Consider the following 117,598-nt stretch of genomic DNA (forward strand, 5'->3'; position numbering starts at 1 on the left):
ATTACAGCGAGCAGACAATAATACAATGAATCTACTGTAAAAAATTCATGGTCAAAGCTATTACCAATTTGCCACAAAAATTCCTATAAATACTAATATAAATAATACTAAACACTCGCAAATAATTTAATAAGCCTTAGCATTAGCTCAGACCTGCATCATCTAATCATACCATCATATAGACAACATTTTTAGAAACCCAACAAAATTTATTTCATAATTTTTGAACACCTATGTGAATTGATATTAATTTTCAAAGTTCAGCTCAGAATGTAAAATATAAAAGTATTTCTAATTCCTTAGGAAAAAGAAAAATAAATTCTCACTCCGCGGCCCACTACCACGCGGCCCACGTGGACGCGGCCCACCACGAGATGGCCCACGACAGGCGACCCACACGCGCGCTGCCAACTTTGCAAAAACGCCCCCGCGCTACAGACAAATAAACCCAACGTCTACAGCACTATTCCCCGAGAGAGAGGCTATGCAAAAAGGACCTCGTAACTATCCTCTTTTACCATGGCCAGGTCCTTGGCCACCCCTGCGCGCGCCAGCGCGGCGGGCACGGCAATGGACGGCCACGCCAGCCAACTAAGGCACGTAGTGGCCCTGCTAGCGGGCTGACCTGCAAGTACGGTCCTAGCGCCTACACTAGATGAAGTTACAGGAGCAGCGGAGCTTGCGAGAGCGGTGGCCATGGCGAGCGGCCGCGTGCAATGGTGGCGCGGCCGTACCGGCCACCCTAGACCACCGCGTAGCTATTGGCTAGCGCATGAGCAACCCCAGCTTACCCCGGTCACGGCTGTGGTGATGGTTGAGAGAACGGTCAGTGGATAAGGGCTGGCCACGCGCGACCGAAGGGGGTGCGGCGGCGCTCCAAGACGGCACAACCGCATCAGGAGCTACGGCGAGGCGGTAGAGGTGCAAGCGAGGCACGCAGGGTGAAGTGGATGTGGAGGCAAAGCTCGTGAGGTAGGTGGATTGGTGTGGAGTGGTGCGGTGGGTGACTGCCCTCGTCCACGGCCGAGCCCGACCTTAATGGCACGGCGGAGGGAAAACTCCAAAATTAGAGCTTGATAGGCTCAGTTAGGACTGTACATGGACTTGGCGTGTAGCTAGGTTCCTTAATTGATATCTGGCACAAGTAATTGTACAGAGATCGATCGGGCGCTGTAGGATCAGCTTCGATGCAACGTAGCCTCGTCTGCTTGCCTTCAATGGCGATGATGGCTCGACGCCGGCGGTTTCCATTTAATGGAAGATGACAAGGGCGAGATGGTAACCAGCTGCACGTGTGGCGCAGAGCGAGGCTAGCAACGTGTGGAAACTCTGTGTCGCCACGGGGAGTGGCTGGTCGCTAGCGAGGACACGCACGCGCGTGGGTGTCGCAGCGGCGCTACTGGACAATGCGGCACCAGGCTAGAACGTGTGCGTTGCTGCGGTTACAACCTTGACCATGTGCTACTGTAGCACCACGAGCGGGACGACGACAAGGCAGCGGGACCCGAGGAGGGCGGTGCACACAGCAGCGGCGACATCACAGCAGCGGCAGCAGCGTGGCACGGCACGACGGTAGGACGGCCAGGCGTAGGTGAGCGGCGGGCACGGTGGCTCACGGTTGGCGACTAGCGGCGTGCCCACCGTGACCAGGCTACGACAACAGCAACCTGCCAGCGTGGCCACATGCACTCATGTGCGCGCGCCCAACGCAGCGACGTCGTGATGTTGGGGCTAGACGGTCTGGTGACCGCACCCAACATGAGAAGACGGCCTGAGTTCATGTTATGCACGGATTTTAAAGCGTTTGAGAGGTCCAAACCATTGATCAAATCCCTAAACCACTTTTGCTATAACTTAGAGGGTATATTAGGCAACTAAAACAAGTCATAATACTACCCTACTCCTTAACCTAATTTCTCTACAAAAATTGCTAAACATCACCATGCCTAACCTTCCAAAAGTTCATGAAATTTTCTAAATGTTAAATGGATTTCTATTTTTAGTTACACTTTTAAGCTATTGAATATAGTACTTAACATATTTCATTGTCATCTACAAATCTCACATTTCAAACTTTATTAAGGTGTCACATATTATATGTTTTATAGCGTTTTAGTTCAATAAAAATTAGTTAACATCCCTACTTGCTAACTTTATAAATCATGAATTAACTTTTTGTTTTACGTCTTTACGACTCGTTTAAGTTACAATGCTTTACCTATTCATCACACCACATGGAATAGCACTTAAGTATGATGCTCATGACATGTTTTAGCAAGTGATTCACTGTGTAACACCGAGGATGTTATAGCTTTTCCCCCTTAAACAAAATCTCATCCCGAGATTTCATATGCCTAGTGTGGGAAAAGAGATAAGAAATAAATTCTGATTTAAACAATCACCTCGGTGAACTAGAAAGAAGGTGGGGATAATGCTTCAAGATATAGCTTTTTTGCTCCCATGTTGCTTCGTCCTCCGAGTGATTTTGCCACTGAACTTTATAAAACTTCACTATATTGTTTCTAGTCACTCTTTCTTTTTTATCTAAGATCTTGACAGATGCTCAATATAAGACAAGTCGGGCTGGAGGGGAAGTCCTTCAATTTCCACAGCTTCGTCGGAGACCCGTAAACATTTCTTTAACTGGGAAACATGGAAGACATTGTGTACTATTAACAAAATATCTAGGAGCTAGATACGGTAGGCAACAGAACCACACCGGGCTAAAATCTTGTAAGGTTCAACATAGCGAGGGGCTAGCTTTCCCCGAACACCAAAGCGATGCACCCCTCATCGGTGACACTTTGAGATACACATGATCACCAACTTCAAATTGCAAGGGCCTTCTTCTCTTGTCCGCATAAGTTTTCTGATGACTTTGAGCTGCCTATAAATGGCTCTGAATAATACTGACTTGATCTCAAGCTTCTTTGATAAAATCAGACCCAAAATATCCACGATCACCCACCTCAACCTAGTTAAGAGGTGTTCTACATTTTTTGCCATACAGGGCCTCAAATGGTGCCATTCGAATGCTTTCTTGATAACTATTGTTATAAGAAAACTCAGCTAGAATCAAGCATTCGTCTCACTTTTTAGGAAAAGAAATGGCACAAGCTCTCAACATATCCTCAAGTACCTGATTGACTCTTTTTGTCTGACGGACAGTTTATGGATGATAAGCTGAACCTCTAAGGAGACTAGTACCAAGACAATTCTGAAGTTGCTCCTAGAAAAGAGAGACAAAGACTGACCCTCTATCAGAGACGATAGTAAGAGGAACTCTATGTAGGGTCACAATCCGGTCAAAATACAACTTGGCATACTTCTTCGTTGAATACCTTGTATCCACCGGAAGGAAATAAGCGGACTTGGTAAGACGATCCATAATGACCCAAATAGAGTCATACCCCTTTGCCGTGTGGGGCAAACCCACAACAAAATCCATGGAAATATCCTCCTATTTTCAGACAGGGATAGGCAAGGACTGTAGAAATCTAGGCGTACGCATATGGTCCGCCTTAACCCTTCCACAAGTGTCGCATTTCGTGACATACTTAGTGATATCCTGCTTCATATTTGACCACCAATACGAGTGGCGCAAATCATGTCACATCTTGTTACTTCCTGGATGGATGGACAACTTGGAATAATGACCTTCATCCAAAATCTTTGTTCTAAGCTCCTCTCTTGATGGAACAACCAATCTATTCTTGAACCTCACTACACCTTGATCATCAATACTAAAACGTGGACCACGCCCTTCGACAATTAACCCCTTGATATGCGGGATTTCTGAAACATCTTGCCTTTGCTCTATAATAATTTGCTCAAGTAAATCCGAGACTAGAGCAATCTGAGCTAACACCTCATAATGGTTGAGAGACAAAGATTCTTCTTCAACTTGATGCGACTTCCGACTTAAGGCATCGGCTACCACATTAGCTTTTCCAAGATGGTAATGAACCTTCAAATTATAATCATTTATTAGCTCCAACCATCTTTGTTGCCTCGTATTCAGCTCGGATTGAGTGAATATATTTGAGGCTCTTGTGAACCATATAAATATCCACTTTATTTCCCAACAAATAATGCCTCTAAATTTTTAGAGCGTGCACCACAGCAGCCAACTCTAAATCATGGGTGGGATAATTCACCTTGTGTTTTTTCAGCTAGCGTGAAGCATCAGCCATCACACGTCCATCCTGCATAAGCACGCATCCAAATCTAATCCTTGAGGCATCACAATACACATCAAATGGCTTGTCAATGTCTAGCTGGGCGAGAATAGGAACAGAGGTAAGAAAATGCTTCAAAGCTTGGAAAGCTTCTTCACAAGTCGGACTCCATATAAACTTGACATCCTTCTGGAGTAGCTTGGTCATTGGTTGGGCTATTTTGGAGAAGTCAGGAATGAAGCGTCAATAATAACCAGCAAGACCAAGGAACTGACAGATCTGATGCACTGACTTTAGAGACTTCTAATTTAACACATCTTGCACCTTGTTTGGGTCTACAGAGATACCTTCAGGTGTCAGAACATGTCCCAAAAACTGTACTCGATCTAACCAAAACTCATACTTGCTGAATTTGGTATACAGCTTGTGTTCTCTTAATCGAGTCAGTACTATCCGAAGATGTTGTGCATGCTCTTCTTTGTTCTTGGAGTATATCAAAATATCATCAATGAACACCACTACAAACTTATCCAACTCCAGCATAAAGACTGAATTCATGAGATACATGAAGAATGCAGGAGCATTGGTGAGACCAAAAGACATGACTAGGTATTCATACAGCCCATACCTAGTAGAGAAAGCTATCTTTGGTATATCTTGTGGTCGGATCTTAATTTGATGATACCTAGAACGAAGATCAATCTTTGAAAACACCTTAGCACCAGCCAGCTGGTCAAACAAAGTATCAATACGAGGCAAGAGATACTTGTTCTTAATGGTTACCGCATTGAGAGGGCGATAATCCACACACATCAGCAGAGTACCGTCCTTCTTCTTCACAAAAATAGCTGGACAACCTCATGGTGAAGAACTAGGACGGATAAAGCCCTTCTCCAATAATTCCTCTAACTGCTTCTTCATTTTTGCTAGTTCTTTAGGAGCCATGCGGTAGGGACGCTGTGAAATAGGAGCAATGCTAGGTTCTAACTCAATGGAAAACTCTACGTCCCTATCTGGTGGTAACCTAGGTAGATCCTCAGGGAAGACATCCGAAAACTCACAAACCATAGGAATAGAGACAAGATTAGGAGAAGGTTCAACATGAACAACAACTGGTAAGGCTAGATCTGAGGGCATAAGGATAGACATCCTATCCTCGAAAGAAGGAAGCCGTAACTCAACAACTCTCTGCTTAAGGTCCAAGACTACCCCATAAACTTGCAACCAGTTCATGCCTAGAATTGCATCTATACCTTGCCTAGGTAGCACCATGAACTAGAGACAGTAAGTGTGAGTGGCTAGCACTAATCCGACTGTGTCCGTCTGAGTATTAACGCACAACTGCGCACTCGGAGTACTGATTCTATAGGCAATAGGAATAGCCATAAGAGATATATTGTGCCTCTGTGCAAACCCCATGCTCATAAATGAATGTGATGCCCTAGAATCAAACAACACATATGCTGGGTGGGAATCAATGGTAAACATACCAGCCATCACAGGTTCATTATGTAAAATCTCCTCAGCCTCAGTGAAGTTGACTTGTCTCGAGCGGCTTATGGGCATCTTCTTCTTGATAATCGTCCTCTTGACCAGACAGGAGTTGGCTAAAGGCTGGAAAGACTACGCAGGCTGGTTCTATGGGCACTCCCTAGCATAGTGGCCCTCCTTGCCACACTTGAAACAAGCACATGGCTTGTTCCCCTATCCCAGACAAGGCGAAACTTGCTGTCCCTGAGGCTGCTGTTGCACCTACAGAGTAGGTGCTCGGTACTGAGTGGGAGGTGCCTGGTAGGTCTGCTGGGGCTAACAGAATGACTGCCCACCCGAAGAGTGATAGGGCACCCGCTTGATAACCTACACCTTCTAAGCCTAGGGTGACTAGAAGATCCAGTGATCACCCGCTTGTGCTTCCACTCAACCTGAGAGTCATGCTGAAGTCCTTCCATGACAATAGCAGCATTCATCATAGCACTAAAAGTCTAGTAGTTCCCTATGTATAGCTCCTTCTATAGACCACAAGAGAGGCCACGATAGAAATGGTCTCTCTTCTTCTCATTGGTATCGACGTGGATCCTAGCATACTATGTCAGATGGTTGAACTTGTTCACATAATCCATCACAGACATGCTTCCTTGCTTTAGGTTCAGGAACTCTGTCAACTTCATGTTCAGCACACCAACAGGAATATAGTACTCTGAAAGTAGCGGTAAACTCATGTCAAGTCACATGGTGGTCCACCCGGCTGCATGGCATTGAACGTGTCCCACCATACACTGGAATAACCCAATAGCTATTGCGCTGCAAAGTGCACCTTCTATTCTTCAGTCATAGTGAGCAACTAAAACTTCTGCTCTAGGATACGAAGCCAATGCTCCGCATCCAGAGGCTCAACCATCGGTGTGAACATGGGTGGGTGCGTCTTCAAGAAATCCTGGTAAGAACAGGGCCCTCAAGACCACGGGCACCACCCTTGTTCTGGCCATTGCCTCTGTGGCCCCCACAGGTGAAGCCACCAATCACCTGAGCTAGCATCTCCAAGGCATGGGCTGACTCGCACCGAGCAGCCAGCATCTCCGCCATCATCTCCGCATGGGTCATCGGAGGTGGTGGTGGCGGAGGAGGAGCCAGTAGTGGGGTCTCGTGGCTGTCCCCATTGGTGTGGCCATTGTCATCACCATGACAATTATCACCATGGTCTACCCCCAACGCTGGTACTCCCCCGACTAGACCTCAGGTTCATCTATAAATAGATAGGAACCAACCATTAGGGACAACCCTCCAGATTAGGAACAAGAGACTTAGAGAAATGATAAGGCTTTTAGACGAAGCATTCTTTTTAGTGATTAGATTAATTCACTAACCAAAATTATACGTGTGGGGAGGTTAAATTAACAAGATTCTCTTTTCATGATGCATTCATCGGCCTACCCGTTCACTCAAGCCGGAATATAGCGGTATTCGCAAAAAATTTTCGGCACAGCGCACACTCATTTTCCACTTGCTAAACGATTCTTACGCAGCGTAAATTAGTGTACCTGAAGAAGATTGATTAGATAAAACTAGTGTCGCTATCCTAAATAGACCATATTATTAGGGCTTATACTTATTTACATAATTTTATCGCATCCTACTTTTTGCAAAACTTTTATTGGTCAAATTTTAGGTTTTGAAAAGAGTTATGAAACTTGTAGACTCATTATTGGCTCTGATACCACCTGTGGCAGAACCGCCCGAACTAACACTCCTTCGGAGGTGCTCGTCTTCCACCAGACACTAAGCACCCCAAAAGTTAGCTACATCGGACAGTTCCGTCGGGCAAACCCCAAGGGCGAACTCAAACAATCCATGTTTTTTATCCAAGATCCAATAATGAGAATGAGTTTACAACACTTAGTCCATTTCATACAACAAGAGTTCTCAGAAATACATTATTACAATACTAAGTTCATAGTGCAGAATTTAGATAGCGAAATTAAAATAAACATCTAACGATAAGATACAAGGATCCGTCTGTGCCCACCAGAAGAATCCTTCACACAACAGCCACTCCTCAAGCTACACCTACAACAGGGGTAAATAAATCCTGAGTACACAATGTACTCGCAAGACTTACCGACTAGTGGAAATAATTTTCTGACTCCAAAGGATATGATAAGCTTTATGGTTTGTTGGGTTTTCTTTTTGCAAATAAAGCATTACCAGTAGTGAATCATTATATATGTTTCTTATTAGCAGTCCTGCTTAGTTCATTAGCTAACCATTCTATGTAAGCACATGTTCTACTTTCAAGCAAGAGTTGAGCAATCAGATCCATTTCACCATCTTTCATCTTCTAGTTTTTACTATGGTGCTAGATCGTAGACAAGTCGTACCGTATTACATGGCGATTTGCGAACCAATGTATCCTAGCTGGGTACCCCGAAACACACGCTCCGCTTGTGCGCCAGGCACAAGCAAGACCAACCCACCACTCTCCTGTCAAGGGGTCTATGTCCCCATCCAAACTTGGACTCCAAGCCCCCACTCCTGAGTCTCGGACTCAGTATGGTGCTTAGACCTCCATCATCCCCGCCTCCAACCAGCCGGTCTAGAAATAGCCAGAACCCATGATAAGAGAGCAACGAGCCTTCCCACTCCCATAAGTAAGTATGTGCTCAGGATAATAAATCTATGACCTGACTAGAATCCAATGCAACGGCCGGTCCTTAACCGACACGGACAGAGAAAACAGTGTAACCAAGCTATGCCACGTTGGCCGCGGGACACAACCTATTACACCCACCAATACCCGTACCATATCTCTGCCCGGTCTCCATTTTCTTTCACCATTTTATCATGAGAGTAATAATAATAATCACCTATTGTGAGTAACGATAGGTTACTCACGCTACCGAAAAACCTAAGCATAGCAGCTACTCGCACCTATACTAGTAGGACTCATAGGATAAATATATTTATACAGGTGATTTTCATAAAATACATATAACGTAAATGCACATCACATATATATATATATATATATATATATATATATTCAGTGATTATTCAAACTAAGGGTTATGCACCGGGGCTTGCCTTGGGCAAGCGGGGTGTCAGCTCAGTTAGTCAATGGCAGCTCCGGGGCCTCCTCTTGCACGAGGATCTCCTCCTCGGACTCCTCGATCACCTCCTCGAACTCATGATCTCCGATGGCCATGATCTCCGTCAATTCGTTCTCTACATGCATGCGATGATACAACACGTTAATATTAAGGCAACAATAATTCTTAAAATAAGAATACATCTACTAAGCCACTAAGCTAGTTCTAATGGTTAAGATACTAACCACTTATCATTTTTGCAAAAATAGATATGGATTCATTTAACGATTATTAACTTAGCAACTAAAATGTAATCTTACTCTTATTAGCGATTTAACTTATATTACCACAAGGAGCACATAACTATGCTAGTACTTAGCCTATTCTAAGGCTACAAAAATTACAGCAAGTACATAATAATACAATGAATCTACTATATAAATTTCATGGTCAAAGCTATTACCAATTTACCACAAAAATTCTTACAAATACTAATATAAATAATACTAAACACTCGCAAATAATTTAATAAGCCTTAGCATCAGCTCAGACCCGCATCATCTAATCATACCATCATATAGACAACATTTTCAGGAACCCAACAAAATTTATTTCACAATTTTTGGACACCCATGTGAATTGATATTAATTTTCAAAGTTCAGCTCAAAATGTAAAATATAAAACTATTTCTAATTCCTTAAGAAAAAGAAAAAGAAATTCTCACTCTGCGGCCCACCACCACACGGCCCGCGCGGTCGCGGCCCACCACGAGGCGACCCACGACAGGCGACCCACGCGCGTGCTGCCAACTTTGCAAAAACGCCCCCTCGCTATAGACAAATCAACCCGGCATATGCAGGACTATTCCCCGAGAGAGAGGCTCTGCAAAAAGGACCTCGCAACTATCCTCTTGTACGACGGCCAGGTCCTTGGCCACCCCTACGCGTGTCGGCGCGGCGAGCACGGCAATGGACGGCCATGTTGACCAACTAAGGCACGCAGTGGCCCCGCAAGTGGGCCGACCTGCATCTATGGTCCTAGCGCCTACACTAGATGAAGTTATGGGAGCAGCGGAGCTTACAGGAGCGGTGGCCACGACGAGCGGCTGCGTGCGATGGTGGCGTGGCCATACCGGCCACCCTAGACCACCGCGTAGCTATTGGCTAGCGCGTGAGCAACCCCAGCTTACCCCGGTCATGGCTGTGGTGATGGTTGCGGGAACAGTCAACGGATAAGGGCTGGCCGCGCGCGACCAGAGGGTGTACGGCGGCGCTCCGAGACGGCGCAGCCGCGTCAGCAGCTACGGCGAGGCGGTAGAGGTGCAAGCGAGGCGCGCAGGGTGAAGTGGAGGTGGAGGCGAAGCTCGTGAGGCAGGTGGATTGGCGTGGAGTGGTGCGGTGGGTGATTGCCCTCGTCCACGGCTGAGCCCGGCCTTAATGGCACGGTGGAGGAAAAACTTCAAAATAGTAGCTTGATAGGGCTCGATTAGGACCATACGTGGCCTTGGCGCGTAGCTAGGTTCCTTAATTGACATCTGGCACAAATAATTGTACAGAGATCGACCGGGTGCTGTAGGATCAGCTTCGACGCGACGCAGCTTCGTCTGCTCGCCTTCAATGGCGATGACGGCTCGGCGCCGACGGTTTCCATTTAATGGAAGATGACAAGGGCGAGATGGTAACCGGCTGAACGTGTGGCGCAAAGCGAGGCCAGCAACGCGTGGAAACTCTGCGTCGCCACGGGGAGCGGCTAGTCGCTAGCGAGGACATGCACGGGTGTGGGTGTCACAGCGGCGCTACTGGATAACGCGACACCAGGGTAGAACGTGCGCGTTGCTGCGGTTACAGTCTCGACCATGTGTTGCTGCTACACCACGAGCGGGATGACGACGACGAGGCAGCAGGACCCGAGGAGGGCGGTGAGCACAGCAGCGGCGACGCGACGGCTGCGGCAGCAGTGCGGCACGGCGGCAGGATGGCTAGGCGTAGGTGAGCGGCGGGCGTAGCAGCTCGCGGTTGGCGGCTAGCGGCGTGCCCACCGTGGCTAGGATGCAGCAGCAGCAACTGACCAGCGTGGCCACGTCCACGCCCAGCGCACCGACGCCACGACGTCGGGGCTGGACGGCCTGGTGACCGCGCCCAACATGAGAAGACGGCATGAGTTCATGTTATGCACGGATTTTAAAGCGTTTGAGACATCTAAACCGTTGATCCAATCCTCAAACCACTTTTGCTATACCTTAGAGGGTATATTAGGCTACTAAAACAAGCTATAATACTACCCAACTCCTTAACCCAATTTCTCAACAAAAATTACTAAACATCACTATGTCTAACCTTTCAAAAGTTCATGAAATTTTCTAAATGTTAAATGGATTTCTATTTCTAGTTGCACTTTTAAGCTGTTGAATATAGTACTTAACAACATTATCTCTCAACACCAAGTATTTCATTATCATCTACAAATCTCACATTTCAAACTTTATTAAGGTGCCACATATATGTTTTATAGCGTTTTTGTTCAATAAAAATTAGTTAATATCCCAACTTGTTAACTTTATAAATCACGAATTAACTTTTCGTTTTATGTCTTTACGACTCGTTTAAGTTACAATGCTTTATCTATTTATCATACCATATGTAATATCACTTAAGTATGATGCTCATGACAGGTGTTACATGTGAGGTCCTGGAATCTTGGCCTCGTGGTGCCTATGGGGAGACCCAAATATGTGAAGGGAAGGCTCCCGATCTGACAGCCAAAAGTATTGGCTAAGATTTCCGTCTTCTCAGGTACTACATTGATTGGAATGATCTGGGACTTACGGTAATTTACTCTGAGACCGGTTGACTCCGAAAAGGAGTGAAGAATACCTTTTAGGAAGTATAACTGACGAGCATCCGCTTCCATAATCAGCAAGGTATCGTCTACGTACTGAACTATTGGGAAGTCTTCATCTGGTTGCGGGATCGGTCTTCTCAGGAGGCCCGAGGAGGACGCCCTGTTAATTTATGACCTGGAGCAGCTCGGCTGCCAGGACAAATAGCAACGGCGATAAAGGGTCGCCTTGGCGTACGCCCCTCCTGCAGTTGAATTTCTTACCGAGTACTTCGTTTAACAGGATAGCGGACAAGCCTGACACTAGTATCGATCTGATCCACTGAAGCCAGACAAAATAGAACTTTTGTGTTAGTCACTTGCAGTTTTGGATTGGCAGCTTCAATGGCAGAAAAAGTACCCGCTCAAGTTCCAAATTGAAGTAGATTTTACTATGCACCAAGATATATGCTATCTCTAGATCATAGTAAAAAAAAAACTATGTATATCTAGGAAAGCCAAAAAGAATTACAATTTGATATGGAGTGAGTAATGGTTAGGGACTTTCTGCTCTGAGTCACATCTAGCCAAGGATGCCTGTGTTTTGCTTTTCTGACTTTTGGGACGACACACCATCTGATCTTCCACCTGGGTCTCATGGTTGGTTGGCTCACCTGTCAGCTAAAGCACTTAGACTTGACGCTTTACTCTTCGTAACTGGTTACCGTTTTCACCCTACAAAACATTGCTTGTCCCCAGGCAACGGCATGACATGCATAACCTTGAGCAGTTTTCTGGGCATCAGATTCCATGTTCAAAATCACAACATCCTCTTCGTCGGGGTCACAGAAATGAATGCTATGAATCTGAATCGTTCTTGTTAAGAAGGGAACGGACCAATAGAAGAATGGTGATCACATCCACACTCATCGAAGCCACGGATCCTACCCACGGATTAGTGACTAGGATTTGTTTTTAACCATAGATCTAATCCTATTCGGTTGCTTCTTCCTTCGTCCACGCCTTCGTCTTCTTTCTTTCGGCTGTGAGCGCTCTGGCGGGGTGGACCGCCTCAGCCCCCGGCACGAGCTCTGCCCTGGCGCGATCCGGTGAGCTCCACCCCGCCTTGACCTTGGACCTGGCGGGCGGACGGTTTGCGACGGGTGTCACGGGTCGCTGCAAGCTGCCGAACGAGAACGACGGCAGACGAGGCGGCTACGGCCAGGGACGGTGGCGGACGGGCCGAGGAAGAACTCAAATACAGAATAAGGAAGATGGGATCATTTCATATATATAAAAAAAGGATGAATCCGTTCAGTCTCTCGTCTCAAACCGAACGCAACCTTAGAAAACATATTGACAGAAAGACAAAGACTACGCCCACCGGCGACCGCCTTCATGACATGACTGGTTCTCGGTCGCGAGTTTCCCATCCGGCAGTCATCGTGGCCATTTTGGGTCGTGGAGAACAATCGCGACCGAAGCCTGGGACTGGGAGGGTGATGTTGTGAAAACACTTTCGTATAGGTATATAGGAGTTGTTGCTACACAAAACGATAGCAGCCGGGCTGCATTGAAGATGTGATATTATGTTGCGGAAAGGCCTAGTTTAGCGTGAGCGTGACCCAACCATGTACGAGCTTTTCAGAACATTTTGGTGTGCCTAAGGCCATTCCCAGCGAGCATTTCACTGTTGTAACTTGTAAGTAACAAAGTATTTGGTTAATTGATGGATGAAGCAGGTCACGTAGTTTAGAGTTTTTCATTAAATCTGTGCTACATCTTTAAAAAAAATAATTTGCTAGCACTTGAACGTTCGATCCGCGGCGCTAGCATCGGACGGTGCCGCGCGCGCATGAAAAGGAGCCCGTGCCGCCTATTTTTTTCGCGCGCCCCTACGTGGGCCCACGCCTGCGTTCGGTTGCTCTGTGCCCGCTTAGGCGGCACCCCAGCAGTGGGCCCGTGCCACCTGGACGTCACCTAGCAGGTGGCCATAACATATGGGTCCTATTGCAACATGTGCAACATTAGATCTACTTTTGCAACACCAAGGTGAAACACTTGCAACATACGTCCGAAAAAACTGAAACACTTGCAACATACATCTGAAACACTTGTAAAACACCCAAAAACACTTGAAACACCATTACAAACATATGCAACATCCAGATGAAATACTTGCAACGAATGTATAAAATATTTAAAAACACTAGAAACATACGCTTGCACCATGCATATATATGCAACATTCGGATCTACTTTTGCAATATCCAAATGAAAACACTTGCAACATACGTCTGATACAAATGAAATATTAGGAATATTCACTTGAAACATAGGTGTATAGCAATTACAACATGTGCAACATTTCAATCTACTTTTGCAACATCGATAATATACATCTGAAACACTTGAAACATACGTTTGCAATATGCTCTTTCAGCGCAACCATCCCCTTGCTTCTTTGGTGAACGGAGGCTCGTCGGCACGTGGAGGTCACAGTTGTGCTCGCAGGCAGCGCGGGAACTCGCCGGCAACGCGGAGCTGGGCGGCGGTGCAAAGGGCGGGTGTAGGGGCGACATGTGTGGCGGTGCACGCGAATGGTGGGTGTGTGGCGCATGGGGGTCACTGGTCTGCTCGCCGGCGGTGCGGAGCTTGCCGGCAGCACGGTTCTCGGCGGCGGCACACAGAGGGTAGGGTGGGGACAGCATGGGCGACGGTGGCGCAGAGGGCGGCTGGCATAAAGAGTGGGTGGAGCATACAGACGTCAGGCGCTCGAACTAGAGCGTTTCTGTTAAAAATGCTAACACGACACTCTGTTTATTTTCCAACCACCTCAGCAAAGATAATGTCTGATGTGTTCCAACCATTGCTTAGCTCATGGAACGTGCATGTGTCGAGTGTCGTGGACAAGATATCTGTTCGTGCATCGCACATTGTGCTGTGGCGTCGATTTGGTCGACCAGTATCTTCCTTGCCAGCCGAACGCCCAAACACACATTTTCCTCACAATAATGGAAAACAATTAGATGGTGGGACAGAAATCAAATAAAATCAAGGGGTCAATAAAAAGACATGATTATAGGTTAGGAGTTAGGGCGTCAAGCACGTCGGGCCGGAATATGATATGGTCGCTCTGCCAGCTGCCAAGATCACTCGGGTAGCGAGTATCAAGGAATTTGCGACGGCCTACAACACGACAGCTGAAAATAAAATATAGTTTGGTCAAATTACCAGACAGTTTAACTAATAATCGTATACGATCGTGGATTATTACTGCTGGCTGATTTAATATAAGAGAAAAACATTGTTCTGACTGAAAATTTATGATGGTTTACGACCAAATAAACAGGCTGAAATTCCTTATTTGACCAAACCTGAAGATACCGGCGGGTGGTTCTGGCGTTAATTAATCTCTCTGACTGCCACCTCTTTGCAAGCTCAGCCAACGACACACCGGCCGATTAAAACGCCGGCCTCCTCTCCTCGCCTCCCTGCAATGCATTCGCCGTAGATTCGCGCTGCTTTGCTCGGCGACGACATTGCTCTCCTGTTCTCCGAATCAAGCGGCGGCGGCGGGGCGAGCAATGAGGGAGCTGTCCTGCTTCGGCGACGGCTCCGTGAGCGTCGCGGCTGCGGCCGCCTCCGTCTCCGGCCGCGGCGCGCTCGACCGGGCGCTGCAGGCGGCCACCACCAGCGTGTACAGGGCGGTGCTGTCCTCGGGCAAGGAGATGCTCGTCCGGGTGACGTGGACCCGGAGCGCGGCCGGAGCGCCCGGCGTCGTGGTCGCCTTCGACGATGGCGGCGCCAACTCCTCCGACGCGCCGAAGCCGTCGCCGCCGCCGGCGAGGACAAGGCCTGTCCTGCTGCTGCACAAGAGGCGAGGGAGCCGGTCGCTGGTCACGGGCGCCGAGACGGCCGTCGGCGTGCACTGGGACACAGCGGAGGCCAAGTACGCCTCGGGGTCGTCGTCCCCGGAGCCCGAACGCGACTACTGCCTCGCCGTCGTGGCCGACGCCGAGCTCGCGCTCCTCCTCGGCTCCGGCGGAGCGGCGCGCGAGCTCTCCCGCCGCCTCGGCCTCGCCCCGGGCGGCGCGCTCCTCGTCAGCCGGCGCGAGCAGCTGCGGTGCGCGGCGGCGGCGCACGTCACGCGCTGCAGGTTCCGGGAGGGCGGGGACGAGCACGAGGTGGCCGTGCACGCGTGCCGGGGCGGGGGCGAGGGGGAGCTGCGGGTCACCATCGATGGCGAGAAGGTGGCTGAGGTGCAGCGGGTGGGCTGGGGGTTCCGCGGCAACCGCGCCGCCGTGCTGGCCGACGGGGAGGTGGTCGATGTCATGTGGGACGTGCACGACTGGTGGTTCGGTGGCCGGGGCGGCAGCGCGGGCTCGGGGGCGCAGTTCATGGTGAAGGCCAGGGCGGAGAAGGAGGGCAGGCTGTGGATGGCCGACGACACAGCGGCCAGGGGGCAATCGCCAGGTGGCTTCTTCTTGCATGTGCAGTGCTACCGCCGGTGACGATTGATGGTGGCCGCAGTCGCCCGGTGACGATTGATGGTTGTAGTTGCAGTCTTTTACTCCTTTAGATTGATGATGATTGGTGATCTAAGTGTAACAGTGGGTATAAAGAAAAGCAGCGCAAAGTTCAAACAAAGGGAAGAAATGTTCCTACAGTTTTATGGGGGAAAAAAAGAGAATATTGTGTTCTTGCTCCGACCTTAATGTCCAATTGTGATTTTACTCTCGTTTTTGTCATCGTTATAATTTTACCCCTGCTTTGTAACTACTAAGGCTCAGTTTACCCTTACTTTTAACTCTGTTAGTTGTATCTGGAATAAAAAAAATTAAAAAACAACAAAACCCTTCATAGTAAGACCAAAGGACAACAATACCCCTTATCCACTCATACCCTCCCCAATCCCCTATCCTCTACCGTATCATCTCTATCTTTCTTATTCTCCTCACGTCAATCCTCTGAAACCCAGCAGCGGCGTGGGCGTGGGGTGCAGCTGGGCGGCTCCTTGCGCCGCGCGATGACGGCACAGGCGTGGCCCCGAGCGGCCCGGCCTCGTTCGTCGGGCGGGCAGGCGCTCGGGCGTCGGGCGGCTAGGGCGTGGGCGGCGTGGGCATGGGGTGCGGCTGGGCGGCTCCTTGCGCCGCGTGACGAGGGCACGGGCACGACCCCGAGCGGCCAGGCCCCGTTCGTCGGGCGAGCGGGCACCCGGGCGTCGGGCGGCCAGGGCCCAGCGGCTGAGCGTGGAGTGCGGCTGGGCGGCGATGAGGGACGGGCGCGGCCCCTGGGCTCCTCCAACGCCTCCGCTTCTTCCAACCCCGTTGCGTAGGCCATCATCGCCTTCACCGAGGTCTCCGCGGGGCGAGGCTTCGTGTGCGGCCTGCAGGCCGGTGGCGCCGCGCTCTTCTGTTGGCCGTCCACGCCCGCGCCTCAGTGGGGGAAGCTCTGTCGGCTCTACAACGGTCCCGACCCGCTCGTCGACCTCGCCGTCAGCGGGGACCACGTCGCGGCCTACGAAGCCAACACCTCCGCCTCCGGGACCGGGAGAGTCCTATGGTGGCGCGACGGGGACCGGTTCCCCGCGCAGGCCGATGGCGGGTTCCGCTCACTCGTCTCCGGGGACGGCTTCACCTGCGCTGTCGAGACCAACGCGTTCGCGGCCGTCCGATGCTGGGGCCCATAGGGTAGCGCGATGCAGGCGAGGCTCGCCAACGCGACCGCCGCGTCGTACCTCGCCGCGGGGGGCTCCTGAGCATGCACCGTCCTCGCCTCCGGCGCCGCGCTCTGCTCGGGTGCGGACGACGTCGGCGCGGCGGCGAACGCCTCTACTGCCGACGCGCTGCCAAGGGACCTCTTCAGGTACGGCCTGGCCGTCGGCGACTCCCACGCATGCGCGCTCCGCCGGCCCAACCACACCGCGGTGTGCTGGAGCCTCAGGGGGCCCACCACCACCCTGTACGAGCCGGCACTCAAGATCTCCTTCCAGTTCCTCGTTGTCAGCGGCAATTTCACGTGCGGCGTCACGTCCAGCGACTACAACGTGTACTGCTGGTCGCGCCAATGCCACGCCCGTGCCGCTGCCAAAGATCCGCCCCGGTGTCTGCGTCAACGACGTCAGCGCCTGCCATCGGGGATGTCAGCTACTGTGATTTGGTATGTAGGAAAATTAATATCAATCTGTAGGAAGAATGAGTTTCTGTCTGTAGAGTGATATTATATATCTATATTTGCATGCTGTGTGGATCATATGTAACAAGTTATGCAATGATGCTGCCAATTTTTTTTAAAAAAATAGGGATAAAATCATAATATATTCAGATAAGTAGTAGCAATTTCGCAAGGACAAACTTGTCCTTACTAAGCCCATTTGACACAATTACCTGCTGTTTACGGAATAGGGGTAAATTTAAACTTTGTTTTCAAATAAACATGGGTAAAATCACAACGATAATAAAAGTAGGGATAAAATCACAACTGGACGTCGAAGTAGGGACAAAAACGCAATAGCCCCCCCAAAAAAAGCTCCCTTCGTCTCAAAATATCTGTCGTTTTCGTTTTCCAAAAAACAACTTTAACAAAATATATATTAAAAAATATTAATATTTATGGTACATAATTAGTATCATTGGAAAGATCTTTAAACAACAACAACAACAACAACAATAAAGCCTTTAAGTCCCAAACAAGTTGGGGTAGGCTAGAGTGGAAACCCAACAGAAGCAATCAAGGTTCAGGCATGTGAATAGCTGTCTTCCAAGCACTCCTATCTAAGGCTAAGTCTTTGAGTATATTCCATCCTTTCAAGTCTCCTTTTATTGTCTCTATCCAAGTCAACTTCGGTCTTCCTCTGCTTCTCTTCACGTTACTATCCTGACTTAGGATTCCACTACGCATCGGTGCATCTGGAGGTCTCCGTTGCACATGTCCAAACCATCTCAACCGGTGTTGGACAAGCTTTTCTTCAATTGGTACTACCCCTAATCTCTCACGTATATCATCGTTCCGAACTCGATCCCTTCTTGTATGACCGCAAATCCAACGCAACATACGCATTTCCGCGACACTTAGCTGTTGAATATGTCGTCTTTTCGTAGGCCAACATTCTGCACCATACAACATAGCAGGTCTAATCGTCGTCCTATAAAACTTGCCTTTTAGCTTCTGTAATACCCTTTTGTCACATAGGACACCAGACGCTTGCCGCCACTTCATCCACCCTGCTTTGATTCTATGGCTAACATCTTCATCAATATCCCCGTCCCTCTGTAGCATTGATCCTAAATATCGAAAGGTATCCTTCCTATGCACTACTTGACCTTCTAAACTAACATCTTTCTCCTCCCGAGTAGTAGTGCCGAAGTCACATCTCATATACTCAGTTTTAGTTCTACTAAGTCTAAAACCTTTGGACTCCAAAGTCTCCCGCCATAACTCCAGTTTCTGATTCACTCATGTCCGGCTTTCATCAACTAGCACTACATCGTCCGCGAAAAGCATACACCAAGGGATGTCCCCTTGTATGTCCCTTGTGACCTCATCCATCACTAAAGCAAACAAATAAGGGCTCAAAGCTGACCCTTGATGTAGTCCTATCCTAATCGGGAAGTCATCCGTGTCTCCATCGCTTGTTCGAACTCTAGTCACAACATTGCTGTACATGTCCTTAATGAGCCCGACGTACTTCATTGGGACTTTATGTTTGTCCAAAGCCCACCACATAACATTCCTTGGTATTTTATCATAAGCCTTCTCCAAGTCAATAAAAAACATATGTAGGTCCTTCTTCTTCTCCCTATACCGCTCCATAACTTGTCTTATTAAGAAAAAATGGCTTCCATGGTTGACCTTCCAGGCATGAAACCAAATTGGTTCATAGAGACCCGCGTTATTGCTCTTAAGCGATGCTCGATAACTCTCTCCCATAGCTTCATAGTATGGCTCATCAACTTAATTCCCCGGTAATTTGTACAACTTTGAATATCCCCTTTATTCTTGTAGATCGGTACCAATATACTTCTCCTCCACTCATCAGGCATCTTGTTCGATCGAAAAATATGGTTGAACAGCTTGGTTAACCATACTACAGCTATGTCCCCGAGGTATCTCCACACCTCGATTAGGATACCATCCGGTCCCATCGCCTTACCTCCTTTCATCCTTTTCAACGCCTCTCTGACCTCAGATTCTTGGATTCTCCGCACAAAGCGCCTATTGGTGTCATCAAAAGAGTCATCCAACTGAAAGGTTGTGTCCATATTCTCACCATTGAACAATTTATCAAAATACTCTTGCCATCGATGTCAGATCTCATCCTCCTTTACCAAGAGATGCTCCCTTTCATCCTTAATGCACTTAACTTGGTTGAAGTCCCGTGTCTTTCTCTCACGAACCCTAGCCATCCTATAAATGTCCTTCTCTCCTTCCTTCGTACTCAAATGTTGGTAAAGATCCTCGTACGCTCTACCCTTTGCCACACTTACAGCTCGCTTTACAGTCTTCTTTGCCACCTTGTACTTCTCTATGTTGTCCACACTCCTATCATGGTACAAGCGTCTATAGCATTCTTTCTTCTCCTTAATAGCCATTTGGACTTCACCACCAAGTATCTTTAGCCTCGCGTCCCCTTCCTTTGGTTACTCCACACACCTCTGAGGCTACCTTCCGAATGTTGGTTGCCATCTTGTCCCACATATTGTTTATGTCGTCTTTTTTCTTCCAAGAGCCCTCTTTGATAACCCTTTCCCTAAATACCTCTGATGTCTCCTCTTTCAGTTTCCACCACTTTGTTCTTTCAATCTTAGCTTGTTTATCCCTACGGGCACGCACCTGAAAACGAAAATCTGCCACCAAAAGCTTATGTTGAGAAACAACACACTCCCCTAGTATCACCTTGCAATCCAAGCATGCTCGTTTGTCCTTTCTTCTTGCGAGAACAAAGTCAATCTGGCTACAGTGTTGTCCGCTACTGAAGGTCACTAAATGAGATTCTCTCTTTCTAAAGAAAGTATTGGCTATCATCAGGTCAAAAGCTACCGCGAAGTCCAGAACTTCCTCCCCCTCCTGATTCCTACTACCATACCCAAAACCTCCATGAACTGCCTCGAAACCTGCGCTTGTAGTACCTACATGCCCATTAAGATCTCCTCCTATAAAAAGCTTTTCACTACTAGGTATAGCTCTAACCAGACCATCTAAGTCTTCCCAGAACTGTCTCTTAGCACTCTCGTCGAGGCCTACTTGGGGGGCATACGCACTAATTACGTTAAGACCATATCACCAACGACAAGCTTGACTAAGATAATCCTATCTCCTTGCCTTCTCACTCCCACCACACTATTCTTGAGGCTCTTATCAATCAAAACTCCTACTCCATTTCTATTCGCAACTGTCCCTGTGTACCAAAGCTTGAAACCTGTATCGTCCACCTCCTTCGCCTTCTGACCCTTCCATTTAGTCTCTTGAACGCATAATATATTTTCACGCCTCCTAGTCGCGGTATCAACTAATTCTCTTAACTTACCTGTAAGTGACCCTACATTCCAACTACCTAAACGGATCCTAGTTGGTTCGACTAGCTTCCTTACCCTTCGCACCCGTCGACTCTGATGCAAAGACCCTTGCTCATTTTTCACTACACCCGGGCGCCGATGTAGCGCGCCACTAAGGAAGCGACGACCCGATCCTTGGTTACTTGACACCATGCCCAGATCATGACACAGCGCGTCACGAGGGTGACGACCCGGCCCTTGCCCATTTAACACCATACCCGGGTTCCGATATGGCGCGTCGCTAAGAGGGTTACGCCCCAACGATTTTCTTTCGAGTTTCATCTCCATTTAAGTGGCTAGGTTTTTACATTGGCTCGCCACGCCTAACACAACCCAGATGGAGTACGTTTCAAATGGGCATAAGCATGCTTTGTTGGTCATTCTGATTATTTCTGATTATCTTGGTGGAAAGAATGATGATGAGCATGTTTTTGTGTCACTTATCACATGACCAAGGATGGTGGTAGTGGTATATACAAACCAAACCAAGACCTAGGTACATGAATACACGATCAATGTTGCAACCAAGTACTCCAGTTCTGCATGGATGCTACAGCCTTTGGTGTGTCTGAAAAAAAGATGTCTGAATGTAGAGATTTACATCGAGGTCACCCAGAAATGCTTGCATTGTCTGCAACGATACTATCAAGCAGGGACTCGCAAGCATCTTCCAATATATCCAACACCTGAAAGCCCCAAAACATCACTTATTAAAAGAAGGATATCAAACACAGCTGCGCATCTCATGTAGATCTTGTGTAAGCATGGTCAGCAAATTTGTAGACATAATGCATGACTATAGCCAATATTATGGCAAAATGATTGTTACATCCAAGGGGCTTAGTAAGGTTATATCTCAGGCCTCAGCATAGCTGTGGATTGGTGATCCAGTATCAGCTTGTCAACAAATGTATATCTAGGGTTGTAGACATTTTCATTTTCTGAGGTTTGTTAGTGCCATACTAGTTTGTTACCGACTTATTGTATCTCATGTTAGTTGTTCATGCAAACTCCTGGGCATAATGTAGTTGTGCCCAGACCTGATTTGACAATTTGTATCAGAAGAAGACAAATTGCTTAAATCTCAGAGGTATAATCATAGTCGATAACTATATAAGTGAATGCTGGCATGTAATGATTATACAAGTCATGTAAAGTTCACACTAGTGCACAAATACTTGGCATTGGTGGAACTGAGCATATCTCAGGTCATCAGTCACTACAGTCTACATAATTGTTTATTTATATAGTTAAAGGTATGCCACACTCATGCACAAGCTATTTTAATTGGACAGGAACAAAAACCGAGTGATTAGTGGAGACAGGCCATGGCGTTCATACTCGTTGGTCACTGGGACAAAATCTCAACTAATAAGATCGAGAACATGATTGCAAACTTTGTGCTAACAAGTACATAATGCTACTAACCTTTTCAAATCCCTGAGGGCCTCCATAATAAGGATCTGGGACTTCATACTCAGTATGTCGTTTGCAGTAGGAGCACATCAGCTTAACCTAATAAACACATGAGTACCAATTCAGTAAGTGTGAACTTTCAAGAATTAAGAAAACATATAAAAAAATGATGCCATCACATACCTTAAGTTGACAAAAAGTATCAATATTAGATTAGTAATTTCCCTACATAAAAAGGCTAACGGCAAGAATAAATGCTACATAAGGTCAAGCACAAGATACAAGATATGCTCTTTTAATTAAGTGAACAACTGACAAAAAAAAAACAATCACAATTTACTCTTTGCAGGTATCATAGTTTTCACCTATTGTAATGTTAAAATACATGAAGAAGGCTACACTATACCAGTCTACAGACAGTAAAACATAAGCAAAGAAAGTAAAATAGATGTTCAATTTAGTATCCACATCAGTTCACATGGCTCACTCTTTTTTCTGCTATAAAGGGAAAAGGACATGTCTAGAAAATTGAAATGACAAAATGCATATGGGATAAAAATTCTAGCTGGACAAGATTGCACGAGACAAATTGAGATTAATAATCTACACGCTAACCTTATTGGGTGCATTCTCAAGGAGGGGCTCCTTGCGTCTCCATCTCTCAAACGAGTTCAATATATCTTCTGCATATTGTTCAAAACAGAAATGCTCCAATGCATCAAGCAGCATACAACAATAAAATTACAGAGATACTGGAACACAAATAACAGGGTCTGAGAGAGAACCATAGTTCTGCCTGTCCATTGCAAGGATAAGATCAAAATCACGAAAATCTGAGGGTCTGATAGGCCTGGATATTGAGGTGACCTCAATCCCCCGCTTCATTGAAGCTGCTCTCATCCTTGAGTCTGCCTTATTACCCTAAACCCACGAAAAACCTCGTTAGCACTGATGCCATCATTGATCTGAATAAATATACAAAAGAGCACAGTAACATATGATACAACCTCATGATATCCAATGGTACCAGCAGAGTCTATGAGAAACTTGGAGTCAAGCCCACGCTTGCTTATGAGGGTCCGGAACACAGCTTCAGCCGCAGGACTCCGGCAAATATTTCCTGTACACATAATTTACATCGAATCGCTGAAGAACAGACAGATACAAATGCATCGATAACTCAGATACCTCCACGGTCCACACTGTAACGGGAAATCATCCAGGACAAGGCATTCTGATGAGATTATCCACAACTGAACAAGCACCCAACTACCCAAGTATATGCAAAAAATAGTTGTAGCGCTTACATAGTTGAATAATCAATACGCACAATCGCTAAGCATTAGATTGCTAGGATCAAGTCATCCGAAATTCTTAATCGCGCTACAGGGTAAATTGATTTTTCATCAACAAGCCAAATCTCCAAACCTTCAGCCGATAAATTGTGAGAATAGTAGCTGTGGTGCTAAGATGGGAATACAAGGCTATGGCTACCGGCTATTTTCGATCTGATTCCAAGGAATACCCGAAGGCCATCAGACGACACAACAACGAGTGAGTTCAATACGCACGGACGCAAGGAAAACCGGGAATTGGTACCCGAATTGTTTGGCATGCACATGTACGGAGACGGAGCCGGAGGTGAGCAGAGACTAGGGTTGAGGGGACTGACCGAGGCACACGAAGAGGACAGCGAAGGGCTTCGCCTCGGCTGCCGACGCCGCATCCGCCGTGCTCACCTCCGCAGCCATCCCCTCCGCCGCCGCCGCTGCCGAAGACGCGAATCGGAGGCGAGGGTTTCGAGCGTGGTGGGGACTGGCGACTAGAGGCGCGCCCCGGCAACCGCGCACGTGACGACGGGTTGCTGCTAGTGGAACGAGTGGAGTAGCATTGCGGCACGACCTGCCAGTTAAAAGCGGGTCGCCTCGGCTTGTCGGATTCGGAGCCAGCGTGAAGGCCGCGGCCGCGGACACGGAGCTGCTCGCCGACGCGAGCGTGGGCGCAAGCGCAACGGCTCCAGGCATGGCCAGCGAGCGCCTTGGCGTGGGCTCTCGAGCAGCAGCAGGCAGTGAGGCTCGCGAGTCGCGAACGAGTGGCCAGCGCGCTCGGGCTGCACCGCAACCGCAAGAGAACAATAATAAACGGTCGGACCCGAAGCGTTTTTCCTTTTTCCTCTCATTTCATTTCCTCGTTGATTGAAAAAACAAATAAAATCCCAGAATAAATATTAAAGCAGATACAGCTGTTTATATACATGTACACATTTACCACTGTAAACGTACACACACTTTACCCATCTTCAATAATAAACATAAAACGTTGTTAGCATAAGTAGAGATGTTTGATTGCCGACGGCGGCATGCAACTCAAAATCCAGACGCAAAAAATTGACAAATACGCTAGCTATGTATAGATGAGTTATGGTAATTATCTTTTTTTTTTACATTGAGTATGATCGTTCACAAGTGGATTAATAATTGGATCACCAAGCACAAGAGGAAGGGGACGAAGATGTGTCGGCATCGCACAAGAACTCATAAAACAGCACCACAAATTCTCGGTGCAAACTGTAAAATCCTGGACCATCCATGCAGTTCAAACAGAGGACAGCAAAACTTCAGGCAATGCCCTGTCAAGTACGTGTTTTTCACCTCCAATAGATCCATCCATATCCATGCAACACATAGTAACTGAGGCCTCGTTTAATTCATCTCCTAAAGTTTACTCCCTATCCTATCAAATATTTGAAAACATATATGATATATTAAATATAAACTAAAAAATAACTAATTACACAGTTTACAACTAATTTACAAGACGAATCTTTTAAACCTAATTAACTCATGATTTGATAATGTGGTGTTACAGTAACACATGTGCTGATGCCGGATTAATTAAGCTTAATAAATTCGTCTCGCGAATTACTGATGGGTTCTGTAATTTGTGTTTTTTTATCAGTATCCAAACACCCCACGTGATACCCTAAAACTTTACACCCTAAATTTAAACAATGCCTGAATACGCAAACACAAACCATTCAGCCAAGTGAGACCCAGACATACATTTATCAACTCCCATCAGCTGTTAAGTTAGAAGATTGCTGATAACATTGAGGCATTGCAAACCAAAAAAAAAAAGTGAAATGTACTCCCTTGGCGAAATGTTTTTGCAGCTCAGTAGAGTAAAGAAAAAATAATAATTTCAAGGCATGGAACCTAGCCCGTCGCAAAATTGTACATCGCAAATTCATTATTTTCAATGCTCCATAATGGCTCAACATATTTCAAATAGAAAAAGGTAATGGTAGTCCTCAGTTGACAACATCCAGGACCAGCTTACGGGACTTGAAGACTGACCACTTCATGCGGCGGTAGTAGGCAGCTTGGAGAAGCGCTAGTGATAGTAGGAAGATCCATTTCACTCCCATCTACAATGGATTTTGAGTTGGTTGTGATTAGGATATGGAGTAGCAAATTGAAAAGCAACAGAGCAACCCGAATGATTTAAGTCACGAGGTTGTTACCAGCTTTCTCTCTTCCATCTCAGGCTCAGCTGCCCACGAAAGGAATGATACGACATCCTTACCCATCTGTGAGGGAAATATGAGCGATCAAACTTTAGTCCTGCCCCACAATTCAAAAGTACAGAAATCAACAATGACAGTAGAAGTTTACCTGGGCTTCAGTTGCAGGAGTACCATCCTCATACTCAACAGCTCCATCATTAAGCATCTTGGGCATGGCTATGGCACCACCAGGGAAGTAGGGATTGTAGTGCAGACCCTCACGAATCTAGAATGCAAATCAACCAAAGTTTTTATGGTTGATTACAAGATAGTAAAAGGCATGGTTTCAAAGGCGACAAGGCAAACAAAGGTGTGCTGGGTATGCCTTATCACATAGGCGACAAGGCGTAACTAGACCCCCTGCCTGGACTCTAGGCCTAGGCGACACCTTTGAAACAGAGGTATAAGGCAAACACAAAATGTAAGAGTATGAAAGATAATACATCCTTTGTCAGAATCAAGAAATATTTTATTCAATATCTATAGGGCACACAGTTTGACTAGATTCCAGAATCAAAGAATCATCCAAGGTATACATACAGATAAAACTAGTGATGTTGAGCTGAGCAAAGATTATTGCGTAACATTGCTCATAGAACATAAAGGACTGTGCACTGAAAACATCATAATCTGCAGTTCCGTGCTTTCAACATACAACATAATTAAAACAGAAAACACAGTGCATGAGTATGATGCAGTGATTTGAAATGTATCATGCGATATAAGTGATTGTATTAACCATTTTATAAACAGATACTGGAGAACACATCACGGAGCTGTAAAGCACACCAGATTGAAACAATAAATAAACAAGGAAAGTACCTGAACACCAGCAGGTGGATCATGATATCCAGTAAGAAGAGCGAAAACGTAGTTCTGACCATTGTGCCTTGCCTGAATGAACGCATTGTGAACAGTAAGCCATATGCAATGAAAGATCACACCATATCACTGCAAGAAATTTAGCTGCAATTACCTTTGTGATGAGACTAAGGTCCGGAGGGTATGCACCACCATTAGCAAACCGGGCTGCTTGCTCATTTGCATAAGGCTGTGGGAAGCGATCGCTCAGTTTACCAGGGCGGGTGAACATTTCACCCTCATCATTAGGACCATCAACTACCTCAATCTCAGCAGCCATTGCCTTTGTTTCCTCTTCAGTATAGGCCACGCCAACCAAATCACGGTATGAAATCAAGGACATGGAGTGACATGAGGCACAAACTTGCGTGTAAACTTGATGCCCGCGCCGAATTCTGTACAATAATATTTTTAAGATAAATTAGAGCAGCATACAAGAAAACAAGGTACTAGCACTTCAGTAAGATTTTTTCCTGGAAACAAGACAGCTAAATATTGACTTCAGCTTTTATTCCTAAATTAGTACGACATGTGATAGGGCATGACATGTGATAGGGCATGAGGTCCTACCGGAGTTGCTGCGGAGGTTGTAGCGATGGAAGAGGGGAGGGCGAGGTCTGATCTCTCGGCGACGGCGTAGTGCCGTGGCGGCGAGAGGAAGAGGCGACGGTTGCTCGCTGCTGCTGCCCTAGGACTGTGCGTGAGAGGAGGCAGGGAGGCAAGGGAGTCACGTATGCAGCCCTTGGCCCTTGAGGCCAGGCAAATAATGTTTGCCTTGCTTAATTCCAATCATCCCAGATTACAAGTATTTATCCTTTCCTATAGATGCTATAATTAAGGAACTATATCTATCTCTAAAAAAATACCAAATAAGTGATAAATTGGGCTTCTAAGCCCCTTAACAAAGCCGGCCCCCTAGCCACTATTGGGCCTGCGCCTGGCATAGGGGATGCCGGTCATAACATCTCTCCCCGCCTGCGCAAACAGCTCGTCCTCGAGCTAGAAGTCGGGGTAGACGTCGCGAAGATGCTGGAGAGGCTCCCATGTTGCGTCCTCCGCTGGCAGGCCGCGCCATTTGACAAGCCCGTGCCACACATCTCGCCGAAGTTGTGATGGGGCAGCCGTGACCGCCCTCGTGGCTGGCTCCCGAATGTCGTTGCGGGGAGAGCCAATGCCCTTCCACAGAATACACCAGCCGCCGCGGGTGAATGCCATGCACAAATCCTCGAAGTCCCAGAGAATAGGACCCAAGGTGCGGAGGTACTCAACGCCGAGGATGAGATCAAACCCCCCGAGATTGATGCCGAAGCAGCTGATGGTAAACTCCTCCCCACCAATGGCGAGAGCGACGTCACGGGCGACCCCTTCGCAGGGCACACGGTCCCCGTTAGCCACCAGCACCCGCATGGAAGGATGGGGCGCGGTGAAGAGGCGTAGGCGGCGCATGAGGTCGGCGTTGATGAAGTTGTGCGTCGAGCCCGCGTCGAGGAGCGCCACGAGACGATGGCCATGAACATGGACCGGGAGGAGCATGGCATTCTCAGTCCGGATGCCAGCGATGGCGTACAGGGAGACGGTGGGCTGGGCTGCGGGCTCCTGGACGGCTGCAGGAACAACCTCCTGGGGTGCGGCATCCTCCTGGAAGGCTGCTACCGCAGCCACCTCCGCGGGAACCTCGTCGTCGAGAAAATCCGTGGACTCCAGATAAAAGAGCCGTGGACACACATGGCCACGCACATACGGCTCGTCGCAGTTATAGCAGAGACCCTGGCGGCGACGCTCCAATTGCTCGGCTAGAGACAGACAGCGGAAAGGCCGAGCAGGGGCTGCCGACCCTGCTGTTGCTGGAACAGCAGCCGCGCCGGTAGCTACCGGAGGGGGCGCCAGGGGTCGAGGGGGCACTGGAAAACCTGGCCGCTGGGGTGGCCAGGCACCACGCTGTCCTGTGGCCGGCATAGTGGCGTTAGCCCGGCGCTCGAACGCCCTAGCCAGATGCATGGCCGTCTGAAGGTATTGGGGGTCTAGGGCTCCCGAAGCTCCACGTCGACTTTGATATGCTCCAGGAGGCCGCCCACAAACAGCTCAGCCTTCTGCGGGGCCGAGAGATTGCGGGCATGTCAGAGCACGGCGTTGAAGCGAGTCGAGTAGTCCTGCACCGTGGAGGTGAACGGAAGGCGGGCGAGTTCGGACAGTCGGGTGTTACGAACCGCCGGCCCGAACTGCAGATTGCACAGCTCCTTGAAACGGTCCCAGGTGGGCATGCCCTCATCCTGCTCCAAGGCGTAATACCATGTTTGTGCCGCACCAGTCAGATGATAGGACGCGAGCCAGGTGCGATCTGAGGCGAGGGTACGCTGCCCTCGGAAAAATTGCTCACAGTGATTGAGCCAATTCAGGGGGTCCTCGGAGCCGTCGTAGGTCGTAAACTCGAGCTTGTAGAAACGCGGAGGGTGAGCACCCTGAGGGGCCCCATACGCGCCCTGGACGAAGGGCTCCGGAACACTGCCTGTGGACGGGGAGGCACTCACACCTAGGTGCCCAGGTCCGTAGAAGAGGGGGCCGTCGGAACCCCCATAGAAAAAGCCATCGGCCTGGGATCCCCCATGGAAGACCACAGCGGCGGTAGTAGGCGGTGGCAGTACTGATGTCGCAGCCGGAGAGGTCGCCATGGTGTACACCAGGCTGGTCGTCGAGGCTAAAGCCCACGATGGAATCGGCAAAGGGGAAGGCGGCATCCGGAGGAGATGAATGGGAACGCTCGTCGTGCTGGAGTAGGGCATCCCATACGGCAGCACCGCTGGCAGGGTGGTCGCAGCCGGTTGCGGCAGCGGCGGTGGCGCGCCGGCCAGGTAGGACTGGATGGCAGCCACCGAGCAAGTCAGGTCCCCGATGGCTGCAGCCACCTGATCCGACGTCATCTGTGCTGCAGGCTTCATCTGGGCAACGCGCGCAGAGGCAGGTGGCAGCGACGAGGTGGTGACCACCGCGGCAGCGGAGGTGATCGGCGGCGGCGACGGCAGAGTGTTAGTGGGATTAGGGCCTAACATCTCTGATACCAGGTTGATAGGACGTGAGGTCCTACCGGAGTTGCTGCGGAGGTTGTAGGGATGGAAGAGGGGAGGGCGAGGTCTGATCTCTCGGCGACGGCGTGGTGTCGTGGCGGCGAGAGGAAGAGGCGACGGTTGCTCGCTGCTGCCGCCCTAGGGCTGTGCGTGAGAGGAGGCAGGGAGGCAAGGGAGTCACGTATGCAGCCCTTGGCCCTTGAGGCCAGGCAAATAATGTTTGCCTTGCTTAATTCCAATCATCCAAGATTACAAGTATTTATCCTTTACTATAGATGCTATAATTAAGGAACTATATCTATCTCTAAGAAAATACCAAATAAGCGATAAATTGGGCTTCTAAGCCCCTTAACAAAGCCGGCCCCCTAGCCACTATTGGGCCTGCGCTTGGCATAGGGGATGCCGGTCATAACATGTCATTTAAGAAATATATACCCCAGTACACAAAAAGGTTGTCAATTTCTGTGCAACAATCCACATTTCATAAATAAAACTTGCACGAATTTGTAAACACCAAGCCACGTCATATATCATAATAAAGATTCATGAAAAGGAGAGGATATGGTTGACTTACGATGCGTGATCATATGAGCTCATGATGCCAGCATGTGGCCAGGGATAATCTGGGGCTGCCAACCCATGCTCAGCTTCATCAGCAGATGCTATTGTAGCAAAACTAAAAAGACCAGAGGCACCAACTCCAAGAAGAGCCAATGCTCTCAGTCCAGCAGAGGACTCTTCATGCTTTCCTCGAAATGAAGAAAGCAGCAATGAACCCTGAAGAGCATGATAATGATGTAGAGACAACTAAGACCCACAGAAAAATGGTACTTGTCTAACCAACTCGGAAACATGCTCTTCTAGATAACAAATTGATTTCCGGAAGTACTAATTTTGATTCAGAATGGAGGACGACAGTAAAAACAGGATAAATAGTCAATGCCCAGCCAACAGAACTTTCAAATGTACCCATAACGTATGTTATAAGGTTGAAATCTATACAGACAAAACTGAGAAGAGCCATACAAGAAACACATGCAGCAGTGATTTATAATCATCACTTGATGGAGATAGTGTAGATTCCAACAGGCTAAACATGTTTACTATGATTTGTTTTTAAGCATGAGCAATAGATTCCAGTCAGATTCCATATTGTGATGGTATACCCAAGATGGATATGTGGAAATAAAAATCACATGATAAGAAGATTGAATATGGATGCAATTTAAAGAAACTAGCAAATAAACAAAGAGTTCACCAAAATACTTACAGCAGACTGGTTGTGGAGAGTTCTCTTCAGAAGCTGGTTAACGCCCCTTGCGGCAGCCATCGAGGATTCTGCAAATTCCAGTATGATGACTTAGTTACATAACGAAATGGTTTTGATACAACAATTACCAGGAGCACGTTTCAATCCCACTGACAAAGTGACAATAGTCGACCAATCTAGTGAATTCACTTGAAACAAAATCGCATTATTACCAGAACAAAATCAGGAGGCTTTGTTGCTAATTTCGTCAGTATAACACCCAAACCCGCAACAGATTAACAAGGCTAGATTTTGCATTCTAGGGATCATAGACAACGAGGAAATGGTTCTGCAGAACAAAACTAGCAACCTAGCGCGTCGTAACAAGCAAAACAAAAGGAAACAAACAGAAATCGACTCAGGTTGGGATGGACGGATCTCCAGCCCAATGAAATGATGAGGGACGACAACGACGACTTCGGTGAAGCACGCGAGATGAAGTGCCGGATGCCCACGATATGATTCGCACAGATCTAGCCGCCCGATTCCTACGGCCCCAATACCCGACCCAGGAGTCGTCCGCAACTACCGGAGGCTAGAGCAGATCACCAGATCGGAGACCCCAGATGCCTGCGAAGGGGACGAGCCAGCGGAAACCAAAGGGATCAGGGGTACGGAGCAGTTACCTACAGGGCGCGGCGCGGGCGGAGACGCGGGGCTCCGGCGAGCGGCGGCGCGGGGAGGGAGGCGGAAGGAATGGGGTAGGAGGAGAGGGTGCGGGAGCGTGAGATGGGCTTTGTGGCGATGCCGATGCCGCGATGCGCCTCGGACCCGGCGGGGTTCCGGTCTTTGGGGGCGTCACACTGACACGTAGGGTCGCCTTGCTCCGTGGCTTCCGGATGGGCCACGTGGGCCCTTGGTAAGCGATTGCTTCTAGCCCTTGGAGGCCAAGATGATCGGCTGTGTCATAGAGGCCCAAATGTTTAGAATTTTTCCCCGTTTAATAAATTTAATAATTTTTCCTTAAAATTTTTTAAGAAATGGATTTAATAATTAATTAAGAAAACAAAGTCGGCCCTTTAATACCAGCCGTCGATCGTGCTACCTGTCATCCACTTGTCATGGCGCTTTTTTTTATCCAAAAACGATAGGCGCACCGTGCACCGGTGCAAGCGAGCGGCACATAGTTTCTTTTGCGCCTACCTGCAGTTCCCATCATCCTCTGCTCCTTCGTCGTGCCGGACCGCTGCCGGGTGCCATCGAGCACCGCTCAATCAGCGATCACTCACAGTTGCTCGCTCGATCCATGCTGGCGCACCCGAACGCAGGCCCGGCCCTGGGGGCGGGCAAGCGGGGCGGTCACCCTAGGCCCCCGAGCACGTCTGTCTTCTCCCCTTCTCGCGCGCGCTCCCATCTAGTTTCTTCTCGCCAACTCTAGCCTCGTCATCGCGTCGGCAAGCTTGTCCCCAGTGGCCGCTGCGGACTCCGACTCCCGGCCCTCAGCTCGTTCTTGGAGTCAACGGCCTTTGTAGAGGTGGTTGTTCTCGACAGCAAAATTCGCAACCTTCTTGTTCGCATCCTTCTTGCAGAGAGTCAACGGCCTTGCTAAAGCTCGCCCCCTTTCTTCTTCTCGGAGGATATCCCGTTGGCCGTCTCGAGGCCCTCCACGAAGATCTGCTCCCGCTCTTATCTGACAATGAACAGCCGCTCCATCATGCAGCCATTCAGCTAGCTTGATGGTTACTTCTCCAGATTATCTCTTGAAAATAATCACCGAGTAATAAGCATTGTTAGCTCAGCCTGATGCGTTGCTCGTGTGTATGAACCCCCAACAACTGTACATCTGTACTAGTTTGGTTCTCACATTTTGCCAAGCATTTTGTGAAGGAGAAATAGAAACGTGTGTGTTCTGAAGCAACCGTACTAGTTGATGTGTCTCATTTCGAAGAAAATTAAAAAAAAATTCTGTTAACCAGTATGTGACAAGATAATCATAATAGCAAGGCCTTACGGTAGATAATAATTAGACATCGGTGAGGTATGTGACAACATTTTTTTTTGGAAAGCGTATGGTGCAAGGAGAATAGGTAATGCATGTTATCCAAACTAACAAGAGTGATAACAGATGTAAGGGGCCTCATTTTTTAGTCTTGCCCTGGGCCCCCAAAATCTCAGGGCCGGCCCTGCCCGAACGGTGTGGTCCGGCCGTCCAGTACGCCGACATCCCGGACGGGCGGTCTTTCCTCGACGTGCCGCGCTACTACCGCCACAGCATCGCCGTGCCCCGGCGCGCGGTCCAGAGGTGGAACGGTGAGAAGAGCGTCAGGTTCTGCATCAACTTCGGCGACATAGTCGACGGCTTCTGCCCCAACGACAGGTCGCTGGCCGCCGTGCAGGCGGTGGTGCTTCCGCGGCGGGCCGGCGTACCACATGCTCGGCATCCACTGCCTGTACAACCTGCCCCGGAGCGAGCTGGTGTCCGTGCTGCGGATGCCGTCGGCGTCGCCGGGGCGCGCGTACTACGACTTCTCGCCGTGGCCCGGGTACCGGTTCGCGGTGCTGGACGCGTACGACTTCAGCGCCGTGGGGTGGCCGCGCGACCACCCGGTGTCCTTTGCGGCGCGGCGGTTCCTGGAGAAGCGGAACCCGAACCACGACAAGACACAGCCCGAGCGGGCAAGGACCGGCGGTTCGTGATGTTCAACGGCGGCGTGGGCGACGCGCAGCTGCTGTGGCTGGACGGCGTCCTCCGCCGCGCGGCGCGGCGCGGAGAGAAGGCCGTCGTGTGCATCCACCTGCCGGTGCACCCCGGCGCGGCGTCCCCGACGGGGCTCATGTGGAACTACGAGGAGGTGATGGACGTCGTGCGCCGCCACGGCGGATGCGTCGTCACGTGCCTCGCCTGGCACGACCACAAGGGCGGGTACGCCGTGGACGACCGCGGCGTGCACCACCGCACGCTGGAGGCCGCGCTCGAGTGCCCGCCGGGCACAGACGCGTTCGGCCACGTCGAGGTATACCCGGCCCGGCTGAGGCTCGTTGGTTCGGACAGAATGGGCAGCGCCGAGATGCTGCTCACCTCCTCGAATGAGCTAGCTTCTGCCTAGAACCTGCATTTTTCTGCACCAGCTTTAGTGCTTCTGCTTGTATGAACTAATGAACACCGATACTACTCTTGCTCTACTGCTGTCATCGTCGTTAGCGTTTGTTTCTTCTAGTTTGTGGTGAACAGAGTGACAGCTGAATCATGGATGATACCAACGAACCTAACCAATGTACAATCTAAAACATGGGTCAATGGCACGACCCGTATCTTGGGCTGTATTTGGAACAACAATACATAAAAATGACACATCTATTACTGTTTGTCTTCTGTAAAATCTGTATAGCAACTGTCGTTTACGAAAAACACGGAATATGTCTTTTTGTGCGTTGAATATGTAGCTGTTTGTTGCTTATTATGAAAAAGAAAAACGCTAGTAAACTAGACAATACCGTCCACAGCATCCTCTAAAATAGCCGTGAAAGCCTAACAATCTCAGTGCAATGACAACTATATATGCAAGCTAATGAGTGATCGAAGAAGACTAACATAGTTTCACTAAGGGCCATGTTTGGATCGGCACCAATGGTGTAGCCGAGAGCCCAAGATTTATAGCTAGTGTGGTCCAATTTTCTATAAAAAGACCGCTATAAATCTTGTACTGAGGCCCTGTTTGGTTGAGCTGTGGCTGTGGGAAAAAGCTGCTGTGAGCTGTGAGCTGTGGAAAAGCTGCTGTGGGCTGTGAGCTGTAGAAAAGCTGAAAGCTGTTTGGTTAAACAAGTATAAAATATACCTTTTATCTTTATCTCTCTTGAAACAACTATGGAAGAGCTTTTTATTCCACCAATTTCGAAAAGCAGAAAGCCAAAAGCCAAAAGCAGGGTCAACCCAGCTTTCAAAAATGAACTACGGAAAAGCAGCTGTTTCTGAAAAAGCGCCCTCCAAAAGCAGCCCCTTTGGTTGGGCTTTTGGCTTTTGGGGCCAAAAGCCAAAGCCAAAAGCCCAACCAAACGGGGCCTGAGTGTTGGCTATCGGCCACCGATAATGCTCTTGCCTGTTTAGAGCTTAGCGGAGTACTCCCTCCGTGGCTCCGTCCTATAAAGAATGTCATTCTCACTTTTCGATAATTCAAACATTTTAGTTTTGAGTAACTATATATAAAAAATTATAATATTTATAATGTATAATTAGTATCATTAGATAAATCATGAAATATATTTTTATAATAATTTTATTTAGCAAATGCCGTTTTCATGTATCGTTTTTTTCTAGGACGGATTGAGCAATTGCTAAGAAAGAAAGGGTTAGGCAGAGGTCTACCGGTTGCTTGTAGAGCTGATGAAAAAAAATTATGCCAAAGGGTACTAAACGCTTGTCTAGAAAAAAAAATCATTTAGGCCGGCCCAATTGAGAAGCCCAAACGCGGCTATAAATGGAGGACCAACAACGGCATCATCGGCTTCGCAAAAACCTCACCGGCTCAAATCCATCCTTTCCTTATCCCCTCCCCGTCCTCTCCCTTCCTTCCTTCGCCATGGCAACCATGTCCCTCCGCTGCCTCGCCATGGCCATGGCCGACACCGCGCTCCCGCCCGCCCACAAGCTCCTCCCCACGGTCTCCCTCCCGCTCCTGTCCTCCTCCACCCACGCCGCGCCGCTCCTCCTCCGCGCCAGCCGCCGCCTGCCGCTCGCGCCCCTCGTGGCCGCCTCCGACGCCGTCGAGGCGGGCGTCGAGTGGGCCGACGAGGAGGAGGAGGAGGCCGGAGAAGCCTTCGATGAGGAGGCTGGGGAGGTTGAGGAGGAGGTGCTCGCCTCAGGCGACGAGGGTGAGGGGGAGTACGCCGCGGTCGAGCCGCCCGAGGAGGCCAAGGTCTACGTTGGGAACCTCCCCTACGACATCGACAGCGAGGGACTCGCGCAGCTCTTCGACCAGGCCGGCGTCGTCGAGGTCGCCGAGGTGAGCCGAACGCGCATCACACATTCACACCCAAATTTCCTATTTATTGACTATGAGGTGCGACGTTCAGTTGGTTATAGTTGCTTGTTGTGCTTGGCGAAACCTAGAATCAGTATAGCCTGTGCTCATTGTGAGTATGGCTCTCCAGTTGCTTCCTGTAACTAAATACTGTTCAGTAAACGTTTGATTCTGTGTATGGACTGGTTATGACTTGTTTGCTATGTGCACAACTGTACATTCATGTTGCCTTCATAATGCGGTGTTTCCCCCAGTATGTTGCTGTCATCGTATACCCATACGTCTTAGTCTATGGTACTACTTGTCAAATGTTCCTAGAAATTGCATTATTCTTTTAGGCTACTCTTGTTTTTAAGAAAATATTCTTGGAGTCAGTGAAATTTCTTCCATTGAGGTTGTAAGCTTGATAATGTTCTGTGCAATTTTAGGTTATTTACAACAGAGAGACTGGCCAGAGCCGTGGGTTTGGCTTTGTTACCATGAGCACTATTGAGGAAGCTGACAAAGCCATTGAGATGTTCAACCGCTATGTAAGCTCATTTCTGTCCTCTCGTTTCTCTGTTCTTCTCCAAGTTAAAACAGAATTGTAATCCACTAAATCTCAAAGCTCTCATCCTCTGCATTCCTTCATGTTGTGGATTAGCATGCTGTCATTATACATGGAAATTGAATTGCCTTGAGAGGTTCAGAATTTGAGATGACCATACATCTCATCTCATGGAGAAGAGGCAGTCCTGTTAGGCTCATCTCATTTTATCCAGTGGCTTAGATCAAAGGGGCACATTTGTCTACCACTTTAAAGCATGTAGACTATAGACATCCTCATATTTGATCATCAACTGCTTAATAAAATACACCTTTAGCGCTATTTCTACACCTAGAAAAGCACATATATGTCACAAATTGTGCTGAATAGATTACTAACCAACTTATTTTTCTATAGGACATTAGCGGGAGGCTTCTGAGTGTAAACAGGGCATCTCCTAGGGGCGCTCGCATGGAGAGACCTCCAAGACAATTTGCACCTGCTTTCAGAGCTTATGTTGGCAACTTGCCATGGCAAGTCGATGACTCTAGGCTGACGCAATTGTTCAGGGAGCATGGAGAAGTTGTTAATGCTACTGTTGTCTACGATAGAGAATCTGGGCGTTCACGAGGATTCGGTTTTGTAACAATGGTGTCAAAGGAGGAACTCGATGATGCTATTTCTGCCCTGGATGGACAGGTGAGGATAGTTTCAATTCTTAGCAGTGAAATACCAGTGCACAAGGTAAACATGGAAGCACTGAACTAACGTTAATTATCTTTTAAAATTAACCATAGGAATTGGACGGCCGCCCTCTTCGAGTGAATGTTGCAGCAGAGCGACCACAGAGGGGCTTTTGATGCGGTGTACTAGAGATGGCTGCTTGTTTGTAATGAGCACGGAGACACAACGGAGGAGCAATGGTACAAATTAGCGGAAGCTGATGCTGTCACAAGTTGCTAGATCCCTCCCTTAGCTTCCTGATGTTTGGTTCTTGCCACATAGCTTTTTGATGCTTCTCTTGGCAGCTGGACTTAATGTTTTACTATTCTTGTCGACATCACGAGTTGAATTATCAAAGTAGGCTTCTATGTTCTATCCTGATATGCCTTGATCAGATTTTCATCGTGGCAAAAGATTTTCATTGTTGGTGAAACCATAGGAGCAAACCATACCCAGTGTGTAGCATTTACACTCAGCTGTCCTCGGCTGCTGTGTCTTATAGCATCAGAAATTCAGCATCATAGGAAGTGCAACAGCCTACCCTATTATCGCTCGAGTCCGGATGCATTACCAGCCAAATCGTTAAGATCACAAAAATTGAATGCCAGCTGTGGCTCTGAAGAAACAACTGCATAAGAACGCGGTGGCAACCGAACAGAAGCAAACGTTTCATGATGTGCCATCATTTACATTATTTCCAAGCCAGCGCACTACAGAGACAGTAGGGTTAATTAATATATTTACAACGGTAGCGATTCGATTGAATGCCTCACCCTGACTGGGTGAAGATAACATTTGACATGCTAGGGCAATCATCTTGCGTGCAACTGGGATTCCTTGCTAGTGAGGGGCACATATCGCACAGACGTTTCGTCTCTTATGCCGACCGTGCCATCCAACTTCTTGTCCACAACCTTCAGCTCCTGGAAGACTGTCCCGACAGGGATCACCATTCTGCCACCGGGCTTCAACTGCTCGATCAGCGCCTCTGGGATCTGCGGTGCTGCAGCTCCAACATGGATGGCGTCATAGGGTGCCAGTTCTGGCCAACCTTCCCTGCCATCTGCATCCATTTTGAACATCTGTTAGTGCATCAGGTGTTAAGGGTATATAGAACAACCAACAATGCTGAATGCACATGAGGCCAGAGTGCCAGACTAAGGAATACTAAAGCTGCTGCAAAATTCCTCATACAAGGACAAGAACCTCACAAATGGGGGAGATCCTCATGGTACGACAAGCAATATATCAAAACCTTGATAGTAGGACACATGGAAGTATTGGACAACCTCATTAGCTGAATCAGGTTCCTTTATTCAATCAATAAAAGAAAAAGGAGAAGTGCTATGGAAATGATATTTTCATCTGAAACTATAACTCAGCTCACAGCAACTAAGTTGTTATATGTACACCTAAGTCAGCATTGAACCTGTTGGAAATTTGCTGCTTCAAGTAGCACAAAACAAGCTAATATTTACCAGCAACGTGTATACTGAGGGATCCATCATTTAGATGTGGGGCTGCTGCGCTTTTCTTGATGTTTTCAATAGAAGTAGCAACCAATTCTGGGATATGTTCAACACCAACTGCTCGCCCTTCTGGTCCAACCATCAGCGCAAAGCAAGCAGTTAGGTATCCAGTGCCTGCAAAAAATATCAGAAACAAACAGACACAATGAGATTAACAACACAACAAACATAAAATATAGGGCCTGCTTGCTTCGTGGACTGGGATAACTGCCTGATGCAGGCGGCGCTCCTGGGAGTCTGATTTTGGACACCTGGGGCTAAATGGATCCGTCGCTGCCCAGTCCAGGTGCCCAAGCAAACAACCCCATAGAATCCAAGAGTATTTTCATCCACTATGAAGCTGGCAGCATCAACATTAATCACTTAGAGCTACATATCAGTTTGGAATAAATGAAAATATTATATAACCATGGATTGTATCTAAATATTCAAAGTTCAGGTAAACGGGAGGGTAATGATAAAAAATGGGGAATTCTCCTCTCATGTATGCTGACACACAGTTCTGCATCTTCCAGCTTCAAAGTGTGTGCAAGTTGTGATTTGTGAAGAACATGTAGAAAGACAACTCCCTAGAACCTTTTGGACCAGATTACTAGGGAGGAAATCAGATTTACTGATGCAAGTAACAATCTGAAACCAATAAATTACTAGTATTTTTTCTTGAAACAAGAAGCAACTAAGGTATTAAAAAACTCTCAGCTGAGGAGCCAAAATACAACTAGAATTGACTGCGTTTTCTAAAACTACTTAGTCTCGACCACAGAGTTGAGAGTCTTAACATAGCTGCCATGGAAGAAAACAAAATAATGCCTTGAGATTCGGAAGTCAGCATTAGCCAGCCATGTATAGTCGTCAAACTAGAACGAACACACAATAATTTACCTGACCCAACATCGAGAGCTCGCATTCCAGGCTGAAGGTTCTTCTCCAGGAGCTCCAGGCAAGCGGCGTGCATGTGTGGCGCCGATATTGTGGCATTGTACCCAATCGGCATGGGGCTATCATGGTACGGCGTGCCCCCAGGTGGCACGAACAATCCCCTGTCGATGGCCTCCATCACCTCCGCGACTTTGGTCGACCTGATGACCCCGTACCTCTGCAGCTGCTCAACCATGGACTTGTTCTTGTCGCTGGCCCCGCTGGACCACAGGCCGTGATGCTGCATCAGGAGGAGTAGCAGGAGGAACGAAATCAAATTGACCCTCTTGTGCATTCTCATCAATGCAATAAATGGGACGAACAAGACAGACTCTATGGTGGACAAGTGGACCGAAATCTGAAAATCATGGCTTATCAGACTCGTAAATCTTTGGAGTGTAATCCTATGTCTGTCGAACTACTTGTAATAGATACGCCGCAGAATTGTGGTCGGGTCGATTGCGGTTGGCACAGATTGGGAATGGAGCGAACACAACCACACAAGCATCTGCCCGGAAATAGAAGTACCGTCACTAAGGCCGGGTTAGGGCTTATCGGTCGCAGGGTGGAACCAAACAGGGCAATCGTTACGCAATCCAGGAAGCATGGTCGACGATTCGAAGCGATTGAGCAAAACTTACGGATTGGGCGCGGGAGCGGGAGGAGAAGCAAGAGAGGATGGAGCGGAGTACCTCCATGGTGATGGTGGCGGGGCTGGAGAGATGGCGCCTCGATTCTTCACTGGGGTTCGGGGTGAGACGCGGGACCACTTACGGCCGGCAGTTGAAGGTGGGTGGAGGCCGGAGGAATCGGCCGGAGAAGAGACGGAGGGGAAGGAAGAGGATTCGAGATTAAAGAGGGCAACGGGGCCTACACCCGATACCCTTTGATCTATCAGGGAATGGGATAGGATTATCACCCCGTTTGCATGGTCTTAAACCTGCTTTGATCTATTTTTTTTCATTTGAAATAGTATTTTCTTTTCATAAATTCATTCAGATTCATCTAGATTCCTCTAGAATTTCTCTAAGCGAACAGGGCCTATATCTTTACCCGCGGGCATCTAAATGTGCAAGAATCCATCCCCGACGGATATAGCGGGTACGCGAACGTTCTCTGTTTATCCGTCCCTGTTACCCGTTGAGGAACCCAACTATTTGAGCTATCATGCGAGTATTAGGCCCAAAGAAACTCAGCATAGGTATTTTGGCCCAAATCTGAACAATCATATATATATATATATAGTTTGTGTGTTCTAGGAATCATAGTTCAATTTTTTCTCACCATCTCCGTCAGCAGCATAAGTACGCCTGTCTCACGAGTGCTCGTGCCCCTCGCTTCCTCAGTTCGGTCTCTCTGCCACCTTTGCTCGTCCTCCTCGTAACCTCGCTTATTCTCCTCGACATCTTCGAGACTCCGACACTTATACCCGGGTAAAGAAGAAACGTCTCCGATTGCAAAACTACGACTCCAAGTGTCATTGTTTATCGGGTATGCAGTACCCGTCATCGGGTATCTGTTACCCGACCGATGCCCGACGGGTACGGGGATAGACAAGAATCTATACCCGAGACAGTTAACGGAGACGAAGACATGCTGAATTTTTCATAGCGGGAAAGAAAGTATTCCAACCATACTCGACGGGTACATCCCGTTGCCATCCTTATTCGAGATGGCGCAGCTCAGGTGGGGACGACGAACCGAACTGGATGCCGCTGCTCGGCACTTGGCACAAGCACAAGCCACCGGAATCCGGGCAGTGAAGACTCTGAAAGAACGGCCCATCCCAATTACCAGCCCAACACGGCCCATACTGAGATTTCCAAGCTTACGGCTGGGATGGTGGAAAAAAATCAGGCAGGATTTTATATGTAGTATTCGTAAAATTAATGCTTCCAAGTCTTAATAATGAGCGGATACAGTCATGTTTCAATTAATAACTAGCAAGATTGCTCGTGTATATAGCTAACCTTAGCTCCATGATGAATGTTAGAGGGGATTCAGGTGGTAGGGTGGGTAAATAAAGCCAAAAAAAAGTAGAGTTGTCAGTTGTGGTGACAGCAAACACACAATCACCAACAACTCTAACGTTTAAGTCGTAGAGACATGTTACAAGCTGATGGTAGGATTAATCCCAAGCGGGCTTGGACTCAAATGGATAACCATGGTAGTGGACTTGTTTTTTGGGTTTCACAGTCGTCTATCCCTGCTTTGAGTAAAATAGACGAACACTTTGCTTAGAGAAGCTAGAGCTTGCCAATTAATTGCCTTTTAGGTACAAAATGAATTAATTACCTTAATTTTTACATACGAAAAGGATTCAATTGACTAACAACAGGGTTCTTGAGTTCTTTGAACAGCCTTGACAGGTCTCTATAGCAAGCGCACATCAGCGCTAAAATTGAGGTAAATGTAATCCTTAGTTTCATTTCCAGAAACATATAGTTCTCTGATAATGAACTAACACAGCTTACTTCCAAAATGAGAAACGTCGCAGTTCAATATTTGAGTTGGTGAACAAACAGAAAATAAAATCAGAGATGTAATATGGCAGATGAAACATGTAATTTCATGTTTTGGACACTTGACAACTTTGACAAAGCTAGAAAGAATGAATAGGATAAGTTGATGGCCAAATGTATTCGAGAGTAAAAAAAAGTAGATGGCTAACTCGGCTCTGACAAAACAGCGGCTCTATCCTAACCATAAGGATATTGCAATCAGTGAATAATCCTACTAAGAATTTTTATGGGCAAGGGTTAGGGTATCTTGCATGTACATCATTGATCTCAACAATAATTTCCTCAGGAAGATGGACTGTAGTTGCCTGAAGAACTTCATCAAGCTGCCACAATTTAGTCGCACCAAAAACAGCCGATGCCACAAGTGGATGTCTCAAGACAAATGCTGAATGCAACAGTAAGATAGGCAAAGGATCAGCAGAAATTGGCCAGAGAATGCAGCTTTATTACATCAAGCAAAATTGTTGAGAACAACTTACCAATCGCTAAGGTCACTGGAGAAATGCCATACTTTGCAGAAATTTGTGTGTATTCCTAAAATAAAAGAGGCTGTCATGTAAGCAGTTAAAAAAGGATTTTCCACATTCACATCATATAAATCATTTGCGCACCTTCACAGCTGCTCTCACTTTGGGGCTCTGCAGTTTGTATCGGGATTCGCCTTCAGAGTATCTCCCTACAAAGGAGGAATGCCACAGTGGAACAAAAACTAAAATGAAGAGAGCATTGGAACCAGACTATAAACCTTTTAAAAATTCAGAACACAGTACCTTTGAAAAGATTCATTCTTGCGTCTGGTGGACCACAGTTATCAGATGAGTGATACTTTCCTGAAAGTATACCCATTGCCATTGGGCTGTAAGCCAGCAAGCTGATTCTGCAAATACCATAGTTCAGCAATGGAAGTTCAGAAGAAAAAGAATTGTAAAGAATGAGTGAAAACATAATACGATTTTGAAAATATCTTAATCAAGAGCAAATATGAGATGGCAATGCCTTTCTTTTTTAAAACTAAACGGATGTCAATATTTGTCAATAGTCACTAGTATAAAAAAGATAACTGAAGATAATAGTCAGTTACAGGGCTTTTGAACGTGTCAGGCAGGCTCAGGCATACCTCTCATGATGGCAGCATTCTGCCAATCCAGAATCAAAATTTCGGCAGAGCAAGTTATATGAGTTCTGTAAAAACACAGGAGAAGAAATATGGATAGTGATTACGGTACTATGAAATATGAATTAGATCAAACTGTGTGCTACTTACCTGCACTGTCAGTAGCTTTGGAAGCAGCTGAAAATCCTTACTCAACTGAAGAAACTTCATCAAACCATATGGTGTTTCATTGCTAAGGCCAGTGTACCTGATCTAACACCAGCAATTCATAAATGTGCAGCCTGAACATTTTCATTAAAAATGGAAAGTTAAAAACAGCACCTCGACGACATACCTTGCCAGCATCTATTGCTCTCCCAAGAGCCTCAAGTTGTTCTTCCATTGGAACAGACGTGTACTGGCAGTTCGGATCATACTCTGTCTCGCCAAACATTGGAACATAACTGCAAGTAGAAAAAAAAATGGTGGTTAAGACCTCAGGGTGCAGAGACATGCAATAAAATGAGAGGTAAGAACACAAGCTAAGTCAGACCGATCCGGCCAGTGTATCTGGTAGAGGTCGATGTAGTCCACACCGAGCCTGCGCAAACTGCACAAAATGAAAACGAACATGGCACACATTAGGTATGAACGAAAAGAGCCCACAACCAACTATGCAACAACAATTTTATTTGAAATCGTCATTCGGGGTGACTATTTATGCAGTTTGTATTGCAAATTTAGAGTGAGCCTGCCCTAGAGCAGAAGCGACAAGATTTCGAACTAAATAATCAGTTCCTGAAGACACAACCAAACTAGCTACATCTGAGCACAAGAACAATGTGAAGTTTTGCAGAGCGAACACAGAACAAAAAAGTCTACCAATTGACCACCTGCCATCGATTGCCTCTGCGATGTTCCGCGAATCGAGAGATGTAGGCCCACCACGAATCCACGTCATCTGGCCAGAAGGCCCGGCAACCTGTCCTCCCAGCACAGCATCATCACCAAACAAAGCACCAAGTTTGAGTTCACCGCTGGTGTCACATTACGTAACCGAAGTACTGGTAGAAGGGAAAGGGCAGGATCGTTGCACACCTTGGTTGCGACGACGACGCTATCCCGTGGGACCCGGCGGGCCCGCAACCAGCGGCCGAGGAGCTCCTCGCTCCGCCCGCGCGTCTCACTGCGCTGTGGGACCGGGTACCTGACAAGTAAACAGGTTTGCAGATGTGCAAACAGGCCGTCTCCACTCTCAAACCGAGGCGTTTTTCTCGGAAAAAATAGAAGGAAATCGAGAGGGGGGTGAAGGAGCAGGTGAGCCTACATCTCGGCGGAGTCGAAGAAGTTGACGCCGGCATCGTAGGCGGCGTCGAGGAGGCGCAGCGAGCACGCCGCCCCGCTCTGCTCTCCCATCGTCATCGTCCCTGCAAGAATTACTCACACGCACAAGCAGGAGTCATTCAGGCACAGTCCACCAGAGAGGGAGAGAGGGAGAGAGGGAGTTTGTGCTCGAACCGAAGCAGAGGCGGGAGACGGGCCGCAGGTCAGGAGCAAGGTGGAAGGTGGGCATGGCCATTCCTGTTTCCTCTGATGCTCTGCTCGGAGGAGGAAGATGCTAGTGCGCCTGGCTAGGCCGCCAGGGCATCATCCATCCTATCCGTCCCTCTTCTCCCCTGCCAAGATTCATGTAGATCTGTCTGTGCTTTAAGATTCGCATACAGCTCTACCTTACGACTTCACGGATTGGGTTGGGTGCGGGTGCGGGCGCGGGAGAAGCAAGAGAGGATGGAGCAGCGGAGTACCTCCATTCCATGGCGACGGCTGCCTCGAACCTTTGGGGTTGGGGGTCGTTGGACCGTTTGACGAGGCCCGAGGGGAGAGGGCGAGTCCGCTTGCTGCCGCCGCCGCACTGGAGACTGCCCGGTGGAGACTGGACTAGACCCTTTTTTTTTAGCACAGACAGACTACTGGAGAGAGATGCGGAGGATGGCGCACATGGGGATGCAGGCTCCCTGGAGGATGGATCGGCCCAGCCCAAGGAGGGGCCCGTTTATACTTTTTATGGTGGCCCATGATGTTAGTAGTCGCAAAAAAAATTTATTTTTTAGTGAAGCAATCATATTTTTTATACTCTCCTACTACAATATATAATACTCCCTCCGTTCCATAATATAAGCTATATAGATTTTTAAAGAAAATTCTAAAATATAGGTATGTATCAGCTCCCACGCCGATTAGTTTGAAAACCTTCCCACCGTACATAGCACATGCCCCAACCAATCCCTTAGATTTAGGAAGCAATCTGATTAGGAGAGAGAAGATGGCCTGATTTTTCTTTTTTCCTCGGTCTCACATCCTTCCCTAAGCCATACGTTAATATTGGTGCTAAAAACTATATGGCTTATATTAAGGAACGGAAGGAGTAGCAAACAACATGTTCGCTTGGTCGTAAACGATCGTGTATTATAAGCCAGAACAATATTTTTTCTCACACCAAACCAGCCAGCAGTAATAATCCACGATCGTTTCAGCCAAAACGAACAGGCTGAAAGTTGATGCTTCAAAGTCTTGATAAATGCATACATTGTCTGATAGTCATATAAATAGATCAATCAATATTACAATAGCTGAACGAAATGAAAGCTGCTGATAGATCAACTCTCGACTGGTATTACATGGATGCACGGTGTATATGATGCGCGTGTGTACGTCATTCAGACGTTCACAGTCCGCGATGTTCCTGTCCGATCCGAGCATACATCGATACTGTAGCGTAGTGATTACTTTTAAGTTGTTTAATTAATAAGCGCTAGCTGTACTGTGCCTGTGCGCATGCAATTCAGAGCTCGTCGTGGCTGTCGCCGTCCTCGTCGCCGACGGCGGCGCGGACCTTGGGGTTGGGCGAGGTCTTGACGGGGTAGGACGCCTCCATGGCGATGCCGCAGTGTCCCTCCTTGGCGGCCACGTCGCGCGCCATGCGGATGTACCCCTTCTCCCCCCACTCGGGGCCCCACGAGTTCTTCACCACCCAGTACTTGGTCCCGTCCGCGGTCACGCCGTACCCGACCGCCGTGACGCCGTGGTCCAGCTCCGTCCCGCACCTTCCGGAGAACACCCCCTCCGAGTAGAACTGGAAGTGCGAGCCGCTTGCCTCGATGGCCACCGACACGGGCTGGTGCGCCACCGCCTTCTTGAGCGCCGACTCGTCGTTGGCCGGCACGTCCTCGTACCCGTCGATGGTGACGACCGGCGCCGGCGACTTCTTGCACGACGCCTGCCGCGCCTTGTACGGGTACGCGTCCTCCGCCGCCACCCCGCCGTGCTTGGCGATGTACTGGAACGCGTAGTCCATGAGCCCGCCGCCGCACCCGGCGTTCGCCTTGGTGTCGCAGTCCACCAGCTGCTGCTCCGACAGCGACGTCAGGTTCTTGGTCTTGATCGCGTTGATGCCCTCCACGGCGGCGATCGTCGAGAACGCCCAGCAGCTACCTGCGATTGCATTGGCAATTTGGCATTGGCATTGGCATGCATTACGATTGCTAGCTTTGTTGACAACGACATCTATACACACATACCGCACTGGCCCTGGTCCTTGACGTCGGTGACGGCGCCCTTCTGCCTCCAGTCGACGGAGGTGGGCAGGTCGCGCGCGCCGGCGTACATGAACGACGCACCTCCCTGCCTGTCGCCACGGAACATGCGGTGGTGCGCGACCCTGGACCCCGCGTAGTGGCGGCGGAACTCGTCGGCGGTCATGTCGCCGAAGCGGTTGAGGCGGAGCTTGTACGGCTCGTCCCGCTGGTTGAAGTCGTGGATGAGGCGCACGTTCTCCTTGAAGACGTTGAAGCGGCGCGCCTTGTCGCCCAGGTCCCGCGCCACCGCGTGGCGGCACCGCCAGCGCTCGTACAGTGCCCACAACGCCTCCTCCGACGCCAGGTCCTCCGCCCCGAACTCGACCGCGGCCGCCGGCGCCGGCGCCGCGGCCAGCAGCGCGAGCGCCGCCGCCAGCATCAGGACGGCCGCGAGCGCCACCGCTCTCGCCATCTGCGTGCCTGGCTCACAACGTACACTGCTAGCTCGAATGGAACAGTACTAAGCTAAGCTGCTGATGCTACGACCGATGGCTGGCTGGCTGGCTGTCTTTGTGTTTGTGACGAGGTGTGGTAGCCATGGGGATGAGGAGGTCCTTATATAGTAGCGAGATGGAGATGCTTTGCTGCTTGGAACGAGGGATCAACGCAAGGAAGAGGATGACGTTGCTTGCGGGCAACAGCTTTGCCTTGGTTAAGTAATTATTATGGACAACGTACACATGAGAGTACGTACATGAGTACACAACCGTACCAGGAATGCAGGCGGCCAACCGTAAGGAACTGCAGTCAATTGCGTTCTAATAGTGCAGGTACCGTCCATCCATGGGTACACCTATAAATGTCCATTCGGGCCGCCCGGCCCGGCCCGGCACGGTAGAGCACGACGGGCCGCCGGGCTGTGCCTCCCCAGTCCACCGTGCCTGGCCGACGGCCTAGGCATGGGCCGTCGGGCCACTTTCCGTGCCGGCCCGGCCCAGAAAGCATAGCCTTTTTAGCAGGCCAGGCCGGCCCGAGGCCCGCATCAGCAGGGGAAGGGAGAGAGGACGGAGGACGAGGTCGAGGCGTTGTCCTGCGGCCGTGGTGGCGCTTGAGGCGACGACGTAGAGGAGGACGCGGAAACGGTGATGGCGTCGAGGCATGTGACCGCGTGGAGGAGGTCGGGGAGGCGATGCAGAGGCGCGATGACGAGGCGATGCAGAGGCACCGGGCACGGTCGGCGGCGGCCTCAGATTGACCGCGTGCTCCAGCGGCGGCAGCAGCCTCAGATCGGCCGCTTGAGGCTGCCGCGCTCAAGGTCGGCGCCTGCGCCGCGGCCGCGTGGGGAGGCGAGGAGGAGGTAGCTGCCGGGGCTGGGAGCGGTGGAGCTCCGGATCTCGGGGGCAGGGAGGGAGGTCGTCATACCCGCGCCGGATCTGAGCGGAGGAGGCACGGCAAGGGAGCCCGCCGTACGCCGAGGGAGAGGGTGGGAGGGAGCCTGCCGTGCACCGAGGATGAGGGAGAGAGGGAGGCCACCGGATCTAAGCCGAGGGAGGGAGGGAGAGGGAGAGAGATCCGCACGGGGAGGGAGAGATGGAGGAAGGGGGAGGGAGGGAGGGCGCCGCCTGGCCTCACCGGCATCGAGGGAGGAGGCCACGTCTGTGGTGCTCTGACTCGACGGTGGGGCAAGGAAGGTGGTGGAGGAGGCGGCGACACGAGCCAGCACGGAGGAAGACGAACGACGACGGCGTCGGCTCGGGCAAGACCTCACGACGGCTCGAGGAGACGAGGAGCGGCGAGGCTCTCGACGGCGACGACGTTCCTCGGGGAAGGGGAGGGGCGGCCGTCGCGAGGCGCGACGCGAGGGAAGAGAGGGGGCGCCCGCGAGGGAAGGGGAGGGGGCCGGGCCGGGCGGCAGTCGCGAGGCGCGTGCGCTTATATATTATGAGGAGGGGGAGGCGGGGACGGTGGGCCGGCCGCGCTAGGCCTTGGGGAGGGGAGGATGAGTGAGGAGGGGGAGGGGGGAGGCCAGGCCGCTGCCGGGCCGACCGACTCAGGCCAGGCCATGCCGTGCCAGCCCACGGGCCTGAGCAGCGGCCCAGGCACGGCCTACTCCCTCGGGTCGGGCCAGGCCGGGCCCGCACGTCACCGGGCTGGGCCGTGCTCGTGTCGGACTAAAAAAATGGGCTTCGTGACGTGCCGTTGTGCTTCGAGCTGCATGGACATTTATAGGTACACCGTACACATCCGTATTTACTCCATCAGCAGTGTTGGCAATACAGACAGTAGTAGTTGATGCTGATTGGGTGTGCGGTGCCAGCAAGATTGGACGGCGGGAGATTAAACGCATGGCCGAGACAATGTCATCAGAGGGGATTAGCGTGGCGTTCACGCCACGGCCATGTACAAAACCGGGTTCTATCGGTTCGTTTGTGGGCCGCACCATCGTTTCTGCCGCGCCGAACCACCACCGTCGACCGTCGTCGTCTATCACGAGCCAATAATTGCAGTGCTCAACAGCCATTTCACTATTTCAGGCAGGCAGTGATCTGGCCTCAGCTGGTCATCTCATCTCATCGCTGCACCGGCCGAATTGGAATTATTGGTCTTCATGCGGCATTGCCGCAGATAGACGTATAGATGTATGGTCATCAAGGGCTCAACCCCCCGGCCAGGATTGTAGCAGCAGAGCAAGGAAACTGCCGTGCATAACATGTATTTGCTTGCCGCACCGCAACACCAGCAACTGAGCGCGGTGATGCCATGCCAGTTGCCAGGGCGCGCGGCGCCGCAGCCGCAGCAGTTGCACAGGCCCTGCTGGTCTTCCGTCGTCAGGCGGTTGCGACTGATCTCATGACGCGTCGTCCTGCATCTTGTCAACAAGCAACAGCAAGCGAGTTGGCCTTCCCTACCTTATTATTACTATTACTTCGCTAGCTAATTAATCAAAAAAAAAAAACTCCTATCCACTGCTCAGAGCGGGTGGTGGGATTAGGATAGATGGCGACCAGGAGGAGAGGACGATCCATCGATTAACTAGCTAGTAGCGCCAGGCTTTACCCATGAATGAAATGGACCGCATTAAACAGAGCTATACTAGCTAGGCAGATGTCGCATGCACCTGATAATTAAATTCATCAAATTCCAGCAGTTTCATTTCAGTCGACGGTTGCAGCATATACCTATAAAACATAGAGTTCACATTCGGAGCTATGTTCTCATAAGAACGCACTCCTTCCGTACTTAAAAAAAAATGAGGTCGTTTTAGACAGGATTTAGCAACATTGATGCTCGTATCATCCTTTTTTTTTGCAACATATGTAACATAAGAGGACAATATCGCAACATATGTAGTATACTAGCCTGTTCGCTTGAACTTTTTATCAGCCATATTATAATGTTTTTCTCTCATAACAAAACATCATCAGTCGACTTATTAGCTGCAGAAACCATCAGCCAAATAGGACATAGGAGAATGCATGCATCAAATCAGATCTCGAAATCAAATTTTTTTTCGCAAACATGTGTCGGAGCACAAGTTTTCATTAAGAGGCATTTGAAAGCATCTAGGCCTCTAGTTTGGTTTTAGTGATTAATGACGACACAAGATTACTATGACTAACGTGTGTTTTGCAAAGGAAATTTGAGTTAAGTCATGGTAATGGAAATTAATTGGGCAATCATGGTTGTCATGCCCCTATCGATGGAAATCGTTTCGATTTTCAAAGGATGGACGTCAAGGTTAAGGACGGGCTAGTTCTAAGTGTCGTTTGGTGTTAGAGAGACACTTAGAGTAGTTTAAAACTTTATTTTTCCTTTGGTCGTACTATTAAGAGGGTATGGACTAGTAGCTTGACCTAGATGAGTCTAATGGATTAGGTGTGGTGCACACGTGTCAAACTTAGCACTAGGTAGCTCAGGAATAACCCTAAGATCGATAGAAGTTAACTTCATTCTCGAAGGATTTTGAATTGGAAGTGAATGGAGGGTCAAATGACTGACCAGACATTAGTTTTGTTGTGACTGGACACATCGTGAAGAGTCCGGTTAGTTCATTTGATCAGCAACTACAGTAATGTCCTTACCGGACGCTAAACAGTACATGACTGGACGCTAAGGTGCCAGCGTCCGATCAACATCAGAGAGCATCCATATGGGCATTTTGCTGACCGGATGCGTCCGGTGGGTGATGACTGGACGCAAGTCAGAGTCCGGTCAGAGCTAACGGCTCTCTCTGACATAGTGACGTGTACTACTGATCGGAGCGTCCGGTTACCCCGAAACTTGCTGAGTTGGCCTTCAACCATTATATTTTAAATGAGGAGGTATACATACTTATCCCACTCATTTATGGGAGGTCTCTTGCCTAATTGTTCAGCTGTGAAACATCTTTGGAGTGCAAGGGAGAGCAAGAGCCTAGTGTGGTGATTGAGAGTTGATAATCCAAGATTAAGAACATCACTAGTGCATAGGAAGTAGCAAGTGTGCATCCACCTTTTTCATTAGGCTTGTCTTGGTCAAGTGAGAGTTTGTGCTTGTTACTGTTGGTGATCGCCATCACCTTGACGGCTCGATGGTGGTTGGGAGCTTGGTGATCATTTGGCGGGGCTTGTGAATGACCCAAGTCATATTGTGAGTGATTGTGGATGATTCATCGTGGCGGAGCACTTGATCCTTGCGTGAATCAAGCTACACCCTTACGCGAGTGCCCTAACGAGGACTAGTAGGGAGTGACAACTCTCCAATACCTCAAAAAAACATCACCGTGTTCATTCTTCTCTCTTTATTTTGAGCATTTACATCTGAAGAATTCATTTCATGTCTTTACATTTCTAGAATAGTAGGATTAGAATTTAGGGTGCAAAACTTTTGTACGACAGAACAATAGAAGCACATTTTAAACACAATGGGTGAGAATTAACACAATTCACCCCCTCTTGGGCATCCTGATCCTTCCAGCCTTATTTAAATCCAGGGTGTAAAGTTTTGAATGTTACATCGGATGTCACATAAAGGTATCATATGGGGTGTTCAGATACTAATAAAAAAACAAATTACAGAATCCGTCGGTAATCCGCGAGATGAATTTATTAAACCTAATTAATTCATCATTAGCATATGTGTTACTGTAGCACCACATTGTCAAATTATTGACTAATTAGGCTTAAAAAATTCGTCTCACAAATTAAACATGAACTGTGTAATTAGTTATTTTTTAGTCTATATTTAATACTTCATGCATGTGTCCAAATATTCGATAGGATAGGGAGTAAACTTTAAAGGAACTAAACATGGCCTGAATCCCTTTGTTTGGAAGAATTAAAATCTACTTAATAAATTAAGCTATTTGACTTTGAATTTGACATTCCATCACTTTCTAAAGTTCACATATAATTCTATCTCAATTCATAAGGTAGGAGATAAAAATTAATTCTATAGATCATAATTCTGTATTTCTACTTTGTAACTTATAACACGCTCTTTAACTCGATCCCCTACAATAGAAATACAACACATAAGTATTTCACCCGTATAGCCAACAATAATATACAAATATACACCCCGTTCGGCTGGTCATGTCCCAGTTTGTTTCAGCTTATTCTCCCCCACAGAACACTATTGAATCATCCAGAACCATCCAAAATTCACTGTTCAGTCCACCAGCCGAACCTGCTCATAATCGATATACAACTATATTAGCTTAATTAATAGGTGTCTAAATTATAATTATTAAAATAAATTTAATTCCAATGATCTAAATAGGGCCTAAGAGGAAATCTCGAAATCAATCAAGTCAAATTAAATGTGAGGTGCGTGCAGCGTGCTAAATAATATAAGGGGTGGGTGATCGATTACATTATTCCGCGAGACGAATTCCTCAAGCAATTGCAATACAATGCCCGCCCAAGTTGATGCCCGGAAGCCTCCATCAGCTCGATGGCTCGATCGAGTGAGCACCTGTATCTGCATCGCTGTCACTCGGTGTTCGGTTCTTCCAGGCTCCGGAATCCGGATGATGTGCTTGCTTTTGCATTTTTGCTTCACCGGATACGGCCCCCCGCCACATAGCCTAGCCTACCTTTCGGTTTTTCACTTTTCCCCACAGTGAAATCAGGCAGGATGGAAGGGGGAAACTGCAGCAGGTCCGCCGGAGGACAGTGCAAAAACGTCCCGCGCGGTCCAAGTCTCCGGTCGTCGTCCACAGCAGACAGTGGTAGCAGAAAAAAAAAAAAAGGAAAAACGCCAGCGGCTTCAGGTTCTGCGGGCTGTAATAACGGTAGAAAACCAGCTTTCTGTCGGTATACATGGCATGGCCAAGACCCAAGGACAAGGAGCCACACACTGTTGCTTCCTGTCCCGTGACGCGACCGGTGATCCACGACGCGATCCTGCACCCAGAAGCTAGGGTGGTGTTTCGTGCAGAGGTTGAGAGGTATGACGATAGATGTCGCGTCGAGTGTTGCATGGGTGTTTGACACTAATAAAAAAAATAAATTACAGAATATACGGGACGAATTTATTAAGCCTAATTAATTCGTCATTAGTATATGTTTACTGTACCACCACATTAGCCTCGTTCGCTTCGCTGAAAAAACAAGCCGAAACACTGTTCCGGTTGGTTTGCCACGAGAGAATAACACTGTTCCCGCTGAAAAAGCAAGCTGAAAAATACGGATTATAAGACAAGCGAACAGGACCATTGTCAAATTATGGACTAATTAGACTTGAAATAGTCTCAATCTGTGTATTTAGTTTCGTAATTAATCTATAGTTAATACTATATACATATGTCAAACATTCGATAGGACGACGACAAAAGTTATAAGTATCTTTGTTCTCTTCAGGCAAGATATATGCATGTGTTGGTGCTGCTCATCGCTGATGCTGCCTGCCTATGCCTATCGTTTAGTACGGGCGTGTTTGGTTGCCCGCATAAGGGCAAACCAGGCTCTCCGGATGCAGCCTACTCATGTTTGGTTCCCTGGCCACCCTTCCGACCCAGGCTCCGCTCGTGCAAAAGCCCTCTCTGGCCTGGTTCGCGAGGAACGCCCAAATCGGTCGTTTTTCTTCAGCCTGGCTCGCTCCGTGCTCCCGCGAGCTCGCGCGCCTGGCGATTCCGTGCGCGGGGAGATGGCGCGAAGATCCTAGGGTTACCTCCCCCGTTCCCGCCATTCACCGCCTATATATCTTCCCTCCCGCCGCCTCCCTCTCTTCTTCTTCTTGTCGCTCCCCGTCTACGCCGCCGGTAAGCTCCACCTCCTCTTCCTCCTCCCCCCGGTGTTCTTGATGGATTCGTGGCCTCCTAATGCCTACCCTCTATCTCGATTTGTTGCAAGTGTCGTGGATTTGCGTCCTCTCGAAGCAAGTGAGTTTTTCCCCTTCTCTTTCTCTATTTTTCTGTGCGATTTGAAACCCTAGGTCACCATTGTTTGTTGATCTCGCTGCAGGCACACCAGATCTGATTTCTTGGCTGTTATTGCGGTATGGATCCTTGTTCTTAGGTCTCATTTTGTTTTCTTGTTTTTTTCAAGTAAAAATCCTATTTTGTGTATGCTAATCCTCTTTTCTTTGCTTGTGTGCTTGCAGATCTGAACTCCCTCACCTGCTGGGTTGGGCTTTTGCTGGTGCTGCTGCTTGTTGATGTGGGTATTTTGTATATCTACTCCCCCTCTAGCCTCCCCCCTAATCTGTATCGTACGATAGTGAGTCCTGCGTTCTTGGATTCGGATGCATATCCTACTTTGTGAGATTATGAGCAAGTATATGAAGTTGCCATTTTGTCTGAGCTATTATCCAAGTCTATGATGATTATTTTTGTCCTGAGCTATTGCCTTAGTCTATGATGATGCCTTTTTTCTGAGCTATTGCCCTAGTCTGTGATGATGAAAGTCTTATTTTTATCATGTTCTAGTATATGATGAATCCTTTTTCTAAGCTTTTATCCAAGTCCATGATGATGACATTGTCATTCTGAGCATTTATCCTTAAATTCCATTCATTTTTTCTAGATGGACTTGGATGAGAAGAGACGCATTCTTTTTGCTCGTGCTGCTGCTCTTATCACTGCTATGTATGCCCTGCTGTTTGCTAGACTTAGAATGCTTTAGAGTCAGCGGCCTCAGATCAGTTATGGTCCAATGAGCATTAGGGATGAGGAGCGCCAAAGGAACTTGAACTTAATTTACAACTACAATGATATAGAGTGTGTGAACATGCTTAGAATGAGAAGGGCACCCTTTTTTAGTTTGTGCAACTTGCTTAGGGAGAAGAAGCTACTTGCTGACAACATAAATTCTTGTGTTGAAGAGCAAGTTATAATGTTTCTCCATATTGTTGGTCATAACCAACGATTTAGAGTTGTAAAGCAAAACTAGAGAAGGTCTATAGAGACAGTCCACCGCCATTTTAAAGATGTGTTGTATGCTATTGGTGAGCTTAGACAAGAGATGATTAGACCTCCAAGCAATGAGACACCAGTAAAGATTAGCAATAGCCATAGATGGTATCCTTACTTTAAGGTAAAAAACCTGTCATATAGCTGCTAGGATATTGTTGCATTAGCTCATGTCAATTTACTATGTAATTTTGGATGCCATGTAGGACTGCATTGGGGCCATTGATGGGACTCATGTATTTGCCAAAGTTTCAGCCAAGATGCAAGCTGCATTTAGGGGTAGAAAGAATGCCCCACACAAAATGTGCTAGCAGTAGTTAGCTTTGACTTGAAATTTACCTGTGCTGGCTGGTTGGGAGGGATCAGCTCATGATGTCACAATTCTTGCTGATGCATTACAGAGAGAGGATGGGTTGAGGGTTCCACCAGGTAATTAAATCAACTGTGATAATAAGAAGCAAATGTAACTGCAAAATGATGAATCTAATTGAACTCCACATTTGTTTTAGGCAAATTCTTCTTAGTAGATGTTGGATATGCTTGTCGGCCTGGATTTCTTCCTCCTTATCGAGGTTGTAGGTACCATCTTAAAGAATATGGGAATAGAAACTACCCAACCAACCCAAAAGAGTTGTATAATTTGAGGCACTCTAGTTTGAGAGTAACTGTATAAAGGGCATTTGGGGCTCTGAAGAACCGTTTTCGCATCATTGACACCAACAAACCATTCCATCGCTTGAGGACACAAATCAAGCTTGTGCTTGCATGTTGTATAATGCATAACTGGATCCTTAGTTTTGGGGTTGATGAGGTTATTCTAGAAGAGTTCTCTTGGGTACCAAATGACACAAACAGTCAGCCCCATCCTACTCATATGGATGACAATGCTGCATGGGCACTTCAAAGGGATGAATGGGCTAATCACATGTGGGCTAATAGGGATCTTTCTAGAATCTAGAGTTCTATTATGTATCATTAAGTTGCCTGTAATTCATTTTATTCATGGACAAATGCTGTTTTTTTTCCTGTGATTCTACACTTGATCTGAGACTTTGGGCAATAGCAATGATGTTTTTTTCTATGATACTACACTTGATCTGAGACTTTGGGCAATAGCAATGATATTTTTTTTCTGTGATACTACACTTGATCTGAGACTTTGGGCAATAGCAATGATGTTTTTTTTTCTGTAATACTACACTTGATCTGAGACTTTAGGCAATAGCAATGATGTTTTTTTCTTGACATAATACACTTGTGCTAAGGCTCTGGGCATGTGCAATGATGTTTTTTTTTCTATGATACTACACTTGATTTGAGGCTTTGGGCATGTGCAATGATGTTTTTTTCTTGACATAATACACCTGTGCTGAGGCTTTGGGCATGTGCAATGACGTTTTTTTTCTGTGATACTACACTTGATCTGAGGCTTTGGGCATGTGCAATGATGTTTTTTTCTGTGATACAAAACACCTGTGCTGAGGCTCTGGGCATGTGCAATGATGAATTAGGCTATGGCTGAGGAGATGATGCCTGTTGATGAGCTTGTGTTCCCTGAACTGGATGGTGGTCTTTTGGCTGGTGACAATGTGGTTGCTGGGGCTAATGTGACTGGTTTCATACCAGCATTACAGGAACCTGCTCAGCAGAGGACCTCTCTGAGGTGGACTGAGCCCATGTCTACCTTTGTGCTGAAGCAGATGTGCCAGCTCATTACCACTGGAGTGAGGACTGATAAGGGCTTCAAAGAAGTGCACCTGAACAAGGTGGCAAAGGTCCTGCAAGAGTTCTATGGTCATGAAGTTAGTGGTACCCAGGTGTACAACCACCTGAGGAAGTGGAGGCAGAGGTGGGTGAAACTGTCCAAGCTGAGGGACCTTAGTGGAGCTCAGTGGGATGAGGACAACTGCATGATTGTTCTTGAGGAGGAACACTACAATGGTCATACCAAGGCGAGCAAGAACCTATGATACTACAACTTGATTTGTTAGATGACTCTTTGAAACATTTTGTCATTATGGCTAACAAGGGACAGTTCATTATGCAGGACCACCCCAATGATGCTCCACTGCTCAACAAGCCCATACAACACTACAAGCAGATGATGGTCATCTTTGCCAATGGTCAGGCAACAGGCAAGTGGGCTATGGGCTCCAATGAGCCACTTGGCACACCATCTGACTGTGCTGAGAGCTCACTGAAGATTGAGATCTTGAATAGTGGCAAGACTGTGACTCCTGAGGATACCAAGAGTGAGGGAGGAGTTGGTAACAAGAGGAAGAGATCCATGCTGATAGAAGAGGATGTTGTTCTGTTCACTGGCATGGCAGAGGCAGTGAAGGATGTTGCTGATGCTATTAGGTCGACCAAGGTTGAGGATTCCCACCCTGAGCTGTATGGTGCTGTTATGTTTGTGCCAGGCTTCACTGAAGAAGCACTGATGTCTGCTTATGGCCATCTGCTGGACAACAAGGCCTTGGGTTCAGCTTTTGTCAAGATGTCTGACTCCCACCGTGAGATGTGGCTAAGGACCTACTTGGCCAAGCACTACTACATGTGAAGGCTTCACAGCTTGGGGTTGATCCTTTTGTGCAGTGCCTCTTTTGTGCATACCTAACTACAGCTGGTGGATGTGTAGTGGGTTGACCTTCTCTTTTGTGCAGTTGATCTGATCCTGCATAGCTTACTTACTAACACTAACATATAGTTAGTGTCTTAGATAACCCTGCACCTACAACCTAGATCAACCTAGTGGTGGCAATCTGACCATGAGTCCATTGCCAATGATGTGAACCTTGTGGTTCTGAACTTGATATGGGCACCAACCTGTGCCTGTGATTTGTACAATTTCATTCTGAGCACTTGCCTTATTGCCTGTGATGTTTGTTTTCTTATATCTGAGCACATGTCCATTGCCTGTGATGTTTGTTTTCTTATACCTGAGCCTGCATTCTTTACCTAGCTGGTGCATCTCTTTTTGCCTGTGTTGACATTGATGTGAACTTGATGATCTGAGAACTAATCTGATCTTGTTTGCCAATGATGTGACCATTTCAATATGAGCTTTTGTCTAATGCCAATGATGACGTTTTTTAAAACTAAGCACATGCCTTGTGCCAATGATGAGGTTTTTTTATATATACTGAGCACATGCCTTATGCCAATGATGTTTTGGTTTATTATACTAAGCACATGCCTTATGTCATTGATGAACTTTATTTTTTTGTTTGTCATTCCATGGTCTAAAAGCTGAAGAAAAAATGAAGCCGATGGCATGTTCGTAGTGGAGCATGTGGTATGCATTGCAAAGAAGGAAGGTCACAACTGAGAGGATATTATAATTTTAGTGGAGGGTGTAATAATATTAGTCCGGGCTGTAGTAATTTTAATTTAGCTTTCCAAAATGATGTAATATTCATTGCAAACAAAGTGTTGTAGCAAACTTTGGACTTGCTGGTGGTAACCTTACCACTAAAACAAAGTGGTAACTCCACCAGCTTCTATGCAGGCAACCAAACATGGTTCCTGCATCCTCTTAATTTGAATCCGATGCAGGTTCAGAGAACCAAACACCGGCTGCATGTGACCAGGCTGCTGGGAGCCAGCCAACCAAACAACCACCCCTTGCATGCACTCAGCCTAGCCAAAGGGGGCCTGGCTAGCTGATGCGAGCTAGGCTGGGCTGGGAAGTGAACCAAACACGCCCTACAGGTCTACAGGATACCTGATATCTCGTGGGTCGTGGCCTTGCGTTATGTTGATATAGCTAGTGTTTCATCATGTTAAGCGATCCACGACCTAACTAAACACATGGGGGGTGATCGGCATCGCCATTCAGCAGCAAGCCACACAACTTAATCGTCATGTTCGACCGAGCTTATTCAGAACTGCTTTTCAACTATAAAATGGTATTTTTCTCTCATAATATTTCAGCATAAACCAAATTTCGACACCATCGAGCCGGATGAATGATGCATGCAAATAAGCAATGCAGCACATACAGCCTATGCATCTTTTGGGAAGCTAGCGAGCACCACAGTACGGCACCACAAATCTCTGGCGCTCTGGCTTAGACAGGATCCATGATGGCATGAGCATGAACCAGGATTCCAATCAAGAGCCCTTTTGGCTGGGCTCTGCTCCGGCTATGCCAGGAGCCGCACCAAACACTAGTGAATATTTCGCCAAAAAAAACACTAGTGAATAAAACAGCTTCGTCAACAGACAACAGTAGACAGTGGTAGCAGCAAAAAGGAAAAACGCCAGCGGCTTTAGATTCTGCGGGCTGTAACGCCAGCAAACCGTAGCTTTTTTTTTTGACAAAAAGGGTTGGATTTTTTTATATAAGCATAACGATTACATCCTTCCCCTTACAAAAGAACCCCTGAAAGAAACCAAAATTACATTTGAGCTCCCCTGAGGTCCTCCATGCCTTCTTCCTTGTCTCCGGTGGAACCCGCCGCATGAAGCTGGAAGCCGGTCCCTCGGACGAAGCAGCGACAAATTTTTGAAGCTCCTTAATCAGTAGCACATCGACACAAGTGATGCACCATTGACCCATTGAACGCCCCAGCACCGCATCGCGGTCAATGGCCATAGCTTCGACTTTGAACAGAAGACCCGACGCCAGCAGCTTCGATGGCCAACTCCATCCAAAAAGCGAAGAAGAACCCAAAAGGGGAAAAGAAAACCAGCAACCCAACTGAAGGTTGTGGTATTGAAGATTCCAACCCACACACATGAGCAAGAAGATAATAAACCTCCATAACGCATCACCGTTGAAACCTTCAGCCCCGCCAAAGTCGCCGCCGATGGTGGATGCGCCATAGAGGGAGATAGAACTGGTGGTTGTCATACTAACCTAACCACCGGGAAATCTAAACCTACCCAACTGCAAGCTATACTAGTAAGTAGTATAAACACCAGCACCGAAATCACCAAATCCCTCGCCCTCCAGCGCCGGAAAGGCCGCCGGAGGCAAGGAATCTGGCGAAATTGGCGCCAGGAGGAAGATCGCCTCTTTTTCGCTCAGGAACTGTAGCAAGGGGGACGAGAGGACGAGAGACTTCTGCAAACCGTAGCTTTCTGTCGAGATACTTGGCCATAGCCAAGGCCCAAGAAGGAGGATTGGAGGAGCCACACACTGTTGCTTCCTGTCCCGTGACGCGACCGGTGATCCGCTCGACGCAGTCCTGCACGCTGAACCGTGAAAGCAGGATCACACAGCCACACGTACTCTCTCCGTCCCAAAAATAAATGACGTTTTTAACTTTCAAACATTTTATTTGGCCGTTCGTCTTATTTAAAAATAAACATTATCTATTTTGTTATGACTTATTTTATCATTAGGAATATTTTAATAATAATTTATTTATTTTATAATTACACAAATTTTTTTTGAATAAGACGAATAGTCAAAGTTAAAAATAAGTATCTCTGTTCTCTGCAGCTAAGATATATGCATGTGTTGGTGTTGCTCATTGGTCATTGCTGCCTGCCTATGCCTGTCGTTCAGTACAGGTCTACAGGATATCTGATATTTCGTGGCCTTGTTGCGTTATGTTGATAGCTAGTGTTTGATCACGTTAAGCGATCCACAACCACAACCCAACTAAACAAATGGGGCCGACCGATCGTCGTTGGCATGCAACAAGGCACACAACACAAGGCAATTACAGCCTATGCAGCACATACAGCCTATGCACCTTTTGGGAAGATAGCAAACACTACCAATGGCGAAACCAGCAAAATGATACAGGGGCCAGCCAAGCCAACAAATATGGATATCTATCCTTTTCGCTTGGGCTACTTTCAGCCATGAAACAATATTTTTCTCTCATAATATTTTAGCATAAGCATCAGCATATACCAAATTTCAGCATAAGCGAACAGGCTGAACATGACCACATTTTGTCATTTTGGTGTGTGTGACCAGAAAAAAATACTGAGTACTACTGAACCGTGTTCGGTATCACTCGGTACTACACACAGGATCGCAAAATACTGAATAATACTAAAACGTGAGTACTGAACGATACTTAATTCTGTTCAGTATAAAGTTTGGTGTAGAATAGTATTCTACACCTAGGATATAAAATAGCGTGTGTATACATACATAGTACATACATACACACATATATATATAATAATAATGATATTCATATAATCATTTTTTTCTATGCCAACACACAAAAGTGAAAGGCGAAGAGTAAGGACAAGTTAATTAACTTTTTTTTTTGAAACGCAATCGGTAGGAGAGCGTTCAGGAGCTTGCGGCCATAGAACGTGCCGAGACAAGTTAATTAACCTAGAAAATATAAGGAATATTAAATTAGCATATAGTACTACTTTGATTTGCTTGTGCGTCTAGCTCGCCGCACCGCATGTGGCTGCTCCTGAGCCGCAGATAGGGCTGGATACCAAGTCTAAGTCTGCTCGGCTCAGCTCTGTTAGCTCGAGCTGACTCGTTGAGTTAATGAGACAGTTTAGTTTGGCTCATTAATATTACGAGTAAAAGGGATAGTTTTGTTTAGCTTGTTATCGAGCTCGAGCTGGTTTATTTAGCTCACGAGCTACTAAAAAAATAGAACACATATATTTATAATATTTATGCAAAAGTATCAACCATGCAACATACTGGTCCATCCATGGTCATGTAGTTCCAGCATACTAACTAGTTGCTTGCCACCACAAACTTAGGAAAGTCCACAGATTCAATGTCAGCATCATCGTCTTCTCTTCGAAAAACAATACATAAAATCAACATTTAAGTACCACAATAATTATAAAATTAAAATTCATATGAAACAGCTGAAAATAAGGATTACATACCAATAGAATAGGTGTACACTTCTAGGTCAGCATCATCATCTTCTAGATTCATGGTCGTGGGCTGATAGGCCTCGGCTCGTGAACTGCTCGCGAGTTGGCTCGAGCTGGCTCGAGCTGGCTCGTTAAAATAGCGAGCTAGACTTCCAGCTTAACTCGTGAAAAAAGTTAAAACGAGCCGAGTCGAGCGAGTTGGCGAGCCACGAGTATTTTGTCCAACCCTAGCCGCAGACTACCTCTGCTCGGCTGCCCTTGCGCCTACAGGCCTTCTGCTCGCCTGCTCTCGCCTGTAGACTACTGCTCACCTGTTGGCTGCTCAGGGGGGTCGCGGCCCCTGCTGGTCCCCTAGTTCTGCCACTGGACGTCACAGTACTGCACCATAAGTCTCTGCCGCTCTAGCTGAGACGGGACACATGATGACATGAGTATGAACCAGGATTCCAATCAAGAGCCCTTTTGGCTGGGCTCTACTCCATCATGCGAGGAGCCGCATCAAACACCAGTGAACAAAATAGCTTCGAGGCTATAAGGGAGTGTTTGTTTCCGGGACTAGGGTGGCTCGTCCATCCTAGCCTAGCCTAGTCACGTGAAGGCAGCCCTAAGTGGTGCAATTGGTGTTGTTTGTTTACCTAGACGCGATAGAGGCTGGCTGAGGCCGAGATAGTGTTTGTTTGCCTGGCTCAATGTGTATGGTTATCGTATATCAAGACTCAGCTCCCTCACCTCATTGCCATTTCACCGAGCACCTTGCTGGTGTGAACATCTCAACCACCTCTTCCTCGCTCCCTGCTGCTGCCGCGTGCCTCTTCTTCTTCAAGCACGGCGAGGAGCTTGGGCAGGGACATGCCGTAGGCGCACTCCATGTCCGCTAACTCCCGCACAGCACGGCTAGCGCACGTCGCCCTCGCAGAAGCAGCGAGCCGCTCGAGCTCTTTGGAGATATCGGAGTTAAAGCTGGAGGTCGGAGAAGTCCCACGACAGCTCGAGCAGCTTCGTGCCGGCCACGTTGATGATGGAGAATGACTTGGCGACGGCCGCCGGTGCGCGAGCCCCACGGTGGCGGTGAGCTCGTAGAGGTGGATCTAGGAAGTAGAACACCACGTGCCCGCCCATGGTTCCCGCCCGTGGCTTGCTAGCCGCGATGGCCTGCGCGATAGCGGCAACTGCGCTCGTGGCCTGTAGGGCAGCGTGGCCCATAGCTTGCTCACTAGTGGCGGTGGCACCCACGCCCATGACCTGTAGGTAGAGTGGCGGTGGCTTGGAGAAGATGACCATGGGAGGAGGTGACGGAATCTCTCGCCTCTGGCTCCATCGCGCCCGCTCGGGTCGAGCTCGGGAGTTTCGTTCCCCCAGAGCTAGGCCTAGGGCTGCTTTACGTAGCGTGTGAGGCTGGCTCCCAACCCTATCTAGGCAATCAAACACCTTAGGTTGCATCCCCAGGTCATGGTAGTCCATTTGATACAGGCAAACAAACATGCCCTAATGGCCTCCCAAACGCTCTAGTCTATCATGCTGCTCCAGCATCCACGTCCACACTAGAGCTCTATGTCACATCAAACTAAAGCCTCACATAGTCTAAGGGCACATTTGGAGCAGCTCCCGGTGGCTCTGGCTCCTTTGCTGTAGGTGCACTATGACGGAGTCAGCTAGAGCACCGAAAACCCAGCTCCTTGGGCTTCTCTCTGGTGGCAGCGGAGCCGAAGCCTATTTCACGCAGCGCACAACAAAGTACAGGACTACACAGTGCGAGCGTATGTAGAGCTAGAGCCACGGGAGCTACGCCAAAGGCGCCCTAAGAGGCTCCTACAAAAGAGCCTATAGCCTCATCTAACACAAAAGGCAAAGCAGCGAATGGGAGTGGCATTGTGGCGATGAGGCAGTCTAGTTGCTAGGACCACTACAGAGAGAGAATGTAAGTGCATCTAGCCCTTTAGTGAGTTTTGGTAAATTGAATGACAACACCATTAAAGATCTAACAAGTTTGCTAAGTGTTGAACAACAAATTGAGTTTATTGCATACACTTATAGATTGGGGAATGAGAAGTGTATATAGGTTCAACAAGAAGGCAAACTTGATGATATGCCACATAGTGTTGTAATGAAGGTCAAACTATATATTGTTGTATTCAAAGATTGTGGAAACAATCTAGTTCAAGCAAAAGACAACAATACAAATGGAATCAACAAAATGGCTTTTATGTTGTGGGATTTCATAGCATCATGTGAAAGGAAGCATATTTGGCAAATGGCAAATGAGACATGAGTTGATGATTTTGCATTGGTCTCTATAATGGCTTGCTTTGCATGAACAAGAAGAGTTGGATAGTGGAGTAGCTTTGTTCAATGACTGAATAATGAATCAAGAGTGTATAAGTGAGAAAATGTTAAGCAAAAGTGAAATGACAAAGGAGACAATGTATAATGGATATAAGATGTTCTCTACATTTATGTGCTTGTATGGATAAAGATTTGAAAAATCACTTTGCATTGACTTGATCAAGCTAGAAGTATGAAGATAGATATTGAAGTGAGTATTAGGAGTGTCAAGCCAAAATTAAGAGGATATAAGGAATCATGAATTGGCTTGACCATATTGATGTTGATTCATATATATCTTTATGTGAATCAAAGTAAAGCTTGATTGATCTCAACATTCATATCTAGAAGATATTCAAGCAAGGATCATACTATTGAAGAAATGGTTTTTCAATGAATGCTTAATATGATGTGACTTGAGTATGGCTTGATAAGGTGAAGATAGCAAGGAAAGGGCTTCGAGAGACTAAGCGAAGGTGAAGGGCAAGCGATGGCTTGAGAACCGAGGTACCATGGCTAAGGTGAAGAAGAGAGTACTTGCATTGAGTCGAGGAACTAATCAAGTTATGAGGAGTCATATTATGTTGATGATCAAATCATTATTGGAAGTGACTTGAAGCCATGGATTGAACTCACATGTATTGAAATGGTTCAAGTCACATGGTTACGGCATAATGGGAATGAGGACAATGCATTCGATGGTGGAGCCCCCAATTATAAAAAGGATGTGGTGACCAACTCAAAGGTGTTTAAATTCTTTGATATTTTAAATTTGAGTATAGGATATTTATACCTTCTCTTCTCTCTCCCCCACAGCATGAAGATTGGTTTAGAAGAAAGTCAGTTTTGAGTTGAATTCTGTCAGCTTCAACACTGCAGTTTCAGACCTTAGCAGTTTTGGTAAAAATTTGATTTGACTGACCAAATAGAGTCCAAATGAGCTAAAATTTTTACAGCAGTTATAGGATTCATGGGGCACATCTCTACCAAATTTCATGCATATTGAACTAGTGATTCGAGAGATATGAATTTTTTTCTCCAAGAGAGACAGAATCTGAAAACTCACTGTATGAAATTGGATTGCATCAAAACAACAAGATTAAGGTGGCTCTCAAGATTGGTCATGAAGAATCAGTAAAAATGATAAACATCAATTTGGTCTAAAGGAGATGCAATGAAAGAGAAAGACTCACACAAGGGTCCAAAGAGTTGCAATCAAAATACAAGAAGCAGCAAGTAATTGCAACCGATTGGAACTAGAAGAAATCAGTTACAGGCTTTCAGAAACAACAGCTGAAATCAATTGAAACTAGATGAAACTAGTTGACTTCTACAGTTACAAGTAGTAGCAATGGACTACAATCAGTTGGAACTCTTTGAAATCAATTGGAAGCAACTGAAACTAGCTGAAACTAATTGGATTGCATGCAGCTTGAAGGAGTTTAAGATTAGTTGGAATATAGTGTAAACTTCTCCCTTGACCTCATAATTATTGATGTGCATGAGTGTACTTTGTGTACTCTTATATGCACAAATTAAGGGAGAGTTAAGCCTATATCTTGTGGGGCTAATGGTTTCTTTCAAAGTTAATATTGAGTAGTCTCACACACATTGGAAAAAGAAGAACATCAAAAGAGGATGGATGGTTCCAGTGGAATCCTTGGGTGCTCCAAAGGTTATTCTAGGAGGTCTTGATCTTTATAAACCAAGTGCTCCCAGTTTATTATCGAATGCCCCAATCCTTTAGTGGAATTAGATTTGAATGAGTTGGAGAAAAGAATTGAAGAGTGCGCTTTCATTGCTATTTCTTCTCTCTAGAGCTCATCATATGCACATGATCCATCCCATTGATTACCTAGGATCTTATCAACAAAGAGTGGTAACTCCTAGTTCACTATTTGCAAAATTCATGAATTTTACCTTTGCTCTCTATGTGAGTTGCTTTAGGTAAAGAAAGAACTAGGAACCAAATATGGATCTTGGATGATCATAAGAGCTCTAATTCACCATGAGTCATCAAGTGAAGAACTATGGCTATCCAAATCATCAAGTCTCACTTATGATGGTCATATCAATATGGTGATCTATCTACCTTGGTAGTGGTATGTTTCCTTAGCAAAATTTTAATTGTTGCAAATTTATCATGCCTTGACCAAGATATAGGATGAACTCCTCTTGACTCTTAAACCGATTCAAGTGCACTTCACAAAGTAATTCGAGTACTTGATGCAACATTAAAGGGGGCTCGTTCTATGTCTTATGTCTTTTGAGACTAATCTTTTCTTCTAGTGAATTTATGTAGTCTCTTGGTGAGAATGAGTTTCTCATGGGTATGCTACATTGACTTAATCCAAATTGGTAAAGTTATCTCTCATATTCATTTGGATTGCAATTTTATCTCTTGTGTAGCTACTCTCCATAATATAGCTTAAATTCCCTTGTTTGGACTTAATTGACCAAAAGTGCATATGTTCTTGCCTTCCACATCTATATGTATGCACTATCAAAAAGGGGGAATTTAGTCTATGTTATGAGGTTTTGCAATTAGTGATCTTCATGCCTTCCACATCCAAAATGACGACTAGTTGTGAAACTCTAACTTGTACAATTTAATGCTATCTCTTGTCTTTATGAGCATTTCCTAGGTGACATTATGAGATACAAGAGTCCATTCCAATTGGCATCAACTTGCGAAGACTCTCCTTCAAGTGGTGTCAAAACTATGAAGATCATATTTCAATTGGTATTAGTGGATAATCTTTTAATTTGGTATATCAAGAAATATGTCTTCAGTTGGTATCTCAAAATGACAAGAAGAGCTAGCAATGGACTTTCAAACGAGATCAAGCACAAGTTTGTGAAATCTTCATGAAGGTCATGATTAAAAGAGATGGGCACAAATAAAATCTTTTTGCATTATGCCAAGCCCATCAAAGCACTAAATCCAAAATATCATGATCACGGTGGAGATTATGAGGCTTAGAACAAAGGTATATCGCTCCATGAACTCTTGTACTACCTTTGTGCATCTAGGCCCTTACTTGCTAGTGTGTGCATGTGTATGCAATACTTTGAGTCACACCATGAGTTTGTTCTTGTGGTGACGATTGGAGAATTATTTAGATATTTGGTTAATATCTCTTATGGTGATGGCATGAGTCAGTCTCATGTTAAAAATGTCATCTAAGTGAGGTATAAGCCAAATATGCTGACTTCTCAAGAATCTTGACTTAACATGTTGCATACTTTGTTTGGTAGAAAACTCAGGAGAGAAATCCTATATGCTAAACTTTTACCTACCTCTTGCCCTCACTTGTCTACCATTATTTCCTCCTTTTGGTGGAGAGATCCTTTTTGAAGATTAATGCCAAAGGGGAAGAAATATTGGGAGAGAGTGTAAGGGAAAGAGATTGATATGAGGATTTAAAGGGGTAAAAGGGAGGCATATAAGATTTTTCAATTTTTATTGTATTGTGTGTGCAAGGATAGTTTAAAATGACGCTCTTGATAAGGACCATCTATGCTATTGTGTGATGTTCATGCTTTGAATAATGTGTTGTTTATTTTCTCTAACTACCTCGTGCGGTAGTGCCGCGCTCACTCGCGGAAGTGCCACACATGATAGCTTCAGAAACTTCTTAAGTGCCTAAACTGCCATGAGCATCATGTTTATCATGATGACACCTTGCACCCCATGGATGCTAAGATATATGAGAGTTCCCACACTTTTATCTTGAATTTGTGCATTTGGCATTTGAGGCCAAAAATTGAATTCCTTTCAATGCACACATTTAGGGGGAGCTCACTATATCATAGGATTCAAAACCTTATTATTTATCAATCTCTTGTAAGCTTTAATTGTGTTATTATCAATCACCAAAAAGAGAGAGATTGTAAGTGCATCTAGCCCTTTAGTGGATTTTGGTAAATTGAATGACAACACCATTAAAGGTCTAACAAGTTTGCTAAGTGTTGAACATAAAATTGAGTTTATTGCATATACTTGTAGATTGTGAAATGAAAAGTGTATATAGGTTCAACAAGAAGGCAAACTTGATGATATGCCATATAGTGTTGTAATGAAGGCCAAATTGTACATTGTTGTATTGAAAGATTGTGGAAACAATCTAGTTCAAACAAAAGACAACAATGCAAATGAAATCAATGAAATGGCTTTTATGTGTGGGATATCATAGCATCATGTGAAAGCAAGCATATTTGGCAAATAGCAAATGAGACATGAGTTGATGATTTTGGATTAGTCTCTATAATGGCTTGCTTTGCATGAACAAGAAGAGTTGGATAGTGGAGTAGCTTTGTTCAATGACTGAATAATGAATCAAGAGTGTATAAGTGAGAAAATGTTAAGCAAAAGTGAAATGACAAAGGAGACAATGTATAATGGATATGAGATGTTCTCTACATTTATGTGCTTGTGTGGATAAAGATTTGAAAAATCACTTTGCATTGACTTGATCAAACTAGAAGTATGAAGATAGATATTGAAGTGAGTATTAGGAGTGTCAAGCCAAAATTAAGAGGATATAAGGAATCATGAATTGGCTTGACCATATTGATGTTGATTCATATATGTCTTTATATGAATTAAACTAAAGCTTGATTGATCTCAATATTCATATCTTGAAGATATTCAAGCAAGGATCATACTATTGGAGAAATGGTTTTTCAATGAATGCTTAATATGATGTGACTTGAGTATGGCTTGATAAGGTGAAGATAGTAAGGAAAGGGCTTCGAGGGACTAAGCGAAGGTGAAGGGCAAGCGATGGCTTGAGAACCGAGGTACCATGGCTAAGGTGAAGAAGAGAGTACTTGCATTGAGTCGATGAACTAATCAAGATATGAGGAGTCATATTGTGTTGAGGATCAAATCATTATTGAAAGTGACTTGAAGCCATGGATTGAACTCACATGTATTGAAATAGTTCAAGTCACATGCTTACGCCATAATGGGAATGAGGACAATACATTCGATGGTGGATCCCCCAATTATAAAAAGGATGTGGTGACCAACTCAAAGGTGTTTAAATTCTTTGATATTTTGAATTTGAGTATAGGATATTTATACCTTCTCTTCTCTCTCTCCCACAACGGTCACCTATTTTTTAGCTCGACCATTCCCTTCCTAGGTGCGACCAGAGCAGCTCTCTCTCTCTCCCTTACTCACCATTGGAGCCCCTCAAACTTCTCCCTTTGATTCCATTCCAAATCCAAGAGAGTTTGAGCCTCCAAACTGCATTAGAGAGCAGCCCCAACTGTTCTTCAACTCCTAGAGCACTTGGTTAGCGTTCAAGCCAGTGGATTGTGTTTGCTACTCTTAGAGTTTGCTTCTAGCCTGCTAGAGCGTCGCTCGTGGAGCTTGCCAACTTGTGTGGCAGCCCCGGTAGGTTTGTAACCACCTCAATCCCATAGTGAGATCACCGCCCATCTCAACTTGTGGAGGAATAGGCTCTACACTACCCCAAGAACATCACTAATTTGCTCGATCTACTTTTCCTTGGGCAGTTTTTAAATTGTAGTTCGAGCTTGTCTGCAGGCGCGGTAGTGCCGCGGTGGGGCAGTGCTACACCTTGGGAGCAGCAGCGCCGCAACTAGAATTTAACTTTCGCTGTGAGTTTATTTTAAACAGGCCTATTCACCACCTCTAGGCGACATCAAAGTCCTTTCAGAGAAACACATGAGAACTGATTTCAAGAATAAAGATAGAAAAATAGAGATAGTGGTGGGACCATAGGGGAAGGATAGTAGCGTGCCTGGGTTGGAGAAATATTAGCTTAAGTGGTAGCTCCCCTAGTCCTACATGAAATAGTAACTTTTTAGGCTACTGTTGCGGCCTGCCTGTGTTGCTGCTGTCATAACCCTGCTCATCTCTGATATAAAGCTCAACCTTTCCCATAACACTTTTTGTTAACACTTGCCAGAAAATATGATACACAATAGCAGAACATCCTAGAAAATTATACACTTCCTTCTAGTAGGGGTGCCTAACCCCTCCTGTTTCTTCAAAAAAAATTATACACCTCCATTCACTTCACAATATACAGAAGCCGTTATGCCGAATGATTTCTAAAAGAGTTTTAACTTAACCAAAGAAGCTATTTCTCTAAAGAAACAAGACCTGAAACTATTTTAGGAGTACCTCTCCTGTTTCTTCAAAAAAAAAATTATACACTTCCATTCACTTCACAATATACAAGAGAAGCCGTTATGCCAAACGATTTATAAAAGAGTTTTAACTTAACCAAAGAAGCCATTTCTCTAAAGAAACAAGACCTGAAACTATTTTAGAGTAGCCGGGAGAGTACTCGCAAACTGGCCGTGCTGTGAAGGCCTGGTGTGGGTGGGGCTAACGTTTTCTCCCCTTTGTCTAACGGGCTTCATTGTGGATCAGCGGACTACCTGACAGCCTTGAGAGCCCAATTATTGGTATGGGCCTTTAACTGTACTTAGCCCTTCCGAACGGATAATTAAGGTCATTACCAGAACTGAGCTCCGGTCGGTTTAGGACCATCATCAATTCATCTCATAAACAAACCAAAGACATTAGCAATTTAGCGCGTGTTTAGTTCCAACTCCAAATTCCCAAAAAGTGCTACAGTACCCATCACATCAAATCTTGCGATACATGCATGGAGCATTAAATGTAGACAAAAAAAAACTAATTGCACAGTTTGGTTGGAAATTACGAGACGAACGTTTTGAGCCTAATTAGTCCATGATTGAAACACTAATTACCAAATAAAAATGAAAGTGCTACAGTAGCCCAAATTCCCAAATTCACCCACCTAAACACGCGCTTAATTATATATAATAAACTATTTTACTCGCTGAACACCATCTAAGACCGCGTGGCCTAATGGATGAGGCGCTCGCCTCCGTAGCGGGAGATTGTCGGTTAGAGTCCCATCGCTGTCGTTTTTTCTGTTTTTATTTTTTCCTCTCTCAACTTTTCCATATATCCTTGTAGTATATTTTATTTATTGTCCTACCGCTGTGCATCTTCGGCTAATATCAAAAAAATAGTACTAGAGGACACCTGGCTACTTTTAAATTCCACTGCCACCCTATCTTTTTGAATAATTTATTAAGTTTTGGAAAAAGAGTATTCTAAGTGAATAGCGAAACAAGAAGTTGATTTGTGAAGTCAACAGCTTAGGTAAACAATCGAGATGTATTCCGATCCGTAGAAAATGCAGAGTACCCGATCTTCGTGCTAACCCAGCATTCTAGGCCTCCTGACGATGACGTCAAATATATATATATTATGAAAATACGATTGATGAAGAATCTAATAAAACTTATTTGGTATTATAAATATTATTATTTTATTATATAAATTTATTGAGATGCTTTGACTCTTAAAAAGGTTAAAATAACTTATAATTTGAGACGGAGAGGGTACTTTACTATGTTCATAATACCTAAACTGTATAACATTGTTCACAAGGAACATGCTACAATGTCGATGTCCATATGACAAACCCACTAAATATATTTTATAAGAGTTTTGGGTGAAAATAAATCACAGGACCGACACAATCTGCTTGCATCGTGAATGCAACCTTACACGTTGGTAGTGACTAAGGCCCCGTTTGGCACAGCTTGTACCGGCTTCGGCTTATCTGACACCAGCACTGTAGCAACACTGTAGCATGCGGGGGCAAGCCAGAAAACCGTCTTCTCCGGCTCTGATGAACAGTGCGTGTGTGAGTGAGAGGGGGAGAGGAAGAGAGAGAAAACCGGCTTCATTCTACAGTGTTGCTGTCGGATAAGCCGGAGCCGGTGAAAGCCGTGCCAAACGGGGCCTAAATAGTAAATAACTTGTCTTGTGAATGAAAATGGTATCTTCACAATAAAGTCTTTATATCACGTCCTAGTCAATAATATTAGTTGACACAAATAATTAGAATGCCCTGTAATAAGTAAATACTAGCAGGGAACCCCGTGCTTTGCGCGGGTAATAGTGGGGAAAAAATATTTGTATTGCGTCCAAAAAAAAAAAGGGAAAAACAGGGGGTACTGTTCCTTAACGGGTAAGTACTGTTCATAGCACCCGTTACTGTTCCAAAACCCGGTTAGTGTTTACAAAACCCCGTTACTGTTCAGCAGGGAAAACACATCGCGCGTTGACTGTGCCGGTAACAGTGTTCTGTGAGAGGAGACGGAGTTTTTGGATTGCACGCTTATTATACTATTATTATTATACTATTGTATAGATTATACTATTGTATAGATATGTGTGGAGCACTCTTGCTTTCTCTTTTGGAGTGGCTGCCAGACCCGCTTCTTTCATACATTTCTGGCAATGGATCAAGTGGTGCCTACCAAATGGCAAACATGTGTATAGTGTTGGTTTGGCTGCATTTTGTTGGGCCATATGGAAGACAATGAACTCGATCTGTTTTGATGGAAAGAGAGTAAAACCCCCCATAAAGATAATTTGTTTAATTTGCTCCTTGTTAACATGTTGGGCAAGACCTATAAGTATGTGATCTCTTCCAAGGTGGAGCACAACGGAGAGGTCCTGAAGTCGGTGGCCCTGCATTTCCACCGGCAAGATTGGAAGGAAGATGGAAACAACAGATTCGCCATCATCTAAGTAAGAAGCTTGCGGTGAGGGTGTCTGAAAGGCGAGTGGTTTGGTTCTAGTCTGTGTGCTATAATAGTCGATCTGGGCTTGTAATAAAGTTAGCCTTGACAGCCAGTGGCGGAATCAGAACTTTTGAATAAGGGGGACCGAACAATACGATGACACATCGTAAACATGATAAATATGTACAACAAATATATGTCTCAATAGCTTTTCAATATTTTTACATGTATATTTAGTACTCATAACAAAAAGCACAATATTTTTAAAATCACTGTGCTTAGGGGGGCGGGCACGGCCCCTGCTGGCCCCCTGGTTCTGTCAGTGTTGACAGCAAGTAGTGTTAAACTTGGTGGTCATTTGTGCTGTCCTTTTTGTAGTCTTTGTTGGGTTTCGGTGGTGTTTGGTTGTCTGTTGGCTAAATCCTGCGTGTTTAGTTCAATCTGGTAGGTCGTTAACTCGATGGAGTATCACACTATGGATCATTAAACTTTTGTAATTTTATTGCTTTTGGGTAAATTTTGGTTCACCCCTTCTAAAAAAAAGAAGTAATTGGAATGGCAATAAATCATGTGGCTTCTGTAGTAAATTTCAAACCGTTCATCACCTGTTCCTTGAATATATCATACTAGATTTCTATAGCGCAATTTACAGGTTGTGTTCCGTGTAGTGCCTCCTTTAACCGTGTAAAATTTATTCAATGGATGGCATAGGCAGGGAGGCAATATGTACAATTCACTATTATTGACTAGTGCTGCAACCAATGTTAGAAAAATGTCATTAACGGCTCCCCTAGGCATGCTTAAGCACAAAATAGAGCCCTCGAGCATCACCTAGGCCATGGATGGTGAAGAAAACAAGAGAAGCGACATAGTTAGGGCCTCATGGTGTCTATGTCGCCCGATTTCGCTTTACCACATGCTCAATTTTGCACCCTCTACTCAATCGGTCATACACACGAATGAATTGGAGGCCGTGCACCGCGAAGGGGGAGCTCGTCCTGCAAGCGGAGTGGAGCAGAGGTGGTGTGCTATGGAGTAGATAGCGGATGGTGCTGCACTGCTGCATGAAAACGGTGATAGCTGGGTGGGAATCGGTGGTATATGACTATCTGTAGTGTCTGGGATCGATAGGACTAGATGGGGTAGTGAGCTTTCCTAAGATAATGGCCGAGTGGGCTGTATAGACATAACTACTTATTTCTCATTTGTTTTTTCATGTGCAGCTACACCTCCTCATACATAGCTATTGTATTACCGAAACATAAATATTAATCGTGTTTAATCACAATTAGGCGCCCAGCGATCTTTGGAACCTTGGCTGCAACTTTTTATTAGTCCATATGGCTAGCTAGGAATGACAAGATTTTTTGATAATCTCAATCTAAAATGTATTTGTTTAGAGGTGACATATAAGCTACTCTAACAAAGCGGTGAAAGAAAATACTCATACAAGCATGTCACAAGCTGAAATTTATGGTGATGTCCTTGTTTGCCTCCCGTGAATGGCCTTTACTTTTCAACTTAGTTTTTTAATTAAAGAAAAAATGAGTTCGAGAATTGTCTGTGACTTATGTGTGATGAACCTTGTAATAAATTATGAGTCCAAACTTATTTATCTTTTGATCGAAATTAGGAGAGTCCTAACAAACGAAAACTAATTTATAAGTACAAATAGGAGAATCCTATCAAACGATCCTTGAAGAAGTCTGAACCATAAATATTTATTGGGTTCTACCAGATTTTATATATGTTTCTACATGATATCTTAATTACCTAAGCTATAACACCAAAACATATTGAAATGCAACCTTTGATATCTTTTGGCTCTGGCTTCTTCACTGTAACAGTACTATAGCAAAGTAAGAAAAAACTTTAAATATGCATCTCTTTCCGTTCCTTTGTTTTATAATTCATTTTTACTACAGTTGAAGCCGTTTTTCTGCCTACTACAGCACATTGGGAGCCGGAGGGCCCAAAAGCCACATCAAACGACGATGTAGTTCTCAATAAGTTGTACATAGTCTATATATAAAGTTGACACAAAACTAAAACATACAACATAAAGCTGATGCAAGGCCTAGAAAAGGATTAGTTTTCCTAAAAAAATCATACTTCCTCTGTCTCGCTACTATTTGATACGTGCTGGTCAAACTTTGGTTTTATAAAAAAAAATTAGTAACATTTATAAGTCCATAGAAGTTCACTATGAAAATACATCCAATGATTTATCTAATATAATAATACTAATTATACACCATAAATGTTAATATTTTCTTATATGCATTTGGTTAAAGTTAAAACATATTTGACTACTCGATAAGTGAAAATAATACTTTTTTTTGAATGGACGGAGCAGTAAATTTGTTTCACGCGACGATGATTGATCAGAGACGAACAAACAAACAGAGTTTTGAATTCGAACGAGCGCTCAGCGCCGAGTCAAAACAGAAGTTGTCGTGCGTACGGAAACGGAAGAGGAAAACGAAAACTTGTAGCAACAACGCACAAGATCAAGATGTTTGGAACCAAACTCCCCACCGCGTCACGCTACCCCCGCAACGAGGGCGCGTCGGGCACGGTCAGGTCGCCTCCGCAGCAAGCCAAGCGAGCCCGACGGACGGACAGCACGGACAGACCAGAACAAGGCAAGCGAACACATTTCTTTCCTTCTTTTAATCTTCCCCCACCGCTGTCGCTCTTCCCTCTCGCCGCGACCACGCGACGCCGTGGGCGACCACGCACAAGCGCACGGACCCCCACGCTGCCACCGCCGCGGCTCGCCGGAGATGGATGGCTCCGGCAGCTGGGACGCCATCGACTGGAACCAAATCGAGGTACGCCTGCCTCCCCTCCCTCCCCCGCGGCTGCCGCTGCCTCCGCTCGCTCGCTCCCGCGCAACCCCCGCCGCTTGTCCTCCCGGTCCTTTCGCGTGCGTGTCTGCGCGCCTCTCTACGCGTCCCGCTCGTGTGGCTGGGGCTCGGAATCCTGTTCGATAGGTGGGTGGTAGGCACGCGACTAGGGGCACGGGGCCACCACCACGAGCGCGCACCAGGCCCTCCCCCTCCCGCAGCGCAGCACGCGTGGGCTGGGCCCGTGCTGGAGCTACGCGCTAGGGTTCGCTTCCGCCTCGTGTTTGCGATTTCCGTGCTGATGCGTGCTGCCGTCTCTCGCTTTCAAGGATCCGAGGCCGCGGAGGTCGGGCCAGGCCGTCAAGGAGAGCATGGACGACTTCCTGCTCGAGGAAGAGGAGGTGCTCGCTCAGGTAACCTCAATTTTTGACTCCACCTAATCCCCCATTCCACAAGCTTTTCATGCTTTGATGGCTGCTCTGTAAGCACAATCGTGTGGGTTGTCTTACCCTTGGGTTAACTGCTAATGCACATTGGCCTTGCTGGGAATCGCCTGCCATTGCCAAATTAGTCTGATCGCAACAAAATTGAGCCTCTTAATTTCTGCAACTATTGATCTGTATGACTTTCATGTATTCTTTACAAGTGTAGATGCTATCATATTATCACGTACTAGCAGATGTTATTATTGCTTATTGGAGCAGTGGATCTATATAAGATGAAATCTGCTATATCGCAGTTTAGAAAAATAAATAATAAAGCATGTTCAAGGCGTCCAATGGATTTCTTGTACTCAGCCTCAATGGGGCTAGTGTGAGGGTTCTCTTGGAGTTAACAGACCAATGACATACTTGAAACAGATTTGAATTTTGAAAGCGAAAAGTTTCATATATCATCGACTCCTCCAATGTTACCAGTAAGGTGCAAGTATAGCTGAGGATGTCGTTGCCCAGGATGAAACTGAAAACAACTAGCCCGGTTGTCAAGAGACTGACAAACAAATGCTTCATATCAGCAAATATGCCAAAAACAATTTAAGTAAGGTTTTAGTGAATGTACGATTTTTTACTCGATAGACCATTATGAGAGCCTCTTCCTGGTACATACTAGAAATAAGTATTAACGGCGTGTTCAAAAGCTCTTCGGATACTCTTTGGCAGTGATATCAGGTGCAACATACTTGCTACTTCTGCTTACTGTTTAGCATCCAGAATATTGAACATCTGAATGCCAAATGTAGTTTGACTATGTCAAGTATATAAAAAGGCGTACCCAGTGCAGAGAGCTCCCGCTCTGTGCGGGGTCTGGGGAAGGGTGTCAGTGGCAAGCCTTACCCTCGCATGTGCAATGCGAGGAGACCGCGACTCGAACCCGGGACCTTCCGGTTACATACGGTAAGACTCTACCGCTTGCACCAGGCCCGCCCTTCTTGACTATGTCAAGTATATATATAGAATATTTTAATTTCTGTTTAGGGTTTCAGAATGACAAACAGCTCACCTCACTATAACTGCGTATTCATGATGATTTGCCATGTCATACCCTGTTTGGGGTTAGCCAAATTACCTTTTTTTACTTAAGAAAACAAGTGACTTGTTTTCGTGCCTCAAGTTTGTAAGTTACGGCATTTTTCCTAACATAAACCTGATCTTATGGTGATTTGTTTCACTTTTTTGATTTGCGCGTGCCCATCTTGAATTTTATCTCTATCCTTTCTTAGGGCCATGGAGTTGTTCTACTAAACAACCGTGAGGCTGGTACACTTTCAGTTACAAATTTCCGGCTTCTCTTTGTGGTAAGCAGTCATGCTATTCTTCTACTATGACCATTATATGATAATTTAAGTGATTTTGATGTTTCCTGCACATTCAATACAATATGATTTTACCATGTAAGAATCATTTTTAGAAAAATATTTTCTCCATCAACTCTTTTCCATTGACCTGGAATCCCAAAAATGACTTGATTTGCTTTCTGCATGGATATGCTATAGATCACATCTTGCATTTTCTATGTTCAACTGGTCATACTGAATACTGATTATGCAGTCAGGGATTCCTCCCTCTTCCCCTCATTGTTGTTTTAATCATGTGACCATTTGCAGAGCCAAGCAAAAAAATGTGTCATAGAGCTGGGTACCATTCCACTGACGACAATTGAGAAGCTAAATGACGTAAGTCTAAAGTAACATATGTTGGGCTTCTTTACCCTTTCCATGTTTGCCTTATTAGCCCAGGACTATATAGTTGTGTAACTTGTGCTTACCACGATTGCAAACTGTTCTTTAAATGATTGACTAGATCAGTTCCATTGCAGGATGTGAAGCTCCAACCCTTGCCCCACCTCTCTGATAAGAACCGCCCCCGTGAACTTCTTCAAGTCATTGGTAAGTTTGTAGTCTGTAATGAGTCACCTTTGAGCATATATACCCAACTTCAACCCTGCCTTATAATTAACTTTAGTAGATTTTTGTGAAAAATGAAAAGATGTCTCTCGAAATGATACTACTGATGTCAGGGGTTCATTTTGTTGATCACGTTCTCCTCCACTCTTCAGGCATCTTGTTCCATATTTTTCGATCGAACAAGATGCCTGACGAGCGGAGAGGTATATTGGTACTGATCTACAAGAATAAAGGGGATATTCAAAGTTGTACTAATTACTGGGGAATTAAGTTGATGAGCCATACTATGAAGCTATGGGAGAGAGTTATCGAGCATCGCTTGAGAGCAATAACGCGGGTCTCTATGAACCAATTTGGTTTCATGCCCGGAAGGTCAACCATGGAAGCCATTTTCTTAATTAGACAAGTTATGGAGCGGTATAGGGAGAAGAAGAATGACCTACACATGGTTTTTATTGACTTGGAGAAGGCTTATGATAAAATACCAAGAAATGTTATGTGGTGGGCTTTGGATAGACATAAAGTCCCAACGAAGTACGTCGGGCTCATTAAGGACATGTACAACAATGTTGTGACTAGTGTTCGAACAAGTGATGGAGGCACGGATGACTTCCCGATTAGGATAGGACTACATCAAGGGTCAGCTTTGAGCCCTTATCTGTTTGCCTTAGTGATGGATGAGGTCACAAAAGACATACAAGGGGACATCCCTTGGTGTATGCTTTTCGCGGACGATGTAGTGCTAGTTGATGAAAGTCGGACAGGAGTGAATCAGAAACTGGAGTTATGGTGGGAGACTTTGGAGTCCAAAGGTTTTAGACTCAGTAGAACTAAAACTGAGTATATGGGATGTGACTTCGGCACTACTACTCGAGAGGAGGAAGATATTAGTTTGGAAGGTCAAGTAGTGCCTAGGAAGGATACCTTTCGATATTTAGGATCAATACTACAGAGAGATGGGGATATTGATGAAGATGTTAGCCATAGAATCAAAGCAGGGTGGATGAAGTGGCGCAAAGCATCTGGTGTCCTATGTGACAAAAGGGTACCACAGAAGTTAAAAGGCAAATTTTATAGGATGACGATTAGACCTGCTATGTTGTATGGTGCAGAATGTTGGCCTACGAAAAGATGACATGTTCAACAGATAAGTGTCGCGGAAATGCGTATGTTGCGTTGGATTTGCGGTCATACAAGAAGGGATCGAGTTCGGAACGATGATATACGTGATAGATTAGGGGTAGCACCAATTGAAGAAAAGCTTGCCCAACACCGGTTGAGATGGTTTGGACATGTCCAACGGAGACCTCCAGAGGCACCGGTGCGTAGTGGAATCCTAAGCCAGGATAGTAACGTGAAGAGAGGCAGAGGAAGACCGAAGTTGACTTGGGTAGAGGCAATAAAAGGAGACTTGAAAGGATGGAATATACCCAAAGACTTAGCCTTAGATAGGAGTGCTTGCAAACAGCTATTGACGTGCCCGAACCTTGATTGCTTCTGCTGGGTTTCAACTCTAGCCTACCCCAACTTGTTTGGGATTTAAATGCGTTGTTGTTGTAATTTGCATCTATCCGTCCTTTTTTTTTGTCAAAGATTAGGATTAAAGAAGTAAAGAGAACTTGTTAGCTTGAACTTTCTTGTGAAGTGTTTTTCATGTATGTCATTTACAATTGCTTTGCTTGTATTGTTGTTGGCAGATCTACAGGTTTTTCTCGTAATTGCAATATCTATTCCATTTTACAATTTCTGTTAAAGTTTGTGTACTGATTTTCATTATGATAATTAGAATGAGTTTGTATTTTGTTTGTGGGTCCACATTTTTCTTCTAATGATCACATTAACTATTCTATTTACAATATTTGTTAAAGGATTATGTAATGATCTTTGTGTTTTATTTATCTACTTTTGTCCAGGCAAAGACATGAGAATCATTGTGTTCGCTTTTGTTCCCAAAACAAAGCAGGTACCTTATTTCAATTCTGTTCTTTTAGAATATTATTTTTCCATGCATGCTGAATATCTTAGATTTAACTTGTGATGCTTGTCTTTTCAGAAAAATGAAGTGTTTGATGCTTTGAGGAGATACACTAAACCTGCTAATTTGTGGGATCTATATGCATTTTCTTGTGATCCATCCGCCATTAAGAATGATTCTGAGCCAAAGCGGCGTCTCTTGAGGGAATACTTTCGTCTTTTTAGGAGAAGTTTACCCCTACAGGGATTCGAGGAAGTTTCTTTGTGTAACGAATGGTGGAGGCTAACTAGAGTTAATTCTAGTTATTCATTGTGTTCAACTTACCCCTCTGAACTCATCGTACCAAGAAGCATAAGGTACTTCCATGCTCTTAACAATAACATGTGGTAGTTTTATTCTCTTAAACACAACTATGAGTAGTTGATACTACCATTTGTCTACTATCATTAGTGATGAAGATTTATTTCAAGCCTCCACATTTCGATCAGGGAAGCGCTTGCCTGTTATTTCATGGTGTGACCCTGGTATGTATCCTCAAGGTTTTTCGTTTCTTTTTCCTTAGTGAACATATCCTTTTCTGTATGCTATGGTTATCTTAAGGTCCCTACTCCCATAGACTGGTAAAAGGCTGAGTTTCCATGTTCATGCATCAGTTGCCAGAGTTAGTCAGCGTCACTGAGAAATACCGTCTGAATAACAATATTTAGTTATTCCCTCTGTTCAGAACACATTGTTTTGGACATTGACATGGCCCCCAAATGTTACTTGGACCATTCATTTTCATCATAATATATTTATGAAACCCATCAATATCAATGCTATTATAGAATTACTTCTTGAGGCAAATATACTCATATTATATTCGTGTTCCTTGTAGGAAAAAATGGAATGATATAGATAGATAATGAAGGGCGGGCCTGGTGCAAGCGGTAGAGTCTTACCGCCTGTGACCGAAAGGTCCCGGGTTCGAGTCGCGGTCTCCTCGCATTGCACAGGCGAGGGTAAGGCTTGCCATTGACACCCTTCCCCAGACCCCGCACAGAGCGGGAGCTCTCTGCAGTGGGTACGCCCTTTATAGATAGATAAATTTTCAAAAGTTTAGCTGCATAGTGCCCCTATTTCTAGAATCAGCTTGGAATTGTACTGATGCAGTCAGTTCCACCAGCAATTCTGTAATTCTGCGGCGCCCTTGTGTGCATACAATATCATCCATATCCAGGTTCTTTTGGTTTAAAAGGACAGAAAGTAGCTACTTTGAACTAGAAAATCCTACTAGGTCAACTTGTTCCTAGCTTGAATTAGTGGAGGATTTTGCAGGGTCCCTATGTCAAAAAAGGATGATCAGTATTAGTATATTATTCAAGCTGATTTAGGACATCTGAGTTGTGTTTTGTTACATGTTTTTTCTTAAAAAAACCTTAGGGGTCCTTTTATGTTCTCAACCAAACCTACATTTAATATGACTGACTTACTGTTGTTGGGGATAAATCATGCATGTTAAACCTACATTTAATATTACTGACTCACTGTTGTTGGGGATAAATCATTCACGTTTTAATGGTTACAAAGGAGTTGTGGGGGAAAAAAACCTGAACCTCTTTCCATATAGGGTCTGGAGCTGTTTTGGCGAGGTCATCGCAGCCGATGGTGGGGTTGATGATGAACTTTAGAAAGTAAGTTTGTATCTACCTAATTTGCCTGGAACACCTGCTGTCTCTTCTTAAATTTGGTTGGTCTAATGTTAGGACATTGTCTGTAGCAATGCGGATGAGAAGCTTGTCTGTGCTCTTAGCAGCAGAACCACCGATGAGAAAGGATCTCCAAGGTATTTGTAGTATGCATTTCATGCTATATTGCATCCTATAATTTTTCTAGAGTAAATTTCACTGGCGGTCCTTGAACTTGTCTCGAGTCCTCATCTAGGTCCCGGTACTTTTAAATTGCACGTTTAGCTCCCTAAACTTGTCCTAAGTTCTCATCTAGATCCCGGTACTTTTAAATTGCGCATTTGGCTCCCTAAACTTTTCTCAGGTTCTCATACATGTTCCGATACTTAAATTGCACACTCAGGTCCCTAAAGTTGTATTGTTGTACCATTATGGTCCATCCACCCCTGCACCATCGTCCTCACCTTCGCCAAATTGCACATGCATGCCCGCCTTACCGGCATAGCCGAGCGCAGTGATGCACCATGCTTGACCTCGTACCCCGCACTTATATACCTATGTCGCATCTTTAGTGCGGTGCCGCACCCATGTTGCCACTCTAGGCCATGTCGTGCCCGCCGCACTGCCATGCCGCGTGCTCCACTCACCCTACTACACTACAGCAACAGCCCTATCGTTGTCGAGGGAGGTGAGGGAGGCTGGGAGTGTGGGGAACTAAGTGTGAAAGGGTGGTGAGAATGAGCATGAGCTCCTACTCGACGAGGGAGAAGGAGTGCGGTGGTGGCGGTGGTGGTGTTGAATGCGATTGTCGCGAGGCAAGGGCCGATGCCACGGTGAGGTGGAGCCGGAGCGAGTCAAGCGGAATCGAGGAGGGCCATAGCAGCAAAGGCTTGGCTGGGATGTGTGGTAGGGCAAGCACGACAAGGACGCCCAAGCGGCGAAGTAGGTCCTAGGAAGCTAGTTCTGCACATGCAACGTAGTGTGTGGGGACGCGATGGACCGGAATGGTACAATAATACAAATTTAGGGAGTTGGGCGTGTATTTTTGAAGTACTAGGACTAGGATGAGAACTTGAAACAAGTTTAGGGAGGTAAATGTATAATTCAGGACCTAGATGAGAACTTGAGACAAGCTTAGGGAGCTAAACAAGCAATTTAAAAGTACCGGGACCTGAATGAGAACTCGGAACAAGTTTAGGGAGCTGAATGTGCAATTTGAAAGTACCAGGACCTAGATGAGAACTCGGGACAAGTTCGAGGACTGCCAGTGAAATTTACTCTTTTTTCTATACTTCTTTGGTTCTTCCCCTTCTATTTGTAGTTAACAAGCCCTGCTTCCTAAGCACTTCCTAGATAACTATGCTAGTTAATTATAGTCATTAAAGACCTTGGGCAGCCCAAGAGGTGTGTACGGCTGCCAAGGCACCTATCTGATTAGCTATGCTCTAGTGAGCTGTTTGTAATCAATGCAATGTCTACCTCTATATATAATCAAGGAGACGGCCTAGGGTTTAAGGCTGTTCAGGCTAATCAAGTCTGTGTTACCTCTAACATTTGGTACCAGAGCTAGGTTAGACACCAGAGAGCCACGAGGCCAACTCCTCACCTTCTCCACCCCATGTCGACCTCTGCTGAGCGCGCTGCCAGGCTCAAGGCCCAGGGAACCGGCGATGGAGAGCTGTGCGACTCCTCCGGCCGTGCCGCGCGCTTGAAGGCTGCAGAGGAAGCAACAGCGCTGGCAGTCCAGGCAGCAAAGCAGGCGGCGGCTGCTGCAGAGGCGGCAGCAAGGACGGCGCAGGAGCTGCGGGCCGAAATTGCTGCTGAGAAGGGAGAAGAGGATACAGAGGAGGAGGAAGAGGAGGATCGGGGGCTGCGGACTCCGTCGCGAGACAGGAGGCGCTCGCAGTCACCACTGCGGGACCGGAGGCGCGGCCGCGGCGGCGGTCGCTACGAATCACCGCACGGCAGAGTGGTGTACCGCGACTCCGGTAGCAGCACATCGTGGCCGATGCTGGACAAGTCGAACTACTACGAGTGGAGTCAGACCATGAAGTTGAGGATGCAGGCGCGCGATCTCTGGGACGCCATCGAGGGCGGCCCTGTCCAGTTTCGCGATGACAGGCGTGCACTGGAGGATTGTCGGGGCCGTGCCCAAGGAGATGGGCATCCCACTCCTCGACAAGGCTACGGCGAAGGAGGCGTGGGACGCCATCGCTGCGACTCGCATCGGCGTAGACCGGGTCCGTCGAGCAACGCTGCAGCGCCTACGCCGCGATTGGGAGAACATCGGCGTCAACTCTGGCGAGCAAGTGGAGGATTTCACCCTGCGTCTGTCAACTCTGCACCAGCAGCTTGTCATTCATGGTGACAAGGACATCACTGAGGAGCGTGTGGTGGAGAAGTTTCTGCGCACGGTGCCAGCCAAGTACGCGCAGATTGTTGTCGCCATTGAGCAGTTCCTCGACTTTGAGGCGCTCACTCTTGAGGAGGTGACTGGAAGGCTCAAGGCGGTGGATAATCGCGAGGAACAAGCGCTGACCGAGCCGGTGGCCATCAACGGCAAGCTGCTGTACACCGAGGAGCAGTGGAGAGCGCGCTGGAGGAAGGAGAAGAAGGGAGATGATGCCGGTGGTTCTGGTTTCAGGAACCAGCGCGGTGGTGATGGACGTAGCCGCGGTGGTGGACGAGGACGAGGCAGAGGCGGTGGACGTGGTGGCGGACGAGGAGATGGCAATGTTACTGGCCGCGTTGGCCCCAACACCTGCCTCAACTGCAACCAGGAGGGCCACTGGGCACGTGAGTGTCCCCAGCCGCGCCGTGAAGGTGCAGAGCGCGGCGGTAGAGGTGGAAACCGTGCTGGCCGCGGCGGTGGCAGCCGTGGTGGAGGCCGTGGCGGCGGAAATCAGGCTGGGCAGCGTGACGGGAACCAAGGAAGGCATGAGGCGCACGCCCAGTACGCCGAGTGCGATGAAGATGGCGCTCTGTTTCTGGCACATGGCTTCATCAGCCTGGAACAGAGCACGCCGGCGCACAGCTACACGGCGCAGCACGTTGAACTTTTCCAGCCACGTGCTCGCGCCTATCTCGGCGTGCACGAAGAAGAGGTGGACAGCGGCTGGTACCTGGACTCCGGCGCGACGCATCACATGACCGGGTGCCAAGAGTTCTTTGCTGATCTGAACACTGGCGTTCGAGGAACGGTCAGGTTCGGGGACGCGTCGAAGGTAGAGATCAAGGGCGTCGGGTCTATTGTTTTCCAAGCCAAGACCGGTGAGCAGAGGGTCCTTCATGGCGTCTACTTCATTCCGGCGCTGAAGAACTCTATCCTAAGTCTGGGTCAGCTTGATGAAGGAGGGTCCAAGGTTGAGATTGACGATGGCGTGCTTCGCATTTGGGACAAGAGCCGCCGTCTGCTCGCCAAGGTACACAGAGGGAAGAATAGATTGTATATTCTGCATCTTGAGGCTGCACAACCTCTCTGTCTCGCGGCGCGCAAGGATGATGAGGCGTGGCAGTGGCACGAGCGTTTCGGCCATCTGCACTTCGACGCACTCCGGCGACTCAGCAAGGAGGAGATGGCGCGCGGGATGCCGGTGGTCGACCATGTTGAGCAGGTGTGTGACACCTGCGTTACCACCAAGCAGAGGCGGCGTTCCTTTCCGGCTGCAGCAGCATACCGTGCCCAGAATCAGCTTGAGCTGGTGCACGGTGACCTGTGCGGTCCGGTCACGCCAGCGACACCGGCGGGCAACCGCTATATCTTGCTGCTCATCGATGACGCTACCCGTTTTATGTGGGCTGTGCTGCTGCCATCCAAGGACGCAGCAGCAGAAGCAATTAAGAAGGTCAAGGTGGCAGCAGAGGTGGAAAGCGGGCGCAAGTTGAAGGTCCTGCGCACCGACAATGGCGGCGAATTCACCGTCGCGGAGTTTGTTGCATACTGCGCTGATGAAGGTATTAAACGGCATTTCAGTGCCCCTTATTCACCGCAACAGAACGGTGTTGTTGAGCGCAGGAACCAAACAGTGGTGGCCATGGCACGAGCTTTGCTCAAGCAACGCCGGATGCCCTCTCGGTTTTGGGGGGAGGCTGTGATGACGGCTGTGCATATTTTGAATCGATCCCCGACGAAGGCGCTGAAGAATGCCACTCCTTATGAGGCGTGGCACGGCTGGGCACCAACAGTCGGCCATCTCAAGGTCTTTGGCTGTGTGGCCTATACCCGGCGGCTTACTCAGCTTAGTAAGCTTGATGACCGCGGCGAGACTGGCGTGTTTATCGGTTATGCGGAAGGGGCCAAGGCATACCGTATCTATGATCCAGTGTCCCAGCGCGTGCATGTCAGCCGCGATGTGGTGTTCGATGAAGGCCGCGGCTGGGACTGGGCATCACCGGCAGCAGGCACATCAGAAGCAGCGGGCAGTGAGTTTACTGTTGAATTCCCATGGGCGGAGGAACTCCCTGAAGCAGGAAGTTCAGCGTCGCCTTCACTATCTCCTCCGCCACATCCTGCATCGCCTGGTTTCTCTCCGGTGAATGCAGGAGAGCCTGCAGCGGAGGCAGAGGCGCCTGCGTCGCCCAGAACACCTACACCAGCTCCAGTAAGTCCTCAGGTTGAGCATGTGACCCCCCTGGAGGATGATGATGAAAGGGTGGATGCCTACCACGACGATGAAGAACTCCGCTATCGGAAGATTCATGACATTATTGGTGATCAGCCAACCCCTCCGCCGGCGCAGCGGCTGTTTGCAGAACTGAATCTCACCCATTCTGGTGAGCCTACAAGCTATGAAGAAGCCAAAGATGATCCAGATTGGCAAGCAGCGATGGAGGAGCTGAGATCAGTAGAGCGGAATGGGACTTGGGAACTTGTTTCTCCCCGTCCTGGTCACCGTCCAATTTCACTGAAATGAGTGTTTAAGCTGAAGAAGGATGAACATGGAGCTGTAATTAGGCACAAGGCAAGACTTGTGGCCCGTGGTTTTGTGCAGCAGGAAGGAGTTGATTATGAAGATGCTTTTGCACCGGTTGCAAGGCTAGAATCAGTGCGTGTTTTGCTTGCCCTAGCAGCACAAGAGGGATGGGCAGTACATCACATGGATGTGAAGTCTGCATTTTTGAATGGAGAACTCCAGGAGGAGGTTTATGTTACACAGCCTCCAGGTTTTGTAGTACCAGGAGAAGAGAAGAAAGTGTATAGGCTGCACAAGGCTCTGTATGGCCTAAGACAGGCTCCTCGGGCATGGAATGCCAAGCTTGACTTGACTCTCAAGCAGATGGGTTTTGAGCAGAATGTGTATGAAGCTGCTATGTACAGGAAGGGATCAGGTGACTCCCTACTGGTAATTGGAGTCTATGTTGATGATTTGATCATCACAGGAGTCAACCAGCAGAAGATTGAAGCTTTCAAGGTAAAGATGAAGCAAACCTTTGAAATGAGTGATTTGGGTCTTCTGTCTCTCTATCTGGGAGTTGAGGTGAGACAATCAGAGGGGAGCATCACTCTGAAGCAAACCCATTATGCTAAGAAGATACTTGAGCTTGGTGGTATGGCAGGTTGTAATCCAGCCACCACACTCATGGAAGAAAGGTTGAAATTGGGCAAGGAAAGCACAGCAAAGGAAGTAAATCCAACTCAGTACAGAAGACTGGTTGACAGCTTGAGATACCTAGTGCACACAAGACCAGATTTGGCTTTTGCTGTAGGGTATGTTAGCAGATTTCTGGAGAAGCCAACAACTGTACATCTTCAGGCTGTGAAGAGGATCTTGAGATACCTGGCTGGTACTCTAGATCATGGGCTCTGCTACACCAGAACAACAGGCAAAGCAAGGTTTGTGGGTTACAGTGATTCAGATTTGGCTGGAGATGTTGATTCAAGCAAAAGCACAACTGGATGTTTGTTCTTCCTTGGAACCAGCCTGGTCAGCTAGCAGTCTGTCAAACAGAGAGTTGTTGCTCTGTCTAGCTGTGAGGCTGAATATGTGGCGATGACAACAGCTGCAACCCAAGCTTTGTGGTTGTCAAGACTGTTTGCAGATTTGTTGGGAAGAAAAGTTGAGGTGGTGGAACTCAGAGTAGACAATAAGTCTGCTCTGGCTTTGGCAAAGAATCCTGTTTTCCATGACAGGAGCAAGCATATTAGAATCAAGCATCATTTCATCAGAGATTGTGTGGAAGAAGGTAGCATCAAGACAGAGTTCATTCCCACTGCAGATCAGCTCGCTGATATACTAACTAAAGCCTTGGGCAAAACCAAGCTGGAAGAGATGAGGAGCAGGATTGGGATCAAGGAGATCAAGATTAGTTGAAGCAGGTCTTAGGGAGAGAAATGTAGTTAATAAGCCCTGCTTCCTAAGCACTTCCTAGATAACTATGCTAGTTAATTATAGTCATTAAAGACCTTGGGCAGCCCAAGAGGTGTGTACGGCTGCCAAGGCACCTATCTGATTAGCTATGCTCTAGTGAGCTGTTTGTAATCAATGCAATGTCTACCTCTATATATAATCAAGGAGACGGCCTGGGGTTTAAGGCTGTTCAGGCTAATCAAGTCTGTGTTACCTCCAACACTATTCACTCTTTCAATTTCAATTTATAGATATTATAGATTAGTTTATAACGGGGATGAACTTTCAGTTTCAGAATAGCTAACGCGGCCATCTTTTTTCTCTTGTCTTGTCCTTCTTTTATGGCACTAAGTATTAAAATTTAGAATTACCTCAGACAGTACATACTGAGCTACGGCATGTGCATATTTCGGATTAACTGAAGCTGAGGGTTTATTTCAATAGCAGATGGCGTGGTACAATTCGTTTTCCTACATTTTGTCTATAACAAAAGGGAATAAACAGCTTAGTGACCAGAGCAGATGCCAGTTAATTATTAGGCCATTATTCTTTGATGCCCTCTCTGAATCACCTTTTTGACTTTTTTTGGATATATATCCATAATAAAAATTTTAAATAGTGCTTATGCTCCTGATGTAAACCAGGAAATTGTACATAATTGATGCCCGGCCAAGAGCAAATGCTTTAGCAAATGGGGCAAAGGGAGGGGGCTCTGAATCATCTTCTAACTACCCCAGATCTGAGGTAATGTTACATGTGATAGTTGTCTAGTATATAGGTGCCATTGCTTTGCATTATAGTAATTTCCCCACTCTTCTTCCATCAAGAAAAGAACATATTTTCTATCTTTAATTAATCCACTGGATTTGGGACCAGGTTCTTTTTTTAGGAATACAAAACATCCACACAATGAGAGATAGTCTTTCTCGCCTTAGGGACTATGTGGATGCCCATGGCTCAATTTCATCAAATGGAAGCCCTTCAGCTGTATCTGTTGTTGGAGATCGGGTAAGTTGATGGTTTGCATTGCTGATAGAATTTACGCTGTTTTGAGGTTGGCATCAATTCCCAGAATGCATACATGAATTTTGTCTGGGAATGTGGTATCGTTTTCTTTACATGCCCATACCAATGGATAATTCTGAATCTATGTAACATCTGTCTCAAGCTCGTCAAATACGAAGCTGAAAAAAGCAAGACTGATGTTTGTAATTATTTTTCTTTGGCAGAGGAACCGTGGATCAACCTGGGGTGGAGGCAATCTAAATAGCATGACATCATTTTCTTCAACACTGGGGGAATGGCTAAACCATATCCAGAATATTCTGGTTGGTGCTTCATGGATTGCTGCACAAATTTCAGAAGAAGCAGCGTCAGTTCTTGTGCATTGCAGGTTTTTATCTTGATGATCCCTCAGTCTCTAATTCCCATTAATCTATTTACTGTGGCACGTGGGGATTACAATGGTTAGTTTTTGTTCCTTATGTGGGTTGACCTGGCATGCATACAATGTGACTATGTGAATGGGTAGGTAAGATTATTGATCTGTGTGGCTTGATTACCCCCACGGCTGTGCTCTGCGTGGCATGGTTACCCCCACAAGGCTGTGAAACAGTGTAGATCCTTCTCCTAATGTTCATAGAGTAATCTGTGTAACCAAAAACCTATGGCTTACTTTGTTTGATTGTTTTTGCACTCTAGATTCTGTAAGCAATGTAGTTTATTAGTCAGGCATTTCAAAGATCCTGGTAATTCATAATGCCAAATATAATTTCAGTAGAACCTATAGTGTTCCAAACTTTGGCCCCTACCAGAATGTAGCCTGCAGTTAACTGACAATTCTTTTGGTGTATTTTTGATATGAATAATCCTTTGGGTGTCATCTGAGGATCCTGTGTGATCTCTATAGCTTTGCTGCTTTGTCTTTGTAGTATCTGAATGATTTATTTTTGCTACTTTATTTCTGCAGTGATGGATGGGACCGTACAACCCAGTTAGTTGCACTTGCTTGTTTATTGCTTGATCCCTATTATCGAACTTTCAGTGGATTCCAGGTACACACTTTGCAGTAGACTCATGGTAGCAAAATAATTATTCTCACATCTGTGATTCTATGGTAACTTTTAGTTTGTTTGGAGTGTTCCACTCAACATATGGTTATTTAATTGTCTATGTGTGTCACCGAAATGGAAAAATAGTGCTGGAGTTTATTTCCCTTCTTTCTTGTGTCGATGTGCAATGTGCTTGCATTCCATACTGTATGAGTCTGCCTTGGAATGTTTTACATATTCTTGTTGAGTCGTGCTTGATACTTGATAACTGGCTCTTAATTTTATGCTTCAGTAATGCCATCAGCTTATTGCCTTTCTTATTGCTGATAACACACTTCACCACTGGTTTAGGCTCTTGTTGAAAAGGATTGGTTAGCATTTGGTCATCCATTTGCAGAGAGAATGGGAGTTCCAACAGTAGCTGAGAATGGGGGGTCACAGTATGAGCTACTAAGGCAACCTTCCGTCGGAAATTTAAGCAGTTCTCCGAGTAGGAACACTTTAGGGCCATCAGGACCATCCTCTAATTCTTCAGTTCAATCCCAGACATCAAACAACTCTTCACCGATATTGTTACAGGTAGGTTCAATGCTGTTTTCTTTTTTCCTTATCTGCTTCAGTACTCTAATAATTGTTATCCTTGTATCTTGATGAATAGTATCTTCTGATGTGTTGATAGCTAATTTGTCATTCTGAACTTCTGATTCAATGATTACAACTTGTGACCTTGTGTTACTTCATTGCCTCGAAGACATGCTTTTCTGCTGTATGGATTGTTCATATTAGGCATGTTTGAAGGCTTCTCAACTTTTAGGTTTGGGTTGCAGAACAAACTATGCCCTAAGAAGTTTTTTTAAGAAATTAGGAGTACATCAGTAAGTACCGAGCAGCATGTTAATCACTAATCCTCTACAAGATTACCAATGGAGAAAACAACATCAATACTGGTTTTCAGTGGCAAAGTGCTGTGCTTATGAATAAATGTACTCCTTTTCAATTGTCACTATGTTCATGCATTGTTAGTTGTTTTGGATGTATCCATGTTTTCTTAATTACATGAGTCTTTTAATATGGCTTATAATACGGGTGTATTATTTTTCAGTGGCTCGATTGTATCTCACAGTTGTTACGTCTGTACCCATCTGCATTTCAGTTCTCATCTGTAAGTTTTCTTTTCCTCCACAATTAGAAGGGTCAGCTACAAGCCTCCATGAATACTCATAATCTTTAAACTGATTATATTTTTGCAGAAATTCCTAGTTGATTTTATGGATTGTGTGCTATCATGTCGCTTTGGGAACTTCTTGTGCAATAGGTATACATTTGTACCCTTTTTTGTGATTTGAGCTAATGTTTCTTCCTGACATCCACTTTAGAATTGGAATAGCAAAATTATTGAATCATGACAATCCTCTGTAAGGAGACATGAGTTCACGTTTCAAATTACTTTTCTGGTGCCAGTGTTTCCCATCATGCCATGATTATATATGTGTTCTTTACTTGATTAGGGAAAACTGATAAGCAGCATGTTTTGTCCTCATGGCCTCACCACCACAAACTCATGGCTTATGAAACAATATATTTTTATTGGATGCCTATTTGGGTGGGGGTTATTTCACATATATTTGAATGGTAAAACTGTGGCTCTCTTGAGCTTGGTATTGCTTGTCCTATTTTGGCAAACAATAGTGTTATATCCTAGTTTAGAAGACATCATTTTTCATTCTAAAATTGTGTAACCCACAAGATTTAACTGTTACCAGTTGTGTTTGCAATATCCAGAGCATGATGTTCGTTTGTTCCTTACGTGCATATCTCTTGGTAATAATAAAATAGCTTGGGAGCTTTGGAAACATAGAAGTTCTTGTGTTTTTGAGGGAGGTAGCCCAAGTATCCAGTTGATGTTGCAAAAGGTGGGAGAGGAATGTGGTCTCTGGTGTGGATTGGTCTCTTTACCTCTCCTTTGTAGCTTGTTTTACTTCTTAATGAAATGAGACGCAGTTCTCCTGCGTCGTTCGAGAAAAAAACAAAATAGCTTTTAATTCTTTTTTCACCTGTACAGCTCGATTTACATTTATTGTATAATATTCTGCATAGCTAATTTTTGGTTTGAAATGGAAGTGAACGGGAAAGGGAGCAATCTGGTGTCACAAACTCCTGTCGTTGCATGTGGTCATATTTGGCTAATCTAAGAGCTTCTGGCGGCCACTTCCATGAGCACTACAATCCATTCTATGACCCAATAAAGCATAATGGTGCACTATTGCCCCCTGCTGCAGCACTTGCCCCAACACTCTGGCCCCAGTTTTATTTGAGGTGGACATGCCCCATTGAGTCACAAGGTGGTCATCTTGAATCCCAGTGGCATGCTATGAATAAACAATATGCAGATTCAATGAAGGTATTATCTATAGCATTGCATTTTATTTAATTTTTCGTGACCATTTTATTGTGGTACACAAGGCCATATTATTTGTTCAATTTGATAGTTGTTTGGAAACTTCTATTAAACAAGACAGAAGGACAAACAAATTCTTGGTTGAAGCTTAACATAGGAGAGAACTATTATAACATTCAGTTCAAATTGCCTATGTGCATCAGATATGCCTTATAATTTTTCTTTTTACCATGGAATGGACAGGCAAAGGATATTGCTGAGTGGAGGGCAAAAGATATCAAATTGAAATTGGAATCTATGAAACAAGACTTGCAAAGGGAGAAACGTGTTAGTAGTACAGCTTTAGCCACAGCTCAAAGTGCTCAAAGGGAGAATGCTGCCATTAAGAAGGCGATAGAATCTATAGGATGCACAATTAAATTCTCGACAAGCGAAGACGAGGACAGAACTGAAGTGTTGTCGTGTTCATTACGAAGAGGCGCAGATGGTAGAGCTCAGCAAGATGAAAACGTTGACTTCTCTGTATCAATCTCTGCAATTGAAGACAGCCTGGTCTCGGATGCACCGGGGGACCATTTTTGCGAATCACTCTGCCCCTTGCGCACAAGAGAAGGGTGCAGATGGCCAGATGCTCCGTGTGCACAGCTTGGAAGTCAGTTCGTTGGTTTGAAGGCAAATTTTGATGCTTTTGACCGGTTGTCAATACAGGACTGCTATTTTGGACCAGAGTAGTTGATCATGAACCAGCTGTGTCAGTACACGCTTGGCAGTTGCCAATGGATTTTTTTAGTAGTTGGCACCTCCAGGTCTGCATCAATAGCAAAAGAATGCTGGGAAACAACTCAATGACGCATATTTGACGAGTATTCACAAATTCCTTCATTCAATATTTTTTTTCACTGTCTGGGTCCTCCGAATCTGCATCAACAGAATAGCCTGAAAAGCAAATCAAGGATGCAATACCTGATATGCATCACAGGATTTTTCTTGTTCCAATGGTATTATAAGCTTCTGTGAGGGAATTCCAGCCTTCTATGATAGTAGTTAGCAATTTGTTAGGAACCACTGGGATTGAAATCAGTCCCTGTATATAGTTTGGCAAGCCATTCATAATATAAGCAAAATAAAGTGAAACATGAAAGAGAGGATTAGTTTGTTACTCTTTTTCTGATAGTACAGTGTTCGACTTGTAACTCTTAGCCTTACAATAAGAGCCATGCACATCCTGCTTGGAAAGGAAATGTTGTACATGAAAGTATAGACATGTGGACTGGTTCCTGATCCTTACAATTGTTATGATATAGTTTTTTCAAGTGTCATTACCTTCCTAATGTTAACAGGTAAGACTGTCAACGGGTCGAATAAACCTTGCTTCTTTAGCTGTTCAGGTGTGACATACTTAAACATCTTGAAATTGTTACTGAATTTGTGAAGATAACCTTACGATTAGCGTTATGTTAAGCACTGAATTTAGGACTAGACGGGCTCAGCTGCAATGCATGGATCGTGCCTCATCTCCGTATCTCCGTTTGAGTGAATCTGAAAAACTGCTATAATTTCAATAAATAGGTAATGCTAGGAAGGCAGCTGTCCGGACTCGGGGTAAAAAATGGCAGAGATGTGATATTTTATATGACATCATTCTTTCGAAACCACAGCACATTTCTTCAGCCTGTTGTTTCGACTGATTTAATGTGAGAGAGAAATACTGTTCTGGCTTATAATCCATGATCGTTTATAAGTAAACAAGCTGCTTGATAACCATGAAATGACATCTCAAGCTATTTTGGGTAGAAGAGGTGACTAGAAAAGTCATCGGTTGGGTGTGCAAAACAACCAACAGAAACCAGCAGAAGCACAAAATGCTCGCTCCTCTTCCAATACTACAGGAAAGTCAAGACACAACACATCGGAGATCGCTGTTCACGCCAGTATCGTAAACAAGAAGGAACTTCATGACCATGACTATTTACTCAAGTCTTGATATTGAAGTCATGGCAAAAAAAAAAAAAAAAAGAAGTGTAGTCCAACAGCTGGAGATTATTGCCTTGCCCTTAGCATCACAGCCGATCCAAAGATGAGTTGAACAGAAAACAACACCACACAGAAAATAGACAGGGAGACTAATGGTGTGCTGCGACAGCAGGGGCACCCTCAGCTTCCTCCTTGGCCTTGCGAGCAGCAGCTCTGATCTGACGTTGCTCCTCCTTGTAGATCCTGTTCCTGCGCTGGAACTGCAGAAGAGTCACAAAGCCCGAGTCAATATTCTCCCATAAGTTCATCTAATATCAATTACCAGATGGAAAGCTCCTCACGGCTATTTAAACCCCAAGACAATATAAACAAGCAATATAGAGTTCATACAGGCGTTACATATTTCACTAGCTTCTTTTGGTATGTGAAATCAGGGGCCTAAACTTTGAAACCAAAACAGGAAAAAAGTAACGTGACAACAGCAGGATGCCATTGGACATGTTGTGAAACAAGTATTCCCTCTGTTCCAAGTTATAAGTCATTTTGGCTTTTCTAGGTATGATTTATGATTTCGACATATGAACCTTTTCATATCCTAGCAACATTCTCAAACAGTTTGGGGATTATCTAGCTATCCAATCAACTGAAGCATGAGGATGGAACAATTACAGTTACCAGTACCTGAACCAGAACAATGTCACTTGTGGAAATTACAGTAAATACTACTGCAGAGTCTTCCAATCAGAACTTTTATACAATTTATTTACGTTTATCAAATGACACGAGCTGCTAGCATAAAACCATCACCCAAACTTGTCCTGATCAATTCAAAGGCCGGATTACTTCCATGGATCGCAAATGCCGTACCCTAGTCGCTACAACGGGCATGAAGTAAACCCTCCAAAACGGATTATCATCAGCTCGACACCAAATTCCGCTACAAAATTGGGGCAAAACGCCGCATCTATTCTTCCATACTATCAGTGACCGAGACGATGACAACAGCAGCGCAGACCCAAAAATGACGCATGGTAAAGAAGGGAAGCCAACAGCACGGCAGATCTAGGCAGCCGGACACACACAGGTAACACGTGGGAGGATTAGTGGGGATCTGACGCTAGGGTTCGGAGTCGGAGGCGATAAATCGAATGAAATGGAGAAAGCCGACAGGCGGGCGGGCGGGCGAGCGGACGGGGGTAGATAGCTCACCTCCTTGGAGTGGTGGAGGCACTCGAGGTAGTCCTCGCGGAGGAGGCCGCAGTCGGAGGGCTGGCGGCAGCGGCTCATGCACTCGCTGAACTCCAGCCAGAAGTCATAGCAGCGGCCCTTGTTCCCGTTGATGCCCCAGCCGGACGCCATCGTCGCCCTCCTCTTCCTGGCTGATCTCTGCCGGTAGGGGGTCTCCCAACCTTTGGCTGCTGCTCCTCGTTCTCTCTCTCTCCACGCCGGTCGCCGTCGGCTCGGCTCGCCTCCGTCCCTCACCCTCCCTCCCTGACTCCTCCTTGGACGGATGGTCCTATGACAATGCTGGCCCACCAATTCAGGCTGTTCGCGGGCCATGTATTTTCGTTGGGCTCCAAATCTACTGCCCATTCGGCCCACCATCTACTAATGGGGAAGAGAGCGCAGTGCGTGTTTACTGTTAAGCGCCGGGATTGATCTCAAAAAAAATGTCAAGCGCCGGGATTTTTATTTTTATTTTATAAAATTCGTTTTTTGCAAATTTTTTTTTTTGATAAAACACTCAAAAGTAAAAAAAAACTATAAAACTATGCTACTGTCGAAGATTGGAGCAGTGGGAAAGACATACTGGTTGAGCCAACGAAATATTGGTTACTGCCGGTTGAATTGGCGGAATCTTCTTTTCTACTAGCTCTAAACATTATATCAATTAATCTAATACAGATATGACTTCAAAAAAAAGTTATATTATAGATCTCTTGGGTGTGTACAGTATTTGTATAAACATTATCCCTATATGAGGTTACATGAAAAAGTTATGATTTTTCTAAAATATTTTGCACTAGTTACCTCCGTTCCAAATTATAATTCATTTGACTTTTTTGACCCCATGTTTGACCGCTCGTCTTATTCAAAAAATTTATGCAAACATAATCAAATTTAAGTCATTCTTAAAGAACTTTTGTTAATAAAGCAAGCCACAACAAAAGAAGTGATATTTTGCACAAATGTTTCAATAAGACGAGTGATAAAACTTGGGGTCAAAAAAGTCAAACGAATTATAATTTGGAACGGAGTTAGTAGATAAATCAAGGCAATTTATTCACACCTTTACATAGCACATCTTCAAAAAAAAAAAAAACTTTTCTACATAGTTAGACATGAAGATAAAATTTATGTAAGAATTATATTTAACGAAGAAATCTATAAATTTTTAGTACATAATAATTTTCGTTTAAAGCCATCTTGGTACCAAAATAAAATATAATGTTTAGATCTACAAATATAGATTTGAATATTGTATCAATCTTTTAGGTATTGAAATGACCTCAAACAGAAGTCATAAACTACGAAGTTATAGTTCTCTTCTTTCTGTAAAATTGTCATATAAATTTTATCTTCATCCCCATTCATATAAAAGTTATGATTTATTTTTTAAAATGAGCTGGCAGAAAAAGGAAATTCCGCCAATTCCATTGGTGCTATGATAAACTATATTCGGCAGATCTAAGTGGCTCCAGTATCACCAAAAACCAAATGGTGCTTATTCGGTGCGTAGACAAAGGTTTCAGGGGCACGCAGCCCAGCCGTACAAACCAAATGGTGCTTATTCAGCAAGCTAAGTGGCACCAGTATCACCACAAATCACACTTTGCCCACGTAACCAAATCAACACCCTCTCCTTGCAAACCCTAGCTTATCCCCTGGCTAGAGCCCCCCACCGAGCATGCGAGCACATCTATGATCTAAGACGACTGCTGCACGTTAAGAAGCGGATCGTTCATCATAACATTAATTACAGAACAGCTGAGGATTACCATGTTTTCTCTTCGAATTTCTATTCCTACTATTCACCACCGTACAAAATTTGTGACAAGTGCTATGAAACCCTGATTGCAGCACCTTCGACCACCTGCAGGTCCCTCCAATGGCCCTCCCCCATCCAAGTATACTAACACAAGTGACCCTTTGTAAGGTTTCTTTGTACATTTTGTTTCTCTTCGAATGAGTGCACGTGGCATGACTTGATAAGTACACCAGTTAGCAGCCTTCATGTGGGCCACTGGTCAGATAATAATAACCAGATTAGTGTCTGATGTATAATGAAAAGTAGTTCATCAAAATGCTCAGCTAATTCAAATTTCTGAGAACTGATGGAGACCATAAAGAGTGCTGCCTTACCTGTCCAATTTTTGCAGCACATCAATACTGCCCAAGGAAAGGCTCAAGCTAGTGTGACCTTTTTGCCTTTGGACTCTCTTGCCTGCACCGAATTCTTCCAGTAATTATTCGATGAATCTCATCATGTAGCAAAAAATACTAACCGGATACTGGAACTTTTCAACGAAAACATCATGGTTTGACTTTTGAGGATTTAAAAATGAGAATGAGGTGCACCTTTGTCGAAATAGACTTCCTGGATGACACAAATTCACCAAACTCTCTATCATACCGCTTCTTCTCGTCTGCTGGTGTGGAAGGTCTAGCCTTCCTAGTGACAGACATGAGAAGTTCTTTGCTGATGCACGGTTCTCTTTCTGGGACACCGTTCTCCTGGTTGTCCAAAAGTTCATGAACTGCTGCTAATCCAGCATCCGTTAGAATAGCAGCCAGATCAGCACCAGTAAATCCTTCAGTTAGAGAAGCAATATCTTCGAGACTGGCATCACTTGCCAGCGAAACCTGAAGACATTAGAAAAGAAGCAAGCATTGACAACATTAATGACAGTGACAATAACACTCTCGTAGTCTCGTGAATTCATACAGATTCACAATATGCATAAATGTATTAACCTTCTCAGCTTAAAATCATTCACAAAACTGAACAAGATTACAAATGAGATCCCAATCAAGACAGGCTGAAAAGTGAGCAAGACAAAAGGTAGCACTGTTCTAAAGATGCAAGATAACAAAGAAAGAACATAATTCCTGGAAATTTTGGTGAAATTAGATATTATGACATGAAATCTCTCATCATGACAGTCAACACAGGAAAACGTCACAGAAGCAACAGCAACCATTTTCCAGAAAGAAGGCTCACCGTCCTAGAATGCACCTTCAGAATTTCTAAACGTTCATCCCATCGAGGGAAATCACAAAAGACTAGACGATCAAACCTTCCAGGCCGCAAGAGCGCAGCATCAATTAGCTGTGGCTTGCTGTGCAAAACAATAAGCAATCCCATCAAAAGACGCAACACAAAATAATTAAATAAACAAGCTACTTAGTCACAATTTCCCTAAGATTAGCCCAAAAAATATCTTTATGGCATTTTCATCTCTCTGTAAAAGTACAGAATAAAAGAGCTCGAGACTAGGACTGCAGAAACTATAACAGTTGTCATGCTTTGCACAGCGCTAACCTTGTAGCTGCAAATACAAATACTCCAGTCAAGGTTTCCACACCATCCAGTTCCGTCAAGAACTGCATACAAACGAAAAATGCACACTTAGATTGTTCTTTTGTTTTCTGGAAATAACAATTAAGATAAGATAATTTATCATTATAGCAGCAAGGAGAGTATGAGACAGTTGCTTACCTGATTAACTACACGATCAGAAACTCCAGCACTATGGGTTCCTCGTTGGGGTGCAATGGAGTCAAATTCATCAAAGAATAATAGGCAAGGTGCTGCTGCAACGGCCTTTGCAAAAAAGTCGCGAACCTGGAATTGGTTTACTAACATTACAAACGAGATGATCTAGGTGTCTTCTGTAATTCTGATCAACACCTATACTCGTAACTGGAGAACAGGGTTGAGTAAAAAAGATACAAGGAAATATCCTAAACCTTCAAATATCTTTAGCATAAGAAAAAGGGAAAAGGCATGAACGTTTGTGTAATGCTCAAAGGAATGAAAAGTTACTTACAGATTGCTCAGATGAACCAATATACTTATTCAATAGCTCTGGACCCTTGACTGAAATGAATCGCAAAGAACAAGCAGCAGCTGCAGCTCTCACAATGTGAGTTTTACCACATCCAGGTGGTCCATACAAGAGAATGTTTGACCGCAACCGCACAGGTGCCTTGGTAAAGATATTTGGGTATTTTGATGGCAGTTCAAGAGTCTACAAGAAGGCACACAAATATAAGTAGGAACATCTACACCCTTAAAAATATTTAGTTTTTTTTCCATGAGAGTGTTGATGAAACCAACACCCTTAAAACAAGAAAGCAAGAAAATGTGCACCTCTTTAATGATAGTTACTGCTTCATTTAGCCCTCCAACATACTCCCAACCACCATCTTTATCATCAGGAGCATATTTCCTAAGATCACGCATGGCGACTGGAAGGAAGCCATGCATTGCTTTAGAGAAATCTTCCATCAGCAAAGTTCGTTTCAGAGAGTTGTGAGAAGCATTAGAAGGCAGAAGAAAGCGATAAGCAGCAGCATGCACAGCCCTATCAACCAAAATTTCCTGCAACACAATAGCATACATATAGGATGAATACCTTTTTCTCACCTCAATCCATGCAAAAGAATATTTGTCTGCTACTGTGAATATTTGTGACTTTGGTTCATAATCATAACTACCTAAGAAACACGTTTTTCCTTATTTTTGCTTGTTGAAAGAATTGGTCCATAATTATGATCACAAAAAATATGATTAAGTTGGTTATAAAGACCATTGTATGATAAGAGTTAGAATTACCAAGTCATATGCATCATAACCTTCACATTTTGATGCTATCTCTGATAGAACTTCCTCAGAACACAGTAACTCATGCTCCTCAACTTGATGTTGCAATAGTGCTTTGCGCTCAGGGACTGCAAGAGCAGGAAGCTCAATATGGAAATCAAATCTCCCTGCAGGGTAAAAATGTGTTTTTATTAGTATACTTGAAGTCACTGACTCAACTAGCACACTTTAAAGAAAAATAGAAAAAGAAGTAACCAGAAGAAGTTAAGTCTTGAGGAAGGCTCTGAAGTGATTGAACTGAAGCCATAAACGCGATAGGTCCATACCCACATGTATTTCGAATCTTATCCTAGAAAGCAGGCATGCCATTAAAAATAAATAAATAACTATTCACAGGGAAAAGGATAACATGGTAAAATAATTGTAACAACCATAATCAACACTTATTCTTAACAAATTTCAACAATGTGAATAAAGAAAAGTGTAATGGCATATCCTTACCTTGTACTCATCCATAATGTCAGTCAAATATCTCACAAGAGAATCAGAAGAACTGGACGATTGAGATACTTGAGGATCTGAAGAGACTGAAATTACACTGTCCAGATCATCAAATATGATGATCGAAGGTGAATGAAGCAGTGCTTCGGATATTCTGTCTTCAATTTCTTGCCTTGTCTCCTTAGCCTTGCCAAGTGCAAGTTTGGAACAATCTATGTATATTCTGTTCTTCAAAAAATAGATGATATCATTAAATTGCAATGTTCTTCCTTTCAGAATAAGAAATGCGCAGAAAGATTGTAAAAAGTGTTTTACATGTGTGCCAAGATATCTTTACGGTCTTCAAAATATTTTGCAGAAGCCCTGGTCAAAGCTGTTTTGCCAGAACCCTGAAACAGGAATAAAGCCAAACAAAATTGTAAATAACAAAACGAAAACCCTACAGTCAAGTATAATTTAACATTATGAATTATGATATCCCACGTGAAAACAGAGAACACCTCATAATCACAAGTTTCACAAAAGAAACTGGATGTTACTTACTCGAGGCCCATAGACAAGAACATGTCCAGGAAAGGGGAACTTTATTCTGTTAAATAACCTTAAGCTAGTTGCAGATAAGAGCACAGATAACCCTTCAGAAAGGAAAGGATCCAGAAAATAAAGTCAGTCAACAGTAAGAAAGGCACCATCCAGAAAACAAACAGATGCAGAAAAGGAATTATTTGCCTATCTGGTTAAAAATTATTACTTTTTGTCACATCTGACATTGCATTCTCCATCCAGCCTAAAGAAGATCGGGTCAGCTTGAAACCATCACTGGAGCCACTGTCCACTAGGGAATCAAAAGATACAGGCTCACCCAGCTCCAACTTCCCGAAATGCAGTTCAAGATCATCGGAATTGCCGGTTGGAACACTCCAAGCAGTCTCAACATTAAGTTGTGAATTGTTGAAACTAGAATTTTCAGAAGTAAGTGTTAGTAGGTATAAAAATTCAACTCCTTTGGTTCCTTCTCTATCTGTCGCTTCTAAATGGAGCAAAATATTGGTTGGCAAAACTATTGAATTCATCTTGGTATGGCTAGCATGCAAGCCCATTTCTTTAAGGTGTCCAATAAGCCAATGCTTAATAAAAAATTTCTGCTTTGACACTGATTCAGAAATGCTCTCAATATCTGCACCTTGAAGATTTTCGCTTTCACTGTAACGAGCTTTCTGGAAGAAATCAACATTTTCTGAAGGAATCCTGGTTATCCTCGAAGTGTCCGCTTCCTGACTGACTAATTTACTGCTATCATGGCCATCTTTCACAAGCATCTTGAACTGTAAAGGAGATATTGTCACTAGAGGTGCATCCTCCTTGATGTTGGCTGAATATGTCTTAATATATACCCCTAGGATCAGTAAACACACTTTAGTATTGTACAGTAAACAGCAGACAAGATTCAACAGTACACTGACAAAATAGTTGCTGGGAAATGCTTTCTCAATCAAAATTCAAAGTCTATATAAGAATTCAGAGACTATATGAGTTAGCTGTTTCAAGGTGAAGGGAAGAAAGACCTGCGTACTCACATGAATGTACATCAGCACTTATGAAGTGACGAATAGAGTAGGGAAGCATAACATGCCCTTTTGCAACAGAGTCTGAAAGTAAGATATAAACAATGGCTTCATGGGCCCTTTCTTTAGTTACTGAAGTTCCCTTTTTTGGTCCAACTTCTTTGCCTTTTAGAGCTAGTCCTTTCTTTGACGATTTAGGTGAAACAGTGACTAATTGGAGATTGCCAACAGAAATACTTGCAGCTGTATCAGGATGAATTAGCACAGCATAGCTGACAACCACACCTATCTCAACACCTTTATATTTGAATGTATGTGCATACTTTCTATCAGCTGCTTGAACACGCAGGAGTGCCTTTGTTTTGACTTGTTCTTTCAGTGCACTTTGCTTTTGCAGATCCTGAGAAGGCTTCTCTTTTCGTTTTTTGGGTGCAACAGCAACTTCAGTGCCTGGTACAAGTTGAACTAAAAGAAAGAAAAATACAGTGGATCCTTAGCAATAGATAAACTTAACAAGTTAAAAAAGGAACATTATTGAACAGATTATCTACTATGAAATTAATAACATTACATGCTATTATATAGAAGGGACGTTGGAACAACTAATACGATGCCACAGTTTTTTTAAAGAAAATCTTTAGCATTTCTTCATAAGGTGTACATTAGTTACAGTAATACTCATCAGACAATATATACTCATGAATGTATCAAAATTGATACCCATACTTCAAATTCTGAAAAAAAAATTCTCAAAAGCGCAGGAGAGCTGCACTTCATTATATTAAGAATAAAAAGTTTAAATTCTGAAACATTTTATTAGAAGGAATAGGATGTAATTTTGTCGCCAAAAAAGATGTAATTAAGCTGGATTTTTCAAATATATATCTAAGTTTGGAAAATGTAGCTGCTACATACTAGTAAGATATGTTAGACTACACATAACATGTTTGGCTGAAGTTAACATAAACCTTAAAGACCATAATTCCATTAGGCACCCAGCATGAATTATGATGTAGATGGGTATCCCCAAGTTAGGTGCCATAGGTAATTAGTCTTAGGATATTGTGGGATCCATAATCACCTAGTGCCAAATTCCAAAGTAAAGGGAAAAATGGACAAGAATATGGATAGCACAAATTTGTTTACAGGTGAATCAGAAATGACTTCTGGAAGATTAAATCAGAAGGTAAAGAGTTATCGTGTTTAGTGAAGTACACAACAGTTGCTTTCTACCATGATTACAGCATAATTACTTATTAACAAGTGTCAGTAACCTATTTCAAAACGAATTCACACAAACTTAATGTTCATATAGAAAGATGAACAAATATATCACCTTTGAGCTCTATTATATGTAAAGGATATTGAAAAGAACATAAACTAATAGTTGTAACACAAGTTGTATAAGTTAGCACAATAATGCAGAAAAAAAATATACCAACTGTCTTCTCAGGGAAAGATGACACGACAACGAACTTCACAATATTATGTCCATCCAACCACAATGGGAATTTCATGCCCTCATAAACGATGCCGACCTGATTTCAAAAAATAAATAAATATATTTATGCACCAAAAAAAATTAAAAAGGTAGCAGGATGGAATTACTACACTACGCAAGAATAACAGACATATTGAAGGAAAAAAAGAGAAAGCAAAGAACACCTGCTTCAAGATTGTTTCTTCAGCCAAATCAGCACGGCTCTCCAGTATCTCCCAGTCATCCTCACTGTAGGGTTCAATATTGACTGAGTCAGCTTTGGCCAAAGAGCGAGCTACGTTCAACTGTGCTGTAGTTCCGTCAGGCAGCGAGATGCATTCGGCTAACTCTTGTGCAACCTGCAAGACAGACCATTCATATAACAATATCGCAAATATCTGGTGCGCTTTTGCTGCATAAATATAATGTACACCCACAGGAGGGTGTTTGAGGTAACCAAACTGAGGACAAGCAAGAGAGGGTTGTCAGAGTTCTACATGCAGAGATATCGAAAACAATACAAAACTGAAACAGAAATATGAAAGAGCTTGAGGGTTTTGATCCCTTGCTACAAGGCTATAACTCCAAAATCTCACGTCAAACTGTGAAGACCACAGCATCACTCTGTGTCTCTGTCGACACTCCACGACCAAATTCACTCCAGTATATCGAGCAAGTGACAAACTTAATTCCGAATTTCCGACAGCAAGCATCGATTCAACCGAGCTGGAGGAAGGAGCGAAGGGATATGATGCCGGTGGTTCTGGTTTCAGGAACCAGCGCGGTGGTGATTGGACGTAGCCGCGGTGGTGGACGAGGACAGGCAGAGGCGGTGGACTGGTGGCGGACGAGGAATGGCAATGTTACTGGCCGCGTTGGCCCCAACACGTGCCTCAACTGCAACCAGGAGGGCCTGGGCACGTGAGTGTCCCAGCCGCGCCGTGAAGGTGCAGAGCGAGGCGGTAGAGTTGAAACCGTGCTGGCGCGCTGTGGCAGCCTGGTGGAGGGCCTGGCGGCGGAAATCAGGCTGGGCAGCGTGACGGGAACCAAGGAAGGCATAGGCGCACGCCAGTACGCCGAGTGCGATGAAGATGGCGCCTGTTTCTGGCACATGCTTCATCAGCCTGGAACAGAGCACGCCGGCGCACGCTACACGGCGCACCACGTTTGACTTTTCCGCACTGCTGCGCCTACTCGGCGTGCAAGAAGAGGTGGACAGCGGCTGGTACCTGGACTCCGGCGCTACGCATCACATGACCGGGTGCCAAGAGTTCTTTGCTGATCTGAACACTGGCGTTCGAGGAACGGTCAGGTTCGGGGACGCGTCGAAGGTGAGATCAAGGGCGTCGGGTCTATTGTTTTCCAAGCCAAGACCGGTGACAGAGGGTCCTTCATGGCGTCTACTTCATGCCGGCGCTGAGAACTCTATCCTAAGTCTGGGTCAGCTTGATGAAGGAGGGTCCAAGGTTGAGATGTACGATGGCGTGCTCGCATTTGGGACAGAGCCGCCGTCTGCTCGCCAAGGTACACAGAGGAAGATAGATTGTATATTCTGCCTCTTGAGGCTGCACAACCTCTCTGTCTCGCGCGCGCAAGGATTGAGGCTTTTCCTGGCACGAGCGTTCGGCCATCTGCACTTCGACGCACTCCGGCGCCTCAATAATGGAGATGGCGCGCGGATGCCATGGTCGACCATGTGAGCAGGTGTGTTGACACTGCGTTACCACCAAGCAGAGGCGGCGTTCCTTTCCGCTGCAAGCAGCATACGTGCCCAGAATCAGCTTGAGCTGGTGCACGGTGACCGTGCGGTCCGGCACGCCAGCGAACCCCGGCAACCGCTATATCTTTCTCTCGCTCGCCACGCGATCTCCACCTCGTTTTTTGGGGCTGTGCTGCTGCCATCCAAGGACGCGAGCAGAAGCAATTAAGAGGTCAAGTGGCACAGAGGTGGAAAGCGGGCGCAAGTTGAAGGTCCTTCGCACCGACAATGGCAGGCAATTCACCGTCGGTGGCGGAGTTTGTTGCAACTGCGCTGATGAAGGTATATAACGGCATTTCAGTGCCCCTTATTCACCGCAACAGAACGGTTGTTGAGCGCAGGAACAAACAGTGGTGGCCATGGCACGAGCTTGTCAAGCAACGCGGATGCCCACGGGGAGTCTCTTTTCTTGACACGGCTTGTGCTATTTTTTCGATCCCCGACGAAGCGCTGAAGAATGCCACTCCTTATGAGGCGTGGCACGGCTGGGCACCAACGTCGCCATCTCAAGGTCTTTGGCTGTGTGCTATATACCGCGGCTTACTCAGCTGTAACTTGATGACCGCGGCGAGACTGGGTGTTTATCGGTTATGCGGAGGGGCCAAGGCATACTCTTATCTTGATCCAGTGTCCCAGCGCGCATGTATCCGCGATGTGGGTTCGATGAAGGCTGCGGCGGGACTGGTCTGGTCATACAAACTCACATCCCAGTCAGCGGGCATTGATTTCTTTTCTCTTCCCTGGGGAGGAACTCCCGAAGCAGAAGTTCAGCGTCGCCTTCACTATCTCCTCTCGCCACATCCCTCCTCCGCACATCCTGCATCGCCTGGTTTCTCTCCGGTGAATGCAGGAGAGCCTGCAGCGGAGGCAGAGGCGCCTGCGTCGCCCAGGACACCCTACACCAAGCTCCAGTAAGTCCTCAGGTTGAGCATTGACCCCCCTGGAGGATGATGATGAAAAGGGTGGATGCCTACCACGACGATGAAGAACTCCGCTATCGGAAGATTCATGACATATTGGTGATCAGCCAACCCTCCGCCGGCGCAGCGGCTGTTTGCAGAACTGAATCTCACCCATTTCTGGTGAGCCTACAAGCTATGAAGAAGCCACAAGATGATCCAGATTGGCAAGCAGCGATGGAGGAGCTGAGATCAGTAGAGCGGAATGGGACTTGGGAACTTGTTTCTCCCGTCCTGGTCACCGTCCAATTTCACTGAAATGAGTGTTTAAGCTGAAGAAGGATGAACATGGAGCTGTAATTAGCACAAGGCAAGAATTGGTGGCCCGTGGTTTTGTGCAGCAGGAAGGAGTTGATTATGAAGATGCTTTTGCACCGTTGCAAGGCTAGAATCAGTGCGTGTTTTGCTTGCCCTAGCAGCACAAGAGGGATGGGCAGTACATCACATGGATTGTGAAGTCTGCATTTTTGAATGGGAGAACTCCAGGAGGAGGTTTATGTTACACAGCCTCCAGGTTTTGTAGTACCGAGAGAGAAGAGAAGAAGTGTATAGGCTGCACAAGGCTCTGTATGGCCTAAGACAGGCTCCTCGGGCATGGAATGCCAAGCTTGACTTGACTCTCAAGCAGATGGGTTTTGAGCAGAATGTGTATGAAGCTGCTATGTACAGGAAGGGATCAGGTGACTCCCTACTGGTAATTGGAGTCTATGTTGATGATTTGATCATCACAGGAGTCAACCAGCAGAAGATTGAAGCTTTCAAGGTAAAGATGAAGCAAACCTTTGAAATGAGTGATTTGGGTCTTCTGTCTCTCTATCTGGGAGTTGAGGTGAGACAATCAGAGGGGAGCATCACTCTGAAGCAAACCCATTATGCTAAGAAGATACTTGAGCTTGGTGGTATGGCAGGTTTGTAATCCAGCCACCACACTCATGGAAGAAAGGTTGAAATTGGGCAAGGAAAGCACAGCAAAGGAAGTAAATCCAACTCAGTACAGAAGACTGGTTGACAGCTTGAGATACCTAGGGCACACAAGACCAGATTTGGCTTTTGCTGTAGGGTATGTTAGCAGATTTCTGGAGAAGCCAACAACTGTACATCTTCAGGCTGTGAAGAGGATCTTGAGATACCTGGCTGGTACTCTAGATCATGGGCTCTGCTACACCAGAACAACAGGCAAAGCAAGGTTTGTGGGTTACAGTGATTCAGATTTGGCTGGAGATGTTGATTCAAGCAAAAGCACAACTGGATGTTTGTTCTTCCTTGGAACCAGCCTGGTCAGCTAGCAGTCTGTCAAACAGAGAGTTGTTGCTCTGTCTAGCTGTGAGGCTGAATATGTGGCGATGACAAAGCTGCAACCCAAGCTTTGTGGTTGTCAAGACTGTTTGCAGATTTGTTGGGAAGAAAAGTTGAGGGTGGTGGAACTCAGAGTAGACAATAAGTCTGCTCTGGCTTTGGCAAAGAATCCTGTTTTCCATGACAGGAGCAAGCATATTAGAATCAAGCATCATTTCATCAGAGATTGTGTGGAAGAAGGTAGCATCAAGACAGAGTTCATTCCCACTGCAGATCAGCTCGCTGATATACTAACTAAAGCCTTGGGCAAAACCAAGCTGGAAGAGATGAGGAGCAGGATTGGGATCAAGGAGATCAAGATTAGTTGAAGCAGGTCTTAGGGAGAGAAATGTAGTTAATAAGCCCTGCTTCCTAAGCACTTCCTAGATAACTATGCTAGTTAATTATAGTCATTAAAGACCTTGGGCAGCCCAAGAGGTGTGTACGGCTGCCAAGGCACCTATCTGATTAGCTATGCTCTAGTGAGCTGTTTGTAATCAATGCAATGTCTACCTCTATATATAATCAAGGAGACGGCCTGGGGTTTAAGGCTGTTCAGGCTAATCAAGTCTGTGTTACCTCCAACACTATTCACTCTTTCAATTTCAATTTATAGATATTATAGATTAGTTTATAACGGGGATGAACTTTCAGTTTCAGAATAGCTAACGCGGCCATCTTTTTTCTCTTGTCTTGCCCTTCTTTTATGGCACTAAGTATTAAAATTTAGAATTACCTCAGACAGTACATACTGAGCTAAGGCATGTGTATATTTCGGATTAACTGAAGCTGAGGGTTTATTTCAATAGCAGATGGCGTGGCACAATTCGTTTTCCTACATTTTGTCTTTAACAAAAGGGAATCAACAGCTTAGTGACCAGAGCAGATGCCAGTGAATTATTAGGCCATTATTCTTTGATGCCCTCTCTGAATCACCTTTTGACTTTTTTTTGGATATATATCCATAATAAAAATTTTAAATAGTGCAAATGCTCCTGATGTAAACCAGGAAATTGTACATAATTGATGCCCGGCCAAGAGCAAATGCTTTAGCAAATGGGGCAAAGGGAGGGGGCTCAGAATCATCTTCTAACTACCCCAGATCTGAGGTAATGTTACATGTGATAGTTGTCTAGTATATAGGTGCCATTGCTTTGCATTATAGTAATTTCCCCACTCTTCTTCCATCAAGAAAAGAACATATTTTCTATCTTTAATCCACTGGTTCTGGGACCAGGTTCTTTTTTTAGGAATACAAAACATCCACACAATGAGAGATAGTCTTTCTCGCCTTAGGGACTATGTGGATGCTCATGGCTCAATTTCATCAAATGGAAGCCCTTCAGCTGTATCTGTTGTTGGAGATCGGGTAAGTTGATGGTTTGCATTGCTGATAGAATTTACGCTGTTTTGAGGTTGGCATCAATTCCCAGAATGCATACATGAATTTTGTCTGGGAATGTGGTATCATTTTCTTTACATGCCCATACCAATGGATAATTCTGAATCTATGTAACATCTGCCTCAAGCTCGTCAAATACGAAGCTGAAAAAAGCAAGACTGATGTTTTTAATTATTTTTCTTTGGCAGAGGAACCGTGGATCAACCTGGGGTGGAGGCAATCTAAATAGCATGACATCATTTTCTTCAACACTGGGGGAATGGCTAAACCATATCCAGAATATTCTGGTTGGTGCTTCATGGATTGCTGCACAAATTTCAGAAGAAGCAGCGTCAGTTCTTGTGCATTGCAGGTTTTTATCTTGATGATCCCTCAGTCTCTAATTCCCATTAATCTATTTACTGTGGCACATGGGGATTACAATGGTTAATTTTTGTTCCTTATGTGGGTTGACCTGGCATGCGACTATGTGAATGGGTAGGTAAGATTATTACTCTGTGTGGCTTGATTATCCCCACGGCTGTGCTCTGCGTGGCATGGTTACCCCCACAAGGCTGTGAAACAGTGTAGATCCTTCTCCTAACGTTCATAGAGTAATCTGTGTAACCAAAAACCTATGGCTTACTTTATTTGATTGTTTTTGCACTCTAGATTCTGTAAGCAATGTAGTTTATTAGTTAGGCATTTCAAAGATCCTGGTAATTCATAATGCCAAATATAATTTCAGTAGAACCTATAGTGTTCCAAACTTTGGCCCCTACCAGAATGTAGCCTGCAATTAACTGACAATCCTTTTGGTGTATTTTTGATATGAATAATCCTTTGGGTGTCATCTGAGGATCCTGTGTGATCTCTATAGCTTTGTTGCTTTGTCTTTGTAGTATCTGAATGCTTTATTTTTGCTACTTTATTTCTGCAGTGATGGATGGGACCGTACAACCCAGTTGGTTGCACTTGCTTGTTTATTGCTTGATCCCTATTATCGAACTTTCAGTGGATTCCAGGTACACACTTTGCAGTAGACTCATGGTAGCAAAATAATTATTCTCACATTTGTGATTCTATGGTAACTTTTAGTTTGTTTGGAGTGTTCCACTCAACATATGGTTATTTAATTGTCTATGTGTGTCACCGAAATGGAAAAATAGTGCTGGAGTTTATTTCCCTTCTTTCTTGTGTCGATGTGCAATGTGCTTGCATTCCATACTGTATGAGTCTGCCTTGGAATGTTTTACATATTCTTGTTGAGTCGTGCTTGATACTTGATAACTGGCTCTTAATTTTATGCTTCAGTAATGCCATCAGCTTATTGCCTTTCTTATTGCTGATAACACACTTCACCACTGGTTTAGGCTCTTGTTGAAAAGGATTGGTTAGCATTTGGTCATCCATTTGCAGAGAGAATGGGAGTTCCAACAGTAGCTGAGAATGGGGGGTCACAGTATGAGCTACTAAGGCAACCTTCTCGTCGGAAATTTAAGCAGTTCTCCGAGTAGGAACACTTTAGGGTCCATCAGGACCATCCTCTAATTCTTCAGTTCAATCCCAGACATCAAACAACTCTTCACCGATATTGTTACAGGTAGGTTCAATGCTGTTTTCTTTTTTCCTTATCTGCTTCAGTACTCTAATAATTGTTATCCTTGTATCTTGATGAATAGTATCTTCTGATGTGTTGATAGCTAATTTGTCATTCTGAACTTCTGATTCAATGATTACAACTTGTGACCTTGTGTTACTTCATTGCCTCGAAGACATGCTTTTCTGCTGTATGGATTGTTCATATTAGGCATGTTTGAAGGCTTCTCAACTTTTAGGTTTGGGTTGCAGAACAAACCTATGCCCTAAGAAGTTTTTTTAAGAAATTAGGTAGTACATCAGTAAGTACCGAGCAGCATGTTAATCACTAATCCTCTACAAGATTACCAATGGAGAAAACAACATCAATACTGGCTTTCAGTGGCAAAGTGCTGTGCTTATGAATAAATGTACTCCTTTTCAATTGTCACTATGTTCATGCATTGTTAGTTGTTTTGGATGTATCCATGTTTTCTTAATTACATGAGTCTTTTAATATGGCTTATAATACGGGTGTATTATTTTTCAGTGGCTTCGATTGTATCTCACAGTTGTTACGTCTGTACCCATCTGCATTTCAGTTCTCATCTGTAAGTCTTCTTTTCCTCCACAATTAGAAGGGTCAGCTACAAGTCCTCCATGAATACTCATAATCTTTAAACTGATTATATTTTTGCAGAAATTCCTAGTTGATTTTATGGATTGTGTGCTATCATGTCGCTTTGGGAACTTCTTGTGCAATAGGTATACATTGTTTGTACCCTTTTTTGTGATTTGAGCTAATGTTTCTTCCTGACATCCACTTTAGAATTGGAATAGCAAAATTATTGAATCATGACAATCCTCTGTAAGGAGACATGAGTTCACGTTTCAAATTACTTTTCTGGTGCCAGTGTTTCCCATCATGCCATGATTATATATGTGTTCTTTACTTGATTAGGGAAAACTGATAAGCAGCATGTTTTGTCCTCATGGCCTCACCACCACAAAGCTCATGGCTTATGAAACAATATATTTTTATTGGATGCCTATTTGGGTGGGGGTTATTTCACATATATTTGAATGGTAAAACTGTGGCTCTCTTGAGCTTGGTATTGCTTGTCCTATTTTGGCAAACAATAGTGTTATATCCTAGTTTAGAAGACATCATTTTTCATTCTAAAATTGTGTAACCCACAAGATTTAACTGTTACCAGTTGTGTTTGCAATATCCAGAGCATGATGTTCGTTTGTTCCTTACGTGCATATCTCTTGGTAATAATAAAATAGCTTGGGAGCTTTGGAAACATAGAAGTTCTTGTGTTTTTGAGGGAGGTAGCCCAAGTATCCAGTTGATGTTGCAAAAGGTGGGAGAGGAATGTGGTCTCTGGTGTGGATTGGTCTCTTTACCTCTCCTTTGTAGCTTGTTTTACTTCTTAATGAAATGAGACGCAGTTCTCCTGCGTCGTTCGAGAAAAAAACAAAATAGCTTTTAATTCTTTTTTCACCTGTACAGCTCGATTTACATTTATTGTATAATATTCTGCATAGCTAATTTTTGGTTTGAAATGGAAGTGAACGGGAAAGGGAGCAATCTGGTGTCACAAACTCCTGTCGTTGCATGTGGTCATATTTGGCTAATCTAAGAGCTTCTGGCGGCCACTTCCATGAGCACTACAATCCATTCTATGACCCAATAAAGCATAATGGTGCACTATTGCCCCCTGCTGCAGCACTTGCCCCAACACTCTGGCCCCAGTTTTATTTGAGGTGGACATGCCCCATTGAGTCACAAGGTGGTCATCTTGAATCCCAGTGGCATGCTATGAATAAACAATATGCAGATTCAATGAAGGTATTATCTATAGCATTGCATTTTATTTAATTTTTCGTGACCATTTTATTGTGGTACACAAGGCCATATTATTTGTTCAATTTGATAGTTGTTTGGAAACTTCTATTAAACAAGACAGAAGGACAAAACAAATTCTTGGTTGAAGCTTAACTAATAGGAGAGAACTATTATAACATTCAGTTCAAATTGCCTATGTGCATCAGATATGCCTTATAATTTTTCTTTTTACCATGGAATGGACAGGCAAAGGATATTGCTGAGTGGAGGGCAAAAGATATCAAATTGAAATTGGAATCTATGAAACAAGACTTGCAAAGGGAGAAACGTGTTAGTAGTACAGCTTTAGCCACAGCTCAAAGTGCTCAAAGGGAGAATGCTGCCATTAAGAAGGCGATAGAATCTATAGGATGCACAATTAAATTCTCGACAAGCGAAGACGAGGACAGAACTGAAGTGTTGTCGTGTTCATTACGAAGAGGCGCAGATGGTAGAGCTCAGCAAGATGAAAACGTTGACTTCTCTGTATCAATCTCTGCAATTGAAGACAGCCTGGTCTCGGATGCACCGGGGGACCATTTTTGCGAATCACTCTGCCCCTTGCGCACAAGAGAAGGGTGCAGATGGCCAGATGCTCCGTGTGCACAGCTTGGAAGTCAGTTCGTTGGTTTGAAGGCAAATTTTGATGCTTTTGACCGGTTGTCAATACAGGACTGCTATTTTGGACCAGAGTAGTTGATCATGAACCAGCTGTGTCAGTACACGCTTGGCAGTTGCCAATGGATTTTTTTAGTAGTTGGCACCTCCAGGTCTGCATCAATAGCAAAAGAATGCTGGGAAACAACTCAATGACGCATATTTGACGAGTATTCACAAATTCCTTCATTCAATATTTTTTTTCACTGTCTGGGTCCTCCGAATCTGCATCAACAGAATAGCCTGAAAAGCAAATCAAGGATGCAATACCTGATATGCATCACAGGATTTTTCTTGTTCCAATGGTATTATAAGCTTCTGTGAGGGAATTCCAGCCTTCTATGATAGTAGTTAGCAATTTGTTAGGAACCACTGGGATTGAAATCAGTCCCTGTATATAGTTTGGCAAGCCATTCATAATATAAGCAAAATAAAGTGAAACATGAAAGAGAGGATTAGTTTGTTACTCTTTTTCTGATAGTACAGTGTTCGACTTGTAACTCTTAGCCTTACAATAAGAGCCATGCACATCCTGCTTGGAAAGGAAATGTTGTACATGAAAGTATAGACATGTGGACTGGTTCCTGATCCTTACAATTGTTATGATATAGTTTTTTCAAGTGTCATTACCTTCCTAATGTTAACAGGTAAGACTGTCAACGGGTCGAATAAACCTTGCTTCTTTAGCTGTTCAGGTGTGACATACTTAAACATCTTGAAATTGTTACTGAATTTGTGAAGATAACCTTACGATTAGCGTTATGTTAAGCACTGAATTTAGGACTAGACGGGCTCAGCTGCAATGCATGGATCGTGCCTCATCTCCGTATCTCCGTTTGAGTGAATCTGAAAAACTGCTATAATTTCAATAAATAGGTAATGCTAGGAAGGCAGCTGTCCGGACTCGGGGTAAAAAATGGCAGAGATGTGATATTTTATATGACATCATTCTTTCGAAACCACAGCACATTTCTTCAGCCTGTTGTTTCGACTGATTTAATGTGAGAGAGAAATACTGTTCTGGCTTATAATCCATGATCGTTTATAAGTAAACAAGCTGCTTGATAACCATGAAATGACATCTCAAGCTATTTTGGGTAGAAGAGGTGACTAGAAAAGTCATCGGTTGGGTGTGCAAAACAACCAACAGAAACCAGCAGAAGCACAAAATGCTCGCTCCTCTTCCAATACTACAGGAAAGTCAAGACACAACACATCGGAGATCGCTGTTCACGCCAGTATCGTAAACAAGAAGGAACTTCATGACCATGACTATTTACTCAAGTCTTGATATTGAAGTCATGGCAAAAAAAAAAAAAAAAGAAGTGTAGTCCAACAGCTGGAGATTATTGCCTTGCCCTTAGCATCACAGCCGATCCAAAGATGAGTTGAACAGAAAACAACACCACACAGAAAATAGACAGGGAGACTAATGGTGTGCTGCGACAGCAGGGGCACCCTCAGCTTCCTCCTTGGCCTTGCGAGCAGCAGCTCTGATCTGACGTTGCTCCTCCTTGTAGATCCTGTTCCTGCGCTGGAACTGCAGAAGAGTCACAAAGCCCGAGTCAATATTCTCCCATAAGTTCATCTAATATCAATTACCAGATGGAAAGCTCCTCACGGCTATTTAAACCCCAAGACAATATAAACAAGCAATATAGAGTTCATACAGGCGTTACATATTTCACTAGCTTCTTTTGGTATGTGAAATCAGGGGCCTAAACTTTGAAACCAAAACAGGAAAAAAGTAACGTGACAACAGCAGGATGCCATTGGACATGTTGTGAAACAAGTATTCCCTCTGTTCCAAGTTATAAGTCATTTTGGCTTTTCTAGGTATGATTTATGATTTCGACATATGAACCTTTTCATATCCTAGCAACATTCTCAAACAGTTTGGGGATTATCTAGCTATCCAATCAACTGAAGCATGAGGATGGAACAATTACAGTTACCAGTACCTGAACCAGAACAATGTCACTTGTGGAAATTACAGTAAATACTACTGCAGAGTCTTCCAATCAGAACTTTTATACAATTTATTTACGTTTATCAAATGACACGAGCTGCTAGCATAAAACCATCACCCAAACTTGTCCTGATCAATTCAAAGGCCGGATTACTTCCATGGATCGCAAATGCCGTACCCTAGTCGCTACAACGGGCATGAAGTAAACCCTCCAAAACGGATTATCATCAGCTCGACACCAAATTCCGCTACAAAATTGGGGCAAAACGCCGCATCTATTCTTCCATACTATCAGTGACCGAGACGATGACAACAGCAGCGCAGACCCAAAAATGACGCATGGTAAAGAAGGGAAGCCAACAGCACGGCAGATCTAGGCAGCCGGACACACACAGGTAACACGTGGGAGGATTAGTGGGGATCTGACGCTAGGGTTCGGAGTCGGAGGCGATAAATCGAATGAAATGGAGAAAGCCGACAGGCGGGCGGGCGGGCGAGCGGACGGGGGTAGATAGCTCACCTCCTTGGAGTGGTGGAGGCACTCGAGGTAGTCCTCGCGGAGGAGGCCGCAGTCGGAGGGCTGGCGGCAGCGGCTCATGCACTCGCTGAACTCCAGCCAGAAGTCATAGCAGCGGCCCTTGTTCCCGTTGATGCCCCAGCCGGACGCCATCGTCGCCCTCCTCTTCCTGGCTGATCTCTGCCGGTAGGGGGTCTCCCAACCTTTGGCTGCTGCTCCTCGTTCTCTCTCTCTCCACGCCGGTCGCCGTCGGCTCGGCTCGCCTCCGTCCCTCACCCTCCCTCCCTGACTCCTCCTTGGACGGATGGTCCTATGACAATGCTGGCCCACCAATTCAGGCTGTTCGCGGGCCATGTATTTTCGTTGGGCTCCAAATCTACTGCCCATTCGGCCCACCATCTACTAATGGGGAAGAGAGCGCAGTGCGTGTTTACTGTTAAGCGCCGGGATTGATCTCAAAAAAAATGTCAAGCGCCGGGATTTTTATTTTTATTTTATAAAATTCGTTTTTTGCAAATTTTTTTTTTGATAAAACACTCAAAAGTAAAAAAAAACTATAAAACTATGCTACTGTCGAAGATTGGAGCAGTGGGAAAGACATACTGGTTGAGCCAACGAAATATTGGTTACTGCCGGTTGAATTGGCGGAATCTTCTTTTCTACTAGCTCTAAACATTATATCAATTAATCTAATACAGATATGACTTCAAAAAAAAGTTACTAATATTATAGATCTCTTGGGTGTGTACAGTATTTGTATAAACATTATCCCTATATGAGGTTACATGAAAAAGTTATGAGTTTTCTAAAATATTTTGCACTAGTAGTACCCTCCGTTCCTAAATTATAATTCATTTGACTTTTTTGACCCCATGTTTGACCGCTCGTCTTATTCAAAAAATTTATGCAAACATAATCAAATTTAAGTCATTCTTAAAGAACTTTTGTTAATAAAGCAAGCCACAACAAAAGAAGTGATATTTTGCACAAATGTTTCAATAAGACGAGTGATAAAACTTGGGGTCAAAAAAGTCAAACGAATTATAATTTGGAACGGAGTTAGTAGATAAATCAAGGCAATTTATTCACACCTTTACATAGCACATCTTCAAAAAAAAATAAACTTTTCTACATAGTTAGACATGAAGATAAAATTTATGTAAGAATTATAT

The 117,598-nt window shown here is 45.4% G+C and overlaps 12 protein-coding genes and 2 pseudogenes across 17 annotated transcripts; 6 read left to right on the forward strand and 8 right to left on the reverse strand.

Annotated features, from left to right (window-relative positions):
* The first annotated feature begins 13,966 nt into the window (after nucleotides 1-13,966).
* On the forward strand, nucleotides 13,967-17,547 carry LOC136500612 (uncharacterized). Its single transcript, XM_066496007.1, has one exon. The coding sequence runs from the start codon at nucleotides 15,167-15,169 to the stop codon at nucleotides 16,091-16,093; it is 927 nt and encodes a 308-aa protein (XP_066352104.1). The 5' UTR covers nucleotides 13,967-15,166; the 3' UTR covers nucleotides 16,094-17,547.
* Nucleotides 17,548-21,550: 4,003 nt separating this feature from the next.
* Nucleotides 21,551-24,673, reverse strand: LOC136500614 (uncharacterized). The gene is made up of 6 exons (XM_066496010.1): nucleotides 24,225-24,673; nucleotides 23,560-23,672; nucleotides 23,338-23,473; nucleotides 23,168-23,235; nucleotides 22,565-22,651; nucleotides 21,551-21,822 (listed from the first exon to the last, which is right to left on the reverse strand). Exons 1-6 carry the CDS (start codon nucleotides 24,574-24,576, stop codon nucleotides 21,745-21,747), a joined length of 834 nt encoding a protein of 277 aa, XP_066352107.1. The 5' UTR covers nucleotides 24,577-24,673; the 3' UTR covers nucleotides 21,551-21,744.
* Nucleotides 24,674-25,588: 915 nt separating this feature from the next.
* LOC136500613 (cytochrome c1-2, heme protein, mitochondrial-like) lies at nucleotides 25,589-32,108 on the reverse strand. 2 transcript variants are annotated; one of them, XM_066496008.1, is made up of 8 exons: nucleotides 31,976-32,108; nucleotides 31,311-31,378; nucleotides 30,615-30,817; nucleotides 27,094-27,373; nucleotides 26,940-27,011; nucleotides 26,227-26,343; nucleotides 26,076-26,141; nucleotides 25,589-25,979 (listed from the first exon to the last, which is right to left on the reverse strand). In XM_066496008.1, exons 2-8 carry the CDS (start codon nucleotides 31,368-31,370, stop codon nucleotides 25,863-25,865), a joined length of 915 nt encoding a protein of 304 aa, XP_066352105.1. In that variant the 5' UTR covers nucleotides 31,371-31,378; nucleotides 31,976-32,108; the 3' UTR covers nucleotides 25,589-25,862. The 2 variants fall into 2 exon arrangements, with proteins under 2 accessions (XP_066352105.1, XP_066352106.1); XM_066496009.1 differs by having other exon boundaries at nucleotides 31,980-32,057.
* LOC136500029 (manganese-dependent ADP-ribose/CDP-alcohol diphosphatase-like) lies at nucleotides 31,916-34,450 on the forward strand (annotated as a pseudogene).
* Nucleotides 34,451-35,780: 1,330 nt separating this feature from the next.
* Nucleotides 35,781-37,939, forward strand: LOC136498990 (28 kDa ribonucleoprotein, chloroplastic-like). Its single transcript, XM_066494687.1, has 4 exons — nucleotides 35,781-36,289; nucleotides 36,736-36,837; nucleotides 37,251-37,532; nucleotides 37,631-37,939. The coding sequence occupies exons 1-4, from the start codon at nucleotides 35,867-35,869 to the stop codon at nucleotides 37,691-37,693; spliced, it is 870 nt and encodes a 289-aa protein (XP_066350784.1). The 5' UTR covers nucleotides 35,781-35,866; the 3' UTR covers nucleotides 37,694-37,939.
* A 265-nt stretch (nucleotides 37,940-38,204) lies between these two features.
* Nucleotides 38,205-40,886, reverse strand: LOC136498992 (protein-L-isoaspartate O-methyltransferase 1-like). 2 transcript variants are annotated; one of them, XM_066494689.1, is made up of 4 exons: nucleotides 40,696-40,886; nucleotides 39,968-40,244; nucleotides 39,035-39,199; nucleotides 38,205-38,619 (listed from the first exon to the last, which is right to left on the reverse strand). In XM_066494689.1, exons 1-4 carry the CDS (start codon nucleotides 40,699-40,701, stop codon nucleotides 38,369-38,371), a joined length of 699 nt encoding a protein of 232 aa, XP_066350786.1. In that variant the 5' UTR covers nucleotides 40,702-40,886; the 3' UTR covers nucleotides 38,205-38,368. The 2 variants fall into 2 exon arrangements, with proteins under 2 accessions (XP_066350786.1, XP_066350785.1); XM_066494688.1 differs by having other exon boundaries at nucleotides 40,645-40,886.
* Nucleotides 40,887-42,632: 1,746 nt separating this feature from the next.
* Nucleotides 42,633-45,602, reverse strand: LOC136498989 (uncharacterized). 3 transcript variants are annotated; one of them, XM_066494685.1, is made up of 13 exons: nucleotides 45,424-45,596; nucleotides 45,137-45,294; nucleotides 44,946-45,045; nucleotides 44,717-44,825; nucleotides 44,512-44,600; nucleotides 44,172-44,228; nucleotides 43,974-44,082; nucleotides 43,790-43,891; nucleotides 43,643-43,707; nucleotides 43,296-43,402; nucleotides 43,137-43,201; nucleotides 43,005-43,059; nucleotides 42,633-42,910 (listed from the first exon to the last, which is right to left on the reverse strand). In XM_066494685.1, the coding sequence occupies exons 2-13, from the start codon at nucleotides 45,195-45,197 to the stop codon at nucleotides 42,750-42,752; spliced, it is 1,080 nt and encodes a 359-aa protein (XP_066350782.1). In that variant the 5' UTR covers nucleotides 45,198-45,294; nucleotides 45,424-45,596; the 3' UTR covers nucleotides 42,633-42,749. The 3 variants fall into 3 exon arrangements, with proteins under 3 accessions (XP_066350782.1, XP_066350781.1, XP_066350783.1); XM_066494684.1 differs by having other exon boundaries at nucleotides 45,137-45,314; XM_066494686.1 differs by lacking the exon at nucleotides 42,633-42,910 and having other exon boundaries at nucleotides 43,009-43,074; nucleotides 45,137-45,314; nucleotides 45,424-45,602.
* A 587-nt stretch (nucleotides 45,603-46,189) lies between these two features.
* LOC136500848 (thiol protease SEN102-like) lies at nucleotides 46,190-47,766 on the reverse strand. Its single transcript, XM_066496302.1, has 2 exons — nucleotides 47,197-47,766; nucleotides 46,190-47,110 (listed from the first exon to the last, which is right to left on the reverse strand). Exons 1-2 carry the CDS (start codon nucleotides 47,663-47,665, stop codon nucleotides 46,461-46,463), a joined length of 1,119 nt encoding a protein of 372 aa, XP_066352399.1. The 5' UTR covers nucleotides 47,666-47,766; the 3' UTR covers nucleotides 46,190-46,460.
* Nucleotides 47,767-57,099: 9,333 nt separating this feature from the next.
* Nucleotides 57,100-58,145, forward strand: LOC136500030 (uncharacterized). The gene is made up of 2 exons (XM_066495472.1): nucleotides 57,100-57,537; nucleotides 57,633-58,145. Exons 1-2 carry the CDS (start codon nucleotides 57,100-57,102, stop codon nucleotides 58,143-58,145), a joined length of 951 nt encoding a protein of 316 aa, XP_066351569.1.
* Nucleotides 58,146-75,986: 17,841 nt separating this feature from the next.
* On the forward strand, nucleotides 75,987-94,346 carry LOC136498898 (phosphatidylinositol-3-phosphatase myotubularin-1-like). 2 transcript variants are annotated; one of them, XM_066494604.1, is made up of 20 exons: nucleotides 76,124-76,176; nucleotides 76,521-76,604; nucleotides 77,432-77,585; nucleotides 77,912-77,986; nucleotides 78,296-78,364; nucleotides 78,508-78,577; nucleotides 80,509-80,558; nucleotides 80,649-80,926; nucleotides 81,021-81,094; nucleotides 82,180-82,243; nucleotides 82,330-82,395; nucleotides 89,229-89,328; nucleotides 89,461-89,592; nucleotides 89,814-89,977; nucleotides 90,554-90,638; nucleotides 90,987-91,214; nucleotides 91,738-91,797; nucleotides 91,886-91,950; nucleotides 92,757-93,036; nucleotides 93,277-94,346. In XM_066494604.1, exons 3-20 carry the CDS (start codon nucleotides 77,532-77,534, stop codon nucleotides 93,763-93,765), a joined length of 2,403 nt encoding a protein of 800 aa, XP_066350701.1. In that variant the 5' UTR covers nucleotides 76,124-76,176; nucleotides 76,521-76,604; nucleotides 77,432-77,531; the 3' UTR covers nucleotides 93,766-94,346. The 2 variants fall into 2 exon arrangements, with proteins under 2 accessions (XP_066350703.1, XP_066350701.1); XM_066494606.1 differs by lacking the exon at nucleotides 77,432-77,585 and having other exon boundaries at nucleotides 75,987-76,176.
* Nucleotides 94,347-94,887: 541 nt separating this feature from the next.
* On the reverse strand, nucleotides 94,888-96,497 carry LOC136501522 (NADH dehydrogenase [ubiquinone] iron-sulfur protein 5-B-like). The gene is made up of 2 exons (XM_066497047.1): nucleotides 96,217-96,497; nucleotides 94,888-95,267 (listed from the first exon to the last, which is right to left on the reverse strand). Exons 1-2 carry the CDS (start codon nucleotides 96,364-96,366, stop codon nucleotides 95,157-95,159), a joined length of 261 nt encoding a protein of 86 aa, XP_066353144.1. The 5' UTR covers nucleotides 96,367-96,497; the 3' UTR covers nucleotides 94,888-95,156.
* Nucleotides 96,498-97,711: 1,214 nt separating this feature from the next.
* On the reverse strand, nucleotides 97,712-105,500 carry LOC136500031 (peroxisomal ATPase PEX1-like). Its single transcript, XM_066495473.1, has 18 exons — nucleotides 105,158-105,500; nucleotides 104,566-104,864; nucleotides 104,339-104,438; nucleotides 102,913-103,365; nucleotides 102,087-102,731; nucleotides 101,879-101,970; nucleotides 101,651-101,724; nucleotides 101,336-101,558; nucleotides 101,090-101,183; nucleotides 100,847-101,001; nucleotides 100,382-100,612; nucleotides 100,059-100,259; nucleotides 99,728-99,853; nucleotides 99,551-99,612; nucleotides 99,230-99,347; nucleotides 98,587-98,871; nucleotides 98,371-98,452; nucleotides 97,712-98,251 (listed from the first exon to the last, which is right to left on the reverse strand). Exons 1-17 carry the CDS (start codon nucleotides 105,498-105,500, stop codon nucleotides 98,414-98,416), a joined length of 3,540 nt encoding a protein of 1,179 aa, XP_066351570.1. The 3' UTR covers nucleotides 97,712-98,251; nucleotides 98,371-98,413.
* A 3,745-nt stretch (nucleotides 105,501-109,245) lies between these two features.
* LOC136500032 (phosphatidylinositol-3-phosphatase myotubularin-1-like) lies at nucleotides 109,246-114,560 on the forward strand (annotated as a pseudogene).
* Nucleotides 114,561-115,101: 541 nt separating this feature from the next.
* On the reverse strand, nucleotides 115,102-116,710 carry LOC136501549 (NADH dehydrogenase [ubiquinone] iron-sulfur protein 5-B-like). Its single transcript, XM_066497067.1, has 2 exons — nucleotides 116,430-116,710; nucleotides 115,102-115,480 (listed from the first exon to the last, which is right to left on the reverse strand). Exons 1-2 carry the CDS (start codon nucleotides 116,577-116,579, stop codon nucleotides 115,370-115,372), a joined length of 261 nt encoding a protein of 86 aa, XP_066353164.1. The 5' UTR covers nucleotides 116,580-116,710; the 3' UTR covers nucleotides 115,102-115,369.
* Between the last annotated feature and the right edge of the window lie 888 nt (nucleotides 116,711-117,598).

This window comes from Miscanthus floridulus, chromosome 13 (genome assembly GCF_019320115.1).
Source record: "Miscanthus floridulus cultivar M001 chromosome 13, ASM1932011v1, whole genome shotgun sequence".
NCBI lineage: Eukaryota > Viridiplantae > Streptophyta > Magnoliopsida > Poales > Poaceae > Miscanthus > Miscanthus floridulus.

Bases quoted from the DNA above. Each gene is read 5' to 3' on its own strand.
- LOC136500612 (XM_066496007.1), top strand. From the start codon at position 15,167: ATGAGGGAGCTGTCCTGCTTCGGCGACGGCTCCGTGAGCGTCGCGGCT.
- LOC136500614 (XM_066496010.1), bottom strand. From the start codon at position 24,576: ATGCCTGGAGCCGTTGCGCTTGCGCCCACGCTCGCGTCGGCGAGCAGC. The intron at 23,474-23,559 runs GTTGTATCATAT...TCGTGGGTTTAG, and splicing joins GTACCATTGGATATCATGAG to GGTAATAAGGCAGACTCAAG. The intron at 23,236-23,337 runs GTTCTCTCTCAG...AACAATATGCAG, and splicing joins AATGGACAGGCAGAACTATG to AAGATATATTGAACTCGTTT.
- LOC136500613 (XM_066496008.1), bottom strand. From the start codon at position 31,370: ATGGCTGCCGCAAGGGGCGTTAACCAGCTTCTGAAGAGAACTCTCCAC. The intron at 27,374-30,614 runs GTAAGTCAACCA...ATTATTGTACAG, and splicing joins AGCTCATATGATCACGCATC to AATTCGGCGCGGGCATCAAG. The intron at 26,344-26,939 runs GTACTTTCCTTG...TTTGCATTCTAG, and splicing joins ATCCACCTGCTGGTGTTCAG to ATTCGTGAGGGTCTGCACTA.
- LOC136498990 (XM_066494687.1), top strand. From the start codon at position 35,867: ATGGCAACCATGTCCCTCCGCTGCCTCGCCATGGCCATGGCCGACACC. The intron at 36,838-37,250 runs GTAAGCTCATTT...ATTTTTCTATAG, and splicing joins TTGAGATGTTCAACCGCTAT to GACATTAGCGGGAGGCTTCT. The intron at 37,533-37,630 runs GTGAGGATAGTT...AATTAACCATAG, and splicing joins TTTCTGCCCTGGATGGACAG to GAATTGGACGGCCGCCCTCT.
- LOC136498992 (XM_066494688.1), bottom strand. From the start codon at position 40,701: ATGGAGGTACTCCGCTCCATCCTCTCTTGCTTCTCCTCCCGCTCCCGC. The intron at 39,200-39,967 runs GTAAATTATTGT...TATTTTTTGCAG, and splicing joins AGCTCTCGATGTTGGGTCAG to GCACTGGATACCTAACTGCT. The intron at 38,620-39,034 runs GTAAATATTAGC...AAATGGATGCAG, and splicing joins CCTCAGTATACACGTTGCTG to ATGGCAGGGAAGGTTGGCCA.
- LOC136498989 (XM_066494685.1), bottom strand. From the start codon at position 45,197: ATGGCCATGCCCACCTTCCACCTTGCTCCTGACCTGCGGCCCGTCTCC. The intron at 43,708-43,789 runs GTAAGTAGCACA...GTGTTTTTACAG, and splicing joins CAAAGCTACTGACAGTGCAG to AACTCATATAACTTGCTCTG. The intron at 43,060-43,136 runs GTGCGCAAATGA...CTTTTATTTTAG, and splicing joins AAGTGAGAGCAGCTGTGAAG to GAATACACACAAATTTCTGC.
- LOC136500848 (XM_066496302.1), bottom strand. From the start codon at position 47,665: ATGGCGAGAGCGGTGGCGCTCGCGGCCGTCCTGATGCTGGCGGCGGCG. The intron at 47,111-47,196 runs GTATGTGTGTAT...ATGCAATCGCAG, and splicing joins CAAGGACCAGGGCCAGTGCG to GTAGCTGCTGGGCGTTCTCG.
- LOC136500030 (XM_066495472.1), top strand. From the start codon at position 57,100: ATGGCTGAGGAGATGATGCCTGTTGATGAGCTTGTGTTCCCTGAACTG. The intron at 57,538-57,632 runs GCGAGCAAGAAC...TTCATTATGCAG, and splicing joins ACTACAATGGTCATACCAAG to GACCACCCCAATGATGCTCC.
- LOC136498898 (XM_066494606.1), top strand. From the start codon at position 76,129: ATGGATGGCTCCGGCAGCTGGGACGCCATCGACTGGAACCAAATCGAG. The intron at 81,095-82,179 runs GTATGTATCCTC...CTTTCCATATAG, and splicing joins TATTTCATGGTGTGACCCTG to GGTCTGGAGCTGTTTTGGCG. The intron at 91,951-92,756 runs GTATACATTTGT...TTGAAATGGAAG, and splicing joins GGGAACTTCTTGTGCAATAG to TGAACGGGAAAGGGAGCAAT.
- LOC136501522 (XM_066497047.1), bottom strand. From the start codon at position 96,366: ATGGCGTCCGGCTGGGGCATCAACGGGAACAAGGGCCGCTGCTATGAC. The intron at 95,268-96,216 runs GTGAGCTATCTA...ACTCTTCTGCAG, and splicing joins GCCTCCACCACTCCAAGGAG to TTCCAGCGCAGGAACAGGAT.
- LOC136500031 (XM_066495473.1), bottom strand. From the start codon at position 105,500: ATGAAGCATGTGCCAGAAACAGGCGCCATCTTCATCGCACTCGGCGTA. The intron at 98,872-99,229 runs GTGAGCCTTCTT...TAATGTCTTCAG, and splicing joins TGAAGGTGCATTCTAGGACG to GTTTCGCTGGCAAGTGATGC. The intron at 98,453-98,586 runs GTGCACCTCATT...AATTCGGTGCAG, and splicing joins GGAAGTCTATTTCGACAAAG to GCAAGAGAGTCCAAAGGCAA.
- LOC136501549 (XM_066497067.1), bottom strand. From the start codon at position 116,579: ATGGCGTCCGGCTGGGGCATCAACGGGAACAAGGGCCGCTGCTATGAC. The intron at 115,481-116,429 runs GTGAGCTATCTA...ACTCTTCTGCAG, and splicing joins GCCTCCACCACTCCAAGGAG to TTCCAGCGCAGGAACAGGAT.